Here is a 127,739-nt window from a genome sequence, read left to right on the forward strand (position 1 = left end):
CCTCTCAAATGCTTCCTGACTTCCCTGGAAGTATCTGCAAGATTTATATTTACTCTTTTTTTCCCTGGTGATTCAACTTAGTTTGGTTTTTGGGATTTTGTTGTTGTTGTTTAAAATTACTTTTTCTTCTAATTTGTCTGGCAATCCCACTAAGCATGCAGAGAAAAAAAAAAAAATAAGCCATGGCACATTCAAAGTATAGAATAAGACTAAATATTTCAATTTAAAAAGCACTTTTCCTCTAAATGCCCTTCAAACTTCAGACTTACCTTCTAGAGAGCTTTATCTATTTTTAGTTCACAGGGTCAGGAGACCTTGCTTTGCCAATTGCGAGATGGTCAACAGTTCAGAAGCTATTGACCAACCAGGAGAGCAATAGTACAAAACTGTTTTAGGTCTCATGACCCTGTCTCAGCCAAATGGATTGTTTTTGAGAAGCCTTGTGGATAATAAATTATATAGCCAAAGAGACACATTAAAACACTTTGGCTGTACAGAAGACCAGAAAGTGCTGTGGTGATGATAGGCCACATTTAACTCTATAATGAGCATAGGTCAGATAGTGGCTTTTAATTTACTTGAACCACAGTCGTTTGGATGTTAAGACCTCAGTTCCTCCATCAGGCGAGGGAAGCTAAAAACGTGACTCTGAAATCTCCTCACAGTTTAATCCAAGTGAACTTCCTTCACATCATTTACCTCCCTTACAATTAATTTTGGGACAATGTCAGGCTGATAAACACACAAATAAAAACAAAGTAGGCACTACTGCAGCAGTCCTACGGCAACACAAGTCTCTCCCAAAGAAAAAGGAGCACAAAATGGAAAGGCTATTAATGATTAACAAAAAATAAGTAACCTTAATTTTCATCTCTTACCAAGTTTGCATAAAGTCACAAGACAAGAGGAAGAAAAAACTGATATGAGGCACAGAATCCAAGACTTGAGCAGCTGGTGCATAAGCATGACAGGATGTGCCACGTCTTCGGCCAGGGCAGCTCTCCCCTGCTCAAAGATGAGCCAGTAGGATGACAGCTGAGGAAAAAGAGAAAGTGGAGTGAAGAGCAGCCTGACAGAGAAGCTACTGGATGTGCTGCAGTGCCTCAGGTGCCACATTGCCAGGGGAATGCTGCACATGTCATCTCCTAACCCTTGGAGTAGCCTAATTAACCCTGCAAAGCTTTCTGAAATAAACAGAATGGTCTAATGACCCATTAACCCACTGACGTGCATTTATATTTTAATCCAGCTTTTTGGTTTGTGCAAAGCAGCAGCTTTCTTATTGGCTTGGTCCAGCCTTTGCCAGAAGGGGTCAAGTTCATCTTTCAGACTTTGAAGCAGGTCCATTGAGATGGTCTGAGCTACCACAAAAAGGAGTAAAAAGGAAATTAAAAGAGAAGAGAACCCTTAAAGGAAAAGATTCTGTTAAGGAAAAGCCATGCCCTTTCTGATTTCTCTGAAGTTACAAAGCACCCCTTAATGTTTTTCAATGCCTCCCTTCATGCAGCTCAGGGTGGCTGTACCCATGTCACCACTGTAGTGGGACACAGCACCTGAAACAGGCCACTGCAATTCTTCTGGTTGTATCAAATATTTTTTTTCTGTGGACTCACAGCAGCTCCCTTCAAGGAGCAGAGTCCTATGAACCTTTTGAATTTGCTGACAGAAATTCATTCTGCATCCATAATGGCAGGCAGCTGCAAGTGATCCTAAAATCCACTTAGTTCACACACACACAAAAATTTGGATTATTAGCTTAAATATAGCTTTCCAGGTTAAGGCATATTAAATGCCAGCCTAAAGATTTTTATATTGACAGTGACAGCAGGATTTCATTCCCTAGGGCTGGGTGTAGGAGTTTGGCAGCTCAAGACAATCAGACAGATGTCTTCTCCTTCCCAGCCTTTAGTCATCCATGTACCTCTGCTAGTTTGTTATTCTAGGCAGTCGTCTATTTTACTGGTATGACAAGGCTTGCATAAGCCAAGCAACTTAGATGCATACTTTATCAATATTTGCCAAGACTACTTTTGTTCTAGAACATGCAGAGTGGGTTTGTTTTATCAACTCAGGAAAAAAAAATAAAAAAAATAAAATAAAAAACTCACAGACATCAGGAAACATACAAGAGTCCCACAGAGTTGGTGCATCAGAGAGCAAACAGGACACTCCAGATTTGTCTTTTGGCACGGTGAAATAATAACCAGACAGCATAGGGTCTTATATAAAGTCACAAAAGCAAGTATCTCAACAGAAAATGCCTCTTCTGCAGCTTTTCTGCATGCAGTTGACATATGCTTTTTTGATGGGATTTGATCCCTCTTGTTATTATGAAGAGCATCAGGACTATCTGTTACTTGTATACTAGCTGTAACTTCACTGATTTCAGTGGAGACACAGCATATCAGCCACACTGACAAGTCCAAAGTTGCCCATTATTTTTATTGGTCCTCGCCTCTCCGGGTAGACATAAGACATAATGAATCTGTCATCGGTATTTACTCATCTCCCATCATCCTCGCATCACAACACCTCATAATCTGTAATATATTTGCCCTCACGCTCTCCAAGGCAGTTCTGTTGTTTTTATCTCACAGGTGAGAACTCAAGGAGAGGGATGCACGCAGGCTTGGTGTCTCACCCTCTCTTTATCTCCCACTCTCTGTTTGTAAATTAGAGACCAAATCCTTTCAGAAACCTGTGGCAGATCAGACAATCAGGTCCTCTTCCCAGCCTAGAAGAGAAGCCACAGATGTCCACTGGCTCTCTATGCAAACCCCATGGTTGGGGTATGGGGTGCTTCTGCCCCAGTCCCATCCAGGTCAAGCATGAGCACAGAGCACCAAGCACCAAACAAGCACCAAGCATTTCTGCTGCTCAGAGGCAGGAGGGGCTCAGGCTTCACAGCACAGTTTACCACAGATCCATCTCAGGCAGCATAGTCATTAACTGTTAATTCCCTATATACAGCATGCCCAGTGCTGCGCAAAGGGATGGCTGTTGAAAGGAAGCTGACTTCACACTGTGAATTGATGTGGTTTTCGTCCTTTACCATCTCCCTCTCTTGCTTTTTTGTCTTTTCAGTCCATCAAAATTCTTTAAAATTCCATGTGAAAAGTAAATAACCAGCCCCAGCTCATTTCACCCTGCAATATGAGCTGTAAATAACATACTCCTAGTCATTCATATTCTCTGACTTGAACTTTATGCTGAAGGGGGTTATGTGTGTTAGCACTGGAAACATATCTCTAAGGCAGGCTGTGCTTCATAGTTAATAGTTATGTGCTGCATACCTGGGCTGAGGAATCATTATACCCCCTGTGAGCAATTCCAAATTTATACATAATGATCTCATTACTAGTCAGCTATTCCAATTTTATCTAGACTTCAATATTTCTTGAAGCAAAAAGCATACAAAAGGGGTTCAAAATGCCAACTCAATCAAACTCCGTATTGATGGACAATTACTCCACTGCAGGTCAGTATAAATAGAAAAAGGGAAAGGACTCTCCTCCAGCTAGACTAAGCTGTCTTACCTTGCTTCACTCTCTGTCTGTACATAGGACTGCTACCAGATGCTTGAACATGGTACCAATGTGAGCTGGATAAGTTTTAACTGGAGTTGTGCCAGTTCAGCCCTGCTGCTCCACAGGATGTTGTGCAAAGGTTTTCCTTTGGTTTCCATACACACAGTTCTCACCTCCCACCTTGTCTGTCCTCGTAGTTATACCTTCAGTCGTTGTCCAGACAAATTTCAACTCTCATCATTAGTTCCACACCAGGGGATGGTGCTGGGCTGAGACAAGAGACATACTAAAAACATTCACAGGACAGAGGACATGTATTTACTAGCTGCAGCAAAAGATCCTTTTTCAACACACAGACACCCTGTTCTTCATTCTGTTCTTTGTTAAACTAATGGCCTTTTTTTTTCTCTCTCTCTCTTTTTGTTTGTTTTTCTTTTGATAAGAAAAAATTCCTGATATTCCTAGAGGATACCTCAGCAGTCATCCTCACTGGTGTCTTTACATTTGCAATCTATCACCTTACACCTGTCTCTTAAGGTACTAGCAATTAAGGCCATACTGTCTCAGCTGTATGCTGTCTATAGAAACATTCCACACAGAAGCAAGCCCCATTTTCCCCCACTTTCCTCTCCCATTAACACGTCAGTCCTAAGGGCTAGTTGGCTCTGAGCAACACATTTTGCCTTCCTTTCCCTCTCCTTGCTTGTTCCAGAGCCTGTGATGAAGACTGCAACAAGAGCACTTTGTGGTATAAAATAGATTCATTCCAGTGCCACAAATTGTAATGAGAAAAGGGCTGGGAATCAATCCTATCTCGTCATGACAATCTCAAGATTGGAATCACACGGTCTTCCTCAGATGTGGGCATCCATCACTCCTACCCCAGCAACACTATTGGGCAGCAGAAAGAAAACCCTTTCCCTGTGCTCCCAGCACATACAGCAGTAAAAATAAAATACAACTGGCTGCTGCTGAGAAATTTCAAAATATTACTTTTTTCCCTAAAATATTAAGCAAAACCCATTTGTTTTAAAAACCATCTCAGAAAGAGAGAATGCCCTACTGACCAAAATTTGTTACTATCCAATACTGCTCCATGAACTGTGTCATCAGTTTGCTGAGCCCAAGCCATACACTCTCTTGCTGTGAGGAAACTCGGTAGGTTTTCTTTCCAGTGGTTAATGATATATGTGACGTGAGTATGCCTGAGTACACTTTTTTCATCTTGTGGGTTCTTAGCTTGTTTATCTGCTTGAGTTTCTTGCAGAGGAAATTCAGACAAAGCACAGTATCCCCAGTAGATTTTTTAATTCCCTGTTCTTCAGTTTCTAACTTCTCCCGTATCCGCTGCGATGGCCACCTCCTGCCCCCATGGCTACACCAAGTGGCACTGTGCCACCATGCAGTGGTCTCAGCACGGCAGGCAGGCTCTGCCTTGCTTTCTCTCATGCCCACTGCCTGACAGGGAATTACCCATCCTCTTGTTTGCTGGTGGTGAGCAGCCCATAGAAGACTGAGTGTGCTTTGATTTCTCTTTCCCTCACAATTTTGCCAGGTTCCAGTGCCAGCCTTGGTTACAGCCTAAGATGGGAGGAAATGCTCACCACATGTAAATGATGAAAATGTTCATTATTTATTTATACATCTGAGGAAGGATGACGAGGGGAAAAGGAACGCAAATGAAAAGACTCTTACAAAACTGACAAAATATAGGAAAGAAATGGTAAAACGTCAGCCAGGGAAAACTACCAATAGAGAACACAACCTGACAACTTTATTAACTCCAGATACATTTCCTGTGCCCTTTGCTTAGAGAAATAGGCTCTCTTGTCACAGCCTCTCTGCTTACGCTCAGCTAACTGAGTAATCTCCCAAATCAACAGCATCCCTACCCCTGCCATCTCTCCGGTTTCATTAGCACAGCCAGATCTTTCGAGGCAGAGCTGAAAAGCTTACGTCTGATTGAGGGAATACTGGGAAACTTAACAACAAAATCTCCCCACTCTACCCAAACACGGCAATGTGCACAGTACCTTTCTGAAGGGACATGAGGAGCCTCTACTGCTCGCCAGAATCAGCAGCAGTCAGGGGAAAAAGCATGGTGAAGTACTGCAGGGAAAGTTTGTACCAAGGCTGTCTGAAAGTCACTGCTAGCTCATAAAGGTAATCCTATGTACAGTCATCATCCTAAGGGCTGATAATGTATTCATCATGAGGCTGGAAGAAATTAAAGTTTGTGTGCCAGCACTGAGTATGCCAGGCTTGCATTTTCAGCTCTGCTGTACAGTCATATCATTGCATTGCTTTAGCTGCTTATGTTTTATTATTTGTTCCTATAGCAATGGCTTTGTTATTTCCCTGGAAAATAAGACCAGTCTGTCAGAGTACATGACCAAATTTCTGCTTGCTTCTATTAGGTGTTTGTGCACTACAAAAACATGCTAATCATACCCTCAGCCTGATGGCTGCTCTTCAGCAGTACCCAAAGGAGGGCTGGCTGACCTCCTACAAATCTTACAAACTGCGCTTATATTCAGTATTATATTATATCATATTATATGCAGTACGTTCACATTATGTTACAAGTAGTCATAAATACCCGCATTAGAGTATTTACTGCGGCTACAAAGTCTTCTACACAAATTGGTAACAACCCAGCTAACTATCTCTCTCCTCTCCTATGTTGTTACCTGTTCGTTTTCATGTTTTCACCCCTAATGACCACAGCCTTATATTGCCTATCAGATAATTGTGATATATCATGTGATGCATTGGGCGAAATACTAAGCACAACTTACTGGCACCACCGATAACATAAAAAGCATCTAATGTAATGCTTTAGTACAATCTGTCCTGTTCACTATGACCTGCAATTATTTTTTACTCAGCTGTGCATTTCTTCTTTCAGACACAGATTTATCTTCAGCTCAGTTCAAAGGCTGGAAGAGTGAAATTAAGCATTTTCATCTGCCTTTAGAGAGATACTGAGGTGTGTTCTTTATTTTCCCATTCCTTGTACAGTTTACACCAGTAGGAAGCACTGTTTTGATGGAAGCCAAGTAATTACTACAGGTCTTGGCCATCGCTCAGTAAGAATGCTAACAAAGACACAGTGGCACCTCCTAAAAACTGCACTGCACGTGTAAGGTTTCTGCAGAGCTTATGCTACAGTTGCCCACAGCATAATAAAGCCTGCTTCGTGCAACATTACAGAGGTTATGGCTGGCAAATTAAATCTACATTATACCTACCTGTACTGCAATTGCACCTGTGCTTGCTGCATTAATGTATCTCTCAAACGTACCTGCTGAAGGGCAAAAAATACAACTACTGCAAGGCAGTGTAGATTGTCCCCTCTCTGCCATCACTTAGCTTAAAGATATCATGCAGTCCTTGCCTTCTTTCAAGACAATATTTGAAATGTCATCCACTCCTTGCTTTCAGAACAAGAAAGCATCACTAAGGGCAAAGGCCTCTGCTTTACAGTGTATGAATTTATCTTTCTCTTATTTCCTAATCCTATTATCTATATCTGCTTTATCTGTTAAACCCAAACTCAGCTGTATTCTACCTCCATTAATACCTTCCAAGCAGTTTATCTCCAGCAATCAGAAGCTCGCTTCTTAATGCAACTTTTCGGGTAACACACTCCAAACTGCCCTTTATGTACTCTTTTCTTCAGAAGCCTTTGTTACTGTTCAGGATCCCTTTGTGATATGAGCACTCTTCTTTGAATCTGTCACCTGAAAGCACTTTCTGAGCACCTGCATTCATTAACTCAGGGAAATAAGTTGTGCTTGTCACAATGGAACCTTCTTAAGCGAATCCGCATTTGTTTGAGAGAACAGGCTTCTTGAAAAGATCTGGTGTAGCAAAACTCCCCAGTAACTGTGTAATTCCCCAGCATATAGGAGCAGTCTGGTGATCCTAGGGAAAATGGGATTGACGTTTGCACATGTATATCCATAGGAACATGCTTTGAGTAAAACATTCTTCCCCATTGTCCCTTTGCCCCCCTTGAGTGTCCCACCTAGCACACACCTGCTTACAGAGGGCTTTATCCTGCAGCCCTACTGTTCGCACAGGTTGTAACAACACTAAGTTCATTCCAGTCATGGTTTGAGGTTGTTGTTTTTTTCCCCCATTAAATTTGCGTTTGGGATCTGGGCAGCTTTAATTAGAATATTTGAAAACAACCTTCATCAGTAGAAAATTCTCTATCTTTCTTACCACTGCACCTGTCACAACACTGATATGTGGCTTTACAAGGTAGACAGTCAGTTTGTCTAAGGGTAGACTCTATGTCCTTAACATAAAATGAAAGCAGTCTTCTCATTATGTTTTGATAGCCCAAAGCCACAGGATATAGAGAGCAGGCTGGGCTTTTCTGTGCTTTGTTAGAGTGAAAGGACAATCAACATCAGGAACATTAGTGGTGGCAGAATACGAGATTGCTCAGCAGTGTATGAACAGAAAACTAGTCATCTGAATTGGATTTTCAACCGGGGCCTAGGAGGCCAAATTTAATCATCCACCTAAAATTATCACACAAGTCAATATTCCCCGCTTCCCTTTGCAAGGGAAAGAAACTGATTCTCTGTTTTTTAGTCAGGCAGGTGGCCTTGAGGCAGCTAACCAGCTGGCTGATAGCTAAATACCTTTGCCAAGACACAAGCGAGTAGCATGATTGATTATCTTCCTATTGCACTGGAAGCAGACCCTCCTCGCTGGTCTGGCTCCCAAGCTCCCACTCTGCTAGCGTGCAGCAAAACTCTTCCAAGAGCTAACAGTGGTGCTCCCAGACACCAGCCTCTGCCTGGCCTCTGCTTTAGTTACCAGCCTAGGTCAGGTCAATTTGCTGATGGGGCAGCAATAATAACACTGCGGTTTTGAATTTCATTTTAGAAACAATGAAGAGATACCAGCAACATCAGCCAGGCACCGCACCCCACACCATAGCCACAGTGGGCACACAGTGGTGCGATCAGGGCTGGAAGATAATTGGGGTGACAAACCTGCGCTGGGCTGAACAGTGGTGCTGCAGCTCCACCAAGCTTAGCACAGGGGCAAGAAGTTCCCACAAAGCTGGATGAACACCCCAGCCATGTCAGCCACATTACTGTGGCTGCACAGCTAGCAGTGCTCAGGCTGGCACTCAGCTTACAGATGGCCCAGAGTCTGCTTACACCACCATGCAGTAAAAATTCATGAGTCCCATCATATGTACTTCTCTTGCTTGAATCACATCCCAACCTCCTGGCATAGAAAGCAGCTTCCTGGGTGCTTGTGGCTGCAGGCACGCAGCCCTGTGACCAAGCAGCACCAAGACTGCCTTTCAGTCACCATTCCCTTCCAATTCTAGAAGGCTTCAAGACTTTGAGAGAATGCCTTATGGTTCCTTTATCTAGCCCTAGTGTGGATGAGCTTCACAGCCACTCCATTTGTGCCTCAGTTTTAATATGGGTGAAATGGCTATGGCAAGAATAAGATGTGACATAGACATTAAGGGAAGAAATCAAGCGTAAAATGAAGAATGCTAAGGTTGCAGGCTCATTTCTCATTATCTCCCTGTCAGTCCCCTCTCCCCATCCTAGCCTGCTTTTAATCATTCCATCCATGGAGCCCCATGGCTGTTCCCATCACTTTCCCTCCACACACAGGAATCACAGCACTGGCTGTGCATGAGGATGCCATCAAATGCTTCCCAGCGTTTCTTGAGGCAGGAGAAGCTCTGCAAACTCCTGGTGCAGCTGACACAGGCAAAGGGCATCCATAAATTACAGAGCATTGTATGGGCCTGAGGAAAAAGTGGATGTAAGGTAAAATGCTCAGAAATAGCCAGAAAACAGAAAGGAAAAGGAATTATTCTTTCTACAAGAGATTTTCCAGCTGTACTTCATATGATGTTTTAACTGGGAGGCACATGAAGGGGAAATGTTTAAAATATAGATTGTTGCAGCTGTGAGGGGATTTCTATCCTAGGCAATGCAAATCTTCAGGGAGAAAAACACAGGTTTTCTTACAGTTCTGTGTTACAAATGTACAAGCCAGGAGGTTTTCCTCACTGCATCAATTTATGAAGACAGAATATTCTCTCTTTGGAGGGAGAAGGGGGAGAGACCTGATCCAGCAGAGAGAAGTGCATGTCTGATTAGGCACATAATGCCAATGAGTTCAATCAATGAGCCCATTTATGAGCAAGTTCACCTCCCACATCACCGCTTGCAGAATTGGGCCCTATAACAACATAAAAGCCGAGGAACGGACAAAAGATTAATTGCAAAAAACAGCTTCCACTGAGCAAAAAATGCCTCCAGTTGATAGCTGAGAATGCACTGCGGTCTCTAGAGACAAATTCCCTCATACCAGCTCTCTTACTGTGTCGCAGAAACATTGTTTGCTTGGTTTTCACTTTTAGATGAAGACGAGAAAGAGAAATACTTCAGTGAAACTATGTGCCATTCTTGGAAAGAGCTTTCTATAACTGCCATGTTATTTTTTGTATTACAAGAGGAACCAGCAAGGTGTGTTGGGAATATTGGAAACAACACAAAGGGAACACAGCACTTACACTGCAAATAATTATGTTATTTCTTCTGCATATCTCTGCACCGCAGCTGTATGCTTTAGCTTTGCCTGAGGACACACTGCAAGCCTGTACCCAGAGGTGTAAGGCTGGATTCTGCAGGGTGCAGCGAGTCCTCATCAACTGAGATTGCAAATGTCTACAGACTTTGCAGAACAGAGAACAGAAAACTGGACAGACGGCACAAGAGAGCCTCCAGTGGGCAGGAAGCTGCCTAGAGCCTATGTCTGCCCATGGTTAGATATTCAGAAGCTGCAGGTTTTCAAGCAGCTGAAGTCTTCCAATTCCCGCTTGCTTTTCCCTGCTCCCCTCTTGACAATACACCGAAAAGCCCACAGAAAAAGAAAAATAAATACTGTGTTTCAGCTTGCTCAACCCAGTTTCCTGAGCAGCTGCAAAAGCAGTTCTGCCTCATAGGAGAAGGGACAGAGCAGAAGCAGAGATTTCTTCTTCTGACACTGCCTCCAAAATACAGTCCGAGCAGCCTCATTTGCTGGACTCAGATGCCCAGCGATCAGTTTGCCCACTGACAGTAGAAAGCAAAACGCAAGCCTTGTTTTGTGCTAACTGCAGTGTTTTTGTTCTGTTTTGCTTAACTGAAGATTTGACAAGCTAGGAGCCACACAACTCATTTACCACCACGCAGGCAACGAGTGCCTTTCTCCAGTGCTGTTCTGACAGGTCAGTACCACCTAGCACCACTGAGAAAATCAAGCTCTATGCAAGAGGGGAGGTAGACAGCAGCATGAATGCTGACGATAACATTGCCCTTCCTCTGGAGCTGCAAATGCAGTTAGGAAACAGAGTTGCTAAATTTCACTAAACAAAAACTAGGTGTAGATCTCTAAGTAGGTTTAAAGGTAACTAAATACTGATAAGACAGAAAAGGCCAACAGGATTTGCCTCAGTTCTGAGCAGAGCAACAGCAAACATTCACCAAGAAAATATGCTAATGCTCAAGGACCTGCATTTCATAGAAACAAACACATCTGCAGCTCGAAAATGAGCATCCTGAGATCTCTTTCATTCATCTGGATGCCTCTTCTGAGCACAAATCCAATTAAATTTCAAATTGCAAACTACATTTTTAATCTACCTCAAATATTCCACTTCTAACAAAAAATAGGTTGCCTGTGTGTTTGTGGTGAAACTTGTGACCCACGACACTCCTATTTTCTGTGTACCTCAGTCTCCCTGGGTACAAAAAAAAAGAAGAAAGAAAGAAAAAAAGCACACCACCAAAGGTGTAAAGTACTGTGAAAACTAAATCAAATGGAGCCATGGAGGACTTTTTTCTTGGTAGTCAGAAGAGCTGTGAAGTACTTTGCGTTCTTTATGCATATGTTTTCCAGAATAATAGCGCAGGAACTGTGTACCCAAGTGTGAAATCAGTGAAAGGGGATCGAGAATGACACCAACAAGCAAGAATGATGGAATCTGCACAACTGATAATGCTCTGTGACATAAACGTAGGGGAGCAATAGCTAGTCACACAGCTCATGCCCATCTCACTTTTGCTAGCACAAAGAGCACCCTGACATGTTACCACATGAATTTCTCAGGATATATCCCTTACCAGCTCCCTCCTGCTACCAGGTCAAAGACCTGACCACGGGCTCTAAGAACAATGAGGTCCTGAAGTCCTTGCTTCCCAATCAATTCACACACACCAAAAGACTTTGGGAGTGTGCAAAAAAAAAGAAAGGAAATTATTTTCTAGAACATCAGAAATGGTCTGGGGACAAATTGCACGTCAAGCTCAAAAAAAGCTAAAGCTTCTGCCAATCATAAACTCAGGTGGCAGGAAAGTAACATTATATGATACCTACTGGCCTGCAGGCAGAGTGGGTAGGTGTTATCCGCAGAGAACAGTGTCTCCAATTATAGAAAGAAGCAGAAGACCTGCCAGGAACAGAGGGAAAAGGAGGTGAAATCTGAAGGATTCTTGGTTGCCACATGACTTCGGGCTCATGTTCTTGCACGGGGCTACAGGGAGCTGGGAGCCTGATGCCAAGGCTCCCCACGTGCCCCTCAGCAGTGAGGCTCCGACAATGAACTGAGCCAGAGTGACAAAAGACATCTACCAGAACCCTTGCAAGAGCAATCCATAGCTGGGTCAATGCAACCAAAGGGGTGGCCCAAGGGATCTCCTGTGCCCTGCAGTACCATCACAGAAAGGCTCAAGAAGGGCAGGATGGGAGGAGAAAAAAAAGAGGCTATGAAGTTATCTTGTTCCCCTTTCTATTCTTCAGTGTGACAGCACAAATTCATGTTTAAGGCTTCCAAGATTACAGTCCTAAAGGCAAATCAAGTTATATACATTAGTCAAGATGCAGTGTTACTTGGGAGGAACTGAGGGTAGGACTTGGCCCTGGACTCTTATGTGCTGTTAAAACAAAGAACATACACAGAAATTTAAAACCAGATAACTAGAACTAATCCGGGCCATCAGAAAATTCCTACCCCAAAGCTTGTAATTAGCTGAAGTCAGTATAAAAAATGGCATTGGCTCTTAATAAGGCACTCAGGAAAGGTACATCATTGAAATAAGAATTGTTCATGCAAATCTCCCTTGTACATTCTCCTAATAACACTCAATCCTGAAACGTCTACATCTTGAATAAGACTTGGTAAATTCTTCTCCATGCATCTCCTTTCCATGCAACTCTCTCACAAGAAAAACAAAACAAAACAGAATAAAATACCGAATGTTAACAAATCCTGGAAAAACATATAGAAGTGTCAGGTAAGGAAAATCAAGTACTCACACAAAATGGAGAGAAGGGAATAACATTAAAATTACCCTAGCCTCAACAATCCTACTCATCAAATTCAGCCTTCAAAACAGTCCAAAACCCTGCCAAGACAGTTATGCTTTCAGCCCAGCTGAAACCCAGGGGTTTGGGTTAATTCAGAGCAATCTGAGTGAGGAGACACTCTTCCGTCCTTGTCCAAACCCTAGAAGTGAAGTATGACTGTCTCATCTTACAGTAGAGAGCAGCCACCAACAGCCCACTACACCAGCAGCACTGCAAGTATGAGGAATGACATGGATCAGCCCCTTCTAATGAGATCCCCGTCCTTGCATTTCAGATCTAAGGCAGCACACGCTGATAGCAAGGAATGCTCCTGGGTGGCTGTGCAAGCCAAAGCTTTTACTCTTTTCTCTCATCCATTTTGTCCATTAGCACATTTGAAATTGTGATGGCCTTTGCATACATTCCCTCACCAGCTCTACTGACAGCGGTTCACAGAACCAGCTTAAGGAATCTAAAATTGCCTCCCTGCACTGCAGCTCCCAAATCCCAAACTGTAAGCAATGCTTTTAGAAAGGCTGTTTTCAAGGAAATCATGTATAACACTGCATTTCACACCACTCTCGTGTAGGATGAAAAGAGGAAATATCAGTAATGGCTTTTAACCTATTTTTCATTACTGTTGCTGAGAAGAATGCACAAAGCATAATACCAGTGATAGGAACAATGTGGGTACGTGGCAGGTATAAGTCTGCTTTTCTTCACCTTCACGAGAATCAGTAATTCTTTTCTTATTACGTTATTATCAGGGGAATATATAATGTCACTGCGTGGCAGAAAATAATTTCTGTTCCTCTTCCCACCTGTTTTTTACATCCAAATTCTTACCGATAGCAACGGATGATGACAAAACAAGGCAAAATCACGTTTTACTTTCCTCCTTAACTATTTTGCCATAATGAAGCAAACCTCCACAAAATCCCCTTCTGTGCCTGGCCACTCTGTCTCAGTGGCTCAGCACAAATACATTTTTGACAATGGTAACGTTCCTTTATAGGCAAGAAATAACACTCTCTGTCCAGCCTGCCAAAACTGCACCTTATAGATTGGCACCCCTGTGTGCTATCAGCCCTGCACACATCACACAGGTGTCTTGGTCAGCTCACAATGAAGGCTTAGGATACCCGTTTCTTGGACATTAAACAGTGGGAATATGCTACATGACTAAATCAAACCGGGGGGGGTTAGGAGGGGGAAGGGGGGGGGAAAGGAAAGAAATAAGAAAAAGAAAATGAAGGGCAGTCTCTATTGCAAATAACAGCGGATCTGGGGAGCGGTACGACACGCACTCTGCAGGACGCATGAAGAACCCCTTGTTGCATGCTGGATTTATGACCAGGGTCCCTCTTCTACGAGGCTCTCCGAGCTTCACGCTCGCTGCACAAACGCTCCCCCACCGCCCTTTCCGAAATACTTTACTGCCATCTAATGGCTATTGCTGCATTCTGCACGGCGCTGGTTTTTCGTGGCTTCGCTCCGAGACGAAAGCCCAGCGCTGGGCGAGGTGGGGCATCTACCGCTAGGACGGCAGAAAGCAAGGGGCCAGCTCTGCCTCTGGCAAACGGTGGAGAAAAGAAGAGGCTGTAAAGCTGGACAGAGTTATGGGGAGAAACACAGATGCCCTGGGTTGGGACCGTCGCCCAGGAGTGATGCTCAGAGGTACGGACTGGGTAAAGGCAGGCTGCCTCCGTGCCAAGCCCATCTCTGGGTGACCATGCCCCTGTAACTCCTCTGCGGCTGTGCCTGCAATTCCGCAGCTGGGTTCTCCTTGGGATTTATCCAGATAATCACTTCTCTGCACTTTTTGTTTAACCTTGACTGGATTCGTGTAATTTCAGGGTAGCAATGCTGAAAAATTGGAATAGCATAAAGTCTGGAAGCAACTGTCATCTAAATACATATTTCCAAAAGAAAAAGCTGTAACAAGATGTTTCTCCGGTAAGCTGCATAAAAGCACATAATACAAACAGCTATGGAGCAGAGTGCTTAACAAAAGCCATCAACTAGTCAGGAAAGATCCGTGATGCCAGCAAGTCTGCAGGGAGCACAACTGAATCCAAGGGCCCTAAATGAGCATGTAAATGTACAAAAATAGAACAGGAGGCCTATAAAGCACAAAACTATGCTGTGTTCACAACTGTCTTCTTTCAGTTTTCAAGGTCTGAAATGAACAACCTCATCAAATCCAGGGAGAAAAAAAGAAACAAAAAAATTGCTCCCTCATTAGTATCACCATGAAATATCTAGGTAACATCATATTCTTTTTTCAGGTAAAATCATGGAATGGCAGAATGATTTGGGTTGGAAGGGACCTCAGATATCGTCTTGTTCCAACCCTCCTGCCATGGGCAGTGTTGCTGACCACCAAATCAAGCATCAGATAAGGTTGCTCATCAGCCTGGAGATTCACAGATATGAGCATGGAAGGGATGTAACCCAGAATGGTATTATCATATCAACATAAATAAGAGGGAAACAGATAAGTTTAAATGATTTCACTTTGCAATTAAAAGTCACTAATGGAAAGAAGATACTCAAACATCATGTCAGCTAGTATCTGCTTCTAGGATAGATACGAGGACAATATTTGGACGTTTTCTTGCTTGTCTGGTACTGTACTGTTAGTTAACCTGCAATTACTTATATGTAACTTATATTACTTATGTAATAACACTGTTTCCGTAGTGTGCACATCCATAGCATTTGCTGAGGGTCTCAGCACATCTTGTAGATGGCAATAACTTGTTTATATTCTTGGAAAGCTGACATCCCTGTCTACAGCCTACAAGCAGAAGAATCAAGGTATGGTGCAGTGAAATACTTTGTGTAAGAGTCCTTCCTGTCTTTACACAGAGCAGCAGAGAGTCCCAGCTTCCATTTGCTTCACAGCTCTTTATGATAGCTTTCTCAGTCAGGAAGATCTCAGTGACCAACACTATCAGTGACTGTACTGGTAAATTAAGAGAATTTCTTCTTGGCATACTTACAGCTCTCCCTCTGTATGTAAGAGTTGTGTTTGAACCACTTTTCAAGGACATTCCAATTTTTGCCCATTGCTGGAATATTGCTCTGTCTCTCGATTAAAACACTTTCAGGCAAATTTGTGTTTGATAACTGGATGGACTCATAAGGCCTATCAAATGAATGGTACAGCAGCTCTCAATAGAGTATATTGTAATGTTATACAGATAACTACAAACACAGCCCAAAATAACCATATTTTTGAGGCCAAAATTACAAAAGGAAGCCTGCTGTTTAGAGGCACAAACACAAATGCAAGGGTGATTTGTTTAAATCACAAACTTACTTACAGATGTGTGTTTGCCCAGACTCTTCCATGTGCATCCATTCCTGATGGCCACAGGCAGCTGTAGAACAAGCACACAGCATCCACTTTAAGGAAAAATCATCAGAGCCAGGAAACAAAGACTGCAGTAAGAAGAAAACTGAACCTTTATGATGCAGAGCAAAAGAAATGAACAGTTCAGTCATCTCTGGATGTAAACACACACATACACGCACTGAATTCTCAACACAGGAGCTGAGATGAATGTAAATAAATGTGGATATAAGCACTGGTTATAAACCTGTGGATGTGAAATCGGATGCCAACGTGGAATTGCCTTCAGTTGCCTCATTGATTAATGTACTGGAAAGACTAGCATAACTTTCAAGGACAGCATGCTCTGTGATCAATTGGCTGGATTTTCTTGAAACCTTTAATATACCATGCAGTAAAGGGATAATAAAATAATCTCCCTGCGTTTTCAGCACCTAGCAGGAATTTGAGCTACACACGAATACATCCTGCATGATCCAAGACAAATGTGCTGTAATGACAGAAGCGTTTCTGAGCTTCTCTAGTACAAGCCCCCATGAAAAAGCATTTCCAGTCTGAAAAACAAAAGGCAGAGAGAGAGGAAGGCTTTGTGACTCCTGATCACCAGCCTTGCAATAGCTAATCTCAGGCTCCAGAAGAGCCAGCACAAAGACTGCAGAGCTTCTCCCTCAGCTCAGCATATTCCCTGGATTGTATCTACAGGGAAATATGCCCACTTAGTCACACATTTATTCCTGTTGTTTATTCAAGCATTATTTCAAGCCGTTATTTCCCTCTTTTTTTCATGATCTCAGGTACATGTTGTGTGGCCTTTCGCACTTTTTTTAACATTTGAGGAAATTGCTGTAGATAGCCTTGGGCTAGCCAGCCTTCCTGTCATTACTTTTCCAAGGATGCTGAGATGCACCTAGACCCTCTTAAATCTTCTTCACAGTGTCCCTGTGGACAGCAAAGGACTATTTTCAGCCCATGGATCTTCTCTTGAGAATAATCTACCTAAGCAGCAGTAGTCGTATTCAGTCTGAGCAAAAATGCATTTTTTTTTTTTACTAGGTTTTCCATTTCTTTATAGAGTCGTAACATGTCTCAGCTCTATTTGAATTCAAAATAAGTAGCCTTTAATGTATTTAATGCTACAACATTAAAAAGGTCCAGGAAAAGCTTTGCAGCAAAATTTGTTTCCTGAAAAGATAAGAGCGAGGAGAACAAATTCTGATTTCATGGCTAGAGCTCTGTATTAAGAGATCTTCTCAGCTACTTTTTAGCAAATAAAAATACCCAGCTATTCCCCATTCTCCAGGAAACCTCAGAGCCCTCCACACCATGTCCCACCATGGAGGTGCAAGGGATGCTGTGGACAACAAGCTACATACAGCGATGGGCATTAACATCAGTGCCAAGGACATCCACCTCATCATAGCAGGGCAGGAGAACCACACACACAGCTCCCTACCCACCCTCTTGCTGTCTTCATCTTGAGACAGCCCTAACACTGGGCAGCCCAGGGATGAGTATCCATTGCTTTGATGCTACTTTCCCCACTTTATTTTCCAGGGGATACCTCTGTGCTCATGGTGTCTTCTCACTTGAGAGCTTCAGAGCCATAGTGTTGCAAGTAGTGCCCCAGCAGCCCTTCTGCTCCTTTAGCCTCTTTCAGGAGGTTTTCAAGAGTCCCATTTCCACCTGATGACCTACGTTTCTACATTGGACTATCACCTCTCTCTGAAATAACACCCTGCATGAACTGCAAGACCAAAAAGAGTAAACTTCATGAAAGGAGGCTATCTTCCAAAAAGTTACGTCTGAGTGAATCTATATGGAGCTTCAGAAGAGGAAAGGGAGGGGGAAAGAAAAGGAAAAGGGGAAGGAGAGAAGAGAAGAGAGAGGCAGAGAGTTGCATGCGAATGCTCCCTGGACTGTCAAGCAGATGCACGCTTCACTGAGTAGTTACATGGCACTTTTCACCTTTCAAAGCAAGGATGTTTCCAAAGTCTCCATATCTGTCAATACACACACAGCAGTGTGAAATCAAACCTAGTATCTCCTGCCTGTATGGCACCGGCCACAGCTTCAGCCGCTGCCCACCACCTGGTTACAGCTTACCCATCACTTCCCCAGACAAAATGAGTCTGCCACTAGAAACACAGTATGCAAGCTTCCTAGAGAAAAAGACTTCTGCCGAGTTCCTCCATTCCAGTCACTGTACTCAAAGCTGAGCCTTGCTGCTCCTGCTCTTCTTTCAAAGCTTGCCGTATTTTGAAAAAGGACACCAGTGCCTGTGAATCCTTTCATCAGAGAAGCATTGACTATTTAATTTTACAGTTGTGGCTCTTTTCCACAAGGGATACAGAGAATTTATTAGTAATCACACATCAGAGAGTGCATCCACCTACATGTTCCTCTCCTTTGGCAATTGTATAATTACACAATCATTTCTTATCAAAGAAATTTTTCCCTTTAACTTCCGCACAATAATTGCCCGTGGCTTTGCTTCCCTTTATCTCCCACAAAGAGAGGGAAACTCTAAAAAATACTTGTGTTGAGAGTTGTTCTGCTTCCCTTTAAACAGCCGAGCGCAAGGCATGTGCAGTCAGAAGCGTTAATCTGCTCCCAAAGCAGCAGAGAGCAGAGTTCAACAAAATGCCCCAGCCAGCAAGCGAGAAAGGCACGACCACGGGGCCATGGACCCGCAAGCTGCTGCGGCTCTCTCTTTCTACATTGCTGCTTCCCTCTCCTTTAATTCCTCGCTGGCATTTGGTTATTAGTCCCCACGCAGTAAACAGTGGGTTGCAAATTCTGACAAAAGGAATGGCTGAAATGATTATTCATCCCTCCAAGAGATTGCTCTGCGAGCTGAGAGCTGCACGTTCTGCATTCTGTGACTAAGATACAGTCCCATGTGTTTTCCCAGTTCAATCAAGTGTGCGAGGAACTGTCACAACAGTCCCCGATGCCAAGAAAATAAAACTTAGGGTAGAACGGTAAACCTGAGCTGCATTTTAATGGAATTTCATTTGCACCTGTTTTCCCTACCCTTTGTTTATTTTATTCTTTTTTAATCTCTATTGACAATTCATTAAAGCATTAGCATCCCTCTCAACAGCAAAAGAAAAGGGAGTTGTTATTGTACCTGTCTGGATAATTGTTGCTGAAGTGTTGTCAAATTCTTAGAAGTGGCTATATATCTTCCATGGCAGGCCACTGGGACTGATACAAAAACATTTCCAGGCATCTGTAGATTTTTTTCCCTGCCTTTAGAAGAAGACGTATAAAGAACAAATAAGTCAAAATGATAAATTATGACAGAAAAAAAAATCAACATTTGAATTGCTTGATAATAGCGTGAGCTTGGGGCTTGAGGAAAGATTACAGCAGCATCAGAGAGGAACAGAACTGAAAGTTATTTAAAAGTAATAGAAACCCTCTAGGATCCGCAATCCCGCCATTGTTTCCCTTTGGAAAAGCAGTTTTCAGAAGCTCCAATTAACCTTAATTGAATTCCGCCTTAGCAATATCTAGAATTTTAATTGACTGGGAAGGTGATCATAAATCTCTGTTCAAAATACAGCTTGGCCATTAGCAATTCCCACAATGGCACAGTAACGTGCCTCAGAGAAGGACTAGGCTGTTCTGCAGGTAAAGGGAGCTTATGAAAAAAAGATGGAGACTGACTTTTTTTATACGGTCTGATAGTGATAAAACAAGGGAGAACAGCTTTAAACTAAAAGAGGGGAAATTTAGGTCGGGTGTTAGGAGGAAATCCTTTACTCATAGGGTGCTGAGGCAGAGGCACAGCTGCCCAGAGAAGCTGTGGATGCCACTCCTTGGAGGTGCTCAAGGCCAGGTTAGATAGGGCCCTGGGCAGCCTGAGCTGGTGGGAGGCAGCCCTGCCCACAGCACGGGGTTGTAATTAGATGGTCTTTAAGGTCCATTCCAACCCAAGCCATTCTATGAATTTATAAGGGTGCTGTTATACCATAAAACAACCATTCAGAGGTGAAAATCCCAGCAGCGGAAGCCAGTCTGGTGGGCAGCCATCTTCTCCAGTGCTGGGAGTCAAGGAAGAAGGACCAACATACGCACATATCCTGCCCACAGCATTCTGCCCTATATTAGCCCAAATTTCTGGTCTAAGAGAGACATCCCAGACTTCTCACCTCTCAGTCACCAGCAGGTGCCCATCTGCTGCACTGTGTGGCTATGGCACATGGACAGCAGCCCTTCAGACCTCAGTGAGCACACATTTACCAACACTGAGCTGGGCATTGAGCTCAGCCACAAGCAAACCAGCATGAAGAAGGGCCATGAGCTCAGTTCCATTCTAAGACCTACAAGTACGTAGGTCTCAAGAATGCTCACGGTCATCAATACACTTCATAGCACAGTCTCTCACCACAGCTCTGGCTAGCACACAATTATTGCTAGATCAATTCTGTAGATGAATGAGCTAATGCAGAAGCAGCCAGAGGAAAAATAGAGCTAACACAGATGCATACAGTCAGATATTTAAACATGCATAAGAGGATGCACTGCCCACTTCCAGTTCCTAGCGAGGACAGTGGATGGCAGCAGTCTTCAGCACCTCAGAAAAGTCAAAGGAGCTCAGAGAGAAGTGAAAACAAAGGCCCTTCTGGTCTCCTTAGTGCTATAGGAATCAGAAGGACAGACAACTAAAAAATCCTGGGGTCTATTTTCTTCACTGTAGGATATAAATCCCATTTGTTTAATAGGAATTTACATCATGCAGCAATAAGATAGGACCCTGGCTTCTAGCTGCATGCTCAGGTGGCATTGCATAAGCTTAGAAATAATACTGTCACACGCAGAGGAGTCACAGGAACTTGGGGGAACCTTGAAAGCCTCCACCCAGGCTGAGGCAATGGGCAGATGCTTACAGGAGCAACCTGAGGACAAAGAGGATGCCTGAACCCATAGCCACCGTGCACACATCTGCCTTCACTTTATCCCAAGCCCAGCAAAGCTACAGCTGAGCTTGAGGTCTACAAGGCAGTTCGACATCGGACTGGCACTGCCAGCTCATTGATCCTCCACACCTGCTAGCTGCCAGTTCAGCTCCCAGTGGGAGCTCAGACTTCAGAAGAATATCTGATTCTAAGGCCTTTCTTTTTTTGTCATCTTTGTTCTGCAACAGGCTTCCGCTACTGGGGAGGGGGCAACTGCACCATGGCAGGGCTTTTCTGACTTTAATGCTCCACAAAAGAAGGAAAAGCACTTCCAAGATCTATAAAAGGGTACATGGATGTTCTTGAGCCTCTTTCAAACTTGCCCCTTTCACCCTAGCACATGAGAATGATAGAGGCTTTTTACAAGGGTAGGCAGTGACAGGACAAGGACAAATGGTTTAAACCAAATGAAGGTGGTGAGGCCCTGGAGCAGGCTGCCCAGAAAAGTTGCTGATGCCCTATTCCTGGGAGCAGAAAGGACCAAACACAGACCCATTTTGTCTGCCCATTCTGCCCTCAAAACCCTTGAGGCTCCAGGTACAGCTCAAGACACACAGGGGCAGCACAGCCTGCCATGCACCGAAGGACATCCTAATGTCCAGATCCAGTGGACAAGAGACCTGAGCAGGTCACCCACCTGTGGGTTTGGCCAAGAGTGGGAGGAAAAGGAAGCGGGATAAAGGAAAACAGCCAGCCCTGTACCCTCACCCACCCTGGAGCACCCTGGATGGCAAAGCCTGGCCCTCCCTCTGCGGGCAGCATTGCCTGGCAGAGCAGCCAGCCTCAGCCAGGATGGCCTTTAGCCTACACGGCCGCATTTTCCATGCTGCCTTTCATTAAGCAGGCTATTACTTTCCTGGCTTCTCACTCATGAGCTGCTGAGCAATGGGCACTGACGGTTACAGTCGTGACACAAAAATACTGATTGCATCTCTGCAGCACCCAAATTCAGTCCTTTTAATAGTTCTGTTGTTGTTCTCCCCAGCACAGTAAGAATGCCTCTTTTAAAATATATCTCTCTTATTCTATATCATGGATGGTCTATTTCTCCAGCAGTAAAACATCCGTTCTGTCATCAGGTTGAGAGTTGAAATCAATCCAGAAGCACAATGTTAGTACAATAATGATCCATTTTGGTGGAACAAATCCACAGTGCCCAGCTGCCCAGCTGGACCCACCACTGCCCATTGGAGAGGGGCCGGGGCCACGTTCCTCCCTCCCCATACACCGTCCCAGTATCGCCTTTCAAGAGTCTGTGGATATTTGATGCTCAGCGACAAGAGCTGCATAATGGAGGCAATGCATCTTCAGTAGAGAAAAATGACAGCTGCAATAAGGCAACTAAACCAATTCATCACTTAATGCAAAGCATTATTGTGCTGCAGCCGGAGCAGCGCACCGGGATTGATTACAAACAGGATGACACCTCCCTATGGACTGTCTGCTGTATGATTATAAATAAATACCCATTCATTTTGGAGTCTGTATTACTGCAGAGGATAGATTATAGCTCAAGTACACAGTAAATATCCCATTGAGTACAATGTCCCTTCCTCTCCAACAAATGAGTTTTGTTTCACATAATACAGTTTCGTGAACAAGATAAGGGAACAGAGAAACGCCAGGAGACAGAGAGATCTGCCAAAATCTCGATGGGTATTAAGGAACCGTTGCCATGAAGGACGCACCAAAGCTTCACTCACTCATCGGCAGAGGGAGCTGAGCAACAGACAAAGCTCCAAAATCTCCCCATCAAGGAGATCAAGGCCTCCACCAACAATGAGACGACAGCACACCTTTCTGTTTCCAAACTTTCTCCATCCCCTACAAAATGAAGCATCCCAGTTTGCAGTTAAGGTGGCTAAACAGACAGCAAACAAATCGGTTTCCAAGAGAACAGAGGAAGCTGCAGAAGAGCCAGGAGCTCAACCAGACTCCAGCTGCCGACAGCAGTACCTTGCTGGATCCCTGGGGAGGCCATGCACACATGGGAGAACAGCTTTGGAACAAACAGTGCTGTTTGCTAATGTGGCCAGCAGAATATCAAGCAGTAACAAAAGCAGTATTTTCCATCCCCTCTACATCCTCTCCTTTCTGTATTTTCCCTCACATCACATAGCAGAGAAACCCTTCTCTACACAGACATGTAAAAAGTAACAACAATCAAGCAATCTTCCATCCCCAGTCAAAATGGCAGCTCTCCCTTTGATTACATGTTCCAAAGCACACAAAGATTGTTCAGTTCCCATTCCTCCATTCCCCACTTGTGGCTGCTGGCTTCCTTGCCACACAGTATTTTCACCCAAGAGCTATCCAGGCATGTTTTCTAAAGCTTTAACTGATAATCATCCAACAGGGAGCTGCTCTTCCCATTTCTCTTGGGGTCTAATTGAACCCTGTGGAGAGCCCCAAGAGGAATCTGGGGCTGCTGTGGTAGTTCTGCTTCCCAGGGAGCCCATCATCACCCTTCACACAGCATCTTCCCATGGGTGCCAGCACTGTCCATTCCCAAATTTCATAGAATTCAACCGCCAGGATGAGAGCAGCTCATTCCTTCCTACTCCTATTACTGAGCTCCAAAATCACAAGAAAACAGCAGAATGCACAAGGGTGTGTATGTGTCATCCCTTAAGGAAGAGAAAATAATGGCCACAAGGTGAAATAGAGACAGGCCTGGCACAGGAAGCGTGTTTATAAGCTGCAATGCCTGCCAACCTGAGAAGAAGCAATATTCCCAAAGCACAGCTCTCAACATTCTGTTCCAAATTAAAATCTTGAAGGAAGCAAATTCCATAATTTAGAGGACATCTGCAACACTGAACTCACACCAAAATGTAAATAAAAAGCAGCAGAAGCCAGGCTTGCCTTGTTATCCACTCTGCCTAAAGCACAGTTTATTACTGCCATAACTAGCCAGTGGCAGCATCCCTAGAACTGATTAAAAATCTGGAGGAAGAAGAGAAGGAAAAATGACACTGCTGTGCAAGAACTGTTTATTCTTTCCAGAAAAGACAACACAAGCACAGAGGTGAATGTAGACAGTAAAAACTGCCCACCACACACACCTACACTTGGCCAGATGGAACAGCAGATGACTGACCAGGCAGAGAAGATGCCCTGCACAGCTGGTGGTATGGATGCAGCCAGCACCCTTCAGCCCAAAATCTCATTGCATAGCATAATAAAAGGGGTAAGTATGCTCCTGCAGCCCAGAAGGCCAGCAGTATTTTGGGCTGCATCAAGAGAGGTGGGCAGCAGGGAGAGGGAAGGAATTGTCCCCCCTTACACTGCTCTTGTGATGCCCCATGTGGAGTTCTGTGTCCAAGACTGAGGATACCACCAGAAGAAAAACACAGAGCCATGGAGACAAAGCTAGCCTACCCTTGGAGCTGCACAGAGACAAATGCTAAGGCTGACCACTTTCAATTCCATGGGCAATTGCTACAATTTGAGCCTTGCACATCCAGCACAGGGATGCTGGGATCGCAGGAAGCCCCTCTGGGCAGCCTGGTATGATAGCGACCAGCCCAGTGGTCCAAGCAAAGACACAATGCACAATCAGTCCCAGCAAGCCAGCCTGCACAAGGACCTCTGTGAAACCCACAGATCTTGTAAGAGCCAGAGAGAGGTGGCTTCTTCCATATACATTTCCTCTTGCTTCAGTGTTTCTTGTAACACTGAACAGCATTACTTTTTCATAGAGAATGGTGGTCTCCAAGCTGGTGGTATCCCTTTAATACAGCTATATTTGCTTTTCAATCAAACTCCACTGTTTTCTGGGCAAGAAGAATGGACAGAACCTGTCTGCAATTTCCCAAGCTCTTAGCAGTGGGATTTTATTTATCCTACTAGCAATTAGGACTGGATGAATGGAGCTGGTCTTTATGTTCATTCTTGAACATTCACATTAACATAGGTAAAATTTTCTTCAAGAGGAGAGAAGTCACTACACATCACAGTGGTGTGACAGCACCTGGGTACAGAGGAGCTGTAGTTTCCTGCATTTGCCAGAAAAGCCAGAATTGCCACTGCAGATGGTTATTGGACAAGGTGATGTTGGCTGCTCCTACCAGCAGGAGCTGGATGGGGTTTGGGTCTATGGCTGTGAACATGCTTTAATTCCTGCATGCACCCACCCCATATAACACAAAGGCCAAGTGCTGGGAGGCAGTGGGAACCTGAACTTGAGCACAAAATTTCCTCACCAGAACAAAACCCTGACTGTGCTTGCCCTTGGTCCCCAGACAGCACTGCAGGGGGCTGTGCTGAGGGGTGACCTCTCCCCACAAGACACGGTCAGACCTCCTGGAGCCAGCAATGATCAACCAACCCAGTTTCACCATGCTCACAAAGTGTGTTTTCTGGTCCATGGGTTTGCTCCATACCACGTCATTGCCAGACCAGGTCACTGAGCACCCCTGCTTAACCTTTCACAACGTATTTCCAAATACTAGAAAAACAGGAGGGCCTCTTCGTCACATCTCCCTATCCCCAGATACCCTATGAAACCTTTTATTCTAGCAACAGCCCCCCAGGAGCCAAAAATCCCCCAATCCTGTGGGGGCCCCTGTGCTACTTTTACATGCCTGAGGCTCGCTACTCTCCTGGGGGTACTGGCTGCTGTCCTGCCTTGGGGTGAGCCCTGAACAAGGTCCTACCTGGAGGACTGATCAGAGGGCTGGAGCAGCTCTCCTGTGAGGAAAGGTTGAAAGAACTGGGCTTGTTTAGCTTGGAGAAGAGAAGGTTCCGGGGAGACCTCATTGTGGCCTTCCAGTACTTGAAGGGAGCTTTTAAACAGGAGGGGGAATGGCTGTTTACAGGGTGGATAGTGATAGAACAAGGGGGAATGGTTTTAAACTGAGACAGGAGGTTTAGGTTAGAGGGTGGTGAGGCACTGGAACAGGTTGCCCATGGAGGTTGTGGACGCCCCATCCCTGGAGGCACTCAAGGCCAGGCTGGATGTGGCTCTGGGCAGCCTGGTCTGGTGTCTGGCAACCCTACACATGGCAAGGGAGTTGAAATTAGATGACCTTTGAGGTCCTTTTCAGCCCAGGTCATTCAGTGATCCAGTTATTCTATCTTGCCAAGGTCCAGGTGAAGGGACTTTAACAGGACAGTCCCCATTTCAACATGAAGGATAATCTGGTCAAAGCTGTCTCTGGTCTGTCCACTGTACTGAAATCACCTAAAATACTGTTTTAAGTAAATCACATTCCTGAATCTATCACACAGCTCTTTTCTTTACCTTCTTTTGTCAGCAGTGGGCGCATCACTACTTCATACGAACAAGCCAATGCTGTCGTGTTACATGTCCCTCTTCTGGCTGGGAAACTTCAGCAGGACCGCGGGAGGGGGATTCACACGTGCCAACAGGGGAATCTGGTTTTCCCTTTAAAGTCAGGCTCATCAGGAGCAGCTTCTGGCTTTGCCTTCCTCTGTAAATTCCCTTCTGGACTTGCAGCTAATGAAAGCCTGTTCCTTGAGAGGTCATACAAGTATCCTAATATCCTTGAAATAAAGAGGGAAGATCAGAATTCCTTTTAAAGAAAACAATGAGAATACGATGAATTCTGAAAGCCCAGCTGCTCTACCAAAACAAATGTCAGCACATTCACTCAAACTCAAGCATACATGTGCAAATAAGAGACTAATTTGGTGGAAACAAATGGGGAAGAAAGCTACTGGGTGAGCTGAGTCACTCAAGCAGGAAAAAACAGGAATGTAGAGAGAGCTTTCTGCACCTTGTAAAACTGCATTTGATGCAATAAAGATAGGCAACCCAGAGGAACACGCTATCAATACAACTGTTTGTAGGATACACACTTTATCCCAAGCAAAGAGGCTTTTGCACACCCTGAGCTCGGTACACATCAAATGTGGAGGGAGCTGAACATTCACCCCTGATACTCAGCTGGTTCAAACTGGCACCGAGCGCTTACATAACCATGGGGACAGGTGACACTGCATGGGCTGCACTGTGAGCAGGCAGACAGACAGCAGGATGGATGTGGGAATGGCAGCAGCCCTGCCTCTGGGGCAGTCCAATCACCGCACGTGGCCCAGCACACCCCTGGGGAAAGTCCAGAGCTGCCCAGCTGCCAACACCACTTCTATGAGAAACATGCCAGCTGGAACCCAACCACTGGAGAGGTCAGTCACCGGAACACCAGGGTACCATGAAACTGAGGAAATAAAGTGTAAAAAGCCAAGGTTCCTCATCTGGAACATTAGCACTCCAGAGGTTATTTCTCCTGAGGCTCTGGATCCCTGGTCTTCCCACCAAAACGATGGCAGGCCCTGATCAGCACTGTTGCTTTGCTTCTCAAGTGGAGCCAGACAGCACTGTTGTTCAGTACATAAACACCTTGCTCACCATTTGCAGGGCAGTTTCCACAAGGACAGCTATAAGTGTTTGAAATCCTCATCCCCAAGCTGCCCTCCTTGCTTGGGGCAACCCCAGCCCACTCCCCAGCCCTATATCTCCATGTGCCATCGTGTGAGTGGCTGCCATTCAGTCCTGCACACTGCAGGGCAAGCACTTCCACCACTGCTGCCCTGCAAGGGAAAGCACTGGCTACAACCAAACCCTGGCCCTGTTATGGCACCCACTCTGCTGCTTCTTTACTGCTTGTGGGCTACTCCAACCTCACTGCCCCTCCAAAAACGGGTACATTGCAGAATTCCATCAGGTCAGCATAAGACAATGGGCCCTGCAGTGCCCAAAGAGCCTCAAGCCTGCTCACCACGGCAGCCAAGGGGAATAGACGTGAGATGCTTTGGGAAGCTGAGTCACACATACCCTAAACGAGCAGCACACTGCGTGCATTTCCAAGACTTGTATTTTCCTTTCCCAGCCATGGGGCCGTGTGAGTCACCCTGCAGCGTGCCAGCCAAGCACCGGTTCGCACTTGAGAGTTAAGCCACAGCCTGCCCGATCCTGGAGCAAAGCGGTCTGTGGGGAAAACAGCTTCCTGCTCAGAGAACAGCCGCCCTTCTGGCAGGTTACATGGAAACAAAAAAGCTGGCAGAGCGCTAACTGCCTGCCTTAAAACGGGGACCGACCGCCGCTGTTCAATTACCCTTCTTTAGTTACCTCTGTTTTTGCCACTTAGAGCCCGCAGCATCCCGCAGCGGGCTGAGCTGACCCCGGGCTGCCGCCTGCACGGCCATGCCGGCTCTTTTCGAGAGGCAAGGAGACAAAAAGCTCTGCCGCTTAAGGGCTGCAGGAGGACAATGCAAAAGCGGGCAGCCCCAGTGCATACACTTATGGGCATAATGGAGCTGCACGGGCACGCGGCGCTGTGAGGCTGGTGCAGGGCAGCGCCGAGCAAAAGCACCCAGCGGGTCAGCTCCAAATGCCACACACCATCCCTCCCATCCCTCCCACCCCGCCGCCCCGCAGCGTGGGACAGGAGCGGCACCGCCCCCCGTGCTCAGACGCGCAAGGAACGTCACTCGGCGCTGCTGCCGTCACGGCGCGGCCCGCGGCGACACCTCCGCCGGGCGAGCCCACTGCGCGCCGAGCGGGGGGAACTCGGTGACTCGCACCGCGCGACCCCGCTCTGCGCAGCCCCGCTCTCGGCACCGACGGTCGCGGGGCGGTATCGGGGACACCCCGCCGCGGTCCTCGCCCCGATCTCGGCGGGGAACGCGAGGCGGCCCCGCTTGGCGCTCCCCCGCCCGTCGGAGCTGGTAGGGGCCGGACGCGCCGCCGCCGCCGCCCGTAAAAGCGCCGCCGCGGGGCGGGTGCGGAGCCGCCGCTGTCGCCGCCCCGCCGGGAGCATGTACCAGGGCCCCGCGCGCTGCCTCTGCTCGGCGCTGCCCGCCCTTCGCCGCGCGCCCGCCGCCGCATCGCCGCCCCTGCGGCCCCGCCGTCCGCCGCCACTCGGTCCCGCCGCCCCGCGGGCCGCAGCGGGGGCCGCGCCGCCCCGCGCAGGTGGGTGCCGGGAGGGGACGGGGGGGAGCGCGATCCCGTACGGCCGGGAGGGACCGAGGGGCGTGGGGGCGCGGCCCGGGTCCGCCCGAGTCCCGGCGTGGCGGTGCTGGGCACAGCCGAGCCCCTCGTCGGCCGGTTTCGGCTCCTCGGTGTCCGCCGTACGGCCGGCTGCGATCGAGCGCGGGTGGCGGTGGAGGTCCCGGTCCGCCCGCACCGTGGCCGTACGCCCCGCTCCTCCCGCCCGAAACGAGCTGGCGGCCGCCCGGCACCACGGCCTCGAGTGCGGAGGCTGCCCGAGGTCGCCCACCCGGCAGGGCCCGTGTCCTCAGACGGGGTCAGAGCCCGGCGCTAAAGCCATCGCCTGACCCGGCCTGAGCTCACTGCCGAGCGTCACTCGGACAGGGTTTCAGCTCTGGCTGTGACTGGCACCGAGTTCCACCGTGACATTCCCACTCCCTGCCAAAGTCAGGGCTTGAGCAGCAAGCAGCAGCGAGGGCCGCACGCGTAGTGTGACAGCAGGCAGCCGCTGTGTCACACCGGGACAGCTCTGTGCTTCACCGGGACGGCTGTCACACAGCGGAGCCTCCACAATAAACTACGCTCCTGTCACCGGCTGACAAAAGAAGCCTTGGACTTTGAGCTGTGTTCTTCAAAAGGCCAAGACCACACCTTGGCTGACAAGGTGCCTTCTTGTCCCTTTCTCTTCCTTCCTCTTTTACGCACACTGCTTAATTGCAGGCGGTGCTGAGCTGGCGTTTCCCATTGCAACATCACGCAGTGGGAGCTGCCTGTGCTCACTCCCTGCTGCTAAAGGGCAACCTCGGGATAGCGTCTGTTTCCTGGTGTGCTTCCCATCCCCACACAGCTGTGCTGGGGTCCTGCTCAGGGGCTTCATGGCTGTGCCCTGTTCCCCGGCCATTAAATGGTATCTCTTCTGGTTGTGCTTGGCTTCTGGATGATAGTTCAAACTGACCAAGTCTCTAGAATTGAAGCTCACCTCTCAGCCTTGGGAGCTCTCCTGGATGGAGATAGGGTGACAATGGAGAACTTCCCACATCCAAGTTTCTCTTCCTAACGTACTGCCTTCAAACAGCTCTAAGAAACCCCTAACTGAGCATAACAGGCACAATATTCCAGTGGCTTACACATCTCGAATGTCTTTAAGTATTTTTTTAGTGCTTTTAAAAGCACCTGTTTTACAAGGCTGTGAGTTTCCTGCTGCAAGATCGTTCATTTCTTGCCTCCCCTCATTCCCTGAGCTGCTCATGCTCCTGTCCTGCTGCCTCCCCTCCTGCCAGGCCTGGCTCTACCACATGCCTTTCACCAGCCCACACAGAAGGCAGCGCTGTGAACCACAACTCCACTCCCCACCCCAGGGTGTCAGCCTGCTCAAGTACTCGGGGAAAGTTGCTGCTGCAAGGAAGAATGAAGTCTCAGTTGAAGGCTGCTATTAAATATTAACCTGAGGCAGTGAGTCAGCTGCTCGCTGCTCTGTGGGCCTGCAGCCATCCACATAGGGAACAGGGTACTGGGCTGTGCAGTGCGTTGCCTTCATTAGTGCTGTGCATGGAACAGGGAGCAGGCAGTGCCTGTTTACCTGCTGGGTTCTCCTCAGTGAAGAGGAAAAAAGCACACTTTGTTCTGCTTCTCACAAAGCGTGTGGAAGTTAATCATAGCCCTCCCGTTCTGAATGAAAGCCTCCTTTCTCCCCTTATGGGATGCCTGCGTGCTGTCTTAAACAAAAGGGTCTGCATGTGGGTTGCGGCGCCCAATAACAAGCGAAGCCAGACAGGACTGTGAGCAGAACTAATCCCTGTCTCTGCACCCTATTTGTTTTGTCTTGGGAGCAAGTTCCTTCACAAACCCCATGTTACTCACATGTAACGAGATTATCTGTAAGGCACACGGACATTGCTCATGCCAGTTTTCCCTCTGCAGCTTGTTCCATGGGAAACAGCACCAGCCGGCTCTACAGCGCGCTCGCCAAGACGCTGAGCAGCAGCGCCGTGTCCCAGCACCAGGACTGCCTGGAGCAGCCCGACTCAGCGCAGCTGGAGCCCATAGACCCCAAGGATCTGCTGGAGGAATGCCAGCTCGTTCTGCAGAAACGGCCGCCTCGCTTCCAGAGGAACTTTGTGGACCTGAAGAAAAACACAGCCAGTAACCACCGCCCCATCCGGGTCATGCAATGGAATATCCTCGCCCAAGGTAGGAGCCAGGTTGGAGCCTGGAGACCAAATGCAGCCAGTTTTAAATGCAGGCATGTCCATGCAGTTAGACATATCTAGGGCTGACAGGGTGAATGGAGAGAGATGAATGATGCAAGGCCCAGCTGACAGGGAGATTTTCAGCACTTGAAATGGCAGCTTGTCTTCTGTTCAGAAGGAAAGAGGAAAGAAGTTGCTCTGAATGCCTGTCATAGAACACGCTATGTCCAAAAAAATCCGTGCCTGTCCCTTTTAGTTGTCAGCTCCCAGAAGAGAGACCCATCTCTCTGTACATTTCTTTGTAAAGCTCTAGTGTTTTCTAATAGGCGCACCGCTGAACTGTTTGGGGATTCAGGTGGATTACAGGAATTCTTAGTTCTTCCAAATAATCACTATCGATTTTTTTCAGAGCCCTAAAGTCAGGACTGTAAGTTGAATTATGCAACAGCCTCACCTTTGGGGTGCAAGAGGGCAGTCCTGTACGTAAGAACTGCTCTCGTATTCAGTACTTAAGTAAACCCCGCTGTGCTGCATTTTGTCTCAGATAAGCTGTGGCAGCCACAGGTGGAAGACAGTGCGGTGACTTTTGAGAAGAAAGGGAAGAAGCCTCGAATCTGAGTTACTTTTGCCACTGATGATTTCTTTCTTTCACACCTCTCATTTCAGCTCTTGGAGAAGGCAAAGACAACTTCATTCAGTGCCCAATGGAAGCTCTGAAGTGGGAGGAAAGGAAGTGCCTCATCTTGGAGGAAATCCTTGCCTACAAGCCAGATATCTTGTGCCTGCAAGAAGTCGACCACTACTTTGACACCTTCGAGCCACTCCTCAGCCGCCTGGGCTATCAGTGTACTTTCTTCCCGAAGCCATGGTCACCGTGCCTAGATGTGGAGCAGAACAACGGGCCGGATGGCTGCGCCTTGTTTTTCCTCAAAGAACGCTTTGAGCTCATCAACAGCGCAAACATCCGGCTCACCGCCATGAAGCTGAAGACCAACCAAGTGGCCATAGCTCAGACACTGAAGTGCAGTGAAACTGGAAGACTGTTCTGCATCGCCGTCACCCACCTGAAAGCTCGTACTGGCTGGGAGAGGTTTCGGTCTGCGCAGGGCTGTGACCTTCTCCAGAACCTGAAGAGCATTACCCAGGGCGCAAAGATCCCTCTGATCATCTGTGGAGACTTCAATGCAGAGCCGACTGAGGAGGTCTACAGAGAATTCTCCAACTCCAGCCTCAACTTAAACAGCGCATACAAGCTGCTGAGCCCTGATGGGCAGTCGGAGCCCCCGTACACCACCTGGAAGATCAGGCCCTCAGGAGAGTGCAGGCATACACTGGATTATATCTGGTACTCCCAGCATGCCTTGAATGTGAACTCAGCCCTGGGCTTGCTGACTGAAGAGCAAATCGGGCCCAACAGGCTGCCCTCATTCAACTACCCATCAGATCACCTGTCTTTGGTGTGTGACTTTAGTTTTAACCAAGACCCTGACAGACTGTTATAATTGGTTAGAATGCCACCTGGTATTGCCGTGTCTTATTTCACCATTGTTTTATGTTACTGAAAACTTCTGAGGCTGGAAGCTATTAAGGATGAGGAAATACTGTTGACTAAACATTCTTTTAGGCACTTGTTTGGAACTACACTTAGCCTCCAGAGCTTGTTCATCTGTAGCCTCTGAAGGAGGAAGAAAGGAGTCAGTGTTCTTTTAATGGTGGTCTTTTCTGTATTCAGATTTGAAAACTGGAAGGGAAATGAGCTTTATCCTTTCACTAACCCCCGTGTCTAACAGTATAATCTTCTAATGAATGCGGAGGCCCAAGTATTTAAAGTTAAATGTGCGTATGTAAAAGTTTGCCCTGGCAGCATGCTAATTTTGTTTATTTGATGTTAAGCTCGTGCCGGTACCAAAGGGAACAAGGCTTGACTTCTCAGTTAGATTCTCTTAACCCCTTTTCTGTTGCAGATGAAGGAAGCTAAACATGGTTTAGACATGAGCAAATCTAAGATCATATTGGTGTAGTCTTATTTCCACGTGACTTAAGGTGAAGAGTCCACTTAAAGTGAAGGGATAATAGCACAGCGTAAGCAAGGCCCCCTCCAGCGAGTGAGGAAGCAGAGGCTGATTGCAGCACATCCTGTAGTGACATCCTCACTTTTCCAAAGAACGTGCATGTGTCTGTCACACACACAGTCAGTAGGTATAACACAGCAACCAGTACCTCTCCTGTGCTTCCCTCCACGGTACATGCCTAACAAGGGAGTGTTTTCTTCAGTCTGCTTCAAGTACTACCTTTATAAACGGTTTAAATGTAAAGCCTTGTCCATCTTGCAGTTTCGGTAAAAGGCCAATCTTCATTTTGAAAGATTTCCTTTTATTTATCTTCGGAACCTAAATCTACACTGGAACCTATTAGAGGACAAATTGTATTTATTGTGAGAAGCTGATAATCCTGTACCTGACTTGAAATGGCACAGCAGCAGCGCTCAGGAGCACCTGCAGGTCCTGTTTTCATGGCCCAGGTCCTAGGCCATGGCAGAGGTGGGGTAGGGCGGTAGCTGTTGTGTGTGGCACAGTGCTCACTGGTGTGACATAGGTATTGAGTATGTGGATTGTAAATGTGCCGCTGTTGCCAGGACATGGGGAAGGGAAAGGAGAAAACCAATAGCTGGAGTTAGGCTGACATGTAGATAGTTTGGAGACTAGGCAGGGAAAATAAAGCAGTACTTCCATGCTGCGTAAGGCCCGTGGTAACTTGTAAATGTTCCAGGTGTTTAATAATAAAAGTCCTTTGGAAAAAGAAAATACTCTCTGCTGCCCTCTTTTTCATATCCTTACCATAAATGGATGATAGTACCACTTCCAGACCTTCTTCCTCCAGGTCCGTGGTCCTAATCTTACAAGTTGTCACAGCTGCCTTCAAGTGGTGTTTCTCAAACTTGCATGCCTACATTTCACAGCAAGTGTGTAGGGAAAGGGGTTACAGCTGGAGTTAAGCAGCATTCTCCCCTAGGTCTTAAATTACCTTAAGTATTTCTTTTCCCCTTGGCTATTTGAAGCTACTGAACAGTGTCAGCACCCACGTCAGGACTGCACCCCAGGCTGCACGTATTCCTCCCTGAGGAGCTGCTGAGCATGCCCAGCAGGGATGTCTCATCACAACAGGAAGCTCCAGTTGTCACTTACGAAACACCTGAAAGGCAAGAAATAATACAGGTACGTGCTTCCACAGCCCATAAATTATACTATAGCATGGACATGTAAAACAGCACTGCTAACAGGCATCTACCACAGAAGTTACACCAGAGCCTGGGGTTTATATTCATCCTGTTCTCTCAGTTTCTGCAAGAAGCTACACTTGCAGTAGAAAGGCAAAGATAGACATACAATATTATTAACCAGCTAATACAGGGCTGTATTTAAATAAAACAGAACCATTAAAAAAAGAAAGGCCCTCATTTCCATTTTACTTCTGTGTGAATAGCTCAGTTTTCTGATAGATCCCCACTTGTCCATCTGCATGGCACTGCTTCACAGTGCCTAGGATAGACAGCCCGGCTTTCAGCATCAACTGTCCCATGAGAAGTACAGAAGTGGGGGCGCACAGCATGAGTTCTATGATGTTCTGGGATGCTGTCATCACTATAGAGCTTTTCCAAAGAGAAAAGGGTTGTGACTCTCACTTCGCCCTGGACACGTGACAGCAAGTATCCACTGCTTCATATCCTTAAAGGGCAATTTTGAAGGGGGAGTTGTATGGTGGAGAGGAACATTAAAATCACACATGCCTGCTAGAAGAGTAAATGCTTTCTGTTATGTTGTAATAAAGGATAGATGAGGCTCAACAAGGAGCTGCTAACTTCCCAGCCAGCTTCAGCTTTTTATTCCAGCACTTGCTATAAAATGTATTTTTGCAGAAGGCCTGTTATAGAAAGCTCACATGAAATACTGCCCTTGCTTTTGTTTTATTCAGCAAGTGACAGGCCTGCAGCAGCGAGATGCTTCTGCCCTCTATAAAAATCAGTGCAGTAAATACTTTTCATAGGAAAAAGCAGGACATGTTTTTGTTTTTTCAGCATAGCAGCATGACTGCCAGAACAAAAAGGTCTTTGGAGCTCATCTTGTGGCCTCTTGCCTTATATTAACACCACAGCTACAAGTCTCTGCAGCTCCCTTGCTCTCATCTCAAATAAGAACTGCATTAGCCCTAGCAGTGACAGTTTCCCCTCGCCCCCAGGCCAGCTGAAGGAAGAACTGACCCACTTACTCAATGTGCTGAAAGGCAGAAGCTGCCACAAGCTTATTAGAACGCTCTCACTCAGATAACAATTAGATCAGAAGTAGATACTGTCACTTGAATCCGTCCCACTTAATAAGCTTAATGTCTCTCAAGGCAGGCATTGAATTTAGCTTGTTCAGGTTGTGATGGTCTCCACACAGAACTGAGACCCCTGCTGGATATGTCATGGTAAGAGCCAACACGTATTTTAGTTAGCAGCTCTTTGTCTTTCAGATGTCACAGACCTGAACAAAGCTCCTTCATCCGGAGATCACATCTTTCACCGTCATCAGTAAAAACATTTCTTGCCCACGCAGTAATTACTGTCAGAATGAAAAAGGTTAAAGAGCAAGCTTGCACAACCTGACTTCAGTGACAGTCAGCAATCTTGTTCTTTTTAGCTGCAGAAACCCACTGTGATAACCCTTAGAAAAGAAAGCCTCTTGTAAGTATGGCTTGTGAACAAGATGTCACACTTCTCATGAAGAATAACCGGTGTCAGACCAACACAGAGGAGCCACACAGGCACGCAGAACTGAAGAGTTGCACCTAAGCAGACCTGCTGAAGTCTCCACCTGCCTGTGACAAAGAGGCCACCTGTATTTACATCTAGCAGCTAAATGTTTAACAAAGTGGGGCATACAGAGCCACATGTGGAAAGGTTAATGAGAAGGGACTTCCCTCTGATATTGCTAAGTACTGTTTCAGTTACAATGCATCTTCATACCGATAAGAATCTCGCAGCACCCCATCTACCTTTACTACATGTCCTGGGGCAGCTGGTACATGGCTGTCACTCACTGCATGGCCAGGGGAGAGAGCCAAAGGACCATCACCAGCAGGAGCATGGGCAGAAACTGCAGAGCATGGCTGAGGGGTGTAAGTCTATCAAGCAGCAGCGATCTGTGCCTTCATTCCTTCCATTCTTGCCATTACACGATGAAATCGTGGATCTAACTTAAGAGGAGGTTGTCAGTTAGAGATCCTTATCTATTTCCAGGAAGGTACTCTGCCCTCAGTTGACTTCCAGAGTACCTAAATTAGGTGTGGGAAAGGTCTTAACTGCAAATACACCAACGAGATACGTTTCATGCTGCGAGACAGAGTACATGATCAAGTAACAGCCATTTAGAGAATCATTTCTTACAGAAAAGACTTTGAAAAGTGGATTTAAAAATGCTATTGCTTTTCTCTTTGTTGTCTCCGATCAGTTCTACCCACACGGCACAAATCACTGCCTGCTTCTTTTCACCCTGCTCCACTTCCTTTATTCAGTAGAGTTGCCTCACAAACTTCCAAAAGCATATTCCCATTGACTAGCTTCCCCCCCTTGGCTTTCTGGTCTACCTCTTCCTTGGCAGCACAAATCCTCTTCCTTCTCACACATTTCCCCTTTGAAAGAGCCATTCTTCCTCATTTCAAGGCTTGGAAACATGGTTCACCTGTAAGAACCTTTGCTTCTTTGGACTGACTGCTGGTGGAAGGGATTGCTGCCTTCTATACCCAAATTATTTCCCTGCTTCAGCTTTGTTCATCCTTTTGTTCTTAAATTCTGCTCCCCTGCTTAGAGAATGTAACAAGTCTCTTCTTCAGAAGTAATATATAGCCTCTCACACGCTGGCCTGGCTGTATGGAACTATTCCCACATTTCTCATCATTTGAAGGTAAGAACAAGCTTACTGATAGGACTCTGCAGGTAGCTGGTTTTTCAGCTTCAGAAGTTAATGTGAAAAAATGAACTTTAGTGCAACTGTTTACTACTGGCCTCCTTCTGAATTACTGAACACCTCGGTTCCAGATTTCTGTTTAAACTGCTCTTCTGGGCATGAAGTACATAAATGGCCATACAGGCTTTGATTACTATGAGATTTACTGAATCCCTGCTGTCAAGACTTCCCAGAGCATCTTGCTAGGACCTGAAGGTTCCTCTTGGGCACCTGGGTACCCACAAGCAGATGTGCTGCTTCTGTACTGACAGCTGCAGTGCCACTTGTGGATCCCCATGAAAACAGGGTGCGTTACTACACACCTGTTTGAGGCCACACTCTTGTACACAGGCTGTAACTGTGGTGTAACTCTTGTACTGCATTCTCACTCGATCTTCACCCTGCACCCACAGCTTAAGGGCAACTATAAATACAAACCCTATTTAGATACTTCACTCCAGGGAAGGGGGAGGAAGGGGGAGGAAAAAAGGTTACCAAAGGTCACCAAAATTACTGACTTATGTAGAAGCCAAAATATGAACAATGTAAGATGTCAATGATAACAGCATCAAAGGTGCAACAGTGCAACACACTTTTCCTTTGTCAGTTTCTACTCACCAGTATTTTCTACTTGCCTCTATGAGACAGTCAGAGAGATCAGTACACTCAAGTAGTGAAGTCTGCTCACTTCCCCCTTTATTCTGTGCAGTGCAGCCTTAGAAAATGAAGGAATTGCTGGAGCAACAGTGAGTTGTCCACAGAGCTTTAGAAGATACTGGTTCTCAGAGTCATTTAAGCAAACCCTGTTTTCTTTGCTTTGCAGCAAATGAGAGTGCACAGAAAGTTATTGGCTGGAGGGCAGCACTATCCTAGCTACTCAAGTTACTCCACTCCAGTACTTGTCCAATTAGCCACAATGGAAGAACACTGAGTATGCTGACCATGCTAAAACAGCTTAGAAAATGAGACCCCTGTTAGAAGTCAACTACTGCAGGCTTCTCAAATACTTCGACGAAACTTATTTCAGTGCACTGTGTAGGAGAGCTGTCAGCCACGTGGAATAACAGAGTGCTGGGGAGCTCTGAGTTTCCACACAACCCCAGCTCTGTGAGGCTGAATGCCCGGCCTATGTCAAATAAGCAGAAAAAGGACCAAATTGCTGAAAGGAAAAAGTTCAAAACAGAAAGCAGACAAAACAAATTTCATTTCTATATTTCAGTAAAACCTACTTGAATACACTTTGAAACAAGAGTACAACAAAATAGAATATACTTCAAATGTTGAATATACAAACTATTATAGTTCATTCTGAACACTGGTACTTCCCTCTTAACTTCAACTAAAAAAAAAAACAAAACAAAATTTACAGGTTTAGAACTACCTGACAAAAGCTCATGCTGGGTGTGACCTTTCAAGTGACAGAGTAGAGCTGAAACTGAAATGTATGCACAGATGTCAAGGCTAAGTGAGAGACACAGGCATGTTACAGCAAAAGGCCGGAGGCCTGCTGCTATTTTGTCCACAATTAAGAAATTCAGACAGACTTTACCTACCATACAAAATATGTTACATGTAATTCTATAACAATACTGTGCTAGGTACAAGATTTTTTAAAAAATTTGTTTTAATAAAAAAGCTTTAAACAAACAAGCCGTTAGCTTATTTCGAGAAAGATAACTGAAAATCAGTCTAAGGCTTTCATTTTAAATCTGCTTAAGCTATGATACAAAAATCCCTCTAGGTCTCCGTCTTCTTTTAGAAGCTCTTCAATCTCCTTTATTTCACATTCTACAATACCTAGTAGCAGAGGTTTTCACTTAGCACCAGTTGAGTACTGTGGGCACACAGTAGTGATTGCTGGTATGCATATAAAATTCCATCAGCTTTGCCATTTCTAGAAATGAAACTTTCCTCTCCCCCAGAAACCAAAACCAAGGCAAACCTCTCACACAAATCAGTTTTAGTGTTCAGGTCTTAGTGTGCTGTGACAGCGTAGTGAACTGTTTGGTCCCTTTTCAGTCTCTCTATCGTTCCTTCTCCATAGGTTCAGCTGTCTCCTGACTGGAAGAGGCCGTTTCTGTCAGCATAGCAATGTGGTTCCATTCCCACTGAAACACGGGAAAATATTTCATTTTCTCCCCACTGAGTCTCCAATATAACGCATGTTTTTTTACACTTCCAAACTCGCCTTTTTGACGTGGTGATCGCCTCCATTTCCCTCCCCAATTATGTCAGTTTAAGCAAAACAGTAACAGTCTCTAAGTCCACACTGGAAGCAACCTGTTCTTCACTTCTCACACGCTACGATTCCTTCTGATTTCATTGTTACAGGAAGCGCGATAGCTGAGGGCGTACTAACTACTACTACGTGGGTTACAGTCTTGCTCCCATCTGCCATCTTCTCTTCCTGTAAGAGCTGCAGCGTTTTCATTTCACGTTCTTGTGTCGCAGCCGCTGTGTCTGATTTAACTTCTGGGCTTTTTATTACTGCACTAATAACCCTGGGGGCAGTCTGGCCGGACGCCTGCTGTGCAGGCACCGATAGTCTCATCACTGGTGTCCCATGAGCTATAGACACCGGGGTTAGTGCTCGAACAGCTAATGGGGTTCCAACGATGTTGATGCTCCCCGACCCAGTCAGGCCTGGTTTTGTTTGTACCTGACACTGTGTCAGCTGCGTGGCGGGGATTGTAATGATTTTGGCAGGCTGCATGGTGATTTTGTCTCCATTCTCGGCAGCGGTTGGCATCACAGTAGGGATTGTCTGGATTACTACCTTTGGAGTCGTTGCCGTTGTTGGACTTGTGTTGGTAATTAACGGCGACCCTGCAGCATTTACTGACTGTACTGCCACAGTAGAAATTTTCTGTCCCAGGGAGGTCATTACAACAGGCACTTGCATTGCCACACGTACAGTCCTGCAAAATACAAACGTTGTGTATTTAAACCGATGGAGCTGAAAACAGGTCTACGTAAATCCCAAATCTGCAGATTTCTAACTGGTTCTTTAAAAACAATGACAAAAACCTCCTGTCCATCTCAAAACAGGTGTTCGTAGATTGAGCAGCATCCATCTCTACGTAACTTTAAAATATGCTTGAAGGCAAGCATGCTGATGGGCAGCTCTGTCTCATAAACCACACTTTCACAGTATTCTATCACATTACACAGCTGCTTATACATTAGAGAAGACTTCCAACATGTAAAGTAATAAAGACAGCATCCCAACCAAAAAACTGCTTGTCATTCATTGGTGAAAAAGAAGCCTAAGCCACATCAATACAAACCTGGGAGTTGACGACACTGGGACAGTAGTAGTGGTTGTTGAGGGGCGAGATGATGATATATCGTGTGCTGCTGAGCCAATATTCACCACTCTGGTGACTGCTTTTTCTGTTCTGGTACAGCTTAATTGAGACAAGTTTTTCCCTCCACGTGCAGAGGTTGCTGCTTTCAAGAGGTTTTCTGCAGATAAAGACACTCTCTCCAATGACTTTTCATCCGTAGGCATTGACAAATCTTCACTGCAGGGTTCGCTTTTGTCATCATCGATGACGACTATATTTTTTGGCATCTCCTTAAACTGATAAACAAGCCTCTGTCCCTCAACTTTGGCAAGGATTCCTCTTTGATAGTAGTATCTGCAAGAGAAGTACAGTAAAGTAGTAACTGATACAGATTTTAAAGAAAACTCATTCTGTGCTAGCAAGAAAATTTAACATAACCACAGCCAAAAATAAAACGTAAGAAGGTATGGCAAGAAGCTGGCAGACCATGCTGCCAGAGCATCTCAAATATCTAGCTTAAAAAAAATCTGACCTTTTAAACACAAATCTCTGAAGGTAAATTGCAAATTAACTGGTAATATGAAAAGCAACAAGAACTGCAAAACTGCTGCTTTTTCATCAGCCAAGTCAGCAAAAGGGCAGAAGCTTTTAACACCTCAGAACCTGTACTATTTTTATAGTGTTCAATTTAGACTAGAGGATTTTAAGAGTCGTTTATAAAACTGCAGTAGGAATTCAGCAGCTTAAGATTTTACCTCAGAGCTCTTCCCATGGTCTCATAGTTCATGTCAGGTTTGTTTTTGTGTTTTCCCCATAGTTTGGAGACAGCTTTCGAGTCCACAAGCTTAAAGATTCCCTTCTCTCGCTGAGTCCACTTAATATAACGAGGACAAGTATTTTTGTCCTGGAGAAGGTCCAGAAGAAACTCCCATAAGTACGTTGTATTTCCTACAATCAGAAAGCATTTGAACATTAGAAATCCGCTTTCAAGGACAGCAGAAAATTCTCCATATATAGCTAACTCCAAATGACCTAAATTACAGGCAAAGGCTACGCAGAGGATGGTATGTAATGTAACCTGCAAGCATTCATTCATTCTGTTTAGCAAAGCCTTCATAAATGTTTACATTCTGAAAGGAGCTAATCCTGGTGATCTGCTGTGTAGCACAGGAGCCTCGTTGATTCCACATTCTCAGTTCTTGAGAAGTAAAAAGAAGTATAGGAGGGTGTTCCAAGTCACTACAACCTACTGCTCAGAGACAGACTACGCACATTTTAGTAAATGCTCCAATAAACACCAAGTACTGAATCAAGTAAAATCAAAACTCAGCTTCCACTGCATTTCAGAGCGATCTGTATGAGAAAAAGAGTCAAGAAGGGTACTTCAGAATCCCGGAATCATCCTGGATAACCTTAATGCTGTATCTTAGGGAAGTGAAGGATAATTCTGACAAAATAAACTCTTGCAGCTTTTTATATCATTCTTCTCATTTCATTTATCAAGTCAGAAGAATCTTCCCTAACTTATTAATCTCAGCATGGTGTTTGCCAGATGCTAAGTGTTTTAAGTCCTCATAATTGCACATAACGTATGTTCCCATTTCCAACAGACTTCTACAAGAGAAAAAATATTAACTTGCAGTGTATCCCTTGAAATTGATCCTGTTTTTTTGTTTTCCTCATAGCTCCTTAGAAACAGAATTCCTGGGTTCACCAACAAATCCTATAGAGGTCTGCAAGAGCAGAAATGGAAGTGACCTTCAAGAGAAATCATTCCTGAAAGTGCCTTATTTTTTCTGCTGGAACAAAGCTGCTGACTCAACACTTTTTCCTTTTTTCTTCAAACTCTTAATGTCCTGAATAATGTTTTACCACATGAGGGCTGTGGAATAGTTACATTACTCAGAGGATGTCTACTGTACCAGTAAGTTCCAGCAATACTAGAGGCATGCTGCTTTGCCAACTATGTTTACATTTAGCACAAAAGCTAACTTTATAAATGTTTAACAGAACTTTGAACTATTTTTAATCCTCTCTCCCTAGAAAGCTATCCTTTCCTAATACTATGAATCCAAACCTATGGACTTCTGAGGGAGAAAAAGACTTGACTATAAAATGTATTATCTGAGCAGATTTACATTCATGCTGCTCTTATCCAAAATCCATTACGAGAGACATAAACACACATTACATCTTGACAGTGAGACAGGAGCATTCTTCAGTAGTATGTAGTACTCATCTCCATGCCTGGAAGGTCCAAGGATCGTCAATATACCTTAAGAACACACTGTGTCCAACACAATTATTACCTACCTTACATTCAGTATAGAGCAATTTGGCACAGTCAAATACTTATTTTCTGACTAGCTGGCCAGTACAACTGTCTGTTATTTAATCACAGAATCATAGGATAACCAACGTTAAAGAAGACCTCTAAGACCATCTACCTATCACCAATATTTCTCACTAATCCCTGTCCCTCAGTACTACCTGTAAATTTTTCTTGAACACCTCCAAGGTCAGTGACTCCAACACCTCCCGGGCAGCCCATTCCAGCAGAGTTTTTTCAGAGTTTTTTCCTAACTTCCAACCTGAATTTCTTCTGGTGCAATTTGAGGCCATTCCCCCTCATCCTATATTAGTGACAAGGGAAAAGAGGCCAACCCGACCTCACCACAACCTCCCTTCGGGCAGCTGTAGAGAGCTATAAGGTCTCCCCTGAGCCTTCTCTTATCCAGACTGAACAATCCCAGTTCCCTCAGCCACTCCCTTTAAGACTTGTGCTCCAGACCCCTCATCAGCATCACTGCCCTTCTCTGGACACTTTCCAAGGCCTCAGTATCTTTCCTGTAGTAAGGGACCCAAACCTGAACACCGTACTTGAGGTGCAGCCTCACCAGGGCTGAGTACAAGGGTACAGTCACCTCCCAGCTCCTATTGGCAACACTCTCTCTGATACAAGCCAGGATGCTGTTGGCCTTCTTGGTCGCCTGGGCACACTGCTGGATCATGTCCAGCCTATTGTCAAACAACTCCTCCAGGTCCGTTTCTTCTGTACGTTGTTCAGGTCACTCTGCCCCAAGCCTGTAGGACTGCCTGGGGTTGTTGTGGCCAAAGTGAAGGACCTGGCACTTGGTCTTGTTGAACTTCAACCCTCTGGACTCAGCCCAGCACTCCAGCCTGTCCAGATCCTTCTGTAGGACCTTCCTAACCCCAGGCAGATCAGCACTTCCTGTCAACTTGGTGTCATCTGCAAACTTACTGAGGGTGCACTCAATGCCCTTACCCAGGTCATCAATAAAGATACTGAACAGCATCGGGCCCAGTACCAACCCCTGGGGAACGCCACTCAAGGTGTCAGCCATAGTCTCAAAATAAAAGGACTAATGGCCAGAAAGCATGTGAATGATACAAGGCACTGCGTGCATCAACAAACTGTCACATTCGTACCAGCACCTGTACAGAAACCGTCAAGGCCAGTTCTGCTCCCTCCAGCTGAAGGAAAAAATCTGCTGCAGCTTTATGCTATCTGCCTACACTTTAAAAAGAGCACTTAAGTAAAGCAAAAATGAAATAAGGGAAGAAAAGCCAGATATAAACTGTCAATCTTCTACGTGAGGACAAATACTAGTACTTTCATCCCAATTAAAAACAAAAGCATCTTCAGTTCCCTCGATTTAACAAACTCAAGCTCATTATCTACAGTTGCTTTACTTTGTACTGCGTCCAGAATGCACAAAGGAAGAAGTACCTACATGGAAAACAAGCCACCCCTTCCCAACTGTGTACAACCAGCTGTTCTCCTCCTCCGTGACTCTGCTGACAGCACTCAGCTCTAGCAATAATTCCTGTTTTTCCAGAAACATGCTACATGTAAAACAGCCTGCACACAGCAAATTATTTTTTGAAAGAAAGAGCAAAAAACATTAAGCCAGTAACAAAATTTTCTTTGAAGGACTTGAAGTGAACCTTCATGAAGAAAGAAAATGTCCTTTATGCCAGCTGTGGACTGAGATACCTTGTGAGAACAACAAACATAAGCATATCATAAGCACCCATAGAAACTGGGGGAAAAAAAAAAGGAGTAGTAACATCCCACGCTTCATAAAGCAGTTAAGGGAGAAATCACTGATAGAGACACAAACACAGCCTCCTTTCTCCAAATCATTTCTGCAGCAATTAGGGCAGATTACAAATGCTCTCCAGACATCAGAAAGCAAAAACCAAAGGCACCAGCAGTGACTGATGCATAGCAACTTAATTATTTTCTGCACCAGCTTCCATGAGCAGGCATCCATTCTTCCTTAGCCTGTTCACAAACACGACTCAGGAGCTGTCCCGAGATAAGGAATGACGTAAATAGCAGAGATTCTGCTTTCAAACAAATCCTGAAATAACAGCTCTTGTGCTGATAACTGCATGGTCTTTCAGCTGGTACGCTGCTACTGACAGTCACTCAAATGCTATTTCTCCTAGCTGTAGGACAACCTCCTTACAACTCTTTGTAAAGTTAGCTGGGAACAAGATCCACATTCTGCACCCACAGGCAGGGCTAGGAGCTGATACGCCGTACTGCAGTTCAACAGTAACCTGTGAGTGGGAGCTGTGAGTCTGCCTGACATCTAGGGGAAAAGCTGGGACTTGCAAACTAAGAAAGGACTCTTCATCATGAGGAACAATAAGAAGAATGACTCTTCTGCACAAAAGTTCCCGCTCAAGCAGCAGAGAAACATACCATCGTTTGTTTTTACCCTTAATCCAATTTGCATCTATTAGTCAAGCAACACATTCCCACTGAAGTTTGTAAATCAATTAAGGAAACACACTTCCAACCCTCACCATTACAAATGCCCATAAGCTGCTTCTACTTGCGAGTAAGTCCTACAGCAAGAGCTTAACAAATGATGTGCCTAGCAACAAGTTAGCACACACCACAGAAGACAGTGTGAGGCAATAAATGCAAAGCAAATGAAAATGTACAGGTCTATTAATGGCAGAGTGCATCAAAGGGCACTCAGAGGAGTTAGGCACATCCTTGTACTACATCTTGCATCAACAAATGCAAAGACATCAAATAAAGTTGAGACCAAATGAAGTCAGTGCAAGTTCACCCACCAAAGTTTTCAAGATCTTAGCTTTACCTATGACAGACATGATCTTAGATTTAACAATGTGAAATTATACCTTTGCCTTCTCTAGGTTTCTTCCTTATCCCTAGGTCTGGAGATCCATCTGAAATAGTCGATTGTTGGCTCTTGGGTTTACGGCCAGCTGCACACAAAACAAGCAGGAAAAAAGAGTATTAAAAAAAAGTATTAATCATACGCAGAACAGCAGCATTTTATAGTTTGATTTTGCTGAAAGAAGCAGTTTGTGCCTTTTTTTAATGCTATTTCTTTGCTTCAAGTATGGATAAATTAACATACTTAGATTACAACTATAGCACATCATTTATATAAGGCATCATTTGTCCGCTTATTTCATAGGCAGATTTAATCTCATTTCAGATGAGTAACCGGCAGGTGAAGTACGCACACCACATATATGAAGTAAACTCATTGTGTTTGCATTCCCTTAGTCACATGCCTCTTTCATTCTGGAACCTACCACACTTCTGTCTGCTTTGTTTTCAATATTCTAGCACACGTGCCCATCAAAGCATTAGTTTTCCACCAAAACTCTACAGCTGAAATCATAAAGTCCCACTTCCACTCCACACCTGCCCACTAAATCTACAGGCAGTGTGCAGCCCCTGGGATGCAGGTCCCAGGGTGGTACCAAAGCTTCCCTGCCCCCACAGCCCCCTGCTGTGTTCCCATGTCAGGGAAATCCTCACCCTTTTACACACCAGTGACCTTTCCATCGAGGTAAACTGGCCCAAGCAGGGAAGAGGATCATAACCTAGAGCAGCAAACTATAAACAACCCTCGCTTCTACCGTCACTTTGATGAAAGCAGCAGTAAGCACCTCTCTTTCCTCAGAAACAACAGCATTATCTTCTGCTGATGAACAATACTCTTCAATAAATGCTGAATTCAACTAGCATTAATTATGATGATCGAAGTTAACATTCTGTTGCTGTATCTGAATGACCTTACACGCTTTCAATTTTCTGAGAGTAGCCCTGTATCATAGTCTGCCTGGTAATGACTATTCAGACAGTGAAAAAAAATAAAGAAATGGTTTTAACCCAACATACAGCTATAACAAAGCACTGTCATTATTTTCCTGCCTATGTCATTTAAGGTAGTTATGAGCACGTGACTACATCAACTCTCAGACTTGTAGACCTCAGCTGTATACGGCTTTATCCTGACACTGCAGTTTTTTCTCCCCTAAACTAGAAGCAACTCTGCATACGTATGTCTGGAAGCTCTAATAAAGCGCTCCTATGGTTAAGTGAATTACACACATGCATGTAAGGAAACTGCTAGACCAGACACATACCAACCATTCAGAGCCATCTCATTTGGTAGCTGAACCCTTAGACCTAGTCCACTGTTCCTATTAGTGCCTCCTTCAAGACACACCAATCAGACAAACAAGATACCTCTCTCACCAGAAACACATTGTACTGATTCTGTAAATCAATTTTTGCTCTTGTAAGCTAGTAACTTTCCTACTGTTCCATTTGAAGACTCCTTCAAGTCCTTTCTGAATCCTTCTTTACCCTTCCACCACTCTGCAGACTTTACTTAACAAGGCAAAGAAAGAAATCCTTTTCCTTAACAGCTGGTGAAACACACTCTCACTACTTTTAGTTGTTGTCACAGGCCTGTTCTCTAAGAACTGACCTTTCAGACTTGAACCCATTGATTACAAGAGCAGAGAAATCAGCTAATCTAACCTAGCTGCATCCACATCAATTGCACCATCTGTAGCCATCTGTATAAGAAATAAACACTCAAGTAGCTGCTATGAGGAGCCACACATACCTTTTTTCTTCTTCATTCGTTCGTGGATATCAGGGGATGTTAGAACAGGAGATGAATCCATTGGTTCAGATTCATCTGCTGGCACCTCTACCACAGTTTCCGCGATCACATCAGGCCTCATGGCTGCATGGATGAATTCTGGGGTTGACACACAAGGAGGGACCAGAACTTCCACTACAAGAGGAAAAGAAGGAAAAAAGTGTGTTACGGGGTTTCTACTTGACTATTCCAACCTCTCTTACATGACATTGTTTTAAACAAGGCACATGCAAAAATGTTGCAAGATTCAATTCCAACGAACTGCCATGAAGAAAATCAGTCCACTCCCCAGAACATGCATACCTGCAATCACTGTTAGGCATAACATAATTCTATCAAAGCAATGCTGTTTTAATTTAAGCTCAACTTTGAATTCAATTTTAACTGAAGAAAATTAAGTGCTCAATCTTTGATCCTTAGTTAATTATGGACCAAGAGACTGGACTGGCTTCCATCCCAAATTCCATTTCCTACTTTATAGCTTTTGGGTTCCAGTCCAACCACAATTTCATCCAATATATATTAAGTAACTTCAGAAAGAAGATAAAGGAGTCATCAACACTGACTTTTGGGTTTTTAAACTGGTAGCAATTAACGACAATCTGTATTCAGATGTTCTTTCCAAAACAGAAGAACAAATGACAATCATTTTCCCTTAAAGTAACTATCCTGGCAAAGCAAAATGTCAGGTTCATAGCATCACTGAACAACTTTAGTAGGATGAGTTGCCTGAGACCACCTGGCCCAACCTCTGCTCAAGCGCGGAGGCCATGAGCAGGGTGACCATAATGTTCAAGTTAGTTATTGAGGATCTCCAAGGATGAGACTCCACAATCTCTCTGGGCAACCTGTGTCAGTGCTCCATCACCAGGACGATCAAGAAGCATTTCCTTACATTTAGATGGAAAAGTCCACTTTAAATATGTAGCTATTCAAGGATGTGCACCCAACATTTCTCAGGTAAATGATACTACCTGTAAGTATGCTTCTTACAGGATGGTTGTTTTACTGGTTAGTGGAAAGAAAAACTGCTGACAGAGCAGAAATCATAGCTGACATACCAGGACTCCTGGCATTTCTCAGGCAGGTAGGAGACTCCATATGAAGCAAGGCCTCCGCAGCTTCAATTGTCTTATCTGTGCAGTGTACATTGCTTCCATGAACTGATGCTTCCACTGCAGAAGAATAGAAGTGTCATGAGACCAGGTTAGTCATACAAGTCATAGAATCATGGCATGGTTTGGGCTGGAAGAGACCTTTAAGACCATCTAGTTCCAAGCCCCCTGCCATAGGCAGGGACACCTCCCTCTAGACTAGGTTGCCTATAACCCCATCTAGCCTGGCCTTGGACACCTCCAGGCTCAAGTCCATACGTATCGCTGTACAACAGTGCTATTCAATCTTAAACACAAAGATCAAGAAGCTGTCCGGTGTCTTCACACCTTTACACTTTGCTGCCAATAGAAATGTTTAAGGAAGGCATGAGACAAGCAGCCAACAAGAACCAACACTATCAATTCTGAGATTTCTGGCTGGCAGCCAAGCTCCCTGTTTCTATTAGGAGTTCAAAAGCTCACAGGAACAGACTTGGGGGGTTTCTCTTCTGCTTCCTATTTAAGCCAAATAAACCGGACCGTAATGAAGATGGTTGTAAAATGACACAGGAGAGAGAAGCAAACCCAACTCCAGTCATGATCCCATTGAAATATAAACATCACTTCTCTTCAGATTTTCAGTCTATTTAGATAAAGCATATATATAAATACAAAATTAATTTGCCAAACAGTGATATCTTGTTTCCTAATGCTGAAAACATCAGCAAGCTGGGCTTAACAGGCCTAGTTGATAATGAGAAAACAACAGGACCACAATGCATTCAAATACAAGGAGGTGCTTTCGCTTAAGCAACAGCTGAGGGATTAGGATAAAAAAAAACTCCTTTTTCAAGTTCTGAAAGCTCATGAATGATAAGCAGTGAAATAAAGCTAATATAAAGTAACTCCAGGAGAACACACTTGAACTTGGATACAAGGCAGACCATCAGGACCCAGAGCAACACCAAAAAGAAGGGAACCCCATGCATTCTGGATGCCAGCTTGTGTGCTGCTGTGGTGCTGCTGTGTGGGCAGCTATGCAGGGCCCCAGGCAGCACAGCCACCTGCCCCATGTCACCGCAGCACAAGGTGCCGGCTCCTGCAGCTCAGCTCACCATTTAAGGCAATGTGTCTCTCTGGGTGCCCAGTGCAGCAGCCAGGCTATCTTTAGCAGCAGCGAGGTCACCTGTCGGCAGCCCCTGCCATCCGAGGGGCACTCAGTGAGCATTCTCCACGAGAGCCCTGAGGCACCTATCCTGTTACTGAGAACGTCTGAGCAAAAGGTGATGGCTGCATGGTAGAAAGCACGAAAATACCGTTGCTGCTACTTCTGCCTCAGGAAACCCTACAGAAACAGATTAGTGCAGGAACACGTGGGGAGAAGCTAGCAAATCGGAGTTTAAAAGGACTAGCAGCAAGCAAGCAAGCACAGATGTTAACAACACCTGGAAAACAAAACTTCTAGCAGAATGCAACACCGCACTAAGCCAACGTAGCTGCCTCTAAGCGTTTTGCCACAGCCCTGCCCAGATGCTATTTAGGGGGCTTTATCTCCTGCAGCAGTAGGTGCCTGATAAGGCTGGCATTCCAGCACAATGCAACAACAAAAGCTTACCCTGAGGGCACAAAGAACAGTGCCAAAGGACAGGAGAACGGTGCCAAAGGACAGGCTGTTACCTGCTACATCCCACTTCCCGACAGCCCTTCCCAGAGACCATCCCCTGCCCCTGGGCAGCTGTACTCACAAGAGCGGCCCTGCAGGCAACATTCCACAGTGAGCATTTCCCCTTCCCAAGGGAAGTCTCAACCACAAAGAAGGAGGTGATTGGCACATCTGGGACAAGGGCAACAAGGTCATTCAGGCGCCTCTCTGCACCTTTCCAACACCATGCCAACCTGAGCAGGGGCAAAGGCAGGGAGAGAGGAGAGCCAGCCCGAGCCCTTGGGAGCTACAAGGCACCTGTCAGATGTAGTGGGTAACCCTACTGCGCTGAACACACTGGGAAAAGCATCAGTCCACAGCTCAGTGCCAATTTTAAATAAAAGCTCTTTTGGTCACTCTCTAAAATGTCCTATTAACAGATGACAGCAAGGGCAAGCACTGAGGGACAGGCTCACTAAGAGAGTGGAACGTGTAGAAGGCAGAGCCATCAGCCCAGCTCCCCCTGTACCACAACACTGCGAGTGCTCCTCATAAGAGGTGGGGGGAGAACTGCACCCAGAGGAGCAGCAGTGCTCACCTGAACACAAAATGTAGCCAAGAGACACTACCATGGGAAATCATGGAGGATCCTCACCATGCAGCATCCCTGCAACTCCCAGAGCTCATGCTAACATGGGCACACTGCAGCAGCCTGTCTGCTCATTCACAGCTGTGGGACACCACATTTGGAGAAGAAAACACCACATTTGAAGAAAAAATCTGTTTATAAAATAATGTGTGTTCCTACCAGAAAAGAAAGCAGCTCTTCTTTTTCACGTGGGAAAAGAGAACAGGCCCAGCTGATGACCATCTCCAATGCTGACCGAACACCTCCCAGCCCCACTCTCCATTCCCAAATGCTGTGCGCATCCAGGGTTCCCAGCTGCTGCTGCAAAAAGCCAAGCTTGGTTGGTAAGTGAGCCCAACAGGGCTGCAGCTGAGCTTCGCAGCAAGAAGTAGCAAAATGCACCTTTGGGAACAGTGTAGCCAAAACAGGAGTGAGCACAGGAATGAAGGCACAGGAAGAGCTGGACCGTAGTTTCTAAAACAGAGCTTTGTGAGGCTGTGGTGCAGCAACCTCCCTTCACCTGCACAAGGTCACCACAGAGCTGCAGCCCCAGGCTTACAACGGCTTATCCGTTAATGCTGCCGGGCACCGGCACGAAGCTGCAATGAGGGGTTCCCAATTCCAAGCACGGATGGTGGGCAGAACCAGCCCTGTGGGCATTAAAACACCTCGCAGGAGTTCGCCGGGTTCACCTGACAGCATTTAAAGGAGCACAGCGAACAGCAGCGCTGTCAGGCCAGTACTGAGAGCAACGTTAACTGCCAGCCGCACACCAATCCTTCTGTGCCTGCCTGGAGAAGTTGGAGCTGGCCGCAAACAGGAACAATCTGGGCTGAGCTTTCCCGTTACGGCCCACATCTCAGCACCGCATGGCAGCACCACATCTCAGTACCGCATGGCAGTACCACATCTCAGCACCACATCTCAGTGCGGCATCTCGGCGCCCGTGGGGCACAGGCCGAGGCCTCATTGCAGGAGCCGCCCGGCGGTGCCGGCCACGTGCGCCCGGCGCAGCGACGCCGCCACTTCCGTGTTTACACCCCGCGCCCTCCGCGTCCTCTCGCGCCCCTCCAACCCGCGTCGCTCCGCCGCTCCGCCGCCCGCCACGCGCCCATTGGCGGCACCCGCGCCCCGCCCCGCCGCCCTCCATTGGGCGCGCTCCGGCCGCCGCCTCCCCCTCGATCCCCCCCGTTCCGAAGCGGGGGGCGCGGGGCCGCTTCCGCCGCGCCGCTCGGGGGGGATGGGGACCGCGGCCGCCCCGCACCGCGCCGCACACGTGGGCCGCGCGCCGAGTTTAAAAGGGCACCGGGACGGGAACGGGAGCGCGGCGCCGCGCGGCGCGTTCGGGCCCGTCGGCGCGGCGTGGCGGGAGGCGGGCGGACGGCGGCCCGCGAGCTTCCTGGTTGCCGCCGCAGCCCCCCCCGCGCGCTCGGCGGAGCCCCTGAGCCGGGCAGGTGCCGCCCGTGCCACCCGCTTCCCGCCCGTTTCCCGCCCGCCCGCGGCGCGCCGCGCTGCCCGGCCCCGTCCCGGCGCGTCTTACCGGCGCGGATGAGGAGGTCGAGCTGGTTGGTGGGCCCCTCGTGCAGGGAGGTCGCCATGTTGCCGCTCCCGCCGCGGCTCGGCGCTGCCCGCCGGGCGCACGGGGCGGGAGCTGCGGGTCGCTGGCTCGGGGCGGGCGGCGGGCGGGAGGCAGCGCCGGGCCGGGGCCGGGCGGGCGGCGCGGGCACCGCGGCGGCGCTTCCTGCGGGGCGGCGCACGCGATCCTTCCGCCGCCGGCCCCAGACAGGAAGTGCCGCGCCGGCACTCGCCGCCGCCGCAGCGCGGGGCCGCCCGCGGGCGGGGGGAAAGCGCCGGGGCCCCGCCGGCCGCCCGCCTCCAGCCCGCAGCGGGGCGGCGCCGCTCGCACCGCGGGGACGGACGGACGGACGGACGGACAAACGCCCCGCGCCGGGTGCCGCCACGCCGCCCCGACCGCGTGCAGAGACCGCACGGGAACAACCGCGGCCGTGCGTCTCCCACCCTCCCTCGATGACGCAGGGGCCGAGCGGCCGCTTTGTGCGCTGAGTTCACACCGGCCGCGGCTACAGGCGGCCGCCTCCCGTCCCGTTGTAGCATCCCTGCGAGCTACGCGAGAAGCACGAATCGGCGCTCGGAATAAAGCCCCGCAACCGCTACGTTCAGCACCTCACATTCTTCTAAGGGCCCCGTACTCCTTCCGCCGCCCTCGCGGCGTTATAGGAGTGCGATTTCACGCCCGTATTTCGCTACACACACAGCGGCAGGGCGCTCGGTTCAGCCTCCGCACGGCGGAGCGGCGGCGGCGCAGCGCACGCTCCTCCCGGCAGCGCGTTCCCGCTGGGGGACCCCGCCGCGTTCTCCAGCAGCGGCGCTGCCCGCGGGGCCAGGCCCAAGGACACGGAAAGACACGGCGAGGGCACCGAGCCCTGCCCAGCCAGCCCGCCCGGAGGAGGGAACGAGCTTTTCCCCTGCGCTTCCTTGTGTTTAAACCGCGTGGTTTGCGGTATTTTATGCTGAGCGCTAATTGATTTGTCACGCTAATCTAATCTCACTATTTCTGCGGGGAGAAAAGAGAACCCACAGTCGATCGGGGTAAAAAAAACAAGCGTGTGCTTTTTAATCTCTTTTAAAGCCTACAGCGGGCTAACAACAGGGCTGCGAGAGCACTCTGTAAAATGATGGGAGGCCCAAAGAGAAAAGAAATAGTTACACTGTGCAATAGGACCACGTTCCTCCATTGCTGATAGATAAATGAAGAAATAAAACGCAGGTTTCTGCAAACCTGTTAGGATACACCGTGTATTACTGCAATGAGTTCACACAAGCTCAGCTGGCAAGGCAGCCAGGCCTCCTCCAGGTAGACTCTCACCTTATCATGTGCTACAAGCAATGACTGCCAGAAATAAGAAGAGAAACCCAACTGTGTTCCATCATTCAGGAAAGCCCACACTGAAAATAAGGCTAATGACACATATGAATTACCATTCAATACATTCACAAGTGAGTTCAAGAGCATTTGTAGCAGATGCACACCTCCAACCCTGTGCACTTTAGAGTCTTTGGCAGAGAAGGCCAGCAACCATGGAATTGCCGGCTCTTACTATTGCATTGCAACCCTCTGTTGTAAAGAAACAGATTTCAGAAACACGAAAGAGGGTGCAGCAGTCTCCTTCATCAGCCTATTACCATAATAATTAGCATCCATTGTGGATTCTATTAGAGAAAACTGCAGAAATAAAGGCAAGCTAAACACAACCTGCCCCTCAAAGAAGCTGGGAGATACTAAGAAGGGTGGCTGGGCTGTGCTAAGGTCATCTGACTATACCATATCAGGTTGGGTAGACCTAGGCACCTAGCGCTCACTATTCATGTGGCAGTTAGTGATCCCACATAGTAAATAGGATACTGCAGGCAAATAGAAAGGAGTCACTCGAAATAACAGAAGTCTCAATACCAACGTGAGTTCTTGTGAATGTGGAACAAGACAGACAGGTATGTCCCAAAGGATACAGTTATATAATAATTATAATGACATTATTCCTTATGAGTCTGTCACCATATTTTCAATCAATAACTACCACTATCTTACACCAAAATCATCTTGGCATGAGCGTATGACATACTGCATTCTGATTTCAAGACACAAAGTTGCTCAGCTTCCATCAGTAAAATGCATTGGCTGACTCTTTGATCAACAGTCTACAATTCCTTACTCCAAACTGGAACTAGACTTAGAAGTTTAAAAGAGCATGCGAGTCTGAATGTCCCATTCTAGCAAGTCATTCAATCAGCCTCACATTTACCATAGAAAATAACAATTATGACTGAAAAGCATACATTAAATTAGGCTTTATAACAAGAAAAAAAACTTAGCATTGCTGTGTTTTTGCTTTGAGCACTGAAAGCAGCAAGAAAGAAACCTGAAATCTAGAAAGAACTGAATACCACAACCGGGCCGTTACTGCTACAGGAAAACATCAACCACAGAGCACCTGCACCTGCTCTTTCCATTAATATCTCAGAAAAGGAAATGCCAGCAAAAATGACCCAAATTTTAAGTTGCAGCTGAATTTTGCATCTGAATTAGAAGCGTCACTGAAAACAGATAGGTGTGTCTGTAGCAGGAATGCTCCAAGAGCTACACAAAGTAGCACATGAAACTCATTTTGTTTCATCCTTGCTGATATTTCAGCTAGCAAAAATGCAATGGATTTCTTGGCAAGGTGAGAACTCACACCAGTGTAGTAGCAACGTGATGCAAGAAGAGAAATTAACTGGCATTCTAAACCCATGGATGTGTTAGAGACATTTAATCCTTGTGGTAGAGCAAGTATTCCACACTTAATTCAAAGCTTCGTGGTTGATTTTTTTTCTTTTATCTGGCTAATGGGCATCATCTCAGCTTTTTGATGAAGACGGCACCAACTTAAGCTGAGAGTTTAATGCAGTTCATAGAACATCCAGACTCTGGTTTCTAATCAGCACAGCCTTCCACAGCAAAGTGCTGTCCACTTAGAATAATTCCAATCAAGCTGTCAGGTAAGGAGACAAAGACCAACCACCACAATATGTCAATGCTACTGCAACATCCACCGGATGTCTACTTGTCTTTTGGAAGAAGCAACGTCATCAAACCACATCTGGACAGAATGAAGGATACTTTGCTATCTTTACCCCCAGTGTAATTTCAGCTTGCACCAAAGGAGGACTTCTGATCACATTTAAAGAAATGTGGCTAAAAGACATGGCATCATCCACACACAAGAACAGCAGATCACGTCTGTGGTACTTTCAGATCTGCATGTAGAGTAAACCCAAACATTAGATTATCTCATTAACTAGCATACACATCCACGTTAGGGGTTGTGTATCATGGCAGACAACTATCAAGCCTTCATTTCAGAGAGGCTGTTCCTTTAGGGATGGCAGCTTATGCTGTTACATAAACTACACGGGTTTTGCTGTGAAGGGCTAATCACTGTAAGGATGGATAAGTACTCAGGAAGTGGAAGCAAACAAAATCTAGATATTATAAACCAATTGTTAAGAAGGCTTATGATACAAACACTTTGACTGTTCCAATAAACAACTCTGTTCCCAGTAGCCTGAAGGGATTACTCCTAAGAGTGACATCATGCACAGGAAAATGAATTTAAATAGTATTTTAATGTAAGGCTTACACTTTCCCTTTAAAACATCAGGAAGGCTTTTGACTTCCACTGAGAATGTCATATATGGGCATTCGAAAAGATTAAAATCCTTGCCTTTCATTTTCCCTAGGTAACTCTTTTAATCAAGCTTTTTCCCCCATTCCTAGCACACAGGCAGCTTTTTATTTCCTGGAATGGGACAGAAAAACAGAACTTGAACCAGCTGGTGTTTCTTGTTTCACATGGAAACCTTGTTAGTCTTTACTTTTATAGCTCATGGATTAATTTTTATAGTTAATTGATTAATTATGATTAATGATCCTTGAGTAATGAATCAAGATAGGTTAGTGGGAGACTGGAAAGTGTCCAAAAGGAGAATATATATATATATATATATATATGCATACTCCCCTCAAATTAAATAAAAAATCATCAGCACTCATAGAATCACGGAACCGGTTAAGTTGGAAGGAGCCCTTTAAAGGTCCAATTAGCATCATCTAGTCCAACTCCCCTGCAATTAACAGGGACACCTTCAGCTAGCTCAGGTAGCTCAGAGCTCAGTCCAGCCTGACTTAGTCTGTCTCCAAGGACAGGACTTCCACTGCATCTCTGGGCAACCAGTTCCAGTGCCTCACCACCCTCATTGTAAATGACTTTTTCATCATATCCAACATAAATCTACCCTCTTTAAGTATGAAGCCATTTCCCCTTGCCCTATCACCACCACAGATCATGATAAAGAGTCTGTCCTTCTTTCTTGTAGCTCCCCCTTAGATACTGAAAGGCTGCTACCCAGTCAGCTCAGAGCCTATAGATAACCATACCTTAGAAAAAGGCCTTTGACACAGCCCCCCACAACATCCTTCTCTCAAAGTTGGAAGGATATGGATTTTATGGGTGGACTGTTTGATGGACAAATAACCATGTCAGCCACCCTGTCATGTTGAGCACAAAGGACACTTAGCATTCATATGTGATCTTGACTTGTTTATCTGTTTTAGTCTGCTTTCTCATTAACACCTACGATAGCATCTTTCACCACATCTGCAACACCCAGATACTTCCTACCAAAGGCTTTTAACGATGAAAATGGAAATAGAACACACTCCAATTTACATTCCTGCAGCCCACTGCTTGTAATAGAATGTTACCCAAGTAAATGCTTCCCAGGGCCTTTATACTTCCTTCCCTTCTGAACATATTCAATATACTTCTGAACAGCAGCTAAAAAGAAAGAATCCTAGAGAACTACTATGAGTTTTTAATTGGCATTTCCACCAATTTGCTGAGACCAGAAAATACTACTTAAAGACATAGAGAGCTCACTTGCAATAGCTCCTTATTCTAAGATTGCTGCACTGTTCGTCATTAAGCTATCAAAATCTTACTCACAAAAAACAGGATGCCTAATGTTCAAAAAGCAACCCTTCTTAATTCAGAAGGTATCAAAATATGAGTGCTTAAAAGCTTTCAGCTACAGGTTTAATTCATAAAAGTCAGTTTCTTGGGAAGAGCACCCTCACCTCCCACTTACCTCCATCTTAAAAGCTTTGTCACTGTAGTGAAAAATAACTTCTAAAAAAGGCACATTTCATACCTTTCCTTTACATTAATGTAACTTATAATTAGTGTATTTAATTCAAACCCCATTTTATTGAACTGGAAGTATTCCAAGATCTGAACAATTAGTTCATACAACTTTCCTACAAAGTTGATGCATGTGATTTTGGATGCAGTGCCATGAGAGATTAACATTCCAATTCCAGAAATGTATGAGCAATTGCATCTACTGTTTAGGGAGAAACTGGAATTTAAACCTACTTTGTCTGATGGAAATACACACATTTACTGTGCTACTAAGCTAAGCAACTGTGAGACGCGTCAGCCAGCTGTGTTTTACCTATGTGACACCATGAATCCAGATTCTAAGTTAAGCAGCCCAAAGGTATGTATATAAGCTAGCCATGTTCCACTCAAAGGGCTTAGTACAGATTGCCCAGGAGAGTCTTTCCTCCCTTTGGTTGCAGTTCCCTGTCCCAGCACTGAGCCATATCGACATGCTAATCCTAGCAAAATATAAAATATTTTGGTTTTATTGTTTCTCTGCTACTTGTTCTTGCAAAATTAGCACTGGGAAATGTTTTTCAAAGTTTGTCAAGTACGAGTAGCACAAGAAAGCAGATGGGGCAGGTGGCAGCCACTGCAGCACAGCAGCAGCCTGACAAGCAGATGTCACTAGGCTCTCGTAGGAGCACAACCTTCATTTCTTCAGACAGTTCAAACAGCCAGTGATCCTCCTCAGAAAGTTTAGAGCTCATGAGCATGTGCTTTGCAGAAAGGTTTAGAGATACGTGTACCTTTCTGTGAAAAGGTCAGGTGCTTTAATGCCCCAGCTCTACTCCTTTCTTCATTTGTAACTTATTTTACCATATAGCTTGAATTAATTTCAGGCTTTTTGCCCATAACAGGACAGTCCAGTTCCATTCCCCTCAGCCATGCACTCCTGCCACTAAACCAGCAATAAAACTGCTCTCAGATGAAAAAGCAAGGAAGCAACTACCCTACAGTTATTTGGCTCAGACACACTGTAGAACTAAATTCTAACCAGGATCTTGGCTCAGCTGATTTTTAAGAACTCCAGATTAAGTTGTCTAGTTAACCACCAGCATAAATAGGTAACAAACGCACAAATGAAGATTACCCTACTTATGAGGGCACACACTGCTAGAATACAGCATCCTAAACCTGAGGGGACACCTTTACCTGTCAAATCCCAGTCCTGCTGCTGCTGAAGTTATTAAGTACAATTAACTTCAGTGCTAATAGATCTGATCCTAGGTCAGGATCTCAACTCTGAGTAAACGTAAAGCATTCTTTGGGGACTTCTAAAAGTAAGAAATTCTACTTAAAAGAAAAAAAGGAAAAAGAAAAAAAAGAAAAGAAAAAAAAAGAAAGAAAAGAAAGAAAAGAAAAAATAAATTCTACCTGTTTCCACAGTTTCAGTCTCAATTTCTTGTTCCTCTGCTACATCTTGCATCAGATAAGTCTCGTCATCATAAACCAGGACCTGAGCAGCATAACCCTGTTCTAGTCTGGCACTAGGAACTGGCTCCACAATCACAGCTGGGAATTCAGAGACTGGCTCATTTTCCTATAGAAAGGAAAACAAAAACAAAAACAAAAAACAAAAAAACCCTCTAAATACTGCACTGTTGAACTCTAAATCAGTGTTTTCCTCTTATGCTTTTATGTATTTTTTGAATAATTTTAACCATTCTGAAGATATTCAAATGAAATTTTCTTCTAAAGGAATAGATTTAAAAAAACAAAGTAGAGCTTATTGCTCACCCAAGGGATCCTCCTGAATCTCAAAGGTCTTTTTTACTGACTCTAAGCACTTAAAAGTTATCTGATGCTTTAAATCTTAAGGTATTGGAAAAGACCGAGCTTTTAAGTTACTCAGCTTTATGAAGTGTTTCTCCCCCCTCTGTTCCATATGAAATGTAATCAAGTCTTTGTGCATATACTGCAACATACCTTTGTATGACCTACATCATACAAACATTCGTGTTTTGGATTAAGTATGCAAGCTACCATAAAAGAACTAGCTAATCCGATACCCACATGCCTACCTTTCTTTGTTTAAGGATCAAAATATCTGTGACAGTATATTTAATCTTCTCAAGTGTTGCAGGAGTGGAACCCTGCTAGCTACAGTATTTACTGCAACCTACAGGACAGTAGAATGCTTTTGTTGTTTGATTTGTTTTTTTCCTTTTAACAATGCAAAATACAAGGAAATACAATGTTTGAAAAAGGTCCTTCTACTATTTTGCTCACCTGACCCTACTTTAACTCACACCTGAGAACTCTAAATTAAAGAGATGCTTAATATCTAATTTCATTATGGAAGCTCGGTCTATAATTGTACTGCAGACTTCGAAGCTTCCTACTTCCACTTCTCTGCAATAATAAAACTATCTAGTAAGAGATCCTTGAGAAGTGGTCTGCTCTGTAAACACTCTCTAGTCCACTTCATATACAAGTTTACATCAGCTTTTCCCTTCAAATTAGGATAGAAAGATAGAAAGTGTGTTAGTAAATAGATTCTACTTATTTGTCTAACCTCGTGATTTTTCATTCCATTGCTGTCGAACTCCAGGCCAGGGCCTCCAGTGTCAATCACTGCTGATGTCATGGTGCATTCCCTGAAGAGGCTTTGGGAGCTGCTATCTATCCCAAAGATTATAATGCTGATAGGCTGAGGTTATCAAAGGCTTACATTCCCAATCCACTTCTGTTAAACAGCTAGGCGAGGGTGGCTGAAACACAAAATAATTTCAAGTTAATTGCACAGTTGATATTCAAAAGACTTTCACCATTTAAGAAAGTTACTGCATGCTGCATCTCTGCATCAAGAAAGGGCACCAGAGAACATGAGAGAAAGATTGTGCTGACCTTGGTAAAGCTAACAGTGAATACTGCCATACAGAAAAGATGGAGCTTACTTGTCAGGCTGTCAGACTGACTTTGAGCAGAAAGATAATAAATAACAACCATGAATTTCTCCCGGATGTGAAACATCAACAAAGTTACGGAGGTACAGATACATACATGCAATTTGAGCCAGCACTTTGTAGAGCTACTGTTTCTCTATTAAGTTAGGATACATTTTTTGTTTTGTTTTTTTTTTTTTTTGGTTTTGGTTTTTTTTTTTTAAGGACACTTTCTCTTTTCTATTGATTCCACTGCCATCTCATAAAGCTATAGATTCATTATAACACTTTCAACCATACTGCCTTTGTACAGCATTCCACATGTTACATACACCCCATCAATATACACCTGCTTTCTCAACTATGGTTATCTTTAAAATTAAAGAGTACTATAGCAGCACCACTTTTGCCTTTTTCTAGGGGAAATTGTCAAGAGTCTGAAAAAGATAGTTTCACTTCATAGCACTCTCAGTTGGATCAATCACAGACTCGTTGAGCTTACACAACCTCTACCTTCTTCAGTCTCTTCTGACTAGACTGAGGAGCAGAGCTTTGTTTCTAACAACTGCTGTATATTTATTGTAAGTGTTCCCACTTATCTCCTGTTTTTTCCAAGAGGCAGATAAACCCTTGGCTGTGAGGAGCAGTTTACTACTGCAAGATTCAGCCTAAGAAGTTTAGCTTCTTAGCTGTACAGGAGGAAGCACATATTCCACATAGTCAGACATAAGAAGCTGATCTGGTATCAATTACCTTTGCAACTAACTCTGCTGAGATCAATGCATTAGAGCAGGTTGGGTAGGGCCCTGGGCAACCTGGTGTAGTACCAGGTTTAGAGGACAAAGGCCCTGCCTGTGGCAGGGGGTTGGAACTTGATGATCCTTGGGGTGCCTTCCAACCCATATTCTTATAGGCTATGATTCTATGATTGTAATACAACTCCAAAGACCAACATAGACAAAAACACCCAAACAAAAGGAAAAAACAACCAGGAAACAGACTTTTCTACTTTTCCATGTACATCCACATTAGAAATACTGCCAAGCACAATCATAACCCAAAAGAGGGATCCAACAAATGGAAAATGTATTTCAGTATGGAAGCGCAGGCTCCAACTAATTCCAAACCCCAACATTATTCCTGCAATTGCAGGAATAACGCATCGATACAAAAGCAGAGGGAGCTTCAGGCAGCACCTTTGCATAGCCTAAGTATATCACAAAGCTAAACTGGTCCTCATGCTGTAGAGCAACGCAAGTAAATACTCGTATACTAGACCAGGAGTCCTGTACAGTCACATTGAATCCATGATAATCTCACACAGGTGGCTAAACAGCTGCCACACTGCAGCAAGAGAGAACACTTCATGTGGTACACTAGATCAGGTTATGTCCAGGAAATAGATAAATAAATAAAAAGAAAGCAGAAAGAAAGAAATGTATTTCTTTGCCTCCTAGGGTAGAAGAAGCTTAGATGACTTCTGCACTGATTTGTCTCTAAGTGAATAAACATGTACCTAAAGAAGCAAAGTTAGGGGTCATGTAAGAATACATGTGCTCTTTGATCATCCTCACTTTCCAATTACAGCAAACATCTCTAATGAATAAAACTCTCAAAGCGAAAATACATGGAAGAATCATTAGGATGCTACACCTTTGCATTCACTATAAGGTGGTATATTTACTCAGATAACACAAAACAGTCCAGGAAAGGAATCAACAGTCTCTGGAAATCAGGACTCCAACTTTACACAGAGACTCTTCCTATTCAGTAACTTACTCAACGACCTGGCAGGGTGGAAAAAGAGATCAGCCCACCAACCCAGCTGCACTGCAGCCTGGTTTAGCAGTGCTCAGACAGAACAACACACATCCTGGTAGGCTCATGGTGTGCACACAATAGATTCCTGCAGACACATCTCTTGCTGAAGGAAGCAGCCAAGCATTTGTTCTCCACCCTGCCGCTGAGCAGCACACCCATGGGGACACCCTTCTGCCTCCACCTTGAATCTAATATGACTCTAGGCTTGCTCCCCATCAAGTCCCTTACAATAAGGAAAAGGGCTTTGCTGCATCATATCTAAGTCTTTTTATACATAACCTGTGGGAAAACAGAAAGAAATCTAGCTGCTCTCACCCTCAGAAACTAGAATTGCAAAATGGCCTGTGCTACATACCCAAGCACCTCCCCACAACAAATCCACTCCTATGATGCTTTCAGCAACTACCAGACAAGGTTTAAAACATTGCATGCCACAGCTGTGCTGAGCACGTAACAGCCATCCAAAACCAAAAACCTCAAGTCAATCCCTCAGTGCACAACTGCTCTCCAGTTAACAGTGAAGCAAGCACAGAGCTCAAAAGAATTAGAACATTAAAGTAGATGAGCTGGCATGACAAAGATGGCGTAGCACATCACCTCTCCTACACCAGGCTGGGCTCTAAACAAAACTCTGAGCACAGATCTGTGAGTTGGTTCAGTTTTATTTCAATTGTAAGCAACCAAAAGAAAAAGAGAACTCGGTGCTTGAAAAAAGCTGCACACACTTGTACCCACACAGAAAACAAGAAAAACACCCGGAACGCTGGGTAGCACTGATGGGAGGCAGCTGCTCCTGCAGCACTCAGAAAATGTGTAAGAGCCCTTGGAACAATGTCTCCCTTTTATTCAGTTGGCATCCAAAACCCCAAGGATAGATTTATGCGGATACCTACATAGATACAGCCGCAGGAGCAGGACCGCGGCCAGCAGCACTATCACATACCAGTGTTTTCAAGCAGGCCTTCCTTTGCTTCGGTCAGAATTGCTAAAGAAGTCGGCTTGAATGCAGAATCAGTTATGCACACAGAAATGCAGCAGCTGAGATCACTGCCGAATCCCACTAACTGCAACAAGGCTCCTGAGGGGTACAACAGCCGCTTTCACCCTGAGACCTACAGACTTCAAGAATGCTGTTCAAAAGACAAAACAAAACACATTCTGCCGACTGAAAGTTCTTTCCAAGACACTTTCCCTGACAGGAGAAATTGTGAGCTCACTGTGTTTCCTTGGAACACGGAACAAGTCTAAAATCAGAGAAGCTTCTGCAAAAGCAGGAAAAAACAACTTCTCTGTAGCTAAAGAATCACAAGGTCGGCTCGAAAAGCTGACGTGGGTCAATCTTTGCATTTCAGGAGAACAAAACAGACAGTCTGAGCTAGTTATATCACCTTATAAACTACAACAAAGGATACAGAGAAAGAACTCAGACAGGAGAGTGGTCCTGTCCTGCCACAACACGTGTCCAAGTATCAGAGATCCCATCTCGCAGGGCAGTCGCTCCACTGCTGGATGCATAGGAATTATTACACTGGATCCAGTTAACAGCATACCAACCCAGTAAGGAACTCAACTTCCATATCTATTGAACGAGAAATCTGACCATCCAAAGTTTGTTCTGGAAGCTCAGTAGCTAAAGCTGATGAGTCCCGGGACATGCGAGTTCATCATGTCATAAAAACCACTGGTACTCTGCAGAAAGCTTTGTGACTTCAGCACTCCTCTTCTGGAGCCTCCTATGTTTTACCCTATGAGCAGACTCCCTTTCCACTGGTCCCGAAACCTCATCCCTCACCTCCCTGCTTGGTACCAGACCTCCTCTCCCTGTCGTGCCAATTGTTGGCCCTTAACATCCGTTTCTACTGCCCAGCAGGCCAGAGTTCAGGAAAAATTATTCATCGCTTTACATAATAAAAGAGAAGGGATCAACGCAAAGAAAAAAGTTAAGGATGCGGGTTTAAAAACAAACCAGCACAACAGCAGAGGAAGTGGGCATGCACACAACAGGATCCATTTACAAAGGATGTTCTAAGGGCCGAAGAGATAAGAACATTCAAGTCAAGAAGTTATGGAGATAGAGTCCCTCACCAGCCTAAGTGACCGCGGAGCACAAGGATGCACAGCCTCACGCTGTGGGGCTTTCAGAGGCTGGCATTGCTGGAACCTCAGAACAGAGCCCCGCTCCCAGAACCTTTCTGAAATAACTGATAGCAACGGAGATAGGCGGAGTGCGGAGAACCCTGGCTCAGACCCACGGCACGTGGACCTGCAGCCTTGTATTTCACTTCCTCAGGATCCGGGAAGCAACGGTTCACGCAAACAACCACAGATCCAGACCTCTCTGTTCTTCGACACCCGATAAAACAGGCAGCTTTACCAAAGCCCCATACGGAGCTTTCAACGTACACTAACACATCGCTATAAAGCTTTCTCCAACACGCCAGCGTTCGCACCGCTTCAGTCCAAAGTTAGGACACAAAACGCAGTCCCCGTTCCCCCACCTTTTAGGTCACAAACAGCAGAGCCGCTCAGACGCCCTATAACCAGCAGCCCGCTCCTGGCAGCGCCGAGGATTCCCCCGGCGCAGCGCGTGGGCTGGTGCCGGAGCGGCCGAGGGCTGATGCACGCACACGGCTCCGGGCGCCCCGCACTCGAAGCACGAGCAGGACGGCGGGCACCCCGCCCCGGGCCGGGGAAAGGGGGGGCGGCCGGCCGGGATCCGCTCGGCCAGCACGCATGACAGCGAGCGACAGAGCGGCCGGCGCCGGGCTGCCATCTTCCCCGCGCCCCGTGTAAACAAGGGCTGCCCCGCCGCCCCGCAGGCCGCGCCGACGCTGACAGGCGCCGGGAGCCGCCCGCAGAGCGGGCACTGGAAACCGAAAGCGCCGCAGAGAACGGGCGCGGCGCACCGCCCGGGCTATCGCCGCCGACCCCCTGCCCTCGAGCGGCCGCCTGTCACCGCCCCGCGAACCGGCGCCACGCTCTTACCGTGCCCGCGGCGTCGAGGCCGCCTCCTTCGCTCGCCTGGGACGGCGGCGGGCGGGGCCGGGCGCCGCCCGTGCACGGCGGAGGCCGCCCCGCGGCGGCGGCGACCAGGGCGGGCGGGGCGGCTGCCGCGGCTCAACCTGCCCGGCCCCCCCGCGCCGCCTCTGCACATGCTCGAGCCGCACGGCGGGGAGCTGCGGGCATGCGCGGCCGCTCGGACCCTGCGCAGGCGCCCGCAGGAGCCGTTGCCCCGCTCAGGGTGCGCGCCGTCCCGTGCCGTGCCGTGCCACCGCCTGCCTCGGGAAAGGGCGGCTTCACATCGCCCCGCTGTACCGCCGTGCGGGGCTCTGCAGGGGCTTGTCCTGGGGGGAAACGGCCGGCCGTGTGCGGGCTCGGACAGCCAGCAGCCTCCCTGCCTTGGTCTGGGAGGTGCGGAACAGTGCGACCACCGGCACTGATAGACAGCCGGCTGTAAGTGCCCTTCGGGATACGATAACTAAAGGAAAAGCTTCACGGAAGCCACGGCGCATGGCTGAGGAGCCCGGCGTTGCCCAGCCTTGTAACAGAGCGTGTAGTGTAGCGAAACTGAAGTCTTTTCACACTCTCAGCCTGCCTAAGATTGAACAGTGCACACACTTGGATGCTGTTCAGTTGCTGGATCTACTGCTGCTTTACATCACCCACCTCTCATCAGTAGCAGGAGCCGATCCTTAACGTCAGTCCCTGGCAAATGCTGGTAGAGATAGAGGGGGTGTTGACCCCAACAAGTGCCACTTAGTATCCCTGCACGAGGCAAAGCAACAAATGTTTCCTCCAGCCCTATGCTACTTTGTACAAGAGTCAGATGTTTTTTGCAGGGATGTGGGGCCTAATTTGAGGACCCTAAGTCTGTTTCACGTCTGTATTCTCAAGCATAAATACCACATTAATGAAGGTTATGTCTGCAAAGAATACCAGAAGAACTGTCAAGTCTTGAACGCCAGGTTTGGCTCCTATCTTTCCCTAACAGCCTCAGCACCACGCAGTTTACACTGGAACTAAGTTGCTCACTACAGCAGCAGAATGAAAAGGAGCTGTACAGTTAAGCTATTGAAAATAAAACCCGGTGAATAAAAGAAGGCATTATTTATTTCTTCCTGTTCAGCTCCGGCTTTTGGGGAATGCTTTCTTTGCTCCGGGTTTTAGCATCCCTACTGCCTTTGATTGAGTGCCCTCTTCTGTTTGATTACGTGAGTGCATGTCAGCCAACGGGTAATTACTATTTATCACCAAACAAGCAAGATTCTAGATAACTAAAAGACACTGAATCTGTACATGAAACCAACGCATATCAGAAGCCCTTCTTCCTACCCCAGTAAAGCTGGAGGGGCCAACATCTCCTGCAGCTTCCCAGGAGAAGGAGTAGAGACCAGAACGAAGGAAAATCCTGTTACCTACCACACCATTCAGCAGCCATGGCTGTGGAATAAAGTTTACTTCCCTCATCCTGCACACCTGCTGTTTGCTGCAGCAGTAAGCAGGGCAACACCAGCATGCAACCAAGAAAAACCACTCCTAAGAGCAGAACTGTCCGTGTGATGATGAGACAGCACTAGAAATAGGCTAGTTAATCCACAGGTAGCACACCAATCAATATTTGCTCCTACATCCCTTGGTACAGAATACCTTCTGACTTTACATCTGTCCCCTCATCCCACACGTGCTTGTGCTCTGTGACACTGCCTTATCTCCTATCATCAGCAAAAGGAAACAGTGGCTGCAGTAGCTGTACCTGCAAGGTGGTACCATCTGAAAGCAAACACCACAAAACAAACCACTGAGCTCCTATGTTGTCGCTCAGCTGGTACGAGCTTCTTGTACTTCCCCTTCTGTGCTAAAACAGGAGCTGGGGTGGGATAGTTGGTACAGAATTGGAGAGAAAGGAATGGGAAGATGGGAGAAGAAGCAGAGCCCCAATGCTGGGTTCAGTGTTTGGGGTTTTTTGTTTGTTCACCAGACAATAAGTAAAAATAGTACTTTATCACATCATCAAAGCTTGATGCTCATGCAAAAGAAATCCCAGTTAAGGCATTTTACTCTCAAATTTTCCAAATTTGGAGTACCAACCTGCAGTTGTAAGTATCTATTTAAATAGTTGCCTTATGTTTTAAGAAGCAAGTGGAAAAAAAGAAAAAAACAAATTCTATATTGATAGCAGCATGGGAAAGGGTACAACTGAAACTTGGATGGACTTCACCTGCATCCAGCACTTCAGCTAAGCAAATTACTGCTAGCAGCAGCAGGTGGTCACCCTTCCATGAACCAGCGCTAGAGGGAGGTGAAACGCTTCACTGCCTGCTTTCACAGACTCTGTATGCAGAGAAGCATTTGGCAGTTCAGACAGACAGGACTCCCAAGTTTTACTCTGGAATTTGAAGTATATTGTCAAGCACAACTTTTCTCCTCATCTCCTTTAGTCTTACCATCTTCCTATTACAGGACGTTACATCTGCTTTTAAAGCAAGATAAATGAGTTTTGAAGTGAACCATGTTGCGCTGCGTGGCATCACAGCTGAAGTGCATTTCTAGTTTTCTTCAAAAGGAGCATATAGAGGATCCCTGACATGAAGCATATATATGGGTTATCCTCAAACTAATACTTTTTTTGGAAACTGGGAAATGATAAGCTTTGAGAAGCACCCCATAGGTTGGGCTTCTGTTCTTCATGCATCAGTTAGCATGGGCTAATATATACCCCTTGTGGTCTGTTTGCCACATACCAGATTAACTCCAGAGGTTAAGAGGCAGTCAGCAAGTCCTACAGTGTCAGAAAATGTATAGCCAGGTGTAGAAATAGCTTTTTTCCACTGGGAATTCTTAGCTAAATATGAAATAGTACATTTAAGAGCATGCATCTATCACAGAATGTTTAATCTACCAGGTAACTACAGACAGACAACCAGCAAATATCAACCTATGACTTTTATTCTGGTAGCTCTGTCTATAAAAATTCTGTTTAATCACAGAGGTTTTATCCTTTAAGTAGAAGGCTGCAGAAGAGCTTTGTGGTGCTCAGAAGCCTGATTTTGCTTGAGCATTATTCCAGGTATTAATAAACAAGAGCAGGGGCATTAGGCTGTATTTCTGTTGGGACACTTGTAATCTACTTTATGATAAAGGAAAGAGTATGAGTTTCTTTATGCAATGGGTAGGAATGCTAAAACACTGTAATTTCCCTTTCAGTGTCTTTTCAAATTTCTGCTTGCAGAGAAAGCAGTCAGATAGACTTTTTGGTTCAGAGTTTCTACATAAATTGTGTACACTACACCTCATTTAGGCTTCATTTAGAATTACTGTTATGCTGTGATGGCTGTAACACTTTCTAGCTGATGGGGATCTCTGTAAATACTTTTTATTGAATACACAATTGCGTGCCTACAAATAGCAGAACAGGGTTAGGAGGACACTGGCATGCAAGTCGATTATTATAGATATTTTCATTATTAAGACAATAATGACAAGCCAAGAAATGGGGGGGAGGAAAGGGGGGGGGAGGCCATTGGCTTGTAAAGGGCCTTGTAGATACTTTTCCCTGCTCTTTTTCACTTTTGTTGCAACATGCCCCTCACAGAGGGAGAATCTTTTGATGTATAACTGCTTGTTCTGAGTTTCCATAGCCATTCTGTTCCTCATTAGATCCTAAAGACCCTTGTCCATTTGAATACCTGTGCCACAGCCACCTGTTGGGATTTTGCAGGCCACCTGCCAGCTCTCAGAGGAGCTTAACCACAGCCTAAATTCCTCCTTATTTGTACAAGAGTCTTCTCTGAACCCCCTGTTTTTTTATGCCACTTACTGCTAAGGCAGAACAACACAAAGATTATAGCAAACCGAACACAGTTTGGTAGGAATGGGGTTCAGCACCCCCAAGTAGGAGCCACCAGTCTGAGCAATAAAGACAACCTGAACCAGCTTGCTTTTGATGCTCATTGTTTCTGTCAAGTTGCGATACAGCACTTATTGCTACTACATGCAACAGTTCTTGTTCTCAGAGCAGAAGCTTTAAAAACATTTACTCTGGGCTTCTATTGCGCAAGGAAGTATAGCATCTAAAAGGTTTACACAGGAGGAAAACCAGATATTTTGTACAGCCGAATGTCAGTGTGGTTACAATTGTAAGCAGGGGATTTGTATAAGGTTTTAACTTCCTTAGAACTTTTAACTTTCATTTTGGTGTGGAATGTGATGGTGGCATAATAAAGCACCACAGTTTGGACCAAAAGTAAGAAATGAACATAAACACCTGGAAAACCAGGAACTAGAACAAGCTCACCTGGCAGGGATGCAGTGAAGCATACCACTTCTCTTAGCACATCTATCTATTGCATGCTGGGTGGTGCTCCTGCACTTGGTGCTGGGTGCTACTTCCTAAAGCAGAGTTGTTAATGACAGCAGCATCTAACTAACTGAAGTCATATTAGGTTGTCTGTTGCAGCAATGAACACTGGTCCTAACATGTAATGTGTGGTGTGACAAACAGCACGGCTCGTTTTGTCTCCAAGGAAGAGTCTGAGGTTTCTCACAGGAATCAGCTGGTTGATTGCCACAAACGTTTCTGTTAAACTTTTCAAAGGCGGCAGTGCTGCTCACTGAGAAAAAGGAAAAAAAGAATGTGTTTTAGATGGATGTTTAGCAACAGACGTTGCTCATCAAGTCTATTTCTTTGCAAATATACAAAGCACACTGTATTTCTGACTGCAGGTTATCAGTTAAGTGAATTACAGCATATAAACACTACCTGCTGTGTAAATCCTACTTATCTCATGGCTTGGAAAAACTTGCTCAGCAACCCTCCCCCCACCCAAAGCAAGATTCAGTGAATCCCTTGACTTCAGCCCTGCTGTTCAGGTGTAAGTTATTTCCCCGCATGCTGGGCACATTTGCTACTCCTTACACCTACAGATAGTTACTTAACTTTAAGCACGAAGTAAACCAAACATGTTTGCTGAGATCACCAATGGAATTAATTTCATGGCAATGTCAGTTTGGGGCCAAGACCCACACACAGAACTGCTACATACTCTCAAAATAAAGGGCAACAACAGCTTATTCATACTCAGACAAACTCTCAGAATCAATTCCAGGCTTCATCTGATAATTTCCTCCATTACTACTACTACTACCCTTGCACTGAATAAGTAGTATTTTTTTAAACGCCAACTACTGTAACATTGCTCCAATTTTTAGGGTAGCAAGATGTTGACAGATGGAGAAGAGAAAAAGGAAAAAGAAACACTTCTTAACACTATTACTTTCCCTCTCCCACCACATTTGTGTGTCCTTGGGTGCCCTTTGCCCTCATTTTGAGCAACACCCTCAGCTCTCAGGAGCACACTGGTGACCTTTCCATGTATGTCAGCCACAATCATCAAATATCTGCTCCCCTTCAAACCATGATTCCCAGTTAAACGTGAACATTCCCTTTGGTAGAGGAAGATATCATAGACAAGAATTTTGCAATCAATTTTGAAATGCTGGCATTGGTTTCATTCAGATTTGTTTTTCTCTGTCTCAACTGCTAAAATAACATACAAAAAGACCCAAGACATTTGGTTTATTTACTGATGTGGCTTAAGAACATTATTTATTTCTTATCAAAAGATAAACTATCTTAATGCCTCCTATCATAGCACTGCAAATGGTGAAATAAGTAAACATGCACTTAAGCATGGCCCGTACTGCTGTACCCATCAAGTTTTAAGGGTTTGTAGACATCAAGCTTTTTGAGGATACAATGAAAAGTAACACTTTCTTTGCTCTGTTTCCTTCTCCTCCTTTACTGGTGCTCCATCCGGAATAAAAATAATTTGACTTGCAGAGTTCCTGACCTGGGAGCTTTACCTGATTAGCTTTCATTTTGCTTAGCTTTCTTTTGCTGTTATTAATGTATTTTCTACCAGACCTTTTGTCCATATTTTAGCCAGCCTTTTCTTTCCCATTGGGTTTCTATCACCATCTTACGGTACATTTTGGAAAGAAGAGTTGCATGGAATAAGAAAACATGGACAAAATACTTTTTTTTCTATGAAGATATAAACACAACTGATGAAAGCTAAGCATTCCTTAACACCAATTTACAGAATCACAGAATCACAGAATGACCCAGGTTGGAAGGGACCTCAAGGATCATGAAGTTCCAACCCCCTCCCTGGCCTGGCCACCAAATTTCCACATTTACTTGATCAGGTTGCCCAGGGCCCCATCCAACCTGGCCCTGAACACCTCCAGGGACAGGGCATCCACAACCTCCCTGGGCAGCCTGTTCCAGGACCTCACCACTCTCCTAGTAAAGAAATTTAATAAAATAATTTTCTTTTATTATTTTTTTTTTTTTTTGCTGGGCAGTTGTTATGTGTGGAAATACAAATTCACCATCAGAGCGCACATGTAGACTTTGCACATGCTGCAATTGCCACTGCCTGGGAAAGACATAAAGGGAGAGCACAGGAAACCTCCTGCTGCAATTGTATTGTATACCTTTAGGGTTCCTTAGCAACTTCTTCAGGTGACTTCTCCTCCTCAGAAACTGAAAGTGGACACAAAACACCAATGAGAAATACTTAATAGTATACATGCAGAAGGAAAGGAAATAACATACCCGGCTATGAACAATAAGGATCCTTTGTACTAAGGAAATATGATTTCCTAAGTCATACTAGGCATGCAGACATTTTTCCTTTAAACTTGATAAATCTAACAATAATAGAGTTTAGGGGTTAAGCCTCCAAACTGGTGTGATGATTTTAACACATATTTTTCTCTCAATCATCATTCTGAAGAGCAATCCTTTATAGCTGCACTGAAACACTGTGAGGTTTATACATACCATATTCTACATTTTTCTTTACAGTGGTGTAATTTAAGAAGATACCATCTTTCAAATTAAGTCAGACTTGTTGTAAAAAAGCACATTACATTGCATGCAGCAATTTCAATGGCTTTACCCCCAGGCTCTTAGCCAGGCACTGTACTCAAATGCCACCAGTGCCCAACTTGCATCTATTTCTAATGCACAGCAAACAAGACAAAAGGTTTCAGACCCAGCTGCACTCCTGCACCTTCTGAAGCTCTCCCCGACTCCTCAGCATCAGCATCCTGGTTCCTCGTGGCTGTGTCAGACATCTCTTGAGCTGCTGAGGCTACTCCTTCCTTGACACTGTCTAAGTTTTCCTCATGGGTAGAAGAAGCTGCAACATCCAAGACTTCACTCACAGTTTCTATGAATCAAATTAGACAGATAATTGTCTCATCTTCCCCCTCCATTCACCAGTACAGGAGAGGGAAAGCAGTCACGGCTCACAAAGTGCAAAGTGCCCACCTAACAGGCGTGTTGGAAGTAATTGAAGGCAACAGGTCTATAAGACGATTAAATTTTGCTATGCAAATACATCTTTGCAAGTGGAAGTCCATGAAATGTTACAAGTATCTGACTCTTCCTAGCCCTGAAGCAGAAAGACATAAATGTGAGCTATTTTCACATAGTTAGGGTAAAGGTAGATATTGTCTAAGCTATGTATTCTCTTTTAGTTACAGATTTATTATTTTTTTTTTTTTTTTCTGCTTTCTCCCAAACTGTTAATGATACACAAGATACCGATGGTTACGATTCTGTAGAAAACTATCTAACACTTGCAAGATATTAGCTTCCCCATATTGTTACAGTTACAATTTAGGTGGGAAATGCAACCAGCCATTCTATGTGGTTGTCTGTTACATTATCATTATGTTGCCCAGGACAGCAACATGCGTGCTTCATAGTCTAAGTTAAAGTAGGACACACAGTCCAGGAAGGATCTTTGCATTGATTCTAGTTGTTCAAATTCATATTGAACAGCTTGCAGAGAACTTCAGTGTTCTTTCCCTGTATATGCATTGCCAAACATATCTCCCAAAGATGGCATTATCATGAACACAGTGTTGTACCGGTCCATGAACATGAAAGCTATCTTGAACGTTAACCTGATATACCTGTATATATATACTTTTTGGTTCTGTTTGTGTCTCTGTCTTGGAACAAATGCTGTGTTCCCCTCATTAGGTAAACACATTTTTCTCTGCTCACGGGAATCCCAGTGATCCCAGGGCATCTCCAGGTTAATGATTACCTGAGAACAATCTGAAATCACCCATCTCTTTCAGAATCGAATTGGTGAAGAACATTAAATATAACGACAGATCATCATACCTGCCTCTTCTACTGATCAGCTAGTAGCACAAAGCACCAAGCTCTGGAATTTCTCCTTTTTGTTCCCCTGCACGTTGATTTAACTTCCTGAAATCAGTTCTCACTTTCATTAGCTCTACAATTCTACAAAATTTAAGCTTTTTTATTTTTCAAAGTAGGGCTCTCCAGATGTTACAACATTTTAACTGGTGCTGCTTCCTGAAGGCTGATCAGATTGAAATCCTGAAGTCCCGTGTGTCTTTGCACAGCAATGACTGGGACCCATTTTCTCTACTTGCACCAGCTTTGAAAACAACCTGCATTGTTCTTTGCCTCTCTGCAGTGAAGGCACGTGGTATTTAAGTACTGTTTGTAGCATTTTTTTCCACTGAATGCCCAGCTGCTTGATCACAGCTATTATACAACATTACTTCAGCTCCTCAGCATCTGTAACAAAACACATATTTGCAGTGTTCCAATCAAATCCATCTCAAATGATTCACCCTGAACCACATAATGTAGAATCTAAAAATGGCAATGTCCTTAGAGTTCTTAATTTCTTCCTAAGTGCTTTCTTCTTAATTCTGCAGAAACAAACAATCAAAACACCATCGTTTACCAACAGCACTGCAGTTAGATGGTTTCATAATCTGACAGTTTCATTCAGTGTTTTTCTCCTACCCCTGTTCTTATTAGGACATATTACCCTACAGACTCCAAATGTGTCATAGTTCCACGCAAGGTACTAAACTGATAGCAGAATTTCAGCCTTTGTGTAAAAAACTCTTTTTGTTTGTTTCTGATAAGAAAAAAGGATTTATTTTTTAAAGAATTCTTCATCAGGCATTTGTCAATTATAAGTTTTTCCCTGGGATAACAGTTAAGTCACAACATCAGTGGATACTCCTCTCATTTTGCAAGGCATCTGCATATAATACTGCACTTGCAGATTTGAAATAGGAGCCCAACCTTCTTATCCTTGCACCAAAAGATAGTACAGACAAACTTCAGGCATCTGAGAAATCTATCCTACTCTCTAGATGATCAAAGCAACTTTACAAATCACAAAGTCCTCAGGGTATTGAGGCTCCTGGCACGGTACTGCTGCACAATCATCAGCACATAACACCTTTATCATATCCATTGCTTCAGTTTAACACTGAACTCCAACAAAAATACCACCTATTTACACATAAGATAATTACGTGCACTCTTAAACAGGTTTCAGCTCCTTTGCTTTACAAGATCACTATTTAGAGAAGAAATGTGCCCTTCCTATCTGTGCGTGCAGAAACACGACTGGGCAATAACCAGCTGCGCACTACACATGCATCAAACAACAACAAACTATTTATGCTCTGGAAACCCATCTGTTTTGAGTTGAGTAAATACAAAAAAGGAAATTGACTTTTCAGACAAAAGGAAATTAAGTTTTTGTTTTGTTTTGTTTTTAAACAAAGCAGCAGCATTAGGAAGCTCCAGTAGCTTATTGGCACTATGTCCAATATGTAGTTCTTCACAGAAGTACATCCCTATAATTTCAGTGAAGAAAGTCTTCCTTTTGCATAAAATTATTTTATGTCAGTCTCCACAGTCTCCAAGAACACTGTTTTTACTCCCACAAATTAAAGAAGTTCCAGAATTGAGAAAGCATGACCATCCATCTCTGTGTATTCACAGCAGAACAGAGGGCATTCCAAATGCATTGCGTTTCTGCATTCTCATGATTTTCAATTGACTGGTCTTAATAATAGTGAGCTCAACATTCTCCCAGCAGAACAGATAAACATGATTAGCAGAGACTTGCATGACCCGTATGACTGACTGATGTTTGCTCCAGATAATAATTTAAGAAAACACAATTTCAAATCATATGTGTTGACCTTCTCCAGCCAATAGCAACAACATACAGATAGATTTTCAGAATTCAGATCCTACTACTTTCATAGCATCTTCCCCCGAAGCTTTGAAGCTCTCTAAACAAGCTTTAAGCTTTCTAAACAAGCTTTCCTGAGGGAATTTCCAAACAGGGATCAGTCTAGACTTTGGTCTGGGACTCACAGTTCCCTTCTGAAGCTGAACCTACTTCCATTGGCAGTCATGTTCCACCACCTGGGAAACAAGATGCTGCTGTAAGATGATCCTGAAGCAGGCAAATGAAAGGGAGCTATGGAACAAGTCGAGCAGACACTGATGGAAGTGGATGTGAAATCTGTTAAGAACTTGGCTCTTTCAGGAAGTTTTGTAGGAGATAACATTTCTGAGACCACTTCTACATGGGAGCTACTCTAAGATTTTAGAGTTCAGTGTTCATACAGCAGAATTTTCTGAGTTCTATTTCACAGCATGCATGAAAGCTAACGTACTAAGCTAACAATGCTCAGACGTGTACTTATCATTTCACACATGAGTTTTCACTGACCAGGATTCCTGAGAAACAAAATGACAAAAGACAGCCTGCCACAATAGGATATGAGATGAAAGAGAAGAAAGAAGCAAGTTCACTTTCTGCACTCATATAGAGTAATGTTGTCTTCACTGTCAACCACGATAATGTGAAGGTTATGTCTTCAAACTTCTACTACAGTAGCAGCTAGTTAACAATCACTAAGAAAAGAAACAAACAAATGAAGTATTTGTGTATAGAAATTATTGTAAAAAGGAAAGAACTGCTTTCTTCCGTCCTCGTGCAGATGAAACATTTTATATCGTGAAAGCAAAACACCCTTCTAAGTAAAGACAGAGAAAATCGACTCGTGTAGTGTGGCATGAAAAGAGGGAAAAGTCCACATTTAAAAGAACAAACAACACAGCTGGGGGTAGAGGGCACTCTGGGAATGCAGAATTTCACTCTCACAGCAAAACTTGCCCCACCTTTGGCCAGTTAACTCAGCGCTGCTGCAGAGTGTTCTCCTTGTTCCAAGTGCTCCGTTGTGAAACACTTCTGATTATTTTTATCAGTCTAATAATCCCAGTTTACAGATAACCAATAAAAATAGCCAGCAGGTATCACTATGCTGACTTGCTCATTATATTAAAAATGCACTTTTCTGAATCATCTCACTTACAGCCCTATCTTTTTTTTCCCCCCCCTCCAACAGTCAAGAAGAGACTGCTATCTTTCACGCAGCAAGTCATGTTCAATTACTTCTGCAAATGTTATCTGCAGAAGAATTCAGCTTTACAAAGCTAAAATAACACCCGATAGCCAGCATAATACACATGGAATCTGCCTGGAGCCACAGAATGCTCTCAAACCAAAGAACTGAAAAAGGCTTTCAGACTTCAAGCTACCTATAATATATCCAGAGATACACAGTTATTCCAAAGGGGAAAAAAATAAAAAAATAATAAAAAAAAAATTAAAAAATCAAGTAGTTGTGAAAAAGAAACAATATTCTATTGACAGATTTATGTGTTTTTCTTTGTTTTGTTTATAAGACAACAAATCATAACAAAATGTGATGCTTACGTTTACACACTGTCCTCAGTGAGCTCCACTGTGGGTCTCTGGGATGTCCCCTGGAACATCAGGATACTCAGAACAAAACATTCCCTGCTTACAGCTCAAATAATAGAAAACTTGCTGTGAAGTAGAACTTGCTTAAAGTCAGAATCTGCCACATTTTAAAACAGCCCAAGAATGTATTTGTGAGAAGTTGAAAAACAGAACTCAAAAGGTGGGGGTGCCCAGCTCCCTTAGATCTGTTCTTTTGTTCACTTAAGACAGTTTCCAGTGGACAGAAAGGAATTACTGATGGGTTGTTCTGTAAAGGAGGGTACTCACAGCTCTTACAGAATTACTTTCTAAATATTCATATAATTGCAGAATCTCTAAGTTTGGAAAATAGAAGATTATCCAGTCCACCCTAATCCTAGCATAAATTGCACCCCACTAATCCCTGTTCTTCAGTACATCTAAGAAGTTCTGGAACACCTCCAGGTTCAATGTCTCCAACACCTCCATGGTCAATTGCTCCATTGGTCAACCACCAGCTGGATTTAACTCCATTCACCACCACTCTCTGGGCCCAGCCATCCAGCCAGTTCTTTACCCAGCAGAGTGTACCTGTCCAAGCCACAGGCTGCCACCTTCTCCAGGGGAATAATGTGGGTGACAGTGTCAAAGGCTTTGCTGAAGTCTAGGTAGACCACATCAATAGCCTCTTCTTCATCCAACAGGCAGATCACTTGATATTAGAAGATCTGTTTGGTCAAGCAGGATCTGCCTTTTGTGATCCCACACTGGCTGGGCCTGATCCCCCAATTGCTCCACAAATGCCGTGTGATCTCACTATAGATGATATTCCTCCCATTCATCCAACATCACAGAGATCTTCCTGTTCTTTCTGCTGTAAGGAGTCATCAGTTATATGGAGGAAAAACAGATGAAAGATATAAGAGAGCAGTGGGCAATGCATGGCAGTCTGAAGGACAGCAGATAAAAATGGCAGCCCAAGGAACAGATGAAGAAAGGGATAAATATGAAGCAGGAACAGCCAACAGTGTTTCTAGCAACATGAACGCTGCCCTCAAATTATTAGAAATATTAGAAAAAATATTCTAAAAGGATGTTCAAAACAGAAAATCTTTATTATACTTCATAACTGAACATAAATTTAGTCAGATTAAGTGGAGATTTTTCCTCAATCTGTTTGTCTGCTGTTACACCATTCTATATCTAGTGGCCCACTTAAGGCAGGAAACTTGTCAATATGAAAGGCCTTTGATGAGCTGCAAGGATGAGGGCTGCAAGGGAGAATAGCACTGTAGACACATGCCCAGACTCCAAATGTACAGCTCCAACTGTGTTACAGTTATTAAGGCCTGTCCAACACTATCCATTCTACCACAACACTTAAGGTCACCAGGAGCTGCAGGTTGAACAGTTTTTCTTCTTCCTACACATCTCACAAACAGCCAGAAGGATGCATTTGTTCTACTGAGTGCTGCCAATTTGAAAGCCTCTGAATAAGTGTGAGCAGTCACAAACTAGTCTGAGGACTTTTCAGCCATCTTCCAAATGATGACGGTGTCATAGCACAGATCAGAAGGCAGCTGGGTACATACTCAGACTTTGGTAATTTACCAAGCTTATAAACTTATAAGTACACTGACTATGTCAGGTGTTTTTATCTGCTTGGCATCACTGTGTGATGGGGTCAGCAAAAGTTCTGTCTAGAAAGCTGTGACTCTTGCCTAGCACAGCCTATATTTGTTTCTCTAGGTTGCAGACAACTGGCATTATAATGTTATTCAAAGCTTAGCATGGAAAACACTGGCACATTCAGATGCTAATCCTCCTCAAACATAGTTACTCACCATTCCTAAAACCAGCCATGGAAGAACAGTGTTTGAAATGATAAATGAAAAAGAGACCTCACTCTTCAATACTTGCAAAATTAATAAGAACCTACATTACAGAAGCCAGGCATCTAGGAATCATAGCTGTGGGCTAATTGCTTTTGCTCCAGCTGATAATGTCAAAACTTCAAATGTCCGTATCAGAGACAGAAAAGAGTCTTTAGCAGCAATCCAACAGTTACTAATGCAACAGCAATGCCTAATCCAAACAGTATCTTGTCAATCTATGCATTTCATAGCATTTGTTCTATCAGATAAATAACTGATCTTAACTTACCATTACACAGTGCACATTAAAAGGAAAACAGCATGAAACTTACCAGCATCAGGCAGTAACCAAGTGAGTAATAAAGAAAGCAGAGAAACAGAATTTAGAGGAATCTAAAATCTTAGAAGGAGTGTAACAAAACACAATAGGTGGGTGTTCTTGTTTGTGTTTTTGTGTGTGCGTGTGTGTGTTTGTTTTGCAACAGTATTTCCCCAAATTCCAGATAAAAGCAATGGAATGTGAATTTCTAAAACTGAAATCACCCTAAGTATCTACATCCAAGGCTTTGCTCATGTTTGAGCAACCACAGGAACTCACACATTCATTCTATTTGCTTGCTGGACCATTGAGATGACTGCCCATTGCTTGAACAGCTTACATTTCCAAAGATGCTACAGGAAGCCTTATATTAAAGGAAGCGCTTGCATTTAAGAAAGCAGAGGTTTAATGGGAATAAAAATCCTTGCACCTTCATCTGCAGAAGTAATATCACCCTATCAGCAAAACTAATCAAAATGATTTAGATGAGTACTCTTCAGAGTAAGCCTGCATTTTCCCTGTCAGCTTTGAGAGAAAACACTTCTCTGCTTCAGTAGAAGTACAGATGCTTCTTCTCTCAATGGAGAGAAGGACCAATTAGGTCAAATACAGAACGGAAAGGAATTTCTGCAGTGATATAAATAAATCACCACCTTTTAAAGACATGTAAGTACTCTGAACAAACTGGCATACATCCAGAGAAGAGAACTTCTGAATCAAAATGCTCTCTTCTTGTATTTAATATACAACATTAATTGGAGCTAGCTTTTAGGAGAGGGATACTGGTGATACTGGTTTAAGCTTTTGTGTTAAGACCCCGTGGTGTTTGTCAAAACCTTCACAAGGCTGAGGCCTGAGGCATCAACTGATCAGAAGTGTGGCTGCTCGGCAGGCTGGGCCTGGGCTGGACGTGCAGAGGAACACCAAGGTGACCCAGTGACAGGGCCATGGCTGCCTTGGCAGCCTCCCACAGCGGGACTCAGGTTACGCAGCGGTCACGGCTCAACTTAGTCCTAGAGGAGGATCCTCACATGAACCTTCACTCATAGCTTAGGCACAATTAATCACAACAGCCTTGATTAGTGACCAGTGGCACAAAAGACCTGTTCTCCAAACCGAGTTCTAACATCCCAGAAGCACCGCAGTGATCAGACACTCCCCTGCTTCAGAGGCTGGTGATCACTGAGATGAAGCACAGCTGCAACGAGATGTGACATGTTCTTCTTAATATGAAACGCTCTGACTAGAGGCTGGAAGGAAGATGTCAGAAGCCCCATGTGATCATTTCTGCTCGCTTTACCACTCAGCAAAGAATAATCGCTGCAGTGAGATTGGGCAGATGATACAGCCCTCAGAATGCCTTATAAATGCCTTTGTAAAAGAAGCTCTGTTCTAGCATTGGGTTTCCACTATGTTGCCAGAGAAAACAGACTGAGGAAATCAGCAATTGCTGAATAATGCATCTGCTCAGCCCCAGCAGTTACTAACAGTTACACCACACAGCTTCACTTACTAACTACACAGTTACCCTGCCTGGCTTTAAATATTCACATTCAATATACCTACAATGTTCCTCAGGCAACAGTCCAGAGCCCTTGCAGCTTTGTATTTGAGAGAACAGTAGGAATATTTACCATAGAGAATCCCACCCTCCCCAGCAATCAGGAACTATCCCAAGATCTGTGCCGTGAAAGGAACATTCAGCACTTCGGGGTACAAGCCCGTGCCCACTCCTTAAGAGTGAAAACTTACAATTGCTTTGTAGGGCAACACAGACAAAGACCATCTTACAGCATCTCTCTCAGCAGCTTTGACTTATAAACATACACCAGAATATTTCCTTCCTAGATGGAGTTGTCTAAACATTCTATAGAAATAGCTTTCTATAGGAAAAAGGCTAAAATATTTCTGGAATCAGACAACACCGTTCAAGGAACTGCAGCAACCTCCCACACACCAGCAGCTGAAGTCCTTTTCACTTCAGTTTGCCTTGCACTTTGGATCTCTCCTTCCAAGTAGATGCATACCTATTTTCTCTAAAGAAGTCAAACACAGACATCCAGTAAAGGTTCCATGTTCAATCCAAACCGAAAGCTGTCACTGGTTTTCCCATGTACTACAGGCACACTGAAGACTTCCTTTCCAAAGCAAAGATTACAGTGAATTTTCTCTTTCATCACAGACTTGTCAATAGTTTTTTGTGTTTAAAGAGCTGTTGATACCAAATGACAATGTTTGCTGCTTTCCTACCTATCAAATAATTCCAATTGTTTTGGTTTGTCCCATTCAACTTTACTTGAACCAATCAAGAGGGAAAAGCTATTGCCCTACACTTACAGGTTAGCAGTAAATAAGTTTGATTGCAAAACAAAATAAAAACTCAAATTACAATTCTGCACTTTAAGCAATTTAGGAACACATTTGCATTTTTATCATTCTAGAATTAAAAACTGATGATAAACTGAAGTATTCCAGAGTTAAGAGTTATGTGGCCTTCAACTAACTTGTATTTAATGCTAATGTGATGTTTTTTTGCATTTTGAAATTTTCAATCTGATATATGGTTAAGAATGAGATTATAATGATATGGGGATTATTACCTAATTCTGTTGAAGTTCACTGTCAGGAGAACTACACTATTAATGTGAACATCTTAGGAAAAGCCTGTGAAATACAACGTTTAGGTTTCTTAACAGACCCTTAGGAATCTGGTCACAGGAATAATGGTTTAATCAATTATATTACATGCTTACCCCTGAGCATAAGTAAGGACTTGAAGGAGCATAATGGGGTGATAAAACAAACTTCATTCTCCTAGCTTTAGATCAACTCCAGTGCCACAGGCTCTTAGAGACACTGGTTAAATGAACCTTCTTGAAAGCTGTAATCACATTATGCACATGATATCCAAGGTAACACCTGAATTAGTTTTCACTACACGTCAACCTCCGTTAGGAATGATGGTGTTTGTTCTTTGTGTTCTGTCGTAAGAAGCAGAGTCTCAAAACTCAACACACACACGCAAAAACTACATTCATAGATTAACCTTGTGCTGCAGGAGCTTCTGAATTAGCAGCAGCTTCCTGCTGTGTTCCCTCCACAGCAGTGGATGTGTCTGCAGCCGGCAAGTCACCCTCTCCTCCAGTTTCTGGAGTAACCCCAGAACTCTCCTCCTGTGCTGCAGGTCCAGCAGCAGTTGCTGTATCGGCTTCTTCTGTGGCCACGTCTGCTCCAGTGACTTCAGCTGTCTCCTCTTCATCACCTTCTAAGGGTTTATTTAATACAAATAAAGAGAGTGTAAAGTGCATGCATGAAATACAAATTCACCGAATACCTTTACTGTCATTTTCAAATTTTAAAACGGGAAGTCAACTAAAATTTGGGATCAGAATTTACACAGCAAGTCATTATACCAAAAATTAATCCTCCCTACTGTCCAAGTGTGACACCATAAAGAAACCATATTCTTCACTATCAAGTTTCACAGCTACTTCAGTACATTAACGGACAGTGTGGCTTAAAACAAGGGACTGCAAAATGTGGGGATGCAGGGAAGGATAAAAATAAAAACGTGATAAGAAGCAGATCAAACCAAGTGTTGCTCCAAACCCATTCTATTGAAAGGATCAGTGGTAATGCATTCTGACTTTGTAGGGAGATGGATTCTTGTCCAGTTTGCAACCAGCAGTGGCATTACCACGCCACACACAGATAAGACCCTTGCTACCATACTTAAAAGCTCCTCCATAAGGTATTACCAGTAGGGCTCACATATTAGAAGCACTGTAATTCAAGGCATGGCTTCTGTTTGGGGAGAGCTATTTTCAAGGCAGTAACCTTGGCTGGCAATATCTACAGCAGTTCAGAGCCCAACTCAAAATTAGCTTTCAGATGGGTTTTGTGCCACGTCTAAGCTCTACACCATCAGAGATATTCTGCTATCCCTCTCCATCCTGCATCCTTTAAAGCTATATTGACTGTGCTCTTTGGACTGCAAAAGCCATCACACTCAAGTAAGAAGTAGAAGATCTGTGGGACAGAAAGAAACAAGGGATTTCTACCAAAATTAGGTATATAAATAAGAATGTAATTTGAGAATGTTAAGTAGATAGTCCCCAACACTGATATGACCAGTTACGACTGATTTTCATTTTATGAAGTTCTAGCTGTCTCAAAAAACTGCCTTATTGCTGTGGGTCAGACTCTTTAGAAATGAAAAACCCAGTTCTTCCCAAGCGTGTGAATTTACAACTCAGTCATCACAAACAGCAGAAAGCAGCATGAGAAGTACACAAACACCATGCAAGTATGCACTAAGATCGAGAAAGTTATAGAGCAAGTGTTCATTGCAAGTTTACTACCAGACCCAATGCACCAGGTGATAAAACAGAACTGGGAATAAAATTTGCAATACGGCATGAGCTAAGTGAGGAGAAAAGGGAAGGACTTAAAGAGACATAGTCAGAATTTTTTCTTTTATATTTAATCATAAATGGAACAAATCCTTTTTTTTTTTTTTCTTTTTTCCTTGATTTTTTTATGCCAGCACAAACTCATTGTTTAGTAAAAATCAAAGCTTTGTACTGTATAACCTGACCACGTCCCTTTAAGAAAATGCTATAGTTCAGAAAATCTAAATTGATTACACAAAGAACAGACTAACAGCCAAGCTCAGCATTCAGTACAATTTATTGGACAGTCAAACATAGGGTGCATTCATTCAGAACAGCCAGCTTCTCGATCTCAGCACTGCCTTCTGCAAAGCAGATTCATTAAGAGCTCAATATGGTTTGGCCTTGCAAACATGGGTATTTCTTTTAAAGTCTCACAAGGATGGAGTTTTACAACAGAAGGCATAAAGTCATCCCAGGGTAGGCTGCAAGGTACGCAATGGTGAAGGACTGTCCTTTGTGTTTAACTTCCTCAGGTTTGGAAAGAGATTTCCCTTGTATTTTAGTCTGGAAAGTGTAAAAGCAGAGTAGAGATTAGACAGATTGAATCAGCTTGCATTCAGTTAAAAAGAAAAATCATCGCTAAAAAAAGGAGGAAATATGGATTAAGTTAAAAGGAGACATGTATGAATGGAAGACAGAATTCAGTATTTGCTAAATAAGCAAGTAGCATGTTCCACAAGGCAAGCATCATTTTATAGTTCAAATCATGAATCATCTTCCAAATTTCCTACTGCTACTCCATGTCCAGCTTCTACCAGAGGCATTTTAAAATCCTTCCCTATGTCTGAGAGTAGCTTTCAGTTAAAAAGAGCTGCAGAATATTTGCTGTTTGTGTTTCTTTTTTTAACATATTACATAATACATGAATTGAAATACCACTGAGTGACATTTCAACTCACTAATCAAAAAGCCTACAATAGTATTTGATTGTTTCATTCACTTTGCCAACACTGTTTGCTACATGAAGGTCTTAGTAACAGACAGTTTGGTTTGGGGCATGAGGAGAGAACTTTCCTCAGAATGAAAAACCATGAAAGTCATTTGGATCAGGAGAGACTCCCTCTGATCAGCTGCACCCTGCTTCTAAGTTCTTCAGCCGCAGTGCTCTTTTCTTACTATATTACACGCAGCAAACATGGCACAGTATGCTCTTTGGCATGCTGCTTTACTATCCTCCATTTCACACTGTTATCAACAGCTTTACAGAGTAACTTAAGCCTGAACTTAAATGATCCTAAACAATACTGGATGACTTTTAGAGCATAGTTCTTAATCAGCAATGCTTACTGTGAAACAGTGAAAGGATTTAACTGAATCTAAAGAATACATGGGGAAAGAAGCTGCAGTGGCAGTTTTGGGAAAAGCAACACTAGGGTAACACGCCAGGACAAGATACACACCAAAATATGACTATGGCACAGGAGAAAGGGGGAGGAAGAGCTGCTTTTGAGAAGGGACAGAGAGGATTCCATAAAAAAAGTAAGAATAGAAATCCTCTGGGGAGGATACAGTTAGGAATGTAGAAGGGTTTGAAAAAAGAGCTGATTCAACAGTGGTTTTGTATTGTGAACTGGAATCAGTCATGAGTCCAATTAAAAACTTAGGCTTGAGCGTCTGGTCAGGAGCCTAAAATTAAATCCAAATTAACAGGGAAAATAAGTGTCAGAGGTCTTCACTAGGTGGCCCCAGAAGTGTTTTAGACCTCTTACTGCCTCTCATCATTCACAGTAATTATCTGCCACGAATTGCTATATTTAAGCAAACTACTAAACAGCAAAAGGCATCAGATCATGGGATGTCTGGAGAGTGCCCAAAGTGGCAATTTATTAAGTTACAGAGCACTGAGTACTCTTATCCCAGTCTCAGACAACACATCTATAGCCTTCCAGGGGTAAATAGTACCACTGATTGCTGATATCCAGCACAACATTTTGGCAAGCTAGGGTTAAAACTCAGTACCTTGCAAAGAGAACCCTAAGTGAGGAGAGGGAATGTGCTGACATTTTGAGTGGCCTGGGAGGTGCAGTTAATGCTACTGTGTTCTTTTGATTAGGTTGGCATAACCCTCATTTCATCCTTGAAGAGCAGAAGGCAAGGTCACTAGGAGAAAAAATGTACTTTGGTCCCAGCCCCATTTTTTTGTTTTGGGGACAAGAAGGAATTGCACTAAAATTGTAACCAATGTCCCTGCTGACTAAAAGTTCAAGACCTGCTGCTTAAAAGAAAGTAGAGCATTTTGACACAGCTTAAAATCTGCTGGCTCTAAAATCTTTAAAATAAAGAGCATGTTGTGAAACTTCAAGAGATTTAAAATAAATCATTTTAGAAGCAAAAAAATTAAAGGATGTTTTTGTCCTGGAAAAGAAATTTCAGCTCAACATACTCGAACCTATTCATTCTGAGCATGCAAATATATTGAATCGATTCTCCAGATGCCAGCCCCTGAAAAAAACAAAAAAAATTGACAGCTTCAAGAGCTCTGGCTTCACGTATTAAAAAGTTGTGCTTTCTGTTTTTAGGATGTTTGGTTTTTTTCAAGTGGCAAATCAATAATCGTGATGAGGTCCTTTACATGCCATTTTTATAATTGCTTTTGATAGCAAGGCCATGCTTGCCAAGTTCTATCTTTCAGATTAACCATGTTGTAACACTAATTGATGTGGACAGAGACAACATTCCATTACAAGCATTTGAACTAACTTGGTCTAATTATTTAAGCATGAAGGACTACGGAAGGATTTACCATACATTTAGGTGCTGTTTGCTTTTCATTTAGACCTAAAATAAAAAGGATTAAACCCAAGTTGTGGAACAAGAAATGGGTTTTATTTACAACTTCAATCTATTTATTTAATTGCTTTTGTTCCTAACTCGGCACATCCAAGGTATTTCCTGACACACGGGGCCTGGAGACAACCTGTTGACTGAAAAAGAGCTATCATCTCTTCCCAGCCCTACCCCAAAACAAAAGAACAAATCTGGTTTTGACAGCATTCAATCAAAGTTCATTAAGATTTCAGTATAACAAACGAAAATACCCAAGATAGAATTAGTGGTCCAGACATTAACTCCTTTCAACCAAAGATACTGCAACTTGGTCACAGGCCAAGATTGCTGACTAAACACGAAGCCCATCTCTGACATTGGAGCAGGACAGTTTTTGCTCCAAGTCACAGAAAGTGGACATGGACTTGGATGGTGAAGGCCTGAAGAGAACACAGAAATCTGCTTCGGATCCTTATGTACCCAGAGAATGAGAGAGAAGTGCTTCACTTACCCTTGTAAGAGTCAGCTTTGTGTTTCTGCCCTCTCTCGTGGAGAACATTCATATGTTCAATGTAGTTGCTATGGGATGAACTGACTACCTTGTACGTCTGAAAAATAACATACCTAAACATGTATCTAGCTAATACATACATGTGAGACAATATAGCTAACAAAGGTTACCAAACAAAATAAATGGAAGAGGGAAGGGCTTCAAACAAGTGTTACTGCTCATCTTAACAGGCATATCAAATGATTACAAGATATATTGACATATAAAAAAATCCATTTTTCTCCACTAACATATTGATGAAACATGTAGGAATTAGCAAGAAAACATAATGCTTCAGGGATTTAGCAGATATTTCAAAAGGCAATTATGCTTTGGTTTCTACTTTTACAAATATAAATATATTTATATATACACATGGTAATCAAAAAGCTGACAGCAAAAGGATTTATAATTCTTTCAGACAGGCAGTCAGACAAGAGTGATGGTATTTTGGACAAGTACATGGCACTCACCATTCCTGAGGTTTATTTTTGGGGAAGAGAGAAACTTGTACCTTTTGGGGACATGCTAGTCAGGATCTCAGTTCTCAGTGGAGGAAGGGAGCTACAAAATGAAGGCTTTAGGGACCTCAGCACAGTCTGATAAACTTAGAGGAAGGTTGGTGAAAGACTACTAGAAAAGCTTGAAAAGACTTGGTGTTTACAAAGCTCAAGCATGCTTTTTCTAAGTAATTAATATTCTTATCTTCTTTTGTGCCCCAATTAAGCCGGTTCCTAATCTTTCCCTCCCAGCTTCAAACAGCTTCCTTCACATCCGTCCTGCCCACTGCACAATGCTCTTAACGTTTGCGGTTGGCAAGAAGAGACAAGGTGTTAAAGACAGATGCCTTACTCCATCTTTGGAGGAATCCATTTCACATAGCTTTAAGTCTTCCACCAAGAATCTCAATAGCCACACACATCAAAACAACAATGAAATAAGCAAGAATTATGCATCGTTTCGTTAGCTATCTTAAACTGATTTTCCTATGCAATTGTACTCAATTACATGCCACAACATCCACATTCTATTGACAGATCTCATTTTTTGACAGTGTTTTTAAAGCCTCAAACACACTTTGAACCACATCAGCTCAGAAAGCACGGACAGTCCCCCCCTACTTACATAGAACAAAGCACCAAAAGCAGCAACCCCGGTGATGAGATAGTAAATCATGTTCTCTCCAGAAGAGCCGGGCACACTCCCAGATGACATCTGGCGAAGAGGAGCTACAAAAAAATGTTCTTTATAGTGATGTAATATTGACGCTAACGTATGATCATAAAATAGAACTGCGGAGTCTGAACTTTACTATGGGAAGAGATGATTGAATAAGCTATAACAGAATTGGGGGATATGGCTTAGTGATGTATAGGACAATGGAGTAAAACAGGGAGTGGTGCCTAACTGAATGAGGTGCACATCTGATGAGTGTGCCATTTACTGAGTGTGATTTCTGCCTGTCAGCTCTTGATCAGTGGGTGCAGTCATACAGGCATGTCCTGCTTAAGGAAAGCAAAAGGATCAATCTGCCTTTATTCATTCTCGCTGCACTCACAGGCCGCAGTGGTAACAAATTCCCTTTCGTTTAGCAGCAGAGAAGTCTAGGAAAAAGCCTTTTGCTTTTAACTCGCAGTGTTTCACTCCCAGCTCAGCAGCTGACCTTCAGATGCTGGCCGGGATGTGAGGCCGTGCAGGGCAGGCAGGCAGGGTTACACAATGCCATCGGGAGCACGTACTGACAGCAATGACAGCGCAAGCCATTTCATCCCGCCCACCATGGCTGTGCTGTGCTGCCTGCTACGGCCTTGGGGTTCGTCCGTACAGCGACAAGACGGACCCACACCCGGCACGTGTTGTGCGGGCACCCAGCTGCGTTTCGTGACCCCCATCCCCGACGAGACACGTCTCACCCATAGAGCGCTGCTCAGTAAATGCAAGCAAAAATAGTCCCGATCCCTCCTTGCGTTTGGTGTCACCTGCCTCGCGGGGCCAAGTCCGCCCGCGCTACCGGCACATCAGCGCTTACCTCGGGACGGGGGCGGCGGAGCTCTGCAAGAGCCGGTGCTGCTGCTGCATCCCTTCCGACAGCGGGACCGCCGTTCCCAAGGGCGTCCGCCTCCCGCCCCATCAGCCCTCCCGTCCTCGCCCGGCAGAGCCCCGACACCCGCGACCTTCACGCGTCCCCCGCCGCCCCGCTGCCCCCTCCCCGCACCCGAACAGCACCTCGAACAGCGCTGCCGCCCGCACGTACCGCGCTGCTTGAGGCGGCTGGCGGCCGAGGGCGCCCGGCAAAGGCGAGCGGCCAGCGCCTGCGAGGCGGCCCTGCACAGGTACATGGCTCCGGCGTGAGCGGGGCTACGGGCACCGTGCTGCAGCGGCACCGCAACGGGCTGCGATCTGCCCGCCCCTGCCGCACTGAGGGCGGGGCCATCCCAGGCCCTACCCCCGGACGATGCCTCTGCACCTGGGCGAGCCCGGCGCTCACACGGCTCGGTACGGGAGGGTCGCGGTGACCGCCTTGCCGAGGGGTGGGCGTGAAGTTACTCTATTGCTAAAGCAGAGACGTATTTAAAAGCGCTCGTCGCCACGCGTTCCTGCAAAACAAGCTGGAGAAACCACCCCAATTGAAACCAAAGGGCTTTCAGCTTGAACGCTGGAAAAGAGGTTCGGCGTTTAGGTGGTCACATCCCTCAGGAAGCAAATCGCGGCCGTGACACCTTTCCAGCCCACCCTCACGGGCACCTCAGGGTCACAGTAGAGCAGCCGGCTCTCCCCTCCCACACAGGCAGGCAGCGCCGTTGTCACCGCTCCATTTTTATTCCCTTTGTCCTTGCCTGACCTTGACTTATAGCAAGTGTAGGGCTAAGCACTCGGAAGGCAGAAGGAACTGCAGCTGTTCATCTCACCAGGGGAACGGTGAGACAGCACTAGAACACTGAGCAATGACAGCCAGCACAAACCCACTCCTGCCTCTGCGACACCCACAGCACAGCCCTGCGAGCACTCACCTGGTGCTGCCTTCAGAAACACCACTAAGTCACGGCACTATCCATGAGATGCTGCCTAGCAGGACTTCAACAAACAGCTCCTTGCTGGCTGGACTGACTCTTAATGGATGCTCGACTTTTTAATACACAGAAAACCACATGCTTTATCAACATTATTTTCAGAACTATGAAATACGTAAATGCAATCAGAAAGCAATTCACAAAAGCCGGTAGAATAAAACACAAATGGCAAGAGAAGTCTTCAGAAGCTCCTTCCACGCTTTATTTTATAAGCTTGCAGCTGAAATGTACGAAGGGTTTAAATACTTTTAGACAGGTCTGCTGTGCTCCTTAATTCACAGGATGCAACCGATGGTATTTGTTATTGAACATTTGGTCAACCTAAGAAAGAGGGGGAGAAAAAACCCCTTAGCAACAAGGAAAATCCATACAATGAAATCAGTCAAAGATCAGCAGAATTATTATTTATCTATGTCAAAAGTACCTATATGTGCATACTTACTATGAACAACTTGTACACTTATGTTGTCTCTCTTGTTTCCTTCTTTCATATTCCATTACATCTTCATTATGTTGCTTGAAAAGCTATAAAAGCAATATAAGTTAAATGGCTATACAACACACAACTGGAACAACAGGACAAAAGAAACTGACCACTTTTCCCTGAAAAATTAATTTATAATTTCTAAGCCAACAGATAATTATCAGGAATCGGGAGGATAAAAGGTAAATTAGATGTATACTATCAATTGGCCAGGGAGACATGTTTGTGACACCTCCCTCCCCTCAGCAGGGAGAGGTTTATGTTAGATGTTAGGAAGAAATGTTTTGGATGGCGAGACACAGGCACAGAGAAGCAGTAGATGCCCCATCCCTGGAGGTGTTCAGTGCCAGGCTGGATGGGTTCCTGGGCAGCCCCAGCTGGTAGGTGTGCAGCCCACCCACAGCAGAAAGGTGGGACGGGGTGGGCTTCCAGGACCCTTCAGATTCAAAGGGTTCTATGATTTTTTGCTGGCCACTTTTTTTTTCTTGCACTAAACTCATCCCACCCCAAGATTGAACTTGGGGACCAAGAAGAGGAGCCACAATCCTGCCCTGGAGATTGTGGTCCTCATGCGTGCTGCTTATCCCTTATATTTTCTCACGAAATAAACTACATCCTGCTTGTTCCAACATCAAGCCCAACAGCTTTTATGCAGTGAACTGTGACACGGACATGGTAAGGCATAAGTCATCCACACATCATATCTTGACAAGCAAGTCTTGACACTTGCTACAGTTATCCATTACCACAACTAACTGCAGCTATTGCCTTCACAGAATCACAGAATTGTAGGGGTTGGAAGGGACCTCTAGAGATCACCGAATCCATCCCCCTGCCAAAGCAGGTTCCCTACACCACGTTGCATAGGTAGGCATCCAGTTGGGTCTTGAGTATCTCCAGAGAAGGAGACTCCACCACCTCCCTGGGCAGCCTGTTCCAGTGCTCCGTCACCCTCAGATCATCATGATCTGGAAATGTCTAAGTTCAACAAAATCAAACACAAACACTTACAAAAGCCCACAGGGCAGCACTGGTGGCGAAAGCCAAGCCAACTCCAAACCAGTTTGGTTGATCATAAGTACGCTTTCTTGCATAGAATGCAGAACGAGTCGGAGCTGCAAAGGCAGAAGATTTTAAACACGTTAGCACTGCTTCAGATTCAAAGTACCACGTCAATTACTCTCAGTAATACAACTGAATAAATCTAATCGCATTCCCGTCTCGCTGCCCCATGTGAGCTTCCCACCCGCAACCCAACGCGGACACCCCGGGCAGACCCTCCCCAGGCCGGTATCACCGGCACGGGGCAGCGCAGCATCGCAAGGTGGAACGACTAGGGTTCAAAACTAAGCGAGGAAGGGGAGAAACGTGGCCGCAGGCTGCTGCAGCTCCAGCCGCAAAGCTGACAGGTAGCCCTGCAGGACGCGGGTCACAACGCAGCCCTGCCGGTAACGTCCACGAGCAGCGGGAGGGCTCTTAATAAGCGGCCATAGCAGCCACCCCGCCGGTCTGCCCGCTGCCGCCGCTCACCGAGCCCGGGCCCGCCGCCCTCCAGCCGCAGCCACCTCGCCGCCCTCAGCGCCGTCGCCATCTTGTCCGCTACACGCGGGGCGGTCGCGGCTCCACGGGCTGCGCCAAAGGCCGCCCCCTGCCGGACAGGCGGAGCACACGCGTCCCGCCGGGCGCTGGGACGAGCGGTACGACAGCGGCGTGCAAGGAGCAGCGCGTCCCTCGGGGCCGACGAGCGGCCGAGCCGGTGCCGAGCTTAGAGCCGGGCTCCCCAACACGGGACGCGCTTCCCGACGGGGCCCCTGGCCGTGACTCACCGGGCGGGGCGGGGCGGGGCGGGGCCGGCGCGGGGTCGCGGCGCACGCGCGCTGCAGGCAGTGACCCGGCTGGGGAAGCCGCGCGCGGGGGCCATTTTGGCGGCGCTTCTCCGGCCTGCTCCGGGACCACGTGAGCGCCGCCTGGGGCTCGGCTCGGCGCGGGGCAGCCCAGCCCGGCGGGCGCACGGGGCCGGGCCCGCGGACACAGAGCGCGGCAGCCGCGGGGCGGGGTGGGCCGGCGGGGGTGGGGAGGCGGTGGCGGCGGCGGCGGCCAGGCTCCGGCGGACGGGAAGGAGGCTCCCGGCGGCGGCGAGCGAGCGAGCGAGCAGCGGGAACGGGACGCGGCCCGGCCGCCCCCCACCCCTCCCGGAGCCCCTCGGCGGGAGCGGAGCGGCGGGACCATGCCGTCCGTCAGCCTGCCGCCCAAAGAGAACGCACTCTTCAAGCGCATCCTGGTGAGTGGCGGGCGGGAGCGCGGGCAGGCCGCGCGGCGCGGGCGGCGGCCCCTGTGCTGCCCTATGCTGCCCTGTGCCGCCCTGAGGAGGCCGCCATGGGCCTCTCCTCCTTGGGCCGCTCCTCCACACCGGCGCGGCCTCCTTCTTGGCTCCTTGGAGCTCAGATTGCTGCGCCAGGAGTTAGGCGAGTTTGGCGGGGGAAGGCGGCTTGTAGAGGAAGTGAGGAGCGGTGGGGGCTCGGGAGCCTTGCTGAAGTTTAGCCTTAAAGCTTGCTCTCGGTGGGAGTTCAGCAGGCAGTTTTTCAGGGTGTTAGTGGGTGAGTGGAGGGAAAGAGGTTAAGACGACAAGCGGGAGTGTAGAGCTCATTTTGGACCTTGAGGAGCGTGTTCCAGCTGTGCTGAAGGAACCCCGTGTTCTGGACTTGGGGATGAGTGAGACACAACTGATTAGGGCTGGTAGCTGGGCGCAGTGGCTTTGGTCGGGAGGTTGTGCTATCAGAGTCAGGAACTATATATATTAAAAAAACAAAACCACAAAAACAACACGTTTTGTCTAAAGAACTATGTTCACTATCAACGAGGTTTAATGGGGTCTCTCCAGAGCCCAGGAGTAAGAAGTGCTGCAGACCTTCCCAAACAGCAGCACTGCTAGAATTCTATAAGCCTCTGCTGTGGAAGTGGTGTTTGTGGCTGATCTTCAAAACGTTGTGAAAATGGGATCTTGTTTGTGGAGCTGGAAATCTCTGGTTTGGTAAAGATATCAGAAGACACACCACTTGGGTAGGGTTAGAGCAGGCAGAGGGAAATGGAGCTTGTTTCTGCTTGGAGGGATTCAGTCCTGCCCAGCAGTTGGCCTGGTTGTGTTTTAAGCACGTACATGTTTTGAACTGGAATAGTAGAGTTGGTTCAGGTCAAGAGAGAGAAATGTCTATTGCAATCTGTACACTGAAGCAATTCCAATTTTGTCTTTTTAACTGAACAACTTTAATAAAAATGCAAGAATTTCAGGCACTGTTTAAACTACAAGTTGCTGGGCTTTCTGTTTCCCTGTATCTTCCAGGGATGAGCTGGTGACGCATAGTCTAGTATTAAGGCTGCTCTGTGATGAGATGTCTTTGTGAATAGGAAAGGGTTAAGGTCACTTTTCATCGTGGCTAATGAACTGCTTGTCTGCCTTATTATAGGTAATGACCCTGCTTTGTAAAGTTTTGATTATGTGGTTGGTTTGAGTGTGGGGTGTCTTTTAGGACACCCTATTTATCCATGCAAGCCCAAGGAAACACACCTCGCTTACTCCTATGCCACCTCCCCACATTGCTCTTCTTACAGTGCTTTCCTGATGCAGCCCTGCTTTTCAAAAGGCTGTAATCCTTCGTGGTGCTGTATCCTCAGCCACTCTTTCTTTGACGCAGGGGTGGTGAGCAGCAGGAAGAAGAACCAAAACGTGCCTGGGCAGCTGGCTTATTGGTGGCACCCAGGCTGCCTGACGCAGTAGCCAGATGAGTTGCCCTGGGCTGGCGTGTTCTGTCTGCTGGCCTGGACAGGCACCTGGAACCGGGGAGCAAACCTGGATGGGGATTTTTCAGCAGATGCTTTGGCAGCCAGCCCAAGTGCTATTGAAAGGGTGCAATACTCTTCAGATAGGTGATTACCGATAGCACAACTGTTCACAGAAATGTGAAATCGGTCACACTTAGGTTTTCCTGGAAGTAGAAAACATAGGAGCTAAGTAGGTAAGCGGCTTTGTATTTATACAAAAAGCTTTGCTCCTAAATCCTTTCTTTGCCTTTCTTTTAAGAAATACGCTTGTAGTACAGAAGAAAAATGTTAAGGTCTTGCAGAAATAACATTAAGCTGCCCAGCCTGCATTTACCTTTCTGTAGTGAAAGTTAATTATTATTTTTCAGAGTTTTTGCTTGTAGAAAACATCGTAAGTGATCTGTAAGTTACTTTTGCATATAAGTTGGCTTGCAAACCAGCATTTCCACTTACCTGACGAATTCTGAGTTCAGAAAGGTGTGCACTTTGCCTTTGTTGCAACACACCAGCTTGACTAACCTCTCCCAGTCATGTTACAGGTATGTGGAGGTTCTAATACAAAAACCTCTTCCATATGAATGGCATTTCACAGCTTCATGTTCTGCAGTGCAGAGAGAAAGGAATCTGTGTGATCAGCTTGAATTACAAAAAAAAAAAAAAAAAGCTAAACGGTCACAAAATGATGGATGGCTGTGCTGCTTCAATTTGGGCTGAACTTAAAAATCAAGTTTCCAGCTTATATTGTTCTCATGGTTTGAACTATTTGCTGTTAGGTCTGCAGGTAGGTACTCCTGTGCTGCTGCCGTTTGTCAAAGGTTCTGTAGAATTTAGAAGAAGAAAAGCTGCTCTGTACATTTTTTCCCACCTTTTTTTTTTATTTTATTTGTGGACCCACTTGAACATTTGGAACGATTTGAGTCCATGTCATTCTTTTCTTTTCAAGTGCAGGAAATCTCTGAGCAGCCCTCAGATTACTGAAGATGTCAGAGACAGAGGGATGCCCCATCCCTGCAGGCACTCAAGGCCAGGCTGGATGTGGCTCTGGGCAGCCTGGTCTGCTGGTTGGTGACCCTGCACACGGCAGGGGGTTGAAACTACATGATCGTTGCCTTTTCAATCCAGGCTATGCTCTGATTCTATGAAAAGGTAGAACAGTGAATGCAGAAGCTGAAGGAATAGAAAAGTTTACTTGATACTCAGAAATCTTGAATGTACTATGAAGTAATGGAGGAAACAGTTTAGTGTTTTGATTTTTTTTATGCCCTTTTTACTGGAAAAGGTAAGACAAATAATTGTAGGAAATAAGATTGACTGATTTGTATCAAATGTAACAGGTGAACCCCTCTGGCCTTCTGCCATATACCACTGCATCTGGTCAGATCCCATTCATTGGGTATATTCAGTTTTACTTCACAAGACCCATCAACAACATCCAGTGAACTGTGGGTTGGATGTAGAAGTTGAATATATTTAAAACATACTTTAGAAATATTAAATGTAATGCTATTTAGGGTGGAAGTTTTCCACTTTCCTGGCAGCAGCAGAGGAAGTAGTTTTCGGAGTCAGGATGTTCTGGCAGAGCAGGGAGGTGCATGTGCTCACTGGAGCTGGTTGGCTTTGCCTCCAGTTGAGTATAGATTGAGCAGGAGCAGTCCATGTGTTCAAGTGAAAGATCGTTGTGTTGTGTGATATCAGAGAACAAATAAGGAGTTAAGTGTATTCAGGCCTGGTTTAGTAGATTCTACTGGTCATGTACTGATCAGCACATGCTGTAGTAATAATAGGCAAAAGAAGCAGGGTGCCACCGTGTCCTGCGTGTGTTACATTGTATACAGATCTAAGCTCTTCATTCAGGTCTGTGCAGTGCTTTTGGTGACTGGGTTGGCATATTGGTGGTCAGAATGGGCTCCCTTACATGCCGGCAGGGCTTGGCTGAACATGGCTGCAACCTATTAGGGCATTGCAAGCACCATGTGCTGCGAGAGGAGAGCTGAGTTTCACCTTGGGTTGCTCATTGCTGTGGTAATGCTACTCTGTGCGAGCGTGTTTGTCTTTGAGATGTTCTTCCTGTCCACAGCTTTGTCAAGTGCTCTACTAAAAGCTGTAGGAACTTCCTAATGACATAAAAAAAAAAAAAAGCCTGTTGAACAGCATCTCATTAGTAGCTCTGCTGTAAATGTGCCAAGTCCCTCCTGCTGGGCCACCTTCCTGTTTCTTCACTCCAGATCCTGCTCCTTGTCCCTCCACTTCCAAACTTGACAGACCTGTGCTTCTCCTTCACTCGTGGTGCTTTGTGCAGCAGCAGTCCTTTAAAACAACGCCCTGTCTCAGCAGTTTGGGTGCTGACTCCAGGGCTGCTGAGGTGGCAGACCAGGAGTATCTTTTTAAGTGATCTCAATTGGAGATTAAGGACAAGATTAAAGACTAATTTTCAAAGTTTCGCTATCGGTAACCAAATAAATTAGCACATTTTGTATGCAGTCACCTCCGCATTTGCATGACTGTACAGCAATCAGGTGTGCTCACCTCTGAAGTCTTACTGCATGCTATCTCATCTGAAATAGAATTGCTAACAGGGCTTTTCCGATCCTGTGGCTGCAGGAACATCCATCACTTTATTTCCCTTTGCAAAAGGGAGCGCTACACTTTGGCTTTCCCGAAAGTAGGAGGAAAAAATGTCTTGGTTGAAACACTGGAGTGGAAATGAAGTAGCGACTGTTTATGTTTAGTAGCATTGCTGTGTCTTTGTTAGAGATATGTGTGCTCCCATGATAGCACACAATCAAGGTAGCAAACCCTGTAATGTTGAAGAACAACCTTTTTTTATCTTAATAATCGCATTAGGTATTTTGCAATGACTCGGTCCTACAAGTCAACATGCCATACCTTGGAGCTGAGTGTAAAGAATACTTGGGACATAATATAAAGTTAGAAAGTGTCCCAGGCTGTGTCATGAGTTGCAGCTGAGGTGAGATATCCAAGCTAGACTGTAATGACCTTTTGTGGGAGGCTCCTTTCTCTCTTTCTCCTTTTTGTTTTTTGTTTTGTTTTTGTTTTAAATTCACATTCCAAAATAGGATACATTTACCTGATTATGGAAGAACAATTTGTATCTGCTATCCATACCAGATCTTTTGTCAGTTTCGTGCAAGATTCAGATACGAAGCCTGAGCACTGGAGATATAGAGAATTGGACAGAAATCAGCTGATCTGACTTGACATAAAGCCAGATTTGTGATAATTTTTCCCAAGAAGGGGAGGTTAAAATTATAGACTCACATAATAACTTATAATGGAGGTGACCTTGAAGCCTGTCCGGTTCCTGCCCTGCCATGGGCAGGGCTGCCACCCACCAGCTCAGCTGCCCAGGGCCCCATCCAACCTGGCCTTCAGCGCCTCCAGGGGTGGGGCACCTACAGCTCTCTGAGCAGTTGTGCCACTGCCTCACCACCCTCTGAGTGAAAAATCTCCTCCTAACATCCAACCTAAATCTCCCCTCTTATAGTTTAGAGCTTTTCCCTCCTGTTCTATTGCTGTCGGCCTATGTAAAAAGTCAGTCTCCCTCCTGTTCGTAAGTTCTCTTCAAGTACTGGAAGGCCACAATGAGGCCTCCCAGGAGCCTTCTCCAGGATGAATGAGTCCTCAACCTTTCTTCAGGGGAGAGGTGTGCCAGCCCTCTGATCATCTTCATGGCCCTTTAGACCTGTTCCAGCAGCTCTGCATCCTTCCTGTGCTGGAAGCCCCAGGCCTGGAAGTAGATGGGGCTTCACGAGGGCAAAGAGGAAGGTACAATCCCTTGTCTTGCTGGCCACTCCTCTTTTAAGGGGACTTCAGGGTGCAAGCAGAATAAGCAAATAGTAATCAGTAGAACTCATATTGAGTAATAGATTTTTTTTTTCAGCAGAAGTTTTGCTTCAGAATTTTTAGTTTTTCTTCTAGAAGAACTGTAACTTTGTCTGCAGCTGTTTCCCACTGTATTTTGTCAAGTGCTCCAATGCGAGGCCACATTAGAAGCGTAGGCTGACTTTTTCTGTGGCTGTACTAAGTGGAGAGGTTCATGCATTTCTTACTTCTTAATTGCTAGTTGCAATTTGAACCTGTCCTTCTGATGTATCCTGACTTGGAATGCTGGCTCTGAAGTATCATTCACCCCAAAAAGTAAGGTGGGCTGTGCAGGAGGAGGACAATGCTGTGGTCCCTTCGGTTAGACAGTTGCTGTAGCTGTTCCTTAGACAAAGCTTTTGTATTTGTTAACTCTGAGCAAAAATTTTTGCAAGTTGGCCTTGAAGCTTTTCAGCACTAACCGATCTGTTAGATTTGACTAATTTTTCCATCCCCTTGTGTAAACATCTTTTGTTTGTTGTGAACTGAAATGAGTGTGTGTGGAGCACTTGCCTAGAGCTGTTGAACCATTTGTTGTGGTCGCTGCTCAAAAGACATGGAGAGCAGTTGCTCCTAATGCTTCCAGCTTTCAGAATCTTCCTTACTCTGTTTAGCTTGAACTGGTGCACCTTAGTGACTTGACCTGATCTAGTCTAGCGGTAGAGAGAGTAACTGTGCTGGAAAACCACCTTGAGCTGCGCACCAGCAGCAGGGTTTACTGTATCTTAAGTTGCTACATCTGAACTGTGCTGAGGAAGCAGATAGCATCTGAGTGGCAGATGTGCATGTCATGCATTTTAAGTGCATGCCTTAGCCAGTGTTAAGGCCAAATATGCCAAGACCTTCTGCTACAAAAACCAGTAGAGTTGTAGTTGCCGGTGTTCCTGTATGATGCCACAAGCAGTTGTGGCTGCTGCTGGGAAACGCTGCGCAGTCCTTGCAGTAATGTATTGCTGGAGTGTTCAGCAATGTATTGCCCTTGAGCATTCAGCTAGGTCTAGCCACTTGGCTTGTCAGTTTTGCTTTGTGTTCAACCTAGCAGGTCACCAGTGGAATTGCTAGGTAAGTCTTTTCACTCTGCTTTATGGCAGCCATCAAGGAAAAAATGCAGAGCAATTCATTCTCATGCAGCGTGGTGGATGTGAGCATGTAAGGCTGCTGACGCTGATTCTGCTTAGATGTCTGGAACCAGTTTTGGTGTCTCAGACTCTAGAACATGAGCCCTCCTTCCACCTTAAGCTTGGATTCTAGAGAATACAGGCTATAGCTCTGTTTCTTCCTGTCAGTCTGTCTTGTAATTGCTTTTGCTCAGCTCCAGTCAATAAGTACTTGATGGGGGAAGAAGTTTGAGTGCAAGTTTTGCCTTACCTGCTGCCATCTGAAGTGACTTTTTTTTTCTTTACTGATTCTTTCCTCCTACAGAAACTACTTGACCCCCAGCGGATTATTTGATTTTTCACTCCCAGGAGGCTGGGCATTAAGCTCACAGTCATCTTCTACGTGTAATTCTTCTTTTTCTTCCTTTCCCTTTTTCTGATACTTTTCTTAAAGGTTTTTCTTTTGTGTTTCTGCTCCTTCGAGCCATGGATTTAGTAAGGTTTGTGTCAGTGAGATTTCAATAAGGTTCAGTAAGCGTATGCCATGGAGGCACATGCTGCATTCATAGTTTCCTTCTCTCTCATTTGTAGCTTTATTTAGGCTGACTCTCCTTAAACATCAAGGCGAAAGGCTGGTTGTTGGACTACATGAAATGAAACTGCTTAGAGATAAGATTTCATGCTCATAGCTGGCATCTGAACAGCTGTACTTAAAGCAAATCACACAGCCCCGGAGCGCTGCTTGTGACATGCATGGAGACGTGTTCTGGTGTTCCGGTGGCTGCACCACTTTGTGGCAGGTTTTACTGCTTCCCCACCCACCTAAGTGGGAGCGAGTGGGAGGGTGCCTAGGCGGCAACTTTTATGATGGGTGATTTTCAAAGGGAAGAAAAAAGGCTTGATGCTATTGTGCTGTCAGCTGTGAGAAGTTGTTGATCAAAGCGACTTGGCCAGTTTCTTCAAAGCAGGTCATATCTAAAAGGTGTAAATAATAATCAGTCAGGTGGTTGGTTTGTTTGTTTTTGCAGTGGTTTTTGTGTTGTTATTTTTTCCCTAGATGCCTGTGCAGATTTCCTCTTATCTAACCCTTCCTATTCCTTTGCAAGGTGGTTTGTCCTGCCAGCCTTTTCCTGTCTTTGGTGATAGGGAAAGTCACCTTACATGGGTGTATAATGAGCCATTGTCCTGTCCCATGACCCTTTTAACCAGCATAGGAAGTAAGAGCCTTGGCTTCAGTCTTCAGCCTGATATTTTGACTGTATGGCTCTGGTACATTGAAAGTAATGCAGCCACGTAGTAGAGCTTTTTCATTTAAAAAAACAAAAAACCCCAAACCACTGGATGTTGATGTTGATTGTTGGTGTTTCCATTTTACTTTGGAAGAGAAGATGGGGCATTAAGCAGCAGCTCTCCTGATGCCAAAGTGACTTAAATCGGAGACAATGAAGTGGTTATGCTGCTTGTTTTAAAGCATCCCCATAACATTCATGTAACTCTTTATAAGTTTTATTTCTCGGGCTTTGTCTTACCTGAAGTCTCTCAGGTGTAGCTCACTTAGACTTAAGTACAGGTGGTGTAATATATTCTTACTGATGTGTTTTTGTAGCCAGCTTGGAGTGCTGTGAGGAAAGATGGTATCCTTAGCAGGACTGCTCTTAGAAGTTCTGTAAGCGATTGACTCTTGCTTTGTTTAACACTCCAGTCTCCAGAGGTGGTAAAACAGGAGCCACCAGGGCTTTTTAATATAAGACTTTCCAGTGACTGCATGAGCTGGGGCTGTGCTCAAGCAGTGCATTTTTCTGTACTCTTATACTCAAGGTGGGACATTGGCATTGCAGTCAAATGTAACCCAAGAAATTCGTAGTGTTTACATAAATGACTGGAAGTGGTTGTGTCGGTGTTTACAGCAGTGCTTCTTCCTCCCCTGCTTTCTGTTTAGAGACTGGCACAGGCTGTGAACTGACTGAAGCTGATTCCAGAAGTTTGTTCATGCCGTGTGCCACTTTCTGCATCACCGTCATCTTGCATAATGAAATGAGTCACACACAAGCAAATCTTTGGCTTTAACAAAACTGGAGATGAGTGGTTATCGTTTCACAGCCGGTGCAGTCGTGTTTTCAGTAAAGACTCAGTTTTAGAGTGTATTGCAGTGCACTTCAGGCCTTGTTAATTGTGCAAGTAAACATGTTAGCTCCAGGTCTTTTCTCTTAGTAATTGAAATGGGTCTGTTTGTCATGTTCTGCTGGAGAGCTCTGTAAAATAAAACAGAGAAAAATGAGGACTATGTTTGTCCTTTAGCTTTTCTTTTTAATAATTTAAATCGGGATGCTGTTTGCAGAAGCATTTGAGATACAAAAGTGTGTAAGGATTGATGTGGTTTTGTTCTAATATCCCCAAATTTAAAAGATGGAAGAATTTTCTAGTGAGTCATAGTGATGATCTCTTCTGAGGAAGAACTTCAGTCCATGGAATAATGAAAATCTTTGTCAAATATTGTGAGAAGTTTTGTGTTACGCAACAAATACATCGAGTGTAGCCATGGAAAAATGGGAACTAAAGGGAAAGCACAGGGACAAACACACAATTAGCTGAAAGGATGCAGGAAATTCTTTTCACATAAGGAATGAACTCAAAGCCTTTGCTGCTGATGTGTAGAAATAGTAATATATGCTTAAATGGGCACTTAGTTCTTGGTAGTTTCTATAGGTAAAAAAAACTGTTGATACCTCACGTATGTAAACACTGAAGCACTGAAGAAGTAGCTGCGATGTATTCTAAATTGGCTAGTAAATGTAACAGCTAAAGCAACAGAATTTTGAGAATGAAAAAAACCACGTTCCTGGAATGAGTGGATTTCTGTAGAGGTCTTGAATCCATTTCATCTTGGAATACAACATGGGTTGCTGAAAGGAAGATGGAAAAACTGCTCTTATTGTATTTGTTTGGATAACATTCGGACTGTATGCAGTGCATAATCTTAGTTTATGTTGATTTCTTTTGGAGAATTTCCATTTCTCCAAAAGAAATGCTTCCATCTGCTTCCATTTGCAAGCAGAGCTCAGATTTCTTAACCATCTTAATTATCAGCATAAAACCAACACACATTCATTAATTTTTGGGTTTACTCGGCTTCAGTGTGGACAAGTATCTTTGCCAATAAAACCACTAAGAATTAATAATTATTCCATTCTTGACAATCCAAAATATCAGTACATTTAATAGCATGCTTCACAGTGGTTTTGCTTGCTAAGATTGTTAGCTACTTACTCCCTAAACACTGAAATATTGTTCAGATAAGAAGCATAGTTGTATATGGGAAAAATGAAATTGAGCATTGCAGCTCTGGAGGGAGTGGTTCTGGCCCTCACAGATTGTCAGTAGTTCAGCTCAGACCTGTTGATCTGAAAGCTTATTGCCAAAGTAATTTATTGAAAGTTTTTTGAGTCAGTTACATGTTGTATTTGTTGTAACTCTAAGGTACTTCCAGGCACTGGTACCACAGAACTCGTATATTGCTGTGCAGAGAACTGTTGCTACTCCTCTGGTTTTTCATAGTTTTTTACTTGTTTACATTTTAGGTGTTTAGAACAGAGGAGTAACAAAATACTCTTCTGTATTTCTTTAGTATATAGATTTTCATTGTGATGCAGTATGTCTCAGGCAGGCTTCAATTCATGTGATCTGAGTGACGGAGTGATTGTTGCTTATCAACAGATCTTCTGTGTTGAGCGCTTCCAGCCTTGTAAAGAAATGTGTGACTGGCACTTGTGAGCTTGGAATGTGCCACCAGATTCAAAGTCTGAGTTGTCAGGGTATACAGAGTTTTAATACTTTATCTGTGGAGACTGCAAAATTGCATAATTTTCTACATCAGAGTTCTCAGTGTGGCAAGGTAATGTTAGTGTGCATTAGTTTTGAGAGCTTGGGTGTACGTCAGATCAGTGTGGTGTTCAGATTATTATAAGACATTGCTTTCAGAGATGGCTTGAACCAAGACCCAGTGACTTGTTTTCACAGCCTCTGTGGTTGCTGGGGATGCTCTTAGCCTTTCTGTGAAAGGTGGTTGAGCTACAGTGAGTTGAATGCTTACTAAGTTTTGTTATTAAATAAGGTTTGCATACAGGAAGGTTGAATCTCTCCTATCGCAAGGTATGTCACATATCTGCTGTGGCATCTTATCTGAGAGAATGCTGTATTAAAAGCTATCTTCGGATATATGTTTAAATTTGTGTTCTCACCAGAACATATTACTTTATCTGGGTGTGGGCGAAGTTTTAATTATAGGAAGGTTAAAAGGGCTTAATAAAATATGTTTTCTAGGGGTCCTGTCTTCACTCATGGTTCATTTCAGAGGGATATGCTTTTTCACCCTGAATATTTTGAATAACCATGCTGTGTTCTTTTTCAACAGCGGTGTTATGAACATAAGCAGTATAGAAATGGGCTGAAGTTTTGTAAGCAGATCCTTTCTAACCCGAAGTTTGCGGAACATGGAGGTAAGTTTTCAAATGGCACGTGCTCACTTTTTTTCCCCACACAGAAAATGAAACTGGCAGTTATTCTCTTATGGTCAACAGTAAGTTATATACAGTGAGCTTTAAAAATTTACATAATGCCTTATTGTTGATGATTTGCCCTTAAGCAGATTTTCTTGAAGTAGTAACAGAAAATCATCCAGAAGCCCACACAGTGACAAACAGTCATGGCTGGTAAGGTTTGTGGTTTTAAAGTCTGATCTTACCTGTAGTCGTGGCTTACCATTCTTTATGTGGGAAGTCTTAATAGTCATGATGCAGGCTTCTTAGTGCAAGTATGTAATGTTGAATTCACTTATCAGGGGAAATTATTATTCACTGTTGTGTAGGAAGAAGTGCAAGGCAATAGGAAGGGACTGAATAGTGAGAACAACAAACGGCAGTGTGTGCTTGCAGCCTGAAGGGTCAACTGTGTTGTGGCCTGCATGGTCAGCAAGGAGAGGGAGGTGATTGTCCCCCTCTACTCTGCTCTTATGAGGTCCCATCTGGCCAAGATGATCAGAGGGCTGGGGCACCTCTTCTATGAAGAAAGGCTGAGGAGACTGAGCTTGTTTGGTTTAGAAAAGAGAAGGCTCTTGGGAGACCTCATTGTGGCCTTCCAGTACTTGAAGGGAGCATATAAACAGGAGGGGGAATAGCTGTTTATGAGTGTGGATAGGACAAGGGGTGTGATTTTTAACTGAGACAGGGGAGGCTTAGATTAGGTATTAGGAGGAAGTTTTTCACACAGAGGGTGGTGACGCTGTAACAGGTTGCCCAAGGAGACTGTTGATGCCCCATCCCTGGAGGCATTCAAGGCCAGGCTGGATGTGGTTCTGGGCAGCCTGGTCTATTGGCTGGTGACCCTGCATGTAGCAGGGGGGTTGAAACTAGATGACTTTTGAGGTCCTTTTCAACCCAGGTCATTCTATGAACAGTATGCATCTTTCAGCTCTTCATTACTTCTTCTGAAGGAATAGTCTCTTTGGAAGAGAAGGAAAAATTGTTTGTTCCTTATTTTATTGTTACTGCTGAGTTGTGTCTTTCTCCTATCCGAAAATTTTCTTTGTGAACTAGGTTGGCATGGATAGATGTGTAGAAGTCTCCAAGTGTTACGAATGGGCTTGAGTGGTTTAAATTAGTATCTTCCCAAAGCGCTTGTAGGGCAGAAAGTTTCTATTGTCTTGCAAATAGGAAGCTTCTTTGCTTTGGATGAAACTACTGAGTATAACTTATTGTCGTATATTCTTAATAATCTGCTAGTTTAATTTTTCCCCATGGAAAAAACGCAGTATCTTCATGGTGATAATTGAGTCTGAAATTACAGATTATTATATTCATTTCATATACAGAGTATTATATTCAGTTAAAAATCTTAGAGAACTGAATTGCTGATACTTGTTTGATCTTTGTGTTTTTAGAAACCTTGGCAATGAAAGGACTAACATTAAACTGTCTAGGGAAGAAAGAGGAAGCTTATGAGCTGGTGCGCAGAGGCCTAAGGAATGACTTGAAGAGTCATGTCTGTATCCTTTTGGAAAGAGATTTTTTCTTATGAATGGGGATATCTTGTCTTTAGCTCCTCGATCTGTGGAATTGCAACAAGAGCCGGTAGTTATGCTTCCATGTGGAATTTCAGAATTTGAAAGTGTGTCCAATATCTAAGAATGCTTAGTTTAGATTATCCAATAGGCTGTTACTTTGCAGTTATCCTTGCAGGCAGAGTTAAATTTGAAGTTACTATAGCTTGTGTTGTATATACTTGTTTTTATCATTAGACCATGACTCTAAATTTGTCAGGGGCTGAACTGGGCCTTTAAGCATATGATTTGCTTCTGAAGCATTAGTAGTTGCTATTACATTGATAGGAACTTGTCATATACCTAGAATGCAGGAAGCACATGGCCACAGCTGTTTAATCAAGCCCTTACTCAAAAGTGGATTTAAATATGCTTGATGATCTTTCTCAGGGATCCTACTGCAATTTCTTCCCTCAGTACATGAAAAGTAGTAGTTTACAACATATAAGAGGCACTCTATCCATGTAACTGGTCAACAGTTCTATATTTTCAGTCTGCTTTGTACAGCGGAGGAAAAGAACATAATGATTATAACAACGCTGTTTATAAAATGGCTTTGGAGCTTTTTTACCAGCTGCTTTTTACCAATCACTGCCATATTAGATCTGTTTTCTACCTGCTCAAGTTCAGTAGAATCCTTAACAGAATCTTCCAGGTTGGCATGTCTATGGTCTTCTTCAGAGGTCGGACAAGAAGTATGATGAAGCTATCAAATGCTATAGAAATGCACTGAAATGGGACAAAGACAATCTTCAAATCTTGAGAGATCTTTCTCTGCTACAGATTCAAATGAGGGATCTTGAAGGTTACAGGGTAAGCGTACATACTTACATGTAGTATCAGCCCCTAGGGAGTTGCAATAAAGGCTTCAAATTATTTCATGGCATTTAATGTAAATGTTTGGGTTTTTTTGTTTTTTGGTTTTTTTTAAATGAAATCCAGTGTTAAAAGATTTTACTCAGTATTTTGTGGAAATAAGAAATAAGACTACTGAGCAATTTCTCTAATGTGTTCAGATTATTCTTTATGAATCTCAGATTATTCTTTTTTCATCTTACTTGCAGGGTTGTTTGCTAAACTTTCCTCCAGTGCAGTGTAATCCAGCCATAGATAATCCTCAGTCTTATGGCATTATTTGAATTATTACTGAGTTGTTATTTGTATTATTTTTTAATTTGGGCAAGGCAGTTATAATGTGCTGAAATTTGTTTCCTTTGGTTCAAGAAAAACTTTTTCCATATGGAAAAGTAAATTTTAATGCCATTTGCTAAGTATGGGAACAGTATTACCTAGGAAATTCTACAAGGCATCATAATAAAGTCGAGAAAATGAATAGCTACTCTTTTGTAGGAAACAAGATATCAGTTGCTTCAGCTCCGACCTGCGCAACGAGCGTCATGGATTGGCTATGCTATTGCTTACCATCTGTTGGAAGACTATGAAATGGCAGCGAAAATTTTAGAGGAATTTAGGAAGACTCAGCAGGTAAGAGGAAGTCGTGTCATTCCTGTTTGAATTGCTTCTTCAGCCAAAAAGGAAACACCGTTTCCCTTCACGATATGAAAACTTTATGCTGTTATTTTAGACAAATGAGTTAAATCCCAAATGAGTTCTAGGAAGCTGAGCTTTCTCATGCATCTTTCCTGTGTAGACATCACCTGATAAAGTGGACTACGAGTACAGTGAGCTGCTGCTATACCAAAATCAAGTCCTCCGGGAGGCAGGACTACATAAAGAAGCGTTGGAGCATCTTTGTACCTATGAAAAACAAATCTGTGATAAACTGGCTGTTGAAGAAACGAAAGGTAATTGCTACTCAAAGATACATCTGAATGCATAGTTATACAATGGAATGCCTGTGCTGTCATCTTTTTTCATCTTTTGGAATTTAAATTTAAAAACAAATTCTTAGTTTATTTTTATATTAGGTTTTTTAAAACTTTATTGTGGTTAGTGACAACCTGTCTTGCAGCTGTGCTGTGCCTGTTGTGTGTCTCTCCCAAGTGGATAAATCATCTGCAGAGTTTAGGCATACTATTCTGAAACTCTGGAGCTGATGAGAGTTTCAGACAGATAATTCTGAACTGATGAGCTAAAATTCTGTTTACATAGTACAGCTAGATCCATGCTGCTCTAGGATTTAATGCGAGTCCTGACAGACAGGCCACATGCTGAAGGGACGGAATAATCTTAGGCCGTGTAGAAGGCTTTTGATTTTCCTCAGTCACTCTTGCAGTGTGTGGAAATACTCTCCAGATGAGCAATCCAATGTAATCTAGCATGTAATAACCAAACAATATAATACTGTATATTATCATTCTGAAATTCCAATAGTGAAATGCAGAAGTTGGATTCTTTCAGCTCTAGTGACATTGGAAAATGCCTTATTTCTCTTATGCTTGATGCTGTGCGGTCCTGCTCTCACTGTTTTAAGTAAAAATTCCAACTTACAAGTTACTGTTCATTCATAGACCACACTGAAATTGACTTGTTTTTGTTTTTGACTTTGTTTTTCTCTTGAAACAGGACAAGAGTCTTAGTGTAGAACGACACTGTTTCACCCCTTGTGTATAATATTCTAGCGCCTCCCATTTGCAAGTAGCAAAGTATTGCAAAACACAGATTTTCATTGGCAAATAGGAAATTGAATTATGTTCCACTTCAGCACTGGGGAAGATGTTACATATATCAAGATCTAGACCTTACTTTTAATGACTGTATCATGTATTGAATGATCAGTAAAAGAGGACTTGCTTGCGTAATCTTGAGGATTCATTTCTTAGATCAGTGTCTTGATTTAAAATATTGAAGTTTTATTAGGTACCAGTCTGAGGAGCCATTCTTTTATCTGCAGCTCTGTACATGTGAAATACTATGTACTACTTCTCATTCCCTTCTACACTAAACTACTTAAAATAACTAGTGAGAAAAAACATGTGCATCTTGCTCTTACAATTAAATTTTCAAGTAAGTTTCAAGAGGAAATGGTGGCTGAATCACAGAATTTTTCTTGAAGTGCGTGTATTTTTCAAAGTAAAAGTTTGTCAGCTGGTTTGTGATGCAGCTATTATCGTCTTTTCCTTAGAAGTTAGAATCTGCCTGGAGTTGAGGATTATCTGTCTTTTTACTGTGGAGTTATTGATTTTACACTGCTTCAATCTCCTGTTACCATAATTAAAATTTCTTGTGTTTTACACAGGAGAACTCCTGCTTCAACTTGGCAGACTTGAAGAAGCGGTTGATGTCTACAAAGGATTGCAAGAAAGAAATCCTGAAAACTGGGCCTACTACAAGGGCCTAGAAAAGGCACTTAAACCAGGTGATGATTTGATGTGTTTGTAGTAAGGAAGATGTAACAGCAACAACATGATCAAACAGCAGTCATCTCAGCATGTGTTGTTGAAAGAGAAGAATTACTTATAGAACAGCTCTAATTTATAGGTTTTCTTTTACTGTTATCTTAATCTTCTGTTGTAGGTAATACAGGGTTTGGAAATGGCATAGGAACAATAGTTAAGACAAGAATCTTTATGATTATTAACAACATTGGATAGGGGAGTTTGAGGTACTTAATACTTGAAATCATGTAGTACTATAAATGAAAACGAATGTTCATAAGGAAGTACATAATCATTCATTACTATATATTCTGATTGTTTTTAACCAGATGTAATTGTTTCCCTTCTCTTCCTTCCACCCTTTCCCATCCTGACAAAAAAAAAAAAAAGTAAACTGTTCTATTCTTGTTCTGTTCTGTTCCAGCTAATATGATGGAGAGGCTAAAGATTTATGAAGAGGCCTGGACTAAATACCCAAGGGGACTAGTTCCAAGAAGATTACCATTAAATTTTTTGTCAGGTACATAACAGTTTTGCTGAGCAGCTAATAATCTACACTAGTGCTTCCTTCTTAGATGCTAATGTTCTAACAGCACTTGTACACAGTTGAAAAGTAATGTGTAGTAAAACCAAATTAACAGGTCTTCTTCCTCTCAAGGTGAAAAGTTTAAGGAATGTCTGGACAAGTTCCTAAGGATGAATTTCAGCAAAGGTTGCCCACCAGTCTTCAATACCTTACGATCGTTATATAAAGACAAGGAGAAGGTAGGATTCTTTTTTACCACTTTTTACATGAAGTCTTTTAATAGCTGTTCTGTGCTAAAGAGATAAAAGAAACTTTTTTTCTTCAACCTTGTCTGCACTGTTGTGTATTATATCTAGATAAATAAAGTACAAGCATACATAACCTTATGCCTATTTGGAAAATGTAGAAAACTAAGACTTAATAATTAAAAACTTTATACGCTTTAATTGAGGGAGGCTCGATTTTTATTTATGTATTTTTTAACTGAGACTGGATACATTCCCATATGTATGACGTATTAGGTTATTGCGGAATTCTCTGCCCAAGAATAACTAGTTTAGGGACCACCAAGTAGCTCAAACTGAAACAAAATAGCATTTTGCACACATCTTTTTTTGTCTGTCTTGCATGTGCAGGTGGCGATCATTGAAGAGCTGGTGGTAGATTATGAAACCTCCCTAAGAAGTTGCCGGTTATTTAACCCAAATGGTGAGTGCTAAACTGTCAGGCTTGAAATAAGTTGTGTGTGGTATAATCACTGTGACCATTGAGAGGCAGAGAATCAGTGAAGTATGAGAAAACTGAGATTTGTTTTTCCTTCTGAACCAAAACAGAACCGAATCACAACCACACTTAAAATTAAACAGCTGAAATCCATTTTAAGTCTGTACTCACATATCCAGTTTCTGTTTCTCCTACAGTTTAAAGTATTTTATTTTCAAGGCTTGAATTGTTCATTCTCCAGGAAACTGAAATTTGAAAGCTAACGTTATATTTAGTAATAGCAATGTCAAGTGGAATCGATGCTAATTCGGTAGCACAATCTGCAGGGTTTTTTCCTGTTTGGTGTTTGTGGGTGAAGTGCTGTCTGTTCTGTGTTGCTCTTTTGTTTCTTAGTGTACTTGTTATTTGGGAGTTGAAATCCTTTTCCATGTTATGAATATAGTTTTGTTGCAAGGTATGGTTCTACATACACAGAATCCAGCCTTCATAGCGTCCTCCCCGATAGCTTTATTTCTTTAGTCACTGTTGTAACCATGTTGAAAATAAAATACCTAGGAAAGATTTTCTGCATAAAATATCAACAAAAGATGGTCTTGAAATTTTACTAAGTAGGTTATAGTGGTATAATAGTTAAGATAGCATGAATAACAGCATCAATTAAGAATATTAAATATGTCTTTTCTGAAGTTATAATGAGTCATTTCCTCTTTGCAGAAATAATGTGATGCTTCCTTTAGAAGTCGGTTAAGTTTTTCCATTGAATTTAATGCTCAGACTACGGTATTGAAGACTGCTCAGTAGCTTCCTAAATTTGTGCAAGCATTTCAAACAAGCCTGCTTCTCCATTTGATGAAATAACTTACTGTATTTTCAATTAAATATTTGCTTTGATACTAAATTGCATTCAAATAAACAGTACTCTTCCACCCTTAAGTGAATGAATGCATGCAATTGCTCGTTAAGTTATATCATACCTTGTGACAGGGCCAGAATCCCTGTGCCTTTTTTTTCCCTTCCCCATGCAAGGTGCTGTATTCCATAACAAAAATAAAGTGGAAAAAACTTTTCCAGCAGTGCCGTGAGCTTCAAGTAAAACTCTCTAGCTTTCAAAACCGACTTTTGAATAGCTCTGTTTTTGTGGGATGCACTTAAATGAAAGGTGACAATTAATTTGTCAAATGTTGAGATAGAAAAGCCTTTTTAAAGTCATCAACAGACAGTTTTATTTGAAAATATTCAACTTTGTGGGATGAAAACATGAATTCTAGAAGTGCTGAAATGCTTTATGTCGTTGCTGTGCAGCACTTGTGTTCAGCGGGACTTCACGCTTTATCCTTCACCTAAAAGCAGTATTCACTGAGAATTTTGTTGTGCAGTTCTGGCCATCTATCTGTCCTGACTAAGGGACCAGTTGGATCCAAATGCAGCTCTTCTGACCCACCAGTTCAGACTTCCTTTTGCTGAAAATCACAGCTTGAGAACAGAAGATTGTACTCAAGTCTTGACTAAACAGACTTAAAAAGAATTGAGCTTAACTGGAGCTTGGCAACGCACCCAGGTCTGGTGTGGCAGCCTGACAGAGAGGCAGAATTAACTTCAGCATTTATATATGTAGAATTTTTCTTCTGCCGTGTTATCTGAATAAACTGAACCAAAAAAAATCTCACTTGTTTTTTTTTGTGCTGTAGATGACGGTAAAGAAGAACCTCCAACCACTTTACTTTGGGTCCAGTATTATTTGGCTCAACATTATGATAAAATTGGGCAGCCATCGCTGGCTCTAGAATACATAAATGCTGCTATAGAAAGTACTCCCACTTTGATAGAGCTTTTCCTTGTGAAGGCAAAAATCTATAAGGTAAGCTTGGCTCACACTTCGTGATCGTTGGTTATTCTTTTGGCCTGATGAAAATTTTCACGTGTTTACACTTCATTGTTACTGAGGGAAGACTAAGGTTGTCTTAAGCAACACACGAAGAATCAATGGGAAATGTTTGGGTGAGTTTTGGTGAGTTCTTAAAGTAGGTTATTAGTGGACTGGTTGGGTTTTTCATTCCATATGAATCAGCCCATTTCTTAAAGTCAGTAAAGGACAAGAATATTGGAAATGTACATTGTCAGTTTCCAATTAGGTTTTGAATTAAAAAAATCACACTGCAAAATTTAGTTCTTATTTTAAATGTTCACGTGATAGCATGTAAACACCTTTATTTTATTAACTGCTTAAAAATAGTTCCTCAGCTACAATGCAGTGTTCTATGAAAATGGAATTAACCAAGGTGGGATAGACTGAGTCTAATACTTCTTTTTTTCTTCAAGCATGCTGGAAATATTAAAGAAGCTGCAAGGTGGATGGATGAGGCTCAGGCTTTGGATACGGCAGACAGATTTATCAACTCCAAGTGTGCAAAATACATGTTGAAAGCAAACTTCATTAAAGAAGCAGAAGAAATGTGCTCAAAATTTACGAGGGTTGGTTGCATTTAACTATAACTCTTTTGAATAACATAGGCCTAATCCCTTATGGAGTCTTGTGTTAACTTTCCACTTAACGTTATTGCAATCCTCAGGTTCTGATGAACTCAGATGAACTGTGGTTTCTTGCTTTATCGATTATTGTAGTCAGTGTCATGGTTTGAATTACAAAGCATGATTCCTTACAGTTGGGGGAAAACACAGCGTTAAAGCATGTGATCTTTTTTCTTTTTCGAGTAGGGAAAATACAGGATGCCCTTTCAGATTGAAAATCCTTTGGGTTTTAATACTGATTCTGTAGAACCATTGAGAGAAATTATGAAGTAGCTTACATTGTTGTTCTCACATAATACATTAAGAATGGTCAAACATCCCTATAAATAAGAAATACTTGAAAAGAAACTGTGTGGCTATGGGATGAGAGGCTTCCAAAATGTCATCATTTTACAGATCAACTTTCATCCCCAAAGCCATGTTTAATAGGCATAAAGGGAAGCTGCACATGGTATCTTTTTGTTTGCATCTGCTTACTGTGTCAGTTGTCAGGAAATGTTTGCACTGTACGGATTATTTAATTTCATGCATCAGCTTTTGTCCCTGCAGTAAACTATTTTAATAGGTTTGATGTCTCATAGGTTAGTTACTTTTTAAATGTATTTCTTTTGCTCTTGATGTTTTATATAAATGAAAGTCAAATATCTTGATGTCTTTATCAAACAACAGGTTTGTTTAGTGCTGCTGCTATTGTTTATGTCTTGTCTCATTTTTCTCTTTGTTGAAGACTAAGGAAAACCTACAGTAAGGTAGATTGAGTGGGGATGGTTAGGAAGGGGGGGAAAAAAAGTACTTTACTTTAAATGATGGGTGTGCGGGCAAACACTGGATGAAGTTTAAAGAAAAATATAGATAAGCTCAGTAGGTGAAAAGGTGCAAAATTACTCGGGATCTCATCCTTCTGACTTCTTTCGGTGCCTTAAGCAGCTTCAAGGTGATGTCAGAAAAGCATGCATTGCCCAGAATGAAGCTTTAAAAATATAACTTTTTGCCCTTTTTGGTCTTCATCTTTTTTTGATCTTGTTTCTACTGCTCCAACTGCAAACTTCTTTAAAAAAAAACAATTATACAAGTCCTAAATGAGAAATACTGGAAGTGGAACTTGGGCAGTTTTTTTTTCTGATTTCTCATTGCCCATATTAGACTCATTTGAAGACTGCCTTTCTCCTTCATTTGGAGCATTCTCTGTACTCTTACATTGAATATTATCTGTCCTGTTCCCAGCCTTGGTTCTTGGCTCGTTCTTACATAGCTTATTTTTAATTTTATATGTTTTTTTGCATGACTGGAATAAACCTTCTGTATGGCTCAAACTGGCATTGAGCTTGAAAGGCACGTCAGTTCTACAGATCTATGCAAGTATACACAAATACCAGATAAAAAAAGCAATTGTAAGCCTCTCTGAATCAGAAATCATCCAGGCTTCTGGTATTGCTTTGCTTTACTGACGTGATATACTTGCATACTATATTAAAAGCACTTGAATGGATGCTGTTCCTATCCTCAAGGTGAGGAACTGTCACACTTCAGTAGTGGTCAGTATGTGGCTAGTCTCTGTATGTTTGAATCTGCTGAAAATGGAAACATAGAGGAATGGTATTCTTTCCTTTGGAGACCTCATTAGTGGACAAAGCAAATCCATCTTGTTGATTGCTTGAAGCAGTGTTGTGGTTGAAGGAAACAGATAATGCTGTGACAATGTGACAGAAATTAAAGTGGTGCAGCAAAGCTTGTATCGGAGTGAAGGTGCACAAAAGGAATATATTAATGTATGTTAAAGAATAATTTATACCATAGCAACTTCAATATTTTGAGGACCTCCGTTTTGAAATTTAGCAATACTTTTACTTGTGCTTTTTACTTGTGCTTTTAACTGACAAACTAATTGAGGTGTATCTTTTTTAACAACGCTGTTTTTGCTTGTAGGAAGGAACCTCGGCAGTAGAGAACTTGAATGAAATGCAGTGCATGTGGTTTCAGACAGAATGTGCGCAGGCTTACAAAGCTATGAATAAATTTGGAGAAGCACTTAAGAAATGCCATGAAATTGAGAGAGTATGTATCTAGTCTAACTGGCTAGCTTGCAAAATATCAGCTGAGATTTACATTGCTAATATGTTTCCTTTCGGAGCAGTAAGTGTATACTTTGTGTAGCACTTGGAGTGATTTTTTGTTTCTTGTTAGATACAGAGGTAGCAACTGAACCCATAGTGGTGTTTACATTTTATTATCATACATTGCTCTTCCTAAAAACGAGCCAGTAGAACATAAGCTATGAAATAGATTTTACATGAGAAGAGCACTATTAGCTTAGTATTTAATTGTCAGTTTGACAAGCAGTCACGCTTAGTATTTCATCCTCAGTTTGACAAGTAGCAACTGTACGAGATCATAAATACTTTGAGAAGTTGAAGAGGGGAATGACTTTTCACTCAAACAAAGGCATTGGGTGACAGTGAGGAAGCAGAACAAAAGAAAGTACTTTCTCATGCCACGTGATGTGGAATTTATTGCTACAGTACTTGATGGAAGTCAGAAGTATAAAGTGGGAAAATCAAATGAGTTCATTGAGGAACAAGTTGAAGTGCCATCTATTAACAATAAAAACAGGATCTTCTCTTAAACTGTATGTTATCAGAGGGTAGTTACAGCTGAGATGCTGTGGCTTAGATGACTTGGTTCTGACCTAGGATGTCTTCTGCTTTGATTTTTTTTAGCATTACGTTTTTTTGTCTATTTTCTTAACTCATGCCTCAAAAAGTTAGTGTCAGCAGTGGTCTGCTACTAAATTATTCCTTTTGGAGGGGAGGGAAGTGGGTTGAGTCAAGTTTAGTATCTGATTAATGCTTGCTAAATGATGTTTTATTGTGTTAGCATTTTGTAGAAATCACAGATGACCAGTTTGACTTCCACACTTACTGCATGAGGAAGATTACTCTTAGGTCTTATGTGGACTTGTTAAAACTAGAAGATGTACTTCGGCAACATCCATTCTACTTCAAAGCAGCACGGATTGCCATAGAGATATATTTGAAGCTTCACGATAATCCCTTAACAGATGAAAATAAAGAACATGAGGCCGATACAGGTAGATAATCCTCAAGATTTATTACACATGCAGTTTCACTGGTTAGTGAATATTTTGAGAAGGTCCAACATTCTTACAGTTGCCAGCTGTAAGTTTCTTATTGTAACCAAATAGAAAGGTTTAATTCAAATGGTAAGTTGTCCTGGAAATAGAAGTAAATATTCTACTGAAAGCTAAATTCATGTAAGTTTTTATCTAGGTATGGAAAAAAAAACCTCTGCTTTTTGTTTTCTGTAGTAACAGTTCTAATTCTTAAGTAAAAGCTTTTCTGTTATGAATCAGCTGACAAAACATTGAATTCTCCATGTTTTAATTGGAGGGAGGGCAGGATTGGAGAGTGAGACAAATATATAGGGTATTTGTAGGACATTAGAAGCAGAGCTGGAGCTATCTACATCAAAGTATAGCTATTTCACCTTACTTTTGTTATGCTATTTAACACCTTAATTGTAATTTCTCTGTTATATAATGCCTAAGGAAGAAATCAGTTTGTCTTGGTGTGTGCTTTTATTCCTGACACTGAAGTCATTCAGCAGTGACTTGGTCTTGCCATCTGCTTGCTCTAATTGTTCAAATCCCTATTGCCCTAATTTCACAAATGAATTGATAATGTAGACTAGTAAACAAACTTTTACAAATGTAATAGCAGTATTGCTAGTTAGTAGATGTGGTTTAAAAGTCGATGGTATCTGACAGTTGGCACGAGTTAATGTTTGGCATCAATGTTGTCTGTTCTTGCCTTGTGTGTATGTACAGCAAATATGTCTGATAAGGAGCTGAAGAAGCTACGAAATAAACAGAGAAGAGCACAGAAGAAAGCACAGCTGGAAGAGGAGAAGAAGAATGCCGAGAAAGAGAAGCAACAGAGGAATCAGAAAAAGAAGAAGGATGATGATGATGAAGAAATTGGAGGCCCAAAAGAAGAACTTATTCCTGAGAAATTGGCTAAGGTGCTTACTAATGTTTCGTTAAGCAGTCTAAATTGGTGGAAAAGTTGCTGTGAGCTTGCAGACAGTTTGAAAGTCTTTGTAATAACCTGGTGATTTTATACCTTCCTACTTTTCATGGGCAGCAGGTTTGATGGGAAAACTGTCAAAAAATTTTATTGAATTACTGCTTTTGTGCCAAGTTTTCAATGATAGCAGTTGAAGTTGCAGGCTCTTGTTTCAGGTGTAGTTGTCTTCATGTGTAGATTGCACCCTATCCCTGCTGACTGTGCCTTACTTATGAGCTGAACAGGTGGATGTCTGTATGTAACATGATTGCCTTTGGACTCCTTATGGCCTGTATTAATTTTTAATTTATTAAGCATTGCTGCTTTGTGGAAAAGGAGACATATAGAAACAGTGCTTTAATAGCATTTAATCACGTTTGTTTTGTATGTGGAAGGAAAGTTTAAAGAAGCAATTTAGAAACAACAGTCAACTGGAGCGATGTGGATTTTGAAATCTGAATTAAGACATACCACCCCCTGCTGGGGGGTATGAAGGGAAGGTGACCTGGAACATCGTGATGATGTACATGGAAGGAGTAGGAAAATAATTGGCGAAAAAAAGATGGGGGATCATACTGGGAAAACAGGTAGCAAAAATGCTCTGCTCACAGTAGGATAGCATCCGGGTATTGATGGATTCACTATCAGTATTTTCATATTGCATGTGTAATGAATATTATTGGCTTCTGCAGGGTATTCTGGAAAGCAAAGTGAACCTTATACCCAGGAAGCAAGTGACTTTAGAAACTTAACTCTTCACACTATATTCCCACTGTTGCAAGAATCCCAATGCTTGTTAAGATTGGGGTGGATTCAGTGGCTTGCTCTGGAGCAGAGGATGTTACGGGATATGTTGTGAAAATCTAGGCTGTCCTCAAGTTTATAGGGAATAGTTGCAGCTACATAATGCATTCCTTTCACAAATCTTCCCAAATTATATTCCATATTTAGTATCAGAATCATGATTTAGAGAGCTCCAAATACAGTTGGTTGTCAGGACTGAAATACCATTTATGACATAGCTGGTCACTTGCAAACAGGTTTTCTGAGACAGTTGAAACCAGATTTCCTTGGTGGGTGATACGCTGTTTTGGCATTAAGCACACAGAATATACAAGTCACATTCCAAAGCTAAACAGTTTTTAAGTGTAGAGCTGTGACTTGTTTACATGAGCTCCCAAAAGCAATTGTAAACCATTAAGTTTTTATAATGAGAACTGATAGTCTGAGATTAGCAGGAACCCTGTGAGGTGTCTGTTGTTGTTTTCAACATTTCCTTGTGCAGTTTAATGGAGCATATTGCTTCAACATTGTAAAAGCGTTACAAACAGACAACAACTGGTGTTTATTAGAATTTAAATACATAGGGCAACAGAATTTTCTTGTTCTAATTATCCTCAATTTTTTAATGCGAGAGGTCTGTTTGTAAAGAGTCCAGGTACTGAATTTGTTTGTGTTAAAGCCATCCATTTACTGGGCTCTGTACTTACATGGGGTAAAATAAGCAATAATTTAAACAGGTTCATAAGGCTCACATGCATTATGTTTTGAAGGTAACCCTTTGGTGCTACTTGAATTGCTGGAGAGTTAGTTGTTATCTTAACTATGTGTCCTTCCTGGAATCTGTAGGTTGAAGCACCTTTGGAAGAAGCCATTAAATTTTTAACCCCCCTGAAGAATTTAGTGAAGAACAAAATAGAAACACATCTCTTTGCCTTCGAGATTTATTTTCGAAAAGGTCAGTACTGGTGAAATAAAACTGTTTGTTTGTTCACATTCTAATGTATGACGTGAAGAACCACGTGTTGATCGATTGAGGAATCAGGCCCTGTAGAGACACAGCATTTCATTGTGCAGACAGCATAGCCATTAGCATTCTGTGAAGAATACAAAGTTGGAACGCTTGCTGATTATCTGGTTTCTTTACTGCTCGTGTAAACCACAAGGCTATGGAACTAATTCTCCCTTGTTTGCATCACAAGTGTGCAGAACTGCACACCATGTAGAATTGATGCACACTTGCTAATGAGTCTTTTGAAGTGCTCTGTTTTTAGTTCTGTCAGTATCAGTTAAATATTATGCTTTATGAACTACTTAACTTCGTATTTACTTTCTAGTACAAGTCTAATTCACTGGCTAAATAAATGTGTATTGGAAAAAAAAAAAAAAAAAATGGTTCTCCTAAAATGTTCACCTTCAATTTGTTCTGATCATTCTAATTCCAAATGTTAAGTTTTCCTGCAACAGAAGGTATTGTGTTTCAGCATCATTATTTTGACCAAAGAATTTGCCAATTCTTTTCTTTTCCAGAGAAGTTCCTTCTGATGCTTCAGTCTGTGAAGAGAGCTTTTGCTATAGATTCCAGTCATCCTTGGCTTCATGAGTGTATGATTCATCTCTTCAGCAGTGGTATGTATCTGTTGGGTATGACTTCATCTGTACGTGTTTCCAGATGATGCCTAACCTACATATGGTATTTGATTGTTTGTTTACAAACTGTTAGCATAATTAATTCAACATATTTAATAAAGTTAGGAAGCTTTTTAAGCAACTATGTGTTAAATGAGGTATGTTTATTGTAAGTGCAGCTGGATTTAGTTAGTCTTTGAGTTAGTCTTTGAACATAAGTGTCTTTACAGCTGTGAGCAATGTGGTGAGCCCATGGAAGAGTGAGAGAAGCAAATGGAAACTGCAGAATGAATAACATGACTTCTCTGCTTGCAGCCTGTGTCAGTGCGTAAGGTTTAGAATCACGTCAGTCTTAGAGCTTAATAGGCTTTAATCAGCAAGGCAGAGAATGGTATTGGAGTAAATGACTTTAGCTTTTTTTTTTGAGCATCGAAAAACCATTTAGTTGAGCTTTTTCCAAGCAGTTCTGGTTACTTACCTTATTTTATACATCTTCCTTTGAGATATGTCCTTTTCAATCATACTGATAATTTGAGCATGACAAAAATAAAAACATAAAGTAGATTTTATTGTGATTACCTTTGGTTAACATTTTTTTCCACTTCATTAGTATCTGAAAGTAAGGATCTGCCTGATGCAGTTAGAACAGTGTTAAACCAAGAAATGAATCGGCTTTTTGGAGCAACTAATCCAAAGAACTTCAATGAAGCTTTCCTTAAAAAGAACTATGACTCACTACCGCATAGGTTATCAGGTATTTTGCCTTCTTCCTTTTCCTGCCGGGTTTCTGTATTTTCTTCAATCTAGCAGTGGCCTTTCAGTATCTGCAGCAGCCAAGTAAAAATTGCTTTTTCCATGCACTGTTGGGAGAAGTGTTCTGAGTACCCACAATCAAGTATTATAGTGGGAAATATTGTAATGCATGGAAAGCAGGATGCAAGCCACTTAACGGGTCAGCATTACTGTCATGGCTCCATCAGTCTAGAGTTGGTCACAATGAACAGTGAATTCATTCTTTGTATCTTCTGTGGCATCCAGGTCCCAAACATACCTGTGCTGTGGGACTCAGAGCTTCTTTTTGGTTGTGTTCTGTCACTGTATTATAACAAGGTCTTAATGTGCTCTTCTCTCCTGTGCCCCAGTCTCCATGTGCAGGGAATAGGAATGCTTCTTCTAGAGGGAACTGGGGTCTGTGGCAGCAGATCTGATCTGTTATCCTTGTTGCCCATACAGTATGCTGCCAAAAGCTCCTATCCTGCAGGATAGAAGCGACCTAGTTGTTTCTGTACTTTGTCTAGCTCTTAATAACAGCTGTGCTCCTGTCTGCTCAGGTATCACACTGTAATGCTTCAAGTTGTTTTATTTTGAAGTGCTACTGTAGATGTATGGTAATACTGCCTATTAGTCACACTACCTCTATTTTATGTTCACTTACAATAAATGTTTGTCTTCCATTGAGTGATGAAGCTTGTGTTTCTTCTTGTAGCTGCCAAAATGATGTACTATTTAGATCCTTCCAGTCAGAAAAGAGCGGTGGAGCTGGCAATGACCCTGGACGAATCCCTCATTAACAGAAATCTTCAGGTAACAGATATAAATTGTAAACTATTATTACTTCTCTATCTACAAAAGCTTTGTGCAAGCTATGGAGGTAAGAGGAAGCTGAAATGATTACTGTGCTTTATGTTAGGGAGGTTGGGTTGTCATGTGAGAGAAAGGGCTGTCGGGGTCATCTGAACTGAGAATTTGTCCTTTTTGCTCATGTGATGTAATAAATAGCTAGACAGCACCAGAAACCATGTTACTTATTCAGTGGAAGTGCCCTTAAAAAATAACAATCTGAAGGAGTTCAGACATTTCTTGAAATATGTTCTCATAAGCAAAGAAGTGACATTTGATTTTCAGTAGAGACCAACTGTCTCAGGGCGGTGCGCTGCAGATGCTAAGTGGGATATATTTTATCTCCTGTATATTCTCATGTGGCACAGAGCTAATGCAAGGGAGCAAAGAGCTTGTTGAAGGGAACTTCCTAACACCATAGCAAGGGCACAAAGCAGTTACCCTCAACACAGAACAAATAAACGCCACAGTAAATACCAGAGGAGTGGGAAAAGAATATCTGTGTAAGGTGGAAGGATGCTGAATGCTGATGAGCTGCCTTGAAGCTCAGTTTTTCATGCTTGAAAATCAATTAGGAAAAAAACTCCAAAACAGGAAACCTCCTTTTCCTCTTCTAAATTAAATGGATACGGAAGTGCAAATAAATGAGAAGGAAGTGAAAAACCTAGATCAGTTCCGCTCAGTAGTTGCAAGCATGCACCGCAGGTCAGGTACCCTTAAATGTGTGTGTGTGGGGGGAGGAAATTTGCTCTATCAGGAATGTGATTGCATAAAATTATGTTTATTTGATTAATGTCTTTTTTATGTTTTAACTGTCTTCCACGGTCCTTCCAATTTCTATCTGAAGGCGCATTCACCAAAGTAAATATTAGGATAATAGAAACAAAAATGGGTCAAGGATATTAAGATTTAAATTCATGTTATGTACTGCTTAAATGCTTAGTGAATCAAGATCTTGGATGGGACTCGATCAAGATGCACTTACTTGCAAATAAACCTGGTTGCCGAGAAGTGAGAAACCATAGTTTCAGGAAAATCAGTTATAGGTGACAAATGAGGGTATTTATCTTCAGCTGAGATTCCCAGCTGCTGTTTAGATCCCTTTAAAGCGCATAATTTCAAATGAAGCTACAGTGCTACACTGTGCTGCCGCTCGCTAGAACATAAGTCACTTGGTGGTGGTAGAAGCCTGAAAACAGTACTTGGAATTTGAGTCTTGTTTGTGAGTGCTCAGATGAATGTTAAAGAGTCGGTAACGTTTCTTTATTTTTCTCTTTAATTAGACTTGTATGGAGGTATTAGAAGCTTTATGTGACGGTAGCCTTGGAGACTGTAAAGAAGCATCTGAAACTTACAGAGCAAATTGTCATAAGCTTTTCCCTTATGCTTTGGCTTTCATGCCCCCTGGTTATGAAGAGGATATGAAGATCACAGTTAATGGAGATAGTTCTGCAGAACCCGAAGAACTGGCCAATGAAATATGAACAACTGTATTGGAAAAAAATGACATTGGACCATATCTGGTGTATAATATTTTTGTCACGCACCTGCTGAATTGTTCTAACTTACACAGAGAATGGAAGGGAAAAAAAAAAAAATACTGTTGCCTTCAAATAGTTTTACTTTTTTTTTTTTTTATCCTGCTGACAAAGTATATATATAAAATATCTAACGTATTACTGGATATAGGTTGTTTGGTTTCTTAAAAATTAAAAGCTGCTAAAATTGAAGAAAAAAAAAAAGGAAAAAAATACCCTTGTCCTTACCTACCTACCCATGTTTTTAAACTAATTTATATAAAATCTGGAGGGGCGGAGCCTTCAGAGCAGGTGTGTGGCAGAAATATTACTTTAAATTTGTCTTGTGAGATTACTGTTATCTCAGACAGCAAAAAATGCTGTTTTAGCACTGGATTCTTTCACTGAGCACAAAGAGTTGTTGGGGCTTTAGCATCTGACTGATTTTGATACAGGGATGGTTCAGTCCATAGGAAGTATGCAATGTGAAATCAGAACATACAGAGAAACCTGCAACATACACGTTGTGTTGCGGATGCTGGGACATACGGATACCAAGCAGAATTAAGAAACATAGTGTGTTCAATAAGCTTGTTGCGTCTCTGAAATTCACTGTACACGATCAGTTTGGTGTTCTTGCACCACAGTTTTTAACCGAAGGAACCGGCTGAAACGATATCTCTGAGGCGGGTGGGGAGGATAAATAACGTTGCTGGTTTTGTGATGAACCTGTCTGAAAAGGTTGGCCAAACTTTGTAAAACTGTAATGCAAGAACCAAATAAAATTATGCACTGTGATGTGGCACCAACTAATTAGGAAAGATAGCATGCGTTTTTCACATAGAGTGAAACCAAAATGAGAACATACTATGGCTTGAAGTTGCAAAGAGGAGAACTCCTGACTACCATTTGACTGATCAAGAGACTAATAGTTTAAAACCTCAGCAGGCCTTGTTCACGTTATGCAGAAAAAAAATAAAGTGCTGCAGTTTAGATACCTCTGGAACTTTTCCACAGTGTCACAGGTTTGTAATACTTGAAGCCCTACATTTCTAAGAATATATTTCTTGCTCAGTTGTTTCAGGCAAGCCCAAGACTTTGTAACTTTTAAGGGGCCCAAGATTTTTTTTCAATAACAGACCAGCTTCTTATTCCTGCAGTTACAGATGTAATTTCCTTTGTCAAACATAAGGTACCAAATATGATGCAATAAAACGTTTTGAAAAACAAATGTGTGAATATTTAAACCAATCTCTGTTGTACTTTGAAAATGAATGGGTTCACAGGAGTGCAGCTCAGGGTTGGCTTATTATGCTGTCCGGTTATGCTAATAATGTCACTGCTGATGGGTGGATGTTGAGTATAAAGTGCAAACGAACTATTTGAATACTGAATGTCTGGCTAGTCCTGTAATGCAGAATGCTTTACTGCTTGGCTTTTTAGTTCCACCAGGATTATGTTGAATTTTACTTTCTGAGTCAAGCTACGTTCAGCAAGTCTGTTGTGTTAGTAATATAGATACGTCTTCAAATGTTGGTTTTTTTTAATAGGTTTATCTTAAAACGGAGCAGAAAATAAACCACAGCTTATAAAGTGAGTGCCTTCTTTGCTGCAGGAGTTCAGTTAGAGTGTATCTGTCATGTGGATACACAGCCTTCCTCTTCCACATAATAGATGTCAGTGATTGATGCGTACGGTTCAGAAATCTGGGAGGATTTACTGAGGTTTGTAGTTCTGTCAGTTTTTTTATTGTGCATTCAGCAACGCTCTATTTTCATGGTTAGAGGATCCTCTTGTATGTTTGTCGTTTAGTTCACATTGGAAATATATGTTGTATTGCTGTATGTGTATATTTAATCTGCTGGGCTTTAAAGGACTAGAATGCCTATAGAGCCTTTAATTGCTCTTCAATGTCTAGATCTCGGTCTTTTCTGTGGCCTGAGATACTCAGACTGCATGTCTTCTGCAGCCACTGAAGATGGCTCAATCTTGCCTACACAAGCTATGAGCTTTTGGCCTTGCCTCTGAGTATTGCTGCCGTTTTCTTGGCTTCTGATGCTTAGCTGGAGGCAAATGAATGCTCACTTTTTTAAACAGTTCCTGAATTGCATCGAGCAATTTTCTTTTTTCAAATTGTGTTTTGGATGCTGCCTATAAATGGGGTTATTTCCTTTACTTGTTCTCTGCCCATTTGTGCATTGAGATGAACTAAAGATTGTTATATTTCATGATGCAAGTGGGAAAGGATACTTCTGTGGGCCTTCCAGAAACCTCTATCTACATATCTGTTATGATTTCCCCCCCAAAGACTTCTACTGTGCTTCAGATCAGAGGGATTCCTCACCACCTTCCAGAAGGCTGCTGTCCCAGGCAAGGAAGGTGAGAGTTTCCCTGAAGTAGAAAGTTTAATTGTCATAGGAATTCTTATTACGTCACCTCCACACATCTCAGGTGTATGGTTGACTCCCAAGGCAGTGTTTATAGAAGTTGAAAACAACGTTAAAACCCAACTCATTGAATCTTGTGAGAAGTAGCAGCACAGCGTCATGCTGCAGTGAAAACTTCCCTTTGAATACTGAGATAAATGGCAGTCGCTGGTGTTCAGCTGCAAAGGCAGGTGAGCAACTGCAGTTGCAGTCAGAGCAATCTAGAACACTTTATTAGAGTAGCAAAATTTGGTTCAGTATTTGATGGTTTCAAACCAATTTGATGGTTGATAACAATGTTCTTTCACCATAAGTGGAGCATATGCCATGGCTATTGTTATTATGGATATTGGGTTTTGGTGGTTGTTGGGTTTGTTGTTGGGGTTGGGTGGTGGTTTTTGTTTGGGGGGTGGGGGAGGAGGAAGAAAAGGGGGATTGTGGATTGTGTTAATGCACATTGCATAAAGCAACGTCACAATGAGAAGTGGATTTAAAATTTGAGTAATTAAAAGAGGTGGTTGGATAATAGTGAGAGCAGAGCGTTCAGGCACAGTGGATGGTACGTGCGTACAAACAGATATTCTCAGAACAAACTACTCGGTAACAAATTGTACTTTGCGTTTAGAATGCCTTAAAAACCTCTGTCTCCTGAGGTTACACTTTTTGGATGAGGTCTTCATGCTGACATGACTGTAGGGAGAGGACATTCAATCTTGGTATCACATGAGAAAGTTCCAGCATACCACATGTAAGGACTTAGGTTATGCCTTGGAGGGCTTGAGCAGTGGTGCCATTGTTCACGTAGCACTAGCACCCCATATGCCCCAGCTGCAATTCAGACATTTGCCACTAATGCTAAAACATTCGATGAGATAATCCAGCTTAATATACTCAAGTAAAAAAAATACTTCTTCCCCTTTTTGTAATTGCTTTACATGTTTTTAAGTGTTCTGTACTGGCAGCTAGCTAGCTTTCAAATCTTTCCCCCATCTTCCTCCTCAAGCAAGTATGCTCTAAAGATGTGGTTTGTACCTGATGGATGATGTAAAATAGCTCCTACCGTATGGAAGTAAAAGTTGTGCTTGTCTGGTAGCAGAGCACAGCCTGACTTGCTGCTTTGGGCTGCTGTGGAAGACATAGTCACATAGTCTCATAGTCTCATAGTCTCGTGTGGGTTGGAAGGGACCTTAGAGACATAATGCAAATGTCATCTAATCAGATGGAATGGAACAGCCTGTACGTGTGCTAGGAGTGGATGCTGTTCCAGGTGGAGGGAGGTGGTTGCTGAGGCTGGAAAGGACCATTGCTTCAAGGAGCATTTTGGTTATGAACTGCTCTTTGATGATTGAAAGAGCAAAGAGTGTACATTTTTATTAACATCTTGATCATGTTATTGCGATACTTCCTGGAAATTTAAGCTGCACGTGCCAGTTTCAATGGGGCAGACTCTTTGTTGGAGCATGCAGCCAGAGGTGAGAATAGCCAAGAGAAACTGATACAACATCTTGGCAAAAGGAGACTGAAGGGAGTTATGAGGAGGCAGCGTAATAGAAATTCTGTTTTAGATTAAGCATCAAAGTAGGTTGTTTGTTTTTTGTTGCTAGAATGATTACTGAAACTGTAAATAATAGAAATGCAGTCTCCTGCGTCCTGGAAGCTGTATGTGTATATTACTTTTAGAGTGGTACAAGCAAAGAGTAGCATGTTCACAAAGATTCTAGCTTTGTGTGTTGGTCTCCAGGTAAATCATGGCAGAAAACCCAGAGGTTAAAGGTTGTCCAATTTACATGGGACCATAACAGTGAGTATTTCAAGATAAATATCACTAAAAAATTCAAAGCATCTTAGAACAGCTTTCCCAAGATGTTTTGGTGTTTTAATTGAAAATGTTACATCTGCTCATTGTTCATAACAAAAGGCAAAAAGTACTTCAACAAACTATTTCTGCCTGGCACTGCCCATTCAATATCTACCTCTACTAGTTTTAGCCTGGTTCAGCTACTGCATAATTTTAGCCATTTAGTACATAACGTATGAAAAAGTGTCATTTGCCTTGTTGGTGAACAAATGTATGATGATGGATACATTCAGTTATAAAATGTAATGCAATAAACCACACATTTAGTGAAAATCCTCTTGTTGGTTCAGTGCGGCAGCATATTTATTGCTTCATTGCTGATCCATTCAACAATCTTAAATTATCAACTCTGCCAAGTTACTTGCAATTGTATTGGGATCTGCTTCCCCTTCCAGCCTTCCGAACTGGTTAATAATGTTGTACTGTGTTTTTACGCTCTTCTCTGGTGGTAGCAAATATTAAAGGAAAAAAACAACTGGCAGGAAGTCAATCAATGAATAAAAATGCTGAGTTCTGTTTGTAAATGAGTGCTAGTGTTTCCTTGTAGGGTTCAGCGTCCTGCTCGGATACCCAGCAGCCTTGTAGTGTGTGACCCCTTGGATGACAATAGTCATTAAGAGTTCCCTTAATTCTTGGCTGGTTGTAATGCTGGCAGCCCTGTTGTGCTGATGGGTTGTGAGTTTGGGGGTGTCTCCTAAAATGGAGGCAGGCCAGTAGGGGAAAGGATGTGGCTACTTTGGGAGTCAGAATGGGAAAGAACTGTATCAGCAGGGAGGTTTCACTAAGCCTTTCCATACATACTCATACATACATAAGGAAAAAGTCCCTCGGTCAGTCTTCTGGGCTACAAAGAGCTGATGTGGAGATTTGAGCAATGCTCTTATTGTAGGATTTAAAAAAAGAAACTGGTTTGAGGGGAGCATTTGCTGTTTTCCTCAGGTGCAGGTTGAAGGGAGAGTGGGAAACTTCAGTGGCCTTCTCTTCTCCATGTGTAGGTCCACAAAGATTTCCTGACACAGCGCTCTTCAATTTCTCATGGTCTCCATCAGTCAGCAGACAAAATACGGTGGCAGCTTCTTTTTTAGATATGCAGGGAGGTGGTGGAGTCTCCTCTGGAGATATTTAAGACCCGCCTGGACGCCTACCTGTGTGACATGGTGTAGGG

General features: G+C 43.6%; 5 protein-coding genes across 9 annotated transcripts; 2 read left to right on the plus strand and 3 right to left on the minus strand.

The window, feature by feature from the left end:
* The first annotated feature begins 29,000 nt into the window (after nt 1-29,000).
* On the plus strand, nt 29,001-34,180 carry NOCT (nocturnin). 2 transcript variants are annotated; one of them, XM_015861083.1, is made up of 3 exons: nt 29,001-29,169; nt 31,108-31,377; nt 32,043-34,180. In XM_015861083.1, the coding sequence occupies exons 1-3, from the start codon at nt 29,016-29,018 to the stop codon at nt 32,876-32,878; spliced, it is 1,260 nt and encodes a 419-aa protein (XP_015716569.1). In that variant the 5' UTR covers nt 29,001-29,015; the 3' UTR covers nt 32,879-34,180. The 2 variants fall into 2 exon arrangements, with proteins under 2 accessions (XP_015716569.1, XP_032300283.1); XM_032444392.1 differs by lacking the exon at nt 29,001-29,169 and adding an exon at nt 29,493-29,851.
* A 4,375-nt stretch (nt 34,181-38,555) lies between these two features.
* Nucleotides 38,556-65,552, minus strand: ELF2 (E74 like ETS transcription factor 2). 3 transcript variants are annotated; one of them, XM_015861031.2, is made up of 9 exons: nt 65,459-65,552; nt 60,283-60,478; nt 59,142-59,307; nt 48,683-48,796; nt 47,583-47,756; nt 45,832-45,918; nt 41,403-41,595; nt 40,648-41,001; nt 38,556-40,278 (listed from the first exon to the last, which is right to left on the minus strand). In XM_015861031.2, exons 2-9 carry the CDS (start codon nt 60,352-60,354, stop codon nt 39,648-39,650), a joined length of 1,791 nt encoding a protein of 596 aa, XP_015716517.1. In that variant the 5' UTR covers nt 60,355-60,478; nt 65,459-65,552; the 3' UTR covers nt 38,556-39,647. The 3 variants fall into 3 exon arrangements, with proteins under 3 accessions (XP_015716517.1, XP_015716519.1, XP_015716518.1); XM_015861033.2 differs by lacking the exon at nt 59,142-59,307; XM_015861032.2 differs by lacking the exons at nt 59,142-59,307; nt 60,283-60,478; nt 65,459-65,552 and adding an exon at nt 52,526-52,665.
* Nucleotides 65,553-68,348: 2,796 nt separating this feature from the next.
* On the minus strand, nt 68,349-89,521 carry MGARP (mitochondria localized glutamic acid rich protein). Of its 2 annotated transcripts, none has more exons than XM_015861034.2 (7): nt 89,354-89,521; nt 88,225-88,328; nt 87,061-87,157; nt 82,376-82,594; nt 72,535-72,711; nt 71,972-72,020; nt 68,349-70,083 (listed from the first exon to the last, which is right to left on the minus strand). In XM_015861034.2, the coding sequence occupies exons 1-6, from the start codon at nt 89,436-89,438 to the stop codon at nt 71,974-71,976; spliced, it is 729 nt and encodes a 242-aa protein (XP_015716520.1). In that variant the 5' UTR covers nt 89,439-89,521; the 3' UTR covers nt 68,349-70,083; nt 71,972-71,973. The 2 variants fall into 2 exon arrangements, with proteins under 2 accessions (XP_015716520.1, XP_015716521.1); XM_015861035.2 differs by having other exon boundaries at nt 72,553-72,711; nt 89,354-89,520.
* An 827-nt stretch (nt 89,522-90,348) lies between these two features.
* Nucleotides 90,349-92,487, minus strand: NDUFC1 (NADH:ubiquinone oxidoreductase subunit C1). Its single transcript, XM_015861037.2, has 4 exons — nt 92,185-92,487; nt 91,666-91,769; nt 90,613-90,695; nt 90,349-90,491 (listed from the first exon to the last, which is right to left on the minus strand). Coding segments are annotated over exons 1-4 (249 nt in total). The 5' UTR covers nt 92,246-92,487; the 3' UTR covers nt 90,349-90,490.
* A 228-nt stretch (nt 92,488-92,715) lies between these two features.
* On the plus strand, nt 92,716-123,541 carry NAA15 (N-alpha-acetyltransferase 15, NatA auxiliary subunit). Its single transcript, XM_015861030.2, has 20 exons — nt 92,716-92,935; nt 103,864-103,948; nt 105,388-105,492; nt 106,202-106,359; nt 106,897-107,031; nt 107,198-107,351; nt 108,746-108,865; nt 109,309-109,404; nt 109,543-109,649; nt 110,046-110,118; nt 111,822-111,991; nt 112,453-112,605; nt 114,589-114,717; nt 115,537-115,750; nt 116,507-116,700; nt 118,374-118,482; nt 119,055-119,153; nt 119,764-119,907; nt 120,640-120,737; nt 122,057-123,541. The coding sequence occupies exons 1-20, from the start codon at nt 92,882-92,884 to the stop codon at nt 122,255-122,257; spliced, it is 2,598 nt and encodes an 865-aa protein (XP_015716516.1). The 5' UTR covers nt 92,716-92,881; the 3' UTR covers nt 122,258-123,541.
* Nucleotides 123,542-127,739: the final 4,198 nt, after the last annotated feature.

Source organism: Coturnix japonica, chromosome 4, assembly GCF_001577835.2.
Source record: "Coturnix japonica isolate 7356 chromosome 4, Coturnix japonica 2.1, whole genome shotgun sequence".
NCBI lineage: Eukaryota > Metazoa > Chordata > Aves > Galliformes > Phasianidae > Coturnix > Coturnix japonica.

Coding starts and splice junctions, on each gene's coding strand:
- NOCT (XM_015861083.1), top strand. CDS start 29,016: ATGTACCAGGGCCCCGCGCGCTGCCTCTGCTCGGCGCTGCCCGCCCTT. Junction 29,170..31,107: donor GGCCGCGCCGCCCCGCGCAG/GTGGGTGCCGGG, acceptor TTCCCTCTGCAG/CTTGTTCCATGGGAAACAGC. Junction 31,378..32,042: donor ATGGAATATCCTCGCCCAAG/GTAGGAGCCAGG, acceptor CTCTCATTTCAG/CTCTTGGAGAAGGCAAAGAC.
- ELF2 (XM_015861031.2), bottom strand. CDS start 60,354: ATGACATCAGCAGTGATTGACACTGGAGGCCCTGGCCTGGAGTTCGAC. Junction 59,308..60,282: donor ATGGAATGAAAAATCACGAG/GTTAGACAAATA, acceptor TCCTTTCTATAG/GAAAATGAGCCAGTCTCTGA. Junction 41,596..45,831: donor GAAACCTAGAGAAGGCAAAG/GTATAATTTCAC, acceptor TTCTGATTGTAG/GAAATACAACGTACTTATGG.
- MGARP (XM_015861034.2), bottom strand. CDS start 89,438: ATGTACCTGTGCAGGGCCGCCTCGCAGGCGCTGGCCGCTCGCCTTTGC. Junction 82,595..87,060: donor CAAAGCTGACTCTTACAAGG/GTAAGTGAAGCA, acceptor ATAAACCCTTAG/AAGGTGATGAAGAGGAGACA. Junction 72,021..72,534: donor AGGTGCAGGAGTGCAGCTGG/GTCTGAAACCTT, acceptor GTCCACTTTCAG/TTTCTGAGGAGGAGAAGTCA.
- NDUFC1 (XM_015861037.2), bottom strand. CDS start 92,245: ATGGCGACGGCGCTGAGGGCGGCGAGGTGGCTGCGGCTGGAGGGCGGC. Junction 91,770..92,184: donor GGGCGGCGGGCCCGGGCTCG/GTGAGCGGCGGC, acceptor CTGCCTTTGCAG/CTCCGACTCGTTCTGCATTC. Junction 90,696..91,665: donor GTGCTGCCCTGTGGGCTTTT/GTAAGTGTTTGT, acceptor TTGCTTTTATAG/CTTTTCAAGCAACATAATGA.
- NAA15 (XM_015861030.2), top strand. CDS start 92,882: ATGCCGTCCGTCAGCCTGCCGCCCAAAGAGAACGCACTCTTCAAGCGC. Junction 107,032..107,197: donor AATTTAGGAAGACTCAGCAG/GTAAGAGGAAGT, acceptor TTTCCTGTGTAG/ACATCACCTGATAAAGTGGA. Junction 109,405..109,542: donor ACCATTAAATTTTTTGTCAG/GTACATAACAGT, acceptor CTTCCTCTCAAG/GTGAAAAGTTTAAGGAATGT.